The following is a 111,849-nucleotide window of genomic DNA, read 5'->3' as shown; positions in this document are numbered from 1 at the left end:
ACATTATATTCTAAGGTATCAACCTTTGTGGTTAAATTCATGATGTTTGGAACTGGACACACCTGAGTTTGAATCTTGGGCCATCTTTCTAGCTCTATAACCTTAGGTCAGATACCAGCTACTCAACTTCAGTTCCCTCATCTGTACAACAGACATCATTCATGTAATGGCATGTCAATTTTTATAATTGAAATTTTTATTGAGGTGATTATGGATTCACATGCAACTGTAAGAAGTAATACAGAGATTTTTTGTATACCTTGCGCAGTTCCCCCCAAAAATAACAGTTGTAAAACTATAGTATAGTATCACAACCAGGACATTGACTTTATACAAGCCACCAATCTTATTCAGATTTCTCAGTTTTACCTGTATTAATATTTGTGTATTGTATTTTTCTATACAATTGTTCTGTACAGTTTTGGTTTTTTAAGAGACAGGGTCTAGTTCTGCCACTCACTTCAGCCTTTAACTCGTGGGCTCAAGTGATCCTCCTGCGTCAGCCTCCCAGGTAGCTGGGACTACAGGTGTACTTCACCATGCCCAGCTGATTTTTTTAGTTTTTGTAGAGACAGGGTCTCACTATGTTGTCCAAGCTGGTCTTGAACTTTTGGGCTCAAGCGATTCTTCTACTTTGGCCTCCCAAGGCGCTGGATTACAGGCGTCAGCTACCATGCCTGGCCTTGTTCTGTACAGTTCAATCACCTGTGTAAGCTTAGACACAGTTTAGACTAAAATACTGGAACTGAACAGTTTAGACACCAAAGATCCCTCATGTTGCCCTTTGATAACTATACCTACCTCTCTCCTGTCCTTCCCACACCCCTGTCCTTAACCCCTGGCAACCATTAGTCTATCCTCCGTTTCTCTATAATTTTGTCGTTTCAAGAACAAACAGAATCACACACTATGTAACCTTTAGAGATTGCCTTTTTTTTTCACTCAGTGTAATTCCCGGGAGTTCATTCAAGTTTGCTGTCTGTATCAATAATTCATTCTTTTTATTCATTCCTCTGTACTGCTGAGTACTGTCACATGGTATGTGTGTACTATAATTTGTTTTACCTGTTGAAGGACATCAAGGCTTCTCCAGTTTTTGGCTATTACAAGTACAGCTGCTCTGAACATTTATATACATGTTTTTGTGCCAACACAAAAAATTTTCATTTCTTTCAGATAAATCTCTAGCAGTGTAATTGCTGAATCATATGATACATCATGATACATGCATGTGTTTTTTTGTTGTTGTTCTGGGTTTGTTTTTTTATTTTTCAGACAGGGTCTTGCTCTGTTTCCTGGGCTAGAGAGCAGTGCCGTGACCGTAGCTCACTGCAACCTCAAACTCCTGGGTGTAAGCAATGTTCCCGCCTCGGCCTCCCAAAATGCTAGGATTGCAAGTGTGAGCCACCATGCCCGGCCACATGTTTAGATTTATAAGGAGCTACCAAATTGTTTTCCAGAGTGGCTTTACCATTTTACATTCCTGACAGCAATGAGTGGTGTAGTTTCTCCACATCCCTGCTGCATTTGCGTCGTCACTATTACTTTAGTCTTTCTGTTAGATGTGTTATAGCTTATTGTAGTTTTAATTTGCATTTCTCTAATGGCTAATGATGTTAAACATTTTTTATGTGCTTATTTGCCATCTGTATCTTCTCTAGTGAAATGTCTGTTCATGTCTTTGGCCTGTTTTTTAATTGTATTGTTTGATTTTTTTTTTACTGTGAATGAGCCTGTCTGGGCTGCCTTCTGTTGCTAGGTTGGGATGAGAGGTGCCAAGTGTGAGAAGCCTTCTGTCGGGTGACAGGAGGCACGCGCCTTGCTGCTGTGCTGTTCTTCTGGTCCTGGGGTCCCAGACCTGTCTGCCTTATGTTTATCATCTCTCAGACTTCTCCTTTGGTTGTCTCTCTTACCATTTCTAGGGTTTATAGTGTGCTTTGCACAGAGAAGCAGGCAAAAACAGATCTATGCCATCTTGTCACCAACATTTAGGTTTTAATAATATTTCTCTTCTTGGCCGGGCGCGGTGGCTCACGCCTGTAATCCTAGCACTCTGGGAGGCCGAGGCTTGTGGATCGCTCGCGGTCAGGAGTTCGAGACCAGCCTGAGCAAGAGTGAGACCCCGTCTCTACCAAAAATAGAAAGAAATGATTTGGACAGCTAAAAATCTATATAGAAAAAATTAGCCGGGCATGGTGGTGCATGCCTGTAGTCCCAGCTACTCGGGAGGCTGAGGCAGAAGGATGGCTTAAGCCCAGGAGTTTGAGGTTGCTGTGAGCTAGGCTGACGCCACCGCACTCACTCTAGCCCGGGCAACAAAGCGAGACTCTGTCTCAAAAAAAAAAAAAAAAAATTTCTCTTCTTTTTGTAAGTGTTTCCATTTTTAAATGATGCCTTAGTCATTGTAGTATGTGGTTTTTAAAGTGATTTATTTCTGTTAGGGTAAGAAATAAGTTTTCTAGTGAAGATTATACAATGTGGGAGACTTCGCACGTATTGGCCCACTAGGTAGGAATCGCCCACCCATATCTGTGGAAAGGAAAGAGGATGGACTAGTGCAGGAAGAGATATTAGCAACGGTTCTGTGCCATCCTCTGTACAAAGCAAGGAAGTGTATAATGTGTGTGTGTGTTTGCTAGAGTTGCCATAACAAAGTCACAGACTGGATATGTAAAATACAGAAATTTATTGTCTGCTAGTTCTGGAGGCCTAGAAGTCTGAGGTCAAGGTGTTGGCAGGGCCATGTTCCCTCTCAGGTACTATGGAAGGATCTGTTCCAGGCCTCTCGTCTACCTTCTGGTGGTTCCTAGCTTGTGGCAGCATAACTCTAGTCTTCATGTGGCATTTCCCTGTGTGCGTGTCTGTGTCCGAGTTTTCCTTTTGTATGAATATAGGAACACCAGCCATATTGCATTAGGGGCCCATCCTACTCCAGTGTGACCTCATCTTAACAAACTACATCTGCAGTGACCCCATTTCCAAATAAGGCCACATTCTGAGCTACTGGGGGCTAGGACTTCAATGTGAATGTTTGTGGGACACAATTCAACCCATAACAACTCTCAAAGAGAAGCTTTCAGTATTTGGAAAGCTCTCTTTATCACTGATGCTAAATAAAGATTATCTGTGTACTAGAGCCAAAAAGAAAACTCCTAGAACAGCCATTCTGTAAGCATTTCTTGAGATCTGACTTTGCCAAGGCACCGTTTTAGATATTGGGGATACAGTGTTGAGCAAGACCAAAAAGGTCACTCTAATAGTCTGGATAGGTTCAGTTATGCCCAACAATCCCCCAAAATCTCAATGACTTAAGAAAGCAAAAGTTTGTTCCTCACTTGTGTAAAGTCGGCTCTGCCCCTAGGTGGCTGTCCTCCACATGATAGCTCGACATTGTACGTCCGTACTAACACGTGCTTTCTCACACTGTCCATCATCTTGGAGGAAGAAAGTGTTGGAGTCTTGCCCTGGTGTTCAATGCATCTGCCCAGAAGTGACACACGTCACAGATGTTCTCATTTCATTGGCCAGTGCAAGCCTCATAGCCATGCCTGACCTCAAGGGAGTGGGGAAGTGCAGTCTGACCATGGAATAGAGGAAACATCGAGAATGCGAGGTACTTTGGCATGTCATCTCATTAAATATACAGAGAAATAATCTTTTTTTAATGAGAAAAAAGGGATGCAGAGAACCTAAGTGACTTACCCAAAGTCACTCAAATAGTGGCGGAGGCAGAACTTAGGCCCAGGTCATCTGACCGTGAGACCAGGAGTTATTTGCATAGTTTGTTCACCTTCACAGGCGTTATTAATGGGTACTGAACTCTGAGCTCTAGTTATCCCATCTGCGAAGTGGTGATGATGCCATCATCACAGGGTTGGAGGGAATGTGTGTGAAGGACCTTGCTCATTGCCAGTGTCACAGTGGGTGTGCAGTCAAGGCTGTTTGTTTATAGTTGTGATCTCAACAACACTGAGGGTGATCAGTGCATTATTTCCAGATAAGGAACCTGAAGCGTTGACCTGGTTGTGCAGAGGGTCTGAACCAGAACTCCAGTCACTCATCACTGAGCCCAGGCCTGCACGTGCTGCAGCTCTAACAGCAGTTATGTCCAATCTGATGAGCATATTTGCTCTAAAAGGACCTAACTTGTGCTTTTGCACGTAATGTTCTTTACGTTTACAAAAAGCTGCTCCTGCTGCTTTCTGGGAGTCTGTGGCAGAAGGGAATTTGCTTTTACATTGGCAAAAACGCTGTGCAAATGCCTTCATGATGGGAAAGTGAGAGTTATAAATGTGAATCAACTACCACATCGTTTACTGTTGCCTCTGTTTGTCTTTGGAATCTTTCCCTTAATTATTATAAAACCTTTAAATTAACAGGAAACACTCACCAGAAATAAGAGTAAGCAATGAGCATCACGAGGTTATGTAGCAATCTGAATTTGAAAAGAAGCAATCTGGCAATATCTCAAACATTTAAATTCATACTTAGCCTCTGACTCAGCAATTCTGTTCTCAGAGTTCATTCTGCAGAACAGTCAACCAAGCACACAGTATATGGCAGCTTTGTTTATAATGGCAAAATCTGGAAAAGTATTTAAATGCCCCATAGAGGAATGGCTGAATCTACTCTCCATACCATGCAGCAGTTAGAGTGAGGTCACTGCATGGGCCGATATGGAAAAGATGTTCAAAAGTGAAGTGAAAACAGAAAGTTGTAGTACTCTATAGTGACAAACGATGGCTGTGGGCCTAATCCAGCCTGTTGCCTGTTTTGTAAATAAAATTTTATTGGTAGACAGCCATACCCGTTCATCTACGAGTTGTCTGTGGGTGCCTTCCATCTACAATGGAGATTCAGTAGTTGGGACAGAGATCATATGGCCTGAAAAGCTGAAAATATTTACTCCTTGTCACTTTACAGAAGACATTTGCCAATCCCTGCTCTATCCTATGATCCTATTTGTATTTTTTACAAAGAGCATTGGGAGGAAAGAGTATATCAATGGACGTGCTTGTATGAGTGTAGACAATTTCTAGGGGGAGAAACCCAAAACCACAGTTAACAGTGATTACCTCTGGCAAATGGGTATGGAGTAAGCAATGAAGAGGTGGGGTCAGGGAGTTTCCCTCTGTAAGCTTCAAGCAATCCTCCCGCCTTGGCCTCCCAAAGTGCTGGGATTATAGGTACGCTATAAATGACCTAAAATGCCTAAAATGGCAAATTCTTTTGTTGCTTCCTAAAGGCAAATAGTCTCTGTCATTGCTTCCTGGGGGCAAATAGTTACATACCAATATACCTGCATAATTTAGCATTCACACACTAAAACATGCATATTAGTGGATTTGTTGCAATCTCTAACTCATTATTCTACTAAGTCTAGCTAGCTGTAATATGATACTTGGCAATTTTGTAAAACTTCCCCATTTAGGGTTTTTTTTTTTTTCTTTTTTGCATATATAGAGGTAGTTGGAATTTCTGCAGTTTGCAGAAAGATAGTTTTACTATTGTTGCATCCTCAATGTTTCTTGAGTTGGCTGGGGACCTCAACTAATGCTTTTCAATTAGGAATTATTATTACCTTAGTCATATTTTGACCAATGTAGTATGTTGTAGGTATTGGGTTGACCCTGCAATGTGGATACGTGCATCTCTGCATCAGCAATACTTTTGGCTTGTAATGTTTCCAATGACTAGACTTTTGTGTTTTTTTAACCATATTAACCATTTTAAGGGTCCAATGACTAGACTTTTAAGACATGTAGGCATCGTGTTCCAAATACGAATCATCCATAACCCTAGCACCAAAAGATATCATACTCATGTCCCACAACCCTGCTTGTACAGTGGCACTTCATGACTGTCACAGGTTATTGTTCCCTGGACATGGGGCTGAGTAGAGTGGGTCACCCTCTGTGACCTTTGTCTTGCTTTAAGAAGACCAGCTGGAGTCCCCTGGTGTGCTCAGGCAGGAGATTTCTGCAGTCCACTCTACCCAGGAGCAGGGACTGAGGGGTTCCCATGATGTGGCACTTTCAGTTTTCAAACCAGTTGGAACTGGGAAAACCGGGATGAGTTGGTCACCCTACCTGGAACCCCAGAGGCTGAATTGGTCTTAACCAATTACAGAAGAAAATATTCCTGGAAAAATATTTAGTTCCTTCTGTGAACTAAATCCCAATTGCATCTGTGGCCTGTGAGCAAGAGAAGGTGCATGCAATGTATAGAAGGAAGGACCTCTCAACATGAAGGGAGGGAGGCTCGCTGAGTTCCTATGTGTATCAGGCACTATATGAAGCACTTCACAAACATGAGCTCATGTAACACTTGAACTCTGTGAGGTGGTTCTATGATCCTTGCCCAAGGATCATCCAAGGAGAGCCAGCAAAAGAGCTCCTCCTCCTCCCCTGCTTCCTGCTCAGTGGCCAGAGGCAGGGGGGCTTTCGGAGGCGGTGGAAATAGGTCAGATGGAGGTAAAGTTAGAGAACAGGAAAGGGCACCTGGAGCTTGGGCAAAGTGACCTGGATCAGAGTCCTGGCTCTAGAATGTCAGGCTGTGTGGCTTTGGGCAAATCCCAGACAGCTTACTGTCAGTGAGAGCTTTGGCCCAAACAATCTTCAGGTTCCATTTGGATGTCCTGTCATCAGGGGAGGTAGGCAGGGAATTCCAGAAAGTAGTGATGTGTCCGGGGAGTGAGTAAAGAGTCCTTTGCTAGTCTTTGGGTGTGATGTGAGAGCATGTGGAGACAGTCCTGGGACCCAGGGGAGGGGCAAGCATCCTGGCTTTCCCAGGCTGAGACTTTCTGAGGTCAGAAAGGGTTGAGATACTTGCATTTCTTGAGATGCCAAGTACTTGAAGACATGCCAAAACAGGGTCACGAAAGTCATGGGATACTTTAAATATTTAATATTTTAGGTTTCTACATTTAAATATTTTTAAATGTTTACATTTACCATGTCAATGCATTTAACAAACACATTGAAAAGCAGAGCAGTATGAAGAAGAGGCTAGAGCAACCCTGGGACCCACCAGAGCCATGTACAGCTGCATCCATGCACCCAGCATCTACGTCCAGTCTCCCTGGCTACCAAGCCCAAGAGAAAGGCTGAAGGGAATGCTAAGGGTATAAAGTCAAGGTGACAGACAGACAGAGAGGATCTGCAAGGTTGTCTGCTAAAACTGCTCCTCCAAAGCCCAAGCCTAAAAAGGCCCCTGCAAAGAAGGGAGAGAAGTTAGCCAAAGAGCAGAAGGGGAAAGCCGATGCCAGCAAGTATCTCCTGCAGAAAATGGAGATGCCAGAACAGACCCCACACAGGAAGCTGAAGGTGTTGCACATGCCAAATGCAGTGTGTGCATTGTAAACAAAAATTCTCATTCTGGTAAAAATACACATAACATAAAACGTACCATCTTAACCATTTTTAAGTGTACAATTCAGTTGCATGAAGTGTAATACATTCACGTTGTTGGGCAACCAATCTCCAGAGCTCTTTTTTTTTTTTTTTTTTTTTTTTTTTTTGAGACAGTTACACTCTGTTGCCTGGGCTGGAGTGCTGTGACATCAGCATAGCTCACAGTAATCTCAAACTCCCGGGCTCAAGTGATCCTCCTGCCTCAGCCTCCTGAGTAGCTGGGACTACAGGCACACGTGTAGCACCATGCTTGGCTAATTTTTTGTTTCTATTTTTAGTTGCCCAGCTAAGTTTTTCTATTTTTAGTAGAGATGGGGTCTCACTTTTGCTCAGGCTGGTCTTGAACTCCTGACCTCAAACGATCCTCCTGCCTCAGCCTCCCAGAGCGCTAGGATTATAGGCATTAGCCACCATGCCTGGCCTCCAGAACTTTTTTCATCTTTCAAAAGTGAAACTCTATACCCATTAAACAATAACTCTCCATCTTCTCCTCCAGCTCATGGTAACCACCATTCTACTTTATGTCTGTATGAATTTGACTAATCTAGGTACCTCACATAAATAGAATCAAGACAGTATTTGCCTTCTTGCAATTGGCTTATTTCACTTAGCATAATATCCTTAAGGTTCATCCATGTTGTAGCATGTGTCAGAATTTCCTTCCTTTTTAAGGCTGAATACTATTCCATTGTATGTACATACCACATTTCATTAATCCATTCATCTGTCAGTGGACACTTGGGTTGCTTCCACCTGCTGGCTATTGTGAATAATGCTGCTATGAACATGTGTGCACAAGTATCTCTTTGAAACCCTGCTTTCAATTCTGGGTATAAACTAGAAGTGGAATCACTGGATTGTAAGGTAATTCTATTTTTAACTTTTTGAGGAAACTGCATGCCATTTTCCACAGAACTGCATTGTTTTATGTTCCCACCAACAGTGCATTAGGGTTCCAATCCCTCTACATCCTCGCCAGCACACGTGATTTTCTGAGATTTTTTTTTTTTTAATTTCTTCACCCACTTTTCTAGTAATAAAGTTATCTCTCCAGAAATTTTGTGGGTTTTTTTTTCAAGAGACAGGGTTTCATTATATTGCCCAGGCTGGACTCGGACTCCCAGGCTCAAGTGATCCTCCTGCCTCTGCCCCCCTAGTAACCGGGACTACATGCGTGTGCCACCACACCCAGCTCTCTAGGAATTTCTACCAGTCTATTTCCTCTGACCCAAGTGGACCTCTTGGGGGATTATTTTCAGATGGAGGCAATGGCATGGAGATGTCACCAGAAGGAAGAAGAGTTCAAATACTAGTCTGGCCCCCACACATGCAGCAGAGGCAGCTGGAAGCTATGTTCCCGAGGCTGGAACCCCAAAAATGCAGCGAACCACCTTCAGGCACCATCCCCGTCCCCCACCCCCCACCAGTGCTTGCCCAACTCCCAAGCCAGCCAATCAGGAACACTGTCCTAATTCAGGATAGAGACAATTTGCAGGTTTTTTTGGTTTTAAAAAACTATGCCATTTCCCCTCTTCCTAAACCTCATTCCCCAGAGGCCAGACTCAGATAGACCGGGATCCCCTGCTTGGCATTAAGCCTTTTTCCTTTAGCACTCTGTCTGGTCACAGCAGGGTACAAGGATGCACGCTGATCCAGAAAGTTGTTTTGCAAAGTGGGACAGGCAAAGAAATGGAACGATTATCTCCATGAGGTAGGAACCAAGTTTTTCAGCTGGAGTGATAAATTGTCTAGAAGGCTTGAAGAAAGAACTACGGATTGGGGGTCAGCGCTAGGGAAGTGGGAGAAGCTGCTCAAGAAAAGTACACAGAGCCGTGGGAGCTGATATTAGAGGCTGTACCTTGTAATAGGGCCAATCAGCATGTTTCTGGCATTTTCTATAGAAAAGTCCCCAAATGTAGAGAGATAATCTTCAGAAAACAAAATCACCATTTTTTTTTTTGATAGTACCTATCCTAATGGGTGCTAGGTGGTATCCCATTGTGGTTTTGATTTGCATTTCTCTGATGATTAAACATCTGTCCTCTCCTGCCCGTGAGCATCTTTGCGTGTTTTTTGGCCATTTGTATATCTTCTTTAGAGAAATGTCTTTTCAAACCCTTTGTCTATTTTTTAATCAGGTTGTTTTTTGTTGTTGTTGAGTTGTAGGAGTTCTTTATATATTCTGAGGTATTAACTGTTTATCGGATATGTATCAGCAGTCCCCAACATTTTTGGCACCAGGGACCAGTTTCTTGGAAGCCAATTTTTCCACAAACCAGGGAACAAGGGAGATGGTTTCAGGATGATTCAAGCGTGCAACCTAGGTTCTTCACCTATGCAGTTTACAGTAGGGTTCGAGCTCCTATGAGAATCTAATGCCGCTGCTAATCTGACAGGAGGCGGAGCTCAGGTGGTGATGTGAGTACAGATGAAGCTTTGAGCTGGCCTGCAGCTCACCTCCTGCTGTGCTGTGTGGCCTGGCTCCTAACAGGCTGTGGACCAGTATCGGTCTACAGCCTGGGGGTTGGGGACAGCAGAGATACATGATTTACAAATATTTTCTGCCACCCTCTAGGTTGCCTTTTCACTCTATTATGTCCTTTGAAATTCTTATTTTTTATCAAGCTTTATATAAATGCAGAATTTGTTTCACTTTTCTTTTTTTTGAGACAGAGTCTCACTCTGTCACCCAGGCTGGACTGCAGTGGTGTCATCATATCTCACTGAAACCTCAAACCCCTGGGCTCAAGCAATCCTCCTGCCTCAGCCTCCCAAGTAGCTGGGACTGCAGGCATGCACCACCACACACCCAGCTAACTTTTTCTATTTTCGAAGAGATGGGATCTCACTCTTGCTCAGGCTGGTCTCAAACTCCTGAGCTCAAGCTATCCTCCCTCTTCGGCCTCACTGAGTGCGAGGATTACAGGTGTGAGCCACCATGCCCAGCCTGTTTGATTTTTTTTTTTAAGCTATGTTCTTAGCTCACAGAACACATCATTGTTTTTTGAGGAAGGGGCATTTGCCACTAATATAGAATGTCTCTGAAGCTGGATGGATTTGGGAGAAAACATCTTTCTCTTCTAGTTTTGAGAGACTCGATTCCCAGGAGGAGGGGTCCCCTGATATTGATAAACATTAGCCACTTTGACACAAATGTCTTATGGTGTGAAAAAACTAAAATTCATTTCTATGTCCTTTGATGGTAAATTTGATGTGTCAACTCAACTGAGCTGTTCAGATAGCTGGTAAGACATGATTTCTGAGTGTGTCTTTGTCCGTGTTTCCAGAAGATATTAATATTTGAATTAGAAAACTGAATAAAGAAGATTTCCCTCACCAACGTGGGTGGGCGTTATCCATTCCTTCCAGGGCCTGAATAGAACAAAAAGGCAGAGGAAGGGGCAATTCACTCTCTTCTAGAGCTGAAAAATCTATCCTGTCCTGCCCTTGGATGTCAGAGCTCTTGGTTCTCAGGCCTTCAGACTTGGACTGAGTAGCAACACTGGCTTTCCTGGGTCTCCAGCTTGCAGAGTGCAGATTATGGGACTTCCTAGCTTCCAGAATTGCATAAGCCAGTCCCTATAATAAATCTCTCTTATATCTCTATATATCCTACTGGACCTGCTTCTCTGGAGAACCCTGGCTAACCTGTGTCCTTATGTCCTTTTCTCTCTCTCCTTTCACATACACTTGACTCCCTTAAGCCCAGAGACCTGCTGGAACCTGACCCCCAAATTGGTCACCAGTATGTCAGGCAATCCGGAGTTTCCTGTGACACCATTTGAGATGGTGTTCCCCAAAAGAGCAGCACTTCCTTTTTTAGACTGTGGCTCTTCAGAATGGAAATCCTGCCATTTTCATTTCATGTCTTGAAAGTTAGGATCAGCTGGTGAAAAGTTGTTAAATGACGTACTGAATGTGAAATACCAACCCTTACTTTAAACTTTCTCTGTTCAGAGCAACAAATGAAGATGTTGTTGGGTTTTATAGTGGCTCTCTGACTTTGGTAGTCCATTGACGAAGGGAGTTTGAAAGTTGTTAATGACTATCTGCTCTTGTCCTACCTGAAATACCATGATTATTTATGAAAAGTATCCTTAATAAAGCTGGATACAGTTTGGCTTGGGAAAATAAAAAACAATTAGAGCCACGTATTGTGACAATCACCACATAATGTGGTTGGGAGATAGGTTTAAGGTTGAACACTGAACATCTTCCTCTTCCAATCCTGTTAGTTCCTCTAAGACTGACAGGTGTGGTGTACCAATCCTAGTCCATTTCTCCATCCAGCTCATTGCATCCTCCAAAATAGCTCTCTCCACAGACCTTCACATCCCTCCCTTTCTGCGGGGCCCTCACTCACCCACCCTCTCCTCCTTGCCCCCCCTTGGTGATCCGCTCCTCAGCCACGCCCTGCACCTGGGTTTTCTCTGCATCCTCACGTCCTCACGCTATTAATTTTTCCTGCTCTGTGCTACATCTTCAACCTTTCCCTCCTGGCTCTCTCCCAATAGCACTTACCAGTGCTCTCCTCTCTCCATTAGGTTGGGAGGGGTGGTGGGGAAAGCAGAAGGAAAGATGAGGGGCTGGCTGAGGAGGGTGAGGGCCTTTTTGGACCCACACGCTCCTGGGGCTTCCTGGTCTCTCTCCATCCCTCACAGCCACTTTCCTAATATGCACTGTCCAAGGACATTGCCTACCCACCCCCCAACTTCTCTCCTTAGGTCACTCCAGCGTCCCTCCCCATGACTCCCCTGAAGCTGCGTTGCTGATGTCCTCCTATAACCTGCATGTTGACAATTCCCAGGGTTGCCCCTCAGTTTTCATTTTAGCTTCCGAGTGCCCGTCTACCTAATGTTGGGAATGCATAGGAAAGTAAGAATAGAGTGGGGCGAAGAATTGCCTAAAATTCCTCTGCTCAAAGCCTCCATTGGCTCACCAGATCGTCAGAATAAAAGCTGAAGTCCTCCTCACTGGGGCCGGCAAGGCTCTACAGATTTGACTCCTGTTAAGAGAGACATGAAGATCCAGCATTTCTGCACTTCTTTCAAGCAGAGGCACTGGCTGCCTTGGTGTGGACTGTCTTTTCGAGGATGTTTGTATAAAATGGCCTTGGAAGACACAGCCTCTCTCTGGGACGGGCTCAGAGCACAGGTTTGTATGCTGTCCAGTGTAATGACGTGTCCCTCTGGGTCAGTCAAAGTTCAGGCAGGTTTACTCGCAGCCATGAATGAAAGATTTGGGTTCCTTCAGCCCTCAGTTCCTCAGCTGTGATGCAAACCCACTGTTTGGGCAATGTCCATCCTCCGTGTCACTCCATTGTAGTACTTGGAGGGGAGAAGGAAGGGGGCAAGTGGAAATGACACAAGCAGGAAGTTCCTGCTGCTTGCCATGCTTGAGGTAATAAAATCTTTTGTCTTTGACACAGAAATCCCAAAAGACTGTACAGGCTAACCAGTTAACTTGTGAGTTAGGCAAAACCTCAGAATCTCCGCAGTTCCTAATCACACACACCTCTCACCGCATCTCCTACTACTACTTCCCTTGCTCACCTTGCCTGGTCTCGCTGGCCTCCCAGATGTTCCTGGAACCTGCCAGGTACACTCCTGCCTTAGGGCCTCTGCTGTCAGCCTAGAACATTCTACCCCGACAGTCACGTGATTTCGGGTCCCCATCCAAATAGCACCTTGGCGGGCCTTCCTCGACTTCTCTAAAACAGCCTTGCCACCAACACACTGGTGAACTTTTGCCAAACTCATGGGTGAAAATGGTATCTTAGTAAGTTTTAAATTCATCCTTTATTAGTTTTTGTATCTACTTCTGTCAATACAGATCTATCTATATATAGATATCTAGACATAGAAATAAGTATATATATTTTCTGCATCTACATATTCTATATCTATATATTTTCTATACAATTTCTACATCCATATATTCTACAGTATCTATATTTCTATTATTTTATTATACTTAAGAGCCACTTATATTTCCTTTTCTATGAATTATCTGTTCCTATCCTTTGCCTATTTTTCTGTTGTTAGTCTTTTTCATACTTATTTTTCACTTGCCTATGATGTGATTAAATATCATTTCAACTTGTTTTGTCTTTGGAGTTTCCTTATGTTGTCATCATTGTTGTGCTTTTGCCATGTAAGTTTTTTATTTTTATGTAGTTGAATTTGTCAATCTTTTATGGCTTCTAGGTTTTCAGTCATAGCCAGAAAGTCCTTCCCTATTCCAAGATTATAAGGAATCCATGCTTTCTTCTATTTTTCTAGTACCTTTATGGTGTCATTTCGAAATATACAAATCTTTGAATGACTTGGAACTTATTTGGAGTGGTACGTCAGTTATAGGTTCAATTTCTAAGTTTTTTTGACTACCCAATTATTTCAACCCCTTTTATTATTCATTTAAAAACACATTATAGAAACATCTATTAAAAACATACTCTGGAAAAACTACTTTGCATGCACAACAATGCCTGCTTCACCCATTTTACGGGGTATATGCTGGTCTGGGGCATTTGTCAACTTGCTCAAGGCTGCCCAGCTGGTAGGTAGAGTTGCAGCTTTTCTGAGACTCTGCCTGCGTGCCCACTCCTTGTAATTTGGACACTCCAACCTTGTGCAACCAGGTTCCCACCAGAGCCAGTGATCCAATGCTTTAGTTTGCACTGGAGCAGCCCTGTGCCTCCATGATGCACACATTGGGGTTCCGAGCCCCATAAACACAGCCCACGGTTTATCAAAAGCTGGTAAGAAGCCTTAGAACATAGCCTGACCCTATTCTATGTCCGGGCAGGATTCAAATTCAATGCCCAAGATCTCAGCATGAAAGGAGGGGAGAAGGTGGTAAGCTTGCCCACCCAGCCCCCCGAGTATTGCTCGAGTACCAGATGCCACTTTAGTTTTACTTCTGCAAGTACTTGGGTCTATTTCTGTGCTTATTCTGTCTCATTGGTTTCTTTGGTCTTTTGTGCACCACTTTTAATTACTGGGGCTCTAGAATATGTTTTAATATTTGACAGTGCTAGATCCCCTTTCCTTGTTCTTTTTTAGAGCCTGTTTGTTTCCAAACTAGTCTTGTTTATTTTTCCATATGAATTTTAGAAACAAATAGGGTAGTTAAAACACACACACATTGTTTCCTGGTTAACTGCTAAACTTAAGTAAATGTTTCCCTGAGTTCTGTGAGCCGTTCTAGCCAATGATTGAACCTGACGAGGCGGTGGTGCGAACCTGCATTTTATAGCTGGTCAGTCAGGAGCACAGGTGCCAACCTGGGGCTTGTCATTGGCATCTAAAGTGAGAGGAAGTCCTATGGGACTGAGCCCTTACCCTGAAGGACCTGCACTAACTCCAGTTTACGTCAGAATTAAGTTGTAGGACACCTAACTTGTGCTGGAGAATTGATTAATGTAGAACACCCTCTCCTCCCATCCTGGCGACCAGAAATGTTCTGTGTTGAGAGCATAATGGGAGAAAACAGTTAGCTTTCCTTACGTATAGGAGACCTCTTTGGAACTGGAATGAATGATGTGTCACCCAGATCCCTTTTCAGGAATAAAAACCTGATTCTTTACAGATGCCAGGAGTGCTGCCTGACAACCCTCAGCTGTCAGCCCTCTTTGGAACTGCCTTGCCCTTGGTCACACCCCCTTCTTGTAGCACTCTGTATCCAGTGACTGATCAAACATAAAGGTCATCCCCTTCACCCCCACAAGGGCATCTCTGAAGGTCCATCTCTCAGCTTCAGAGTTCACTGTGGAGTCAGCTGAGGTTTTCTTTGTGACTTCATCACAGCCCAACTTCTCCTTCTCCCTACCCTTCCAACCCTTCCCTTCCACAGGCATTTATGCCAAGAGCACTCATTAATACCCTCTGCACAGGAGTAGTAGGGTCCAGGCCCCCCCAGTGGATGCCTGAAACCACGGATAGCACTAAACCCTCTATATACTATGTTTTTTCCTATACACACATACCTATGACAAAGTTTCACTTATAAATCAGACACAATAAGAGAGTAACAATAACTAATAAAAAAGAACAATTGTAACAATATACTGTAATAAGTTATGTGAATGTGGTAAAAGAAATCCACACACAACCTATTAATCCTATTAGTACTTTTATTGGAAATATGTTAAATTTATAATTTTATTTTGTTTATTGTGTTTTTTACAGAGACAGGATCTTGCTCTATAACCCAGGCTGGAGTGCAGTGATGTCATCATAGCTCACTGTAACCTTGAACTTCTGGGCACAACAGATCTTCCCCTCTTGGTCTCCCAAATAGCTGGGATTATAGGTATAGGCCACCCCGCCTGGCCTACATCTATAATTTTAAAGGAAAATCGAGATCTTCACGATATTGAGTCTTCCTATTTAAAAACACCATTTATCTTTCAGTTTGACTCTTTTCTGTAAAACGGGAGTAATAACAATATCAATCTCATAGGGCTGTCCTCAGAATTGAGTGGGAAAATGCATGCGAAGTACAGTGGGGGCCAACATGTTGCCTTGCCACTTAGCTGTATGACTTTCAGCTTGGTTAACAGACTATCCTGAACTTCGGTTCCCTCATTTGTAAAATGGAGATAATAACAGTATCTGCTTCATAGGACTGCAAAGAAGGTTAAATGAGACAAAGCGTGTAAAACACCCAGTGCACCGCCTGGAACTTAAGCGCACAATAAATAATGGCTTCTTCTTTTAAAACACAGGCCACCCCCAGCAGGGAAAATGTGACTTAAAGGGAAAGCTTGGTGGGACACACCTTGGGTGGGCCCCAAGGTCAGCTCTTCTTTCCCAGAACCTACCCAACATTCGGCCGCTACTCCGGACTTTCCCGGTGCGCCAAGCGAACGCAGGAAAGATGACACCAGCAGCCGAAAGCCCGAGGCCACCAGGGCACGCCAGGCCCCCGCCCCGCCCGCTGGGTCCCGGCACTGCCACGTCTCGCGCGGCCTGCTCCCCCTCCGGGAGTGGGCGGGGCCACGTCGGGCCCACCCGCGGGCGCGCTCCGCCGCGCCCTATGCCCGCCTCTCCGCAGCTGGAGTCGCTGGTAGGGCGGCACCAGGCAGAGCGGCGTGACGTTCCGAAGGGGCGGGGGGAGGGCAAGCACGCGCCCGGAAGTCTCGGGGGAGGAGGCGTGACGTACATCCGGCGAGTAGCTGGCGGTCCCGGGTGCTGCTGGTCCGTGTGCCGTGAGAGAGGGTCTTAGCCGCCCGCCGCTGCCGGAGGAGCCCCGCCGGGTTGTGAGTTAGGGGGCGGCGTCAGGGGAGGGGGCCAGAGCCAGAGGGGCTGGGGTGGACGGTGGGGGAGTCGGGGCGGAGGCCGCCCTGGCGGAGTTGGGGAGGGAAGTGACACGCAGGCGGTTCTGTGGGGCCGCCGGGCTGGTTCTGGGCGGGGACGGGCCGACTCGGCCGGGTCTCCTCCATCCCCTGCTGGCCTCTGGGGTATAGGGTCCACCTGCGTTCCGCTTGGGGGTCTTGCTGTTACTGAGCCGGATGGCAGTTTTCTTGTCTGTACTTTGCGCTCAGATTTACAGAACGGCTTCATGTCCTCTGTCTTGGATGAGCCTCTCAGCCTTCGGGTGGAAGCCCTTGATTATCCTTATTTTACAGGCCCAGGCACTGAGGCTCGCCAAGGCCCCGCAGCTGGCAAGTGTGAGCACTGGAACCAGGTGTACGGGCCCCTAGTCCAGGGTTCCCCCCACGTCAGTTCTCGGATATCATCTCCTGTCCTGGATCAAACCCTATATTTTCTCCTTCCACCTGACTTCCCTTGTCTCGTCTGTGCATGGAAAAATTCCGTCACGTGCATTTTAAATAAATTAGTGTTTTCTTCACGTTTCTAGCCGAGGAATGAGGGGCACATTTGTGAGGGTCGGCACTAAATTGTCTCTGTTAGTATTCTTCCTTGCTCTTGTTTTTTCTTTATCCTGAGTCCATCTGCTTTGATTGCGAAAGGGGACTGAGAGATATTTGCTATGTGGTTACCTTTGACATTTACCCTGCAGCTAAGCAGACTTTTTTTTTAGCTAAAAGCCAGCTGCCTGGTACCCGGATCTATGGAATAGTGTCTTAAAGTTGAGTATGCATAAGAAGTAATATGTAAATTTTTAAATTGGCTGATGGCCAGTTTGGTGCTCTTCCTTTCTATTTGTTTGAATCAGTCCTGAAATGTGCAAGTTTTCATTTTGGGTACATTAGTGGTGTTTTTACTGATAGCTTACAACTCTTAAATTTTAGAGTTTTCTAACTTGCCTTAAGGTGGTAGACTGGATCAAGAATAGAAAATAAATATAATGCTAGTTATTAAAACACCATCGAAAAGGTGTGATGAATTACAAGGAAGAAAACTTCGAAATATTATCATCTGTGTAGTCGATGGGTTGAGGAAGTTTTATGTTTTTTAAGCAATTTTGTGATTTGGAGTTGAGTTTTATATACTTTTAACAGAAGAGCTTAGACTTTGGTGTTAAAAGCTGAGGGTTTAAGTCCTGGCACTGTTAGTTTTTCAGCTGAGCAATCTTGGGCAAGTCAGCTAACGTAGGAGTGTCTGCATCTTCCTTCATCTTGTTAAATGAGGCTAAATGATCCCTGCCTGGTAGAGCTGGTGTGAGGATGAAATGAGGTGTGTGTGCAGGTAGTATATAAATTGTAAAACTACTGATTAGTTGGTACTAAGATCTCAAGGAGAGAGGAGCCATCAAGGCCATATCTTTAACTTTGGGTAGCAGTACAACCCAACTCTTTGGATTTAGTAAGGGTTATTATTATTATTATTTTTAACACACCTGAAAAATTTCTGCAGCTGCTCTCCATAGATCATTTTGGAGGGATGAATTGTATGGTTTTTAAAACAGGGATGTCATGGGAAAATAAATTGGAAAATTAAAGTAGTTCTATTGCCATGAAAAATTTGTTAGTGTGGGGTTTTCCCTTTGTCACCTTTGCAGAATTCACCTAATTAGGAATTCTTCCAAAGTGATGTAAAATTTTTAGAGTCTATAAAGTATCTGCAAACCAGTGTAGTAGGAGCGTATATAGATGTGTTGGGTTGTAAAGAGTGATGAGATTGGGAGTGACCCTAATGAGGGGTGCTCTCTAAAGGTGAGCTGCACTTCTCCAAGTGGTAGATTGAGAAAAGGAGGGAAGGATGTCTGGTTTGGGGGAGGTGCAGGGGAAAGGTGCATTGTTCTTTTACTTATCTATAGTAAATGGGAGCTTAAGCATGGAACTTTGTAAGTATGTTTAAGTTATAGGACTACTTAAAGTACAGGTTTAGTTTCCGGACAGAACTGTTATTTAACGTGTTTAATGTGGTCTGTCTTTCTGCCAAAATATATTTGAATGTTACTGAAAAGGGCAAAAAAACCAAAAAACCCCGCAACAACAAAAACCTCATTTAGTATATTTTCATAAAAGCTTAGTCTGTACCTCCATCCAAACTCCCAAGCCTTATTTGGCTCTCTATTGTAAGAGTCATGAAAAGTAAGCACTAATCAGGCCCTAAAATTAATAGGTCAGGCCATAGGCCTGTTAAAAACCCAGTAATTAGATGAAAACCAAAAAACATAGTGTCTCTATTTTTTAGTTTACTCTTCATCCAGCATTCTTTGAATGAAGATAGGTGGATTTTTGTAGGTAACCCTTTTATAGGTTACTGTTCCTGAAAGTCTTGTTTGATTACAGTTGGTCACATCTGGTATAAAGCCTTGTGTTCAGATGTTCCTGCTGATGGAGAGAAGTAAAAGTGGAGATCTTCCTTTTTTCTGCACCAAATCTGAGATGTTGAGGCAAAAATTCAGCATGACCAGGAAATGCTGACTGAGAATCCTTAAGACCTACCAAGGCCTCTAGATCCTCCCCTCTTAACTTCACTCAGTTCCTTTTGCTTATTACCAATGTATGTGGACCTTTTAGTTGCTTTGGATCATGGTTAGTTTTGTCTAGGCCTATGGGAAACAACCAAAGAAGTGGTGTTTAATATCAGTACTAATTAAGATATGTACTTGCTTAGGAACCTGTTGCTATATCCTGAACAGCTATTCTTTTTTAAAGAAAATTCATATTTGTAAAGCAGGTTGGGGCTTGATTATTCACATTATGAAAGGATTCTCTTCTTATCCCTTCATGTTTCTCTAAAATAGTGATATTGTCTCTTTATAAGTAGGGACACGTATCTGCAAGAGAGGTGAAACAAATATTGTTTAAAAGACATAGCATTGGTAAATGGAACAGGGCAAATTGTGCCAGCTAATAGGATTTTGGAGGACTTCGGATTTTAGAGCTGTTTGCAAGGATAGGTAAATATGCTTTTCATTTAGGTCAATATGCTTTTCAATTTTATTTTCTACGTAGTTCATCTATATGGCATTTTGATCCAGACTATTGATGAGATTGATCCACATTATTGATGGGACTGATTTCCTAGAGCTGTTGCTAACTGGTAGACAGCAGTGGTGTATCTCGGGAATGTGAATGAGCAGCTGCCTAGTAGAGGAGTGAGTCCCACAGTGACAGAAGAAAGTACAGGCATACCTCAGAGATATTGCAAGTTTGGTTCCAGACCACCGCAATAAAGCAAGTATCACAATAAAGTGAGTCACACAACTACTTTGGGTTGCCAGTGAATATAGAAGTTATGTTTATACTTTTATGTTTATTAAGTGTGCAGTAGTCTTATGTCTAAAAAACAATGTATATACCTTAATTAAAAAATACTTTTCTTGCTAAAAATTGGTAATAATCATCTGAGCCTTCAGCAAATCATAATCTTTTTGCTGGTGGAGGGTCTTGCCTTCATGTTGATGTCTGCTCACTGAGGGTGTTGATTGCTGAAGGTTGCAGTGATTCTGGCCATTTATGAAAATAAGACGAAGTTTGCCATATCAATTGACTCTTCCTTTCACAAAAGATTTCTCTGTAGCATGTGGTGCTGTTTGATAGCATTTTACCCACGTTAGAATTTCTTTCAAAAATCAAAGTCAGTACTCTCAAAACCTGCCTCTGCTTTGTCAACTAAGTTTATGTAATATTAGAACTCTTTGTTGTCATTTCAACAGTATTCACAACATCTTCATCAGGAGTAGATTTCCATCTCAATAAATCATTTTCTGGGACTTGGATCAGAGTGGGAAAAAAAAAAAGAATCCACTTTCTTTGCTCATTTATTCTTTTTTTTTAAGAGATAGGATCTTGCTCTGTCGTCCAGGTTGGAGTGCAGTGGAGCAATGATCTAGCTCATTGCAGCCTTGAACTCCAGGGCTCAAGCAATCCTGCCACCTCAGCCTCCCAAGTAGATGGGACTAAAGGGGTGCTCCACTGTGTCTGGCTAATTCTTAGAGAATTTTTTATAGAGATGGGATCTTGCTATTTTGCCCAGACTGATCTTGAACTCCTGGCCTCAAACAGTCTTCATGCCTCAGCCTCTTAGAGTGCTGGGATTACAGGCATGAGTTACCGCTCCTGGCCTCTTTGTTCATTCATAAGAAGCAGCTCCTCATCTGTTCAAGTTTTATTGTGAGATTGCAGCAATTCGGTCATGTCTTCAGGTTCCACTCACTTACTTATTTATTTTTCAGGGACAGGATCTCACTCTGTTGCCCAGGCTAGAGTACAGTGGCACCATCATAGCTCACTGTATCCTCGAATTCCTGGGCTTAAGGGATCTTCCTGCCTCAGCTTCCTAAGCAGCTGGGACTACAGGCCCATGCCACCATGCCTGGCTAATTTTTGTGTTTTTTATAGAGATACAGGTCTCCTTATATTGCCCAGGTTGGTCTCAGACTCCTTGCGTGAAGTGATCCTCCCACCTCAGCCTCTCAAAGTGCTGGGATTATAGGTGTGAGCCACCTTGCCTGTTCAGGCTCCACTTCTAATTCTAGTTCTCTTGCTATTTCCACCACATCTGTAGTTACTTCCTCCTCTGGAGTCTTGAAGCCCTCAGAGTCATCCACGAGGGTTGGAATCAGGTTCTTTCAAACTCCTATTAATGTTGATATTTTGACTCCTCACATGAATCACAAATGTTCTTAATGGTGTCTAGAATGGTGAATCCTTTCCAGAAGATTTCCATTTACTTTGTCCAGATCCATCAGAGGAATCACTATCTATGACAGTCATAGCCTTACAAAATGTATTTCTTAAATAATTAGACTTGAAAGTCAAAATGACTCCTTGATCCCTGGGCTGGAGAATAGATATTTGTGTTGGCAGGCATGAAAACGATATTCGTCTCTTTGTACATCACCATCAGTACTCTTGGGTGAGTGAGTACATTGTCAATGAGCAGTAATATTTTGAAAGGAATCTTTTTCTGAGCAGTAGGTCTCAAGAGTGGTCTTGAAATATTTAGTAAACCGTGCTGTAAACAGATAGGCTGTAGGAAGAGTAGATTCAGCATAATTCTTAAAGGCCTTAGGATTTTTGAAATGGTCAGTAAGCATTTGCTTCAACTTAAAGTCACCAGCTGCATGGGCCCCTAACAAGAGAGTCAGCTTATCCTTTGAAGCTTCAAAGCTAGGCATTGACTTCTCTTGCTATGAAAGTTGTAGATGGCATCTTCCAATAGAAGGCTGTTTTGTCTATACTGAAAATCTGTTTAGGCGTAGCCATCTTCATCAATTATCTTAGCTAGATCTTTTGGATAACTTTCTGTAGCTTCTACATCAGCATTTGCTACTTTACCTTGTACTTTTATGTCATGGAGACGGCTTCTTCAGCCTCATGAACCAACATCTGCGTGCTTCCAACTTTCCTTCTGCAGGTTCCTCACCTCTCTCAGTCTCCATACAATTGAATAGTTTGTCCTTTGCATTTACAACTTGGCTAACTGGTGCAAGAGGCCTAGCTTTCAGCTGGTCTAGGCTTTTGACATGCTTTCTTCACTAAGCTTAATCATTCCTAGCTTTGATTTCAAGTGAGAGATGTGAGACTCTTCCTTTCACTTGAACATTTAGAGGCCATTGTAGGGTTATTAATTGGCCTAATTTCAATATTGTTGTGCCTTAGAGAATAAGGAGACCTGAGGAGAGGGAGACAGGGGAACTGCCGGTTGGTGGAGCAGTCAGAATACACACAACATTTATTAAGTTTGCTGTTTTCTATGGGTGTGGTTCATGGTGCACCAAAACAATTATAACAGTAACATCGAAGATCACTGATCACAGACCACCATAACAGATATAATGATAATGAAAAAGTTTGAAACATTGTGAAAATTACCAAAATGTGACATAGAGACACAAAGTGAGCACATGCTATTGGAAAATGGTGCTGACAGACTTACTGATGCGGGGTTACTATGAACCTTCCATTTGTAAAAAGCTCATTATCTGCAAAGTACAATAAAATGAGATATGCATGTAGATATTTAACTCCTTTGAAGCTTCGAAGCCAGGCATTGACTTCCCTTGCTGTGAAAGTTGTAGATGGCATCTTCTTCCAACAGAAGGCTGTGTTGTCTACACTGAAAACATCCTTGTGTTCCATTATCTAAAAGACAGAAAATCTGGGTATCTTTGCTGCCCAAATAAATAGATGACAGTGGAAACATTAATTCACTTTGTCTCCAACTAGCTGGTTTCACTTTTTCTTTTCCTTTTCTTTTATGCTAAAGCTTAAAGGTACAGAAATAAATATTAAGACCAACGTAGCCTTTCTCAGTAAGTTCAAGGCTGATTGGTCTCTGGGTATTATAGATTGAAAACTATTAGGAAACCAGGAGTTTGTACAGATAGGAGGATTCTAGAGGCTTCCCTGCAGGTTGCAAAATCTATAAGTCTCAAGAGGGAGGGAGTTTATCTTCTTCACTTTCTTATGCCTGAAAACATGGGAGTGTGAACATGCCATCAGGGCCAGGGAATGAGAGGTAACTTCTCTAGAACTATACTGGCATTCAGAAAGCTAATATTTGCTACTTTGATATTTTATACAGGTAGTAAGCATTAATAATGTCTTTCATCTTCGAGTGGATCTACAATGGCTTCAGCAGTGTGCTCCAGTTCCTAGGTAAAGCCATTTTCAAGGTTTCAAACTTTGTGCATTTCCTTCAGCAATTTAAATACAAACAGGGTTTGGTATGTAGAGAGCAAATTTATGTTAACAATTTTTTTTCTTTTAGGACTCTACAAGAAATCTGGAAAACTTGTATTCTTGGGTTTGGACAATGCAGGAAAAACCACTCTTCTTCACATGCTCAAAGATGACAGATTGGGCCAACACGTTCCAACACTGCATCCGAGTAGGTTTGAAAATACCAGGTGACCGTTTGATCTTTGAAGATCATTGTCAGGCTTGCAGAATGAATCTGTAGTTGATTTAGTTCTTGTATTAACTGAGGTCCCAAAAGCCAACTCAGTTGAAAATACTCCATATAGGACACACTCAGGTCACATACTTGTGGGTCTAAACCTCTGGAACTTTGTCATCATGTTTTGTCACTGGTCCTGTAATGGGACACATCTCCCATATCTGCACCCAAGAAGGAGAAAAACACCTTGGAGAAAAGCTTTTGGCTTTTAGAATAGTTTAAGGGCATTTTCACCCTTGTATTCTTTTCTTTTTCTATTTTTGTTGAGATGGAGTGTCACTGTTGCCCGAGCTGGTCTCGAACTCCTGGGCTCAAGCGATCCTCCTGCCTCAGCCTTCTTAGTAGCTAGGACTGCAGGCGTGGGCTGCCATGCCTGGCTTTTTGTATCCTTTTCTTTACAAGGTGAAAGTTTTGTTAAGTTTTGTATTGTTATTGGCTTATGGTACTAGTAGTTGGGCCTCGTTGGATTGAGAAATTTCTTTCTTTTTTTAAACAATTTTTCAGCATCAGAAGAGCTGACAATTGCTGGAATGACTTTTACAACTTTTGATCTTGGTGGGCATGAGCAAGGTAAGAGACGACTCAGGGGAAGCTTGGTATTGACTTGTGGTTCATTTTGTGTGCCTCCCCCCCCTTTTTAAAGCAATGTGTTATTTTTACCTTTTATATTATTTGCATTTAGGAATGGGGTCTTATAATACTTAAATGAAGTTGTTTTATTCACTTAATATTTTTAAGTAATTTCAAACTTCTCAAAAATTGCATAAATAATACAGGGAACTCCACTCACATATACATTTTGCCCAGATTTATTAGTCTCCTCTGTCTATAATACATATTAATGTTTACTTTTTCTGAACCATTTGTGATTATATCATGCCACTTTAACCCCTTAACACTGTAGTGCCTATTTCCTAAGAACAAAGAATATTCCCTAATATTCTTAATAATCATAATAGTTATCAAATCCAGGAAGTTTTATTTTTATCTGCTCTGTAGTGTATATTCTCTTTTTGGGGGTTGGTTGTCTCACTAATCTCTTTTATAGCATTTTTTCCTCTTGAACAAGTCCAACACAGTATCACATATTATATTATCAAGTCCCTTTTGTGTTTTTTATTCAGTGGAGTGTAAGTATGTAGGAAATCAACTGATTATTTGTAAGTAATTTCAGACTTGTCAAAGTTACAAAAATAATACAGTGTCTACATGTGGCCACTCTGATCTAAGTTGATATTTTATATACTCTACCCATTTGGGACCGTTGGTAGAATAGTTTCTTCTACCTTTTTGCTTTCCTCATAAGTGCTTTTTGCCTTACTTAGGCTATGTCTGTTTGATTCCCAGATTCCTATCAGGTGTCTTGCATGTGTTTTAAGGACAGACAAAATGGGCATCTTTATCTAGTGGACACTTCATTTACATTTGGCAAGACTCTGGATGCAGAAGTAAAACATTTAAGATGTAGGAATAAATATTCTGGGAAGGTAGGGAAAAGAAACTATAGATACTGTCAGATTTACTAATTTGTTGTCAAATTGAGTTGAGAAGTCTCCTTTTGAAACACTGTATTAGGTTGAATGTAATATAGTTTTAAAAATATATATCGTTAAATAACTCAGCATATATCCATGTTTATAATTAGTAGACAACTAAAAGTAATAGCCAGGCGTGGTGGCTCATGCTGTAATCCCAGCACTTTGGAAGACCAAGGCAGGAGGATTGTTTGATTCCAGGAGTTTGAGACTGTAGTGAGCTATGATTGCACCACTGTAGTCCAGCCTGGGTGACAGAGACCCTGCCTCTTAGGGGAAAAAAAAAAAAAAGGCTAGATGTGGTAGCTCATGCCTAATAATTTGGGAGGCCCTGGTGGGAGGATCACTTGAGGCCAGGAGTTCAAGACTAGCCTGGGCAACATAAGGACACCCTGTCTCTATAAAAAATATAAAAATTAGCCAGGTATAGTAGCCTGGGCCTTTAGTCCCAGCTACTTGGGACTACTTGGGAGGCTGAGGCAGGCAGATCTCCTGAGCCCAAGAGTTTGAGATTGCAGTGAGCTATGCTGATGCCATTGTACTGCAGCCAGGGTGACAAAGCAAGACCCTATTTCAAGAAAAAGAAAGTAAATAGAATATTGGTCATTTCTAATGGTTCAGCCTAATAATTTTATAGTTGATTTCATTAGCATATAATTACATTTATTTTATTCACTTAATATTTATATCCTGAAATGTAGTATGGTCATAATCATTTAAAATACCTGTAAAGAAAAAAGATTGGAAGAAAATATACCGAAACATTAAGAGGGGGTGTATTTTGATGGATTGATTATAAATTATTTGTTTCCTTTTTTCCTATAATGAGCTTACATTATTTTCATTTGGGTGGGAATGAGTATGTGGTGTCTTTTCTGCTTCTTCCACAAAAGGATTTGTAACTACTTAGACATTTAAATTCAGAGTGAGATAAGACTGAACCAAGACCATCTGGAAAATGCGGAAGGAGTAGACACCAGATGGTTTTAAATACCTGAACTGGGAGTTGTAGATTATTTAGTGTGACAAATTTAGCTTTCAGGTTTTTTTAAAGAAAGAAGGGAAATGTCTTCATGTGTATATAGTTTGGCTTTGTTTGGCTGAGGAGAATTTACTTAACAAACATACTAATAACCCAGCCACCATTTTACAGAAGTTACTAAAATACTGTACATCTGGAGGTTTCCTTTTTTTATTTGTGTACCTTTAAAATTTTAACTTATGAAACAGTAAAGTTTCAGTGTATCAAACTCAATCATACAGAAATACGGAAAGTGAAAGTTCCCCCAACTCTCCTTCCCAGTCCCACTCTTCAGAGGTAAGCGTTATTAACTGATGAAGAGTTGCTTCCTTATTTATCACATTGCAAGGACTAGAAATGAACGACTTAGAAATTGTAATACAATTGAGGCACTGCTTCCCAACTTTTCCCACTTTATGTCACAAATAAAAGTAATGTTTATAAGGCATGCTGGGATAAATATGGGAGGCTGATGCAGCTGGCCTGGAGACTTCAACCACTCCTCAGGCCTAGTCCCACCTGAGGGCTGTGCCAATAAGTGTATCAGCACACCCACACACTAGTTAGTTAGAAACTAACTTGGGACTAAAGTAATAGGGATAATTAATTTGTATCCTGATGTTTTAACTCAGAGGTTGCAAACTAAATTTGTTCCACGGGCAAGCCAGTTCATTTAAGTGAGTAAAATTGACTGGGTGTAAGACAGCAAGCAGGGAGTAGTGGAAATTTTGGCAAACTGAAGAGCTCAGACATCATCCAAACGGGCAGCCACCATTCATTTTCAGCTGATTATTGGCATGTGTGTAAGTAGACATAGGATTGCCAAATGTTGCAATTTTTCAAGGAAGGCAGAAACTCTGATTTTCAAATTTACAACAATCACATTCAGCTCATGGACCATCAGTTTGCATCCTCTGTTCTGACTTAATTATTGCTGGCCAGGACTTTGAGAAATCTATGGGGAGTCTAATCTTATTGAAACCTGGCCACCATTCGACCATTAGGGTATTCATTTTTAAAATATATATTTTTTAATTGATACAACTACACATTTGTCTTTTAGCACGACGGGTTTGGAAAAATTATCTCCCAGCAATTAATGGGATTGTCTTTCTGGTGGACTGTGCTGATCATTCTCGCCTCATGGAATCCAAAGTTGAGCTTAATGTATGTTTATATATTTCCCCTTTTGGCCTCTATTTCTTTTAAGGAATATAGCTCAGTAGTGCCAGTACTTAATCGTATTTAACATTTAGTGAAAAATCCTAGTTGTAGGAAGAAAATGTTTTAAAATCTAAGACATTGCTTTTCAGTGTCCTGAGGAAATTAAGCTTGAACTTGAATAACTTTGTTGTTTATATCATAGGGTAACTCTATGGCCCAGTTTGCTTAGGACATTCCTCATTTATGCCTGTTGTCTCAGCATAATAAATGGTGTTCCCTTTCACGTATCATGTGTAATCACTCTATAAGTAGTGTTGGCATATTCTTTATACTCTTTATGAGTAGTAGTGAAACACTAAAAGATATTAGAGTTCTTTACATTTTTTAAATTTGTATAAATTTATGGGGTACAAGTACAATTTTGTCACAAGCATAGATTTTGTAGTGGTCACATCAGGGCTTTAGGGTATCCATCACCTGCATAGTGTACATTGTGCCCATTAAGTAATTTCTCATCAGCCATCCCCTCCCCAGATCGTTCTTTACATTTCTGAATCTGCGTTCTCAGGTTGTTCCTACCCACGCTCCCACTGGATGACTTGCCAGACCTTCACAGTCTGTTCTCAGTCTTCAGTTTTGATCCCATTCATCCTTTGATAACATCACTTCAAGTTTTCTCCTTTGTCAACATTGCATTTTCTTGACTTGATGGTTTCTGCAGTACTGCCTTTGTTATCCCTACTCCTTCATCCTATATGTCTTCTTTCTCTTTGATTTGTCACTGCCTCCCTGTATTCTGGTTCGTGGCAATTTGAACCTATCTCAAAGTTGTTTGTAAGTATGTTTCTGACATCTATAGTTCTAATCTCATGTAGAATTGCCTGCCAGGCAGTCCTTATCTTACTTGATCTCTTGGTACTGGCCATTCTCTCTCTCTTTAAACTCCCTTTTATACTCTTAATTTTGGTGCTGTCTCTATGGCTGATACTTCTCAGTCTCTTTCACAATCAGTTGTTCCTCTGCTTAGTCCTTAAATATTGGTGTTAATCAGGGTCCATATTTTCTCCCAAGCTGGTCTCATTTACTCCCGTTCCTTCATCTGGCACCTACCTATCAATGACTCTGAAATGAAATGGATTTATCTCATCTAGACCCTTCCTGAGCTCCGGTCTCATATGTGATACCGCCTACTAGATAACTCCACGTATTGATTCTGTTTTCATATAATGGAACTATTCACCTTCTCCTACCACCTATCTGGACATATAGTCCAGAAACTAGTGAATTATTGTAGATTCCACCATAACCCTGATATACATTGAATGCTGTAAGGTACTTTCTCAGATTTGTCATCGCCCTGCTTAATATCCTTTGATAGTTCTCTATCATTTTCAGGATAAAATCTATAAATCTTTTGCATATCACATAAGATCTTCCATAATCCTCCCTTTGTTTATTTCTATAGCTTCCTTTCTTTCTACTGTCTAGCTTGACCTATATTCCAAACAAAGAAAACAACTTACACTTCCTTGAAAATGCACAAGTAGCTATTCTTGCCTGGCTTTCTCACCTATACCCACCCCTCAACCCCTTTTTGCTGGTAAATTTTTAAATGTCCTTTAGAGACCTCAGAGTTCAGATATAGCCACTTCTAGGAAGGCTTTCCTGACCTCTCAGACTGCATTAGACTCCCCACCTTGCCAATGTCTGTTGTCTTTAGCGATTTTCTTACAGGTCTCTCCCAGCAGTCTGTGAACTTACATGGTAGGAACCAATATGGTCAAAGCACATTCTCCCTTTATCCCTTCAATTCTGCTTTCCTTCCTAGCCTTTCTGTTGGTGGGAAATAGATGCCCAGGCTTGAGTTCTGTGCCAGCTTTGATTCTTTGTCTTCATTATCATTTAGACATTGATCTCTTTACTTCTTTCTTTAAAAAGCCTCCTGCACTATTCATTGAATGCTCTACCTTAGGATGGATCATCATCTCTTATATGGGCACCACAGATATTCTTTGAATTCATTATACAGCAAGTATAGATTTTATTCACTAACTTGTGGATTTGTGCTCTTTATGATCTGTTGCAGCTAACCCCTCAGACTGGTACTATAATGTGGGTCATCCTTTCCCATCCCATTTACTTTGTCACTGCTTATCAATATAAATGCTTTAGTCCAGCCACACAATACTCTGTGTGGCTTCCTGAATTCTCACCCTACTGCTAAGCTGTTTATTTTTTCCTTTTCCTTTTCTCCTAAATGCTGCCCTTCCTTACTGGGTTCCAGATCTTTGCTAAGACTTTCCTCAAGCCCAAAATTGCCATTTTATTTCCCTGAACTTGTTTTAATATTAATATTCTGTCGCCCTTCATTGTGACACTGAATAATTCACTATGTCGTGTTCTTAACTTAGCTTTGTTAACATAAATATGAACATAGACCAAGGATTTCTTGAGGACAGGGGTGTGTCTTACCTTACCTTTTGTATCCCTCTCAGTGCCTGAGATAGTTCTTTGCATACACTGGGCACCCAGTGAATACTTAGGGACTTCCGGTAGTCATCTTTGAGACTCTCTACCCAGAGCATTCATTATTTAGAACTGTGCTCAATGGATATCCTTAGGGTAGTCTGTGAATGAGTGAATTAGCTCACAAGTTAAGGTTGGGGCAGTTCTGCCTTGTAAATAGCCTTAAGTTTTAGTTATTTTGAGGCACTTAAGGGACTTTTATCTACTGTCAAGAGTGTTGTATAATGTCAAGATGAACCTTTAATCACTCAGATATAAAGATCAGATTTTTACTTTATACTTAATGCCTTATAAGGATAGTAGAAGTCAGAGTTCATTATCTGGTGGGCTTTTATAGATTCCTCACTTGGCTCTTATTTGTTTATCTTGTCTTTAGGCTTTAATGACTGACGAAACAATATCCAATGTGCCAATCCTTATTTTGGGTAACAAAATTGACAGAACAGATGCAATCAGTGAAGAAAAACTCCGTGAGATATTTGGGCTTTATGGACAGACCACAGGAAAGGTAAGAGAAAAATCTTCAGGGGACATTCACAGCTTTTAAAACGTGACGTTTTGCTGTCTAGATTATCCTTTTCTTTCAAAAGTTTAAACAGGCTTAGGATTTGTTTTACTTCTGGGTATTTTGTAAGCTTGCTGAAGGCAGGAGCATGTTCTATCTTTAACCATTTTCTGATTGGATTCATTCCTCAGGTATTTGAGGCAGAAGGAAATGGTAGAAAAGGCAAACTTACTCCTTTAAGAATTTTCTAATTATCTTTCAAATCTGATTCTGAGAAATCTCTTTTGAAAGAGCCCTTAAGCAGAAATGAATTTTTTTTGAACTGGAGATTTCAGGTTATGAAGAAGAGTAATTATTTATTTCACTTTCCAAGCATTGAAATCAAAGCACTTGATTTTCCTCCGTGCTGCTTGCTGAGAGGGGTAGGAGTATTATCTGCATTTTGCAGGTGAGGAAACAGAGTGATTTGTTCAGGTCTAATAGCAAGTTTAGTGATAAAACCAGGAATAAAACTCATCTTCCAGATCAGGTTATGCCATCTTCAGTTGGAAGGAGGACTCTGTTGTAGAAAAGCAGGCTTATGAGAGAGAAAAATCTAGATCAGATTAAATTAAGCAGGAATCATTCTGATCTTTTCAGCTTGAGATTTTGGCATATATAATTTTTAAAAATCTTCCTGTTCTGTGATCTGTGATAACTTTCTGACTTTTTTACAGTTCCTTAGTCTCGCCTCTTCTTAGTTATCTGTTTCTTTTAGTTCTCTTTTAGTTCATTTAGTTTCTCTTCTTTTGCATGAATGTTGTTTACACATGAATTCTTAGTTTTCTGGATGCCACCCGTTATCAGTTCTAAACAGTCTCAGACCTCTTTTGTCCATCAAACGGCATGCTGGTTCCGAGGGACCCAGTAGCTTTTCCTTGGTTTGCTGCCATAACTCTCCAGATGAATGTTGAGTGTTCAAAGAAAGTGCTCTTCAGGGAGAGAGGCTGGGAATAGAACTGTGCTGCTTATTCTATCCCGAACACAAGAAACCCTGGGGAAGTCTTCTGTATGGCCTTGACCACATTTCTATAATTAATACCTACTTAGATTTGCTTTTAAGGAATGATTGTAGTAATCACCCTTTTAAGCTTTTCCACCATGAAGATGCTAACAGGCCTTTCTTGGTTTTGCCTCCATTAGGGGAATGTGACCCTGAAGGAGCTGAATGCCCGCCCTATGGAAGTGTTCATGTGCAGTGTGCTCAAGAGGCAAGGCTACGGCGAGGGTTTCCGCTGGCTCTCCCAGTACATTGACTGATGTTTGGACAGTGAAAATAAAAGAGCTTTACTTCTCTGGACTGATCCTATTCACAGCTTCCTCACGAACTTTTCTAATACAACAAGGAAAGCTCTCCAACCAAGTCTGGCGTTGAGAAGCCAAGAGTCTTTGTCAACTCTCTCATCGCCCAGTGGTGACATGTGCTCTTCTCCACACTGTTGGGAGGTAACGCTGCCCCATGTGCTGGTGCAGGTCAGGATCCCGGGACTTGGCAGCTGGCAGAATTTGCCGGGTAAAACTGTGTGCCATCATGGGGCACCTGAAAAGAAAAACACGTCTCACCACTGTGGTTGATTTCAAAGAAAGTGATTCTATTTTTTAAAGGAAGTGTTGTTAATGTAATTGGTATCCCTCTTAATTTTTGAGTTCACAAGTTACTTGGTCCAGAGTTTTCTATTCTTTTTTTTTTTTTTAACTAATGAGTGGTATTTAGATACTTCATAAATTTATGGACAGATACACATTGGAGGCCATGGCTCAGGTGGGTGAACTTAACTCCTGCTGAGTTAGCAAGTTGGGGAGAGAAGCTCCCCTGAGCTCACCTGTCTCTACGACTGCCTAGTAGGTGGCGTCACCTTGTGCACAGAGAGCTAGAAAAGGGGCAGAACCCTGGCCTTGCAGTTGCAGGTTTCCACTGTGGTAAGCTCCTCACAGAATGTGTAGTAGATTGGTCACTGTGGAGGGGTTAATTACAGAGGGAGTTATTATTATTTTTACCTATAAAGTTATAAATTTCAGCCAGTCTTTGCTTTTATACTGTTGTGAAATTTCATTTCTCTATAGCACCTTCTTTTTTCATTTTGAATTATAAAAAGTGACTTTCACCTCATGAAAGAGTTGAGACCATCTCTTATGTTGTCACATACTGCAGGTGTGTCTCAGTTACTTTTGCACAGATTCTAGGGGGAAATTTTTCTGAATAGGAGGACAAAGGACAAAGTTAACAGCTTAAAGGCTCCTAATTCTGTGAGTTGAGGACTTCAAATGGGTTATTGTAGTAATTGTTTGAATTTAGGAAAGGTTTACTCGATGGGCTTTAAAATTTCCACTTGCAGAATTTAGTCTTGATTTGGCTGTTCATGAACTCTTTCTGAAATCTTTTCTCCTTATCAGTCACCTGTTTCATTCATTGGTGTTTAAAGTAAAAGTTAACATCTGTAGCTTTTCCAGATTTTTTTGCGGGGCGTGGTATAAAATTGCCTTTCTCCATTTTAGAAATAAGTTAGGAAAAACATTAACTCAAAAACTGCCTGTAGAACTGTTCCTTTGGAGGCAGCATCATTTATTGTCAGTGAACACCCAGTGTGAAAGCATCAGCATCCCCACTAGGGTGATGAAGATTATTTTTATAGCGTTCCATTTTCTTAGTGCCATGTGTGAAATTGGATTTTCATGATCTTAATCTATATTCTACCCTTGTAGTAAAAGATGAGAAGATAGGAGATGGTCTTAACATGAGAGGATATCTTCATTCCCTTTTCCTTTAATAAAAGATTAGAGGTAGTTTCCTCAAAATTGAAAATTGTAATGATGCTTATTTGTGGAGGATTGAACTAAATTCAATGGATTCCTTTTTAATGTGAGGTAGGGAAACTGTGGATAACATTACTGGGGTGAGAGTGTCATTCTTTAGTTGGATTTCTCATTCTTAGTCTTCAGTACTGGCCTGTTGGGAAAGCATACTTTTTCACTGCCAGGTCCTGAATGCAGAGGCTCAATGACGTGTATGTCTGGGAAATGCATGCATTTCATTTATTAGCAAGCATGACTGGATTAAGACAAAATTATTGGTTTGGAAAGGTGTTAAAGCCTTAAGTGAACAAATCTAGCTAACCGTGAATGAACTAGGTAGTTAACTTGCATATCTTTTTATTTCCTCTGGTTAAAGGTTACTCATACTTCTCTGTTCAGAGACATGAGAAGTATGATTGCTTCAGTGTTAGTTTTCTTACTTTGTTTTTTCCCCTATTTTTCCCTAATCACTTTGTTGCAAGGTAGAAGACTATGGGTTCTACATAGGGCAGCTCTTGTGAAAGTGGTTTATTCCACTGGAGAAAGAGGGAATTGAAAAGTCAATTAGCATCAGTCTATTTCTTGTCCCACAGAACACCATTCTTATAATAAGATAGCTGAAAGAAGCTGCTGTGAGGAGCTTAGCTCCAAACACAGGATCAGAACCTTGTATGGGAACTCCCATGAGTTGAGACTTTCCATTCTGTTTTATCAGAGTGCATATGTCCTATTTCAGGAAGAGTAAAACAGTCTTTATGAAAGAAAGTCAATCTGTATTCTAAGCATTTTAATAAAAAGTTAAAACAGACGCTGTTTTTTTTCTTTTTTGCATTGGTTTGTTCTGAGTTCCAAGTTTGAACAATGCCATTTGTTTGGAGTTGGGGGCGGGAGGGAGGCAGGGAGACAAAAGTTCTTCCCAACATATATGAAGGAACTTTCAGGGTGGATGTGAGATGCTTGAATTTTGCCACCAGAGGGAAAAAAAGGCTGGGCCATTAGAAGTAATACATTTAGTACTGTTTGAGAGCCTGGGAACATGCTGTGGACCCAGGGTTGTTAATCATCTCTGCAACAGGATAACGTGTTTGCACGGACTGAGGCTAGTTTAGCTGTGTTTCATGCATTATTTAACACAAAAGTAAAATCAATTGAATGCTACATTTGGTAAAATAGGGGAAGGAATCTGTTCTTGTGCATTTACTAGGCTTTTAGGAAGACTTGCTTTTAGAAAACCCCAAATGAGATCCCAAAACTAAAGTACTGGGACAAATAGAATGGGCACCAGGATGCAACAGGTTCTTTTCACCAAGAATTAAATTGTTGGAGGTGTTCTGTCCCTGTTACTGTGTAAGGATGCCATGGATTCTACAGGTAAATAGGTTTGTTTTGTTTGAGGCAAAGTGGAACATGAGGATTAAAGTTTGAGTCAATGAGCCAAGCACTCAAGGGGTCTCACTTTGTTGCTAGCTGTGACTTGGGACTTCTGTACTGTGGTTTGCTGTAAATACAGAAAACCCTGACGCATAACAGTTCATGCTGGAGGCTTGAGCATCATTAAGGGAAAATCACTGGGCTCTAGAGAGGAATGAAAGTTTTAATTGCTAAGAAGTTGGGACAGTTAAGAGATAATTGCTGTGATCAAGCCATCTTCTGTGTCACAGAACCAAAAGAAGATAGTACCTTCTATGGCAAGACTGCTTAATTTCAGTCCTGCCTCATACTATCATGGATAATCATTTCCCTTTCTCAAAACAGGTTTGTGTCACTGGGAGCCCTGGGAACATTGTCCATGTCTTGTGCTGGGGCTACACCAAACAGTATTAATTCAAAGAATTCAGGCAGAAAGATCATGGAATTTAAGTAGCAATTGAATATTTTTTATTAATGCTAACACAGGTGTGTACTATACTAATCTTAATAAAAATTAACATGTATTGTAGTGATACAGTGATAAAGCAGACCTTTGTAAAATGTCTAGCTTGTGGTGACTGCTTTGGGGTATCATGAAAGCCTCCCTACCATACCGTACTTGTTCATTCTCTGTCCTGAAGGATACTTCGGAAAAGTCGAGAAGGTTTTATGTTAGCCTAAATTAATATGGCAAACTATGGCTTAGGGGCCAAATCCAGCCTGCTGCCTGTGTGTTGTATGGCCTGTGAGCTAAAAGGTTTTTACACTTTTAAATGGTTGAAAAAAAATGAAAGAAAAATGCTATTTTTGGCACGCGAAAATTGAATTTCAATTGAATTTCAATGTCAATTTCAATTCAAAATTGAATTTCAGTTTTTTTGGAACACAACCACTGCCATTCCTTTAACTTTTGCATGCAACAACTGCAGACTATTTGAAATAGATTTTGTGGCCTCCAAAACTTGAACTATTTCCATTCTGGCCAGGGCTTCAGCTACTGTTCATCATAGTCAATTTAAAGGACAATTTAGAGCAAATCCAGTTTTCATGAGATTTGTCATGTTGGGGCTTGAGCAGCAAAAAGTCCTGGGAGTAATCCTGAGAGCTCCATGCCCCCTAGTGGATTGCTGTAGGATTTACTTTCAAAATTTAAAAATACTGGATCGGCCTAGGATTTCCTTGGTGCGTATTATCTATCCTAGGGGTCAGAGGCTAAAGGTCGCCTAGACCTGGGCAGATGCTAACCGGTCCGTCCTGTCATGGCCTGGGCAAGTCTAGCCACGTCAGCGCTCATTTCTATTCCCTCTCCAGCAGCCCAACAAACAGGAGAGACTGGACGGGGACGGACCCGCCCTCCTCTCCCGCGATTCCTGGAGCCGCTGCACGCGGGTCGTACCGCCCGGGCTCATCCCGGGGTATGACTGCTCCGTCTGCGTCCCACATGTGCGACAAACCAAAGAGGGCGGGGGAAGGAGTCAGCATCAGCAGCCAATCAGGGTTCGGCACAAGCCCAGCCAATCGGGTCGGGTCAGTTGGGGCTTAGCCAATCAGGCTCGACGAAGAAGGCTGAGTCAGTGCTTGCACCTCCCGCTTCCAGCTGTGGGAGGCGCTGCGCGGGCTCATCTGCGCCCTGCGGGGCGGGTCCGCGCTCCTCGCTCGCTCATTCACTGGTGGGGAAGCCGCAGGTGTCCGGTCCCGGAGGCCATGGGGCGGCAGTGGGGGCCCGCGATGAGGGCGGCCGAGCAGGCGGGCTGCGTGGTGAGCGCCTTCCGAGCCGGCCAGCCTGAGGCGGGTTCGTGGAGCTGCAGCGGGGTGATCCTGAGCCGCAGCCCGGGCCTGGTGCTGTGCCACGGGGGCATCGTCGCCCCTTTCCTGCGGACCGGCAGCGGGGCCCTGACCGCGGCTGGCGCTGCCTACCTGCCCGGCGACAGTTGCAGCGACGACCTGCGCCTGCACGTGCAGTGGGGCCCAACGGCCGCGAGTCCCGCCGGCCGTTCGGAGCGGGGCCTCCCGGGGCTGTGCACGCCCCAGTGCGCCGGCCTCGAGCCGGGCCCGCCTGCCCAGCCCCGCGGGCGGTCCCTGCAGCCCCCGCGCGCCGCCGAGCTGCTGCTGCTGCTGAGCTGCCCGGCCTTCCGGGCCCACTTCGCGCGCCTCTTCGGGGGCGAGGCGGCCGAGCAGTGGCGCTTCTCGAGCTCAGCGCCGGACGACGAGGTGTCGGAGGACGAGGAGGAGGATCAGCTTAGAGCGCTGGGCTGGTTCGCGCTGCTGCGCGTGCGGCCCGGCCAGGAGGAGGCAGCGGAGGAGCGCGGGGCGGCAGTGGCCGTGGCGCCTCTCGGGGCCGTGCCCAAGGGCGCGCCGCTGCTGGCCTGCGGCTCCCCGTTCGGGGCCTTCTGCCCGGACATCTTCCTCAACACGCTCAGCCGCGGCGTGCTCAGCAACGCGGCCGGCCCGCTGCTGCTCACCGACGCGCGCTGCCTGCCTGGCACCGAAGGCGGCGGCGTGTTTACTGCGCGGCCCGCGGGGGCGCTGGTGGCGCTGGTGGCGGCTCCACTCTGCTGGAAGGCCCGCGAGTGGGTGGGCCTCACGTTGCTCTGTGCCGCCGCCCCGCTCCTCCGCGCCGCCCGCGCCGCGCTTGGCCGTCTGCACACAGGTGCCACTGCTCTGGCCACCCTCCTGCCGCCCGAGGTGGGCGCCTCGTGGGGCCTGCCCCTCCGAGATCCTGGGCCCCTGTGGGCAGCCGCAGCCGTGCTGGTGGAGTGCGGCACCGTATGGGGCTCCGGAGTGGCCGTGGCGCCCCGCCTCGTGGTGACCTGCCGGCACGTGACTCCTCGGGAGGCAGCCAGGGTCCTGGTGCGCTCCGCCACCCCCAAGTAAGGCCCGCAGGGCTGCCCCAACTCTACCGTTACTAGGTCTCGGGTCTGGATCTAGGCCTTCCACTCTGAGGATTGTGTAGGCCTTTCTTCTAGCCTCAGGCTGATGCTTTGGGCATGTAGGGTGGGTGGAGACCTGGAACCCTCCCCTCGTCCTTTACACACAGAGCCCCCTGAGGGGGATTAAGGGAGCTGGGGCAAGATGCTAAACTCTGAGCAACTCTGGATTTGGGAACTGGAGGGCTCCCTGCATCCGGGACTGGATGTCTCTGAGCTCCCCTCACAGTCTGAATTCCCTCTAGGCAGCTTCTCTGTCTCATTACCCTGTGGCCCACACCCCACTGTTATCTGGTCCTTTGAACAGAGATTCCCTCACCCTACCTGCTTCTCTAGTGAAAGTGGTGAAGTCCCAGGGCCCTAGGACTGCTCTCCTGGGGTATTGAGATGGGGCCATTCATCTTAATTTATCTTTTAGAGCATAGCCAGAGCGTCCTTTCTGGATGAAAATTACAGGTGTTGGGTGGGTGCCTCCTAATTAGAATTAGAATATAGCGGTGGGGCCCAGGCAGGTATGTTCTGAACAATCTTTGGGTGATCCTGGTGGGCAGCCAGGTTGGGATGTCTGACAGTCATTTGTTCCCTCTACTGGGAAAAGCACCCCTGCCCTCCTATACTTCCACTTGGTCTGATGGTGAGGACAGTGGCCTGGACTTCCTGGCTCAGTTTTCTAGTACCTGTTCTGTTTCCTCTGCAGCCCTAGGTGCTTAACTCAGGCCAGAGCAAAGCAGTGTAGCACCTTGGTGTTAATGCTAACCCGGCCTCGCAGCCCAGGCCTTTCCACCTCTCTTTCCTGAATCCCCGAGGTTAGCCTAGTGTGGGTAAACCAATCCGGCTTTGGCATAGAGGTCCCCACTGGCAGCCTACAAGGCAGCCATGATTTTATAGCGAAGGCTAATGACGAGGATTTCCCTGTGTTTTGTCTCCCAGATTCCTCCCCCTTTCCCCTGACCTGGCTCTTAAGGAAACCACCAGGTCTGCTGGAAGCTACTCCTACAGAGCATGTCGTAGGACACCCCTGTGAGATCTTGGGCAAGTCACTTGATCTGTCTAAGCTACCTCCCCCCGAGTTGACACGTAAAGTCTTGGAACAGAGCCTGGCACGTAGTGTGCTACAGAAGTGCTAACATCTATGTAGGGGTGAAAACACGTCTTGTCTGCCCTACTAACTGACGGGATTGTTGGAGATATCAATGAGGCAGTGAAGAAATGTGCTGGTATGTTTGCCCTGGCTCCTTCCACTTGCTCTGTGACCTTGGGAAAGCAGCTTCACCTCTCTGGGCCTCAGTTGCACCATCTAAAATGGAGGTAATTCCATTGCCTAGTACACAGGGTTGTGAGGATTAAATGAAGCTATGGCCACAAAACATTCACACCTGGCCTGGGCTGCAGTGCTCATTAAGCGTCAGGGGTCTGTTATCATGGTGAGATATAGGAAGCTTTACCTGGAAGTACTCTACAGTTTGTAGACCACGTTTGGAGATGCCACAGAATGGTTAAGTGACTTGCCCAATGTTGCCTGACTGTAGGTTTCAGGGCTGATACCCAGATCTTCTGACTCCAAGTCCAGAATGTTCACTGTCACTCAGCTCCGGATTTCTCCCAAGTGCAAAAAGGTCTAGCCTGTCATTTGTCTCACTTGCTCCCAGGAAAGTGGTGATCTGGGGACATGTGGTGTTTGCCACTCAGGAGACATCTCCCTATGACATAGCGGTGGTGAGCCTGGAGGAGAACCTGGATGATGTCCCCATGCCTGTGTCTGCCAAGCACTTTCATGAAGGTAAAGGACAAAGGGCGCATCCTGAAGGAGGGCCCCTCTGGTCCAGGGTGGTCGTTGGAAGGAGAATCAGTGTTGGGCACTCTAACCATGCCAGGATCCCTGCCCCACCCCTGCTGAATTAAGGAGTCAGGGTGGCATTGGTCAAGGTTCTTTCTGGAGGCTTCTCTGCTTGTGCCAACATAGCCAAGGTGCTGGGGCAGGTGGAGCACCTGTGAAGGGTGAGGCACACCCCTGCCCTCAGTGGCTGCAGCAGTATAGTGTGGGGGTGCTGGGCCTTCGGGGCTCCTTCTAACACTTAAAGCTGGTCAGAGTTAGGTGGCACTTTGGAGGCTCCAGGGGCTTGATTTGAATGACAGGCTTTGTGATGCTGCCACATAAGTACTGGATGTCCCACTTCATGGAGGTAGTGTGACATGGTGATGAAGAAAGAATACAGGTACTCTGGATTGGCATCTTTCTTCTGCCACTTACTAGCCCTGTGTCCTTGGACAGACCTGTTCTCTGCCTCAGTTTCCTCATCTGTAAAATGGGGGTAATGTGCCCTACTCCTGGGCATTTGAGGACTAGATGAGATGTGCCTGTAAAGCACTTAGCCCCGTGCTCTGCCCTGTACACTTAAAGCACTTGGGAAAGCAGAGTGGCGGTTGCTTTGTAGGTGTGATCACCATTTCTTTTCACCAGGAGTCTCCGGGAGGAGATGGATGTTAATTCCACAAACATTCACTGAGCACTTAGCCAGGTGCTAGGGACCCCCCAAAAGTGACTGCCCAGTCTAGCAAGGGAAGGAGGAGTGGAGAACAGCCTGGTGCTCAGAAGTTGCTGAACATGTCCCTGGGCAAGGCTCTGAGGAGGAGGGAGGCTCTGAGCAGAAGCGCCAAGGGCAGAGAGAGTTTGGACCTTCGGAGAGGAAGGGGATAGGGGTTGGGGAGTGTGAGTCCTGCCAGAACAGAGGAGTTCCAGCTTCACCCTCCTCCCTCCCTGGCAGGTGAGGCTGTCAGTGTGGTGGGCTTCGGTGTCTTCGGCCAGGCTTGCGGGCCCTCGGTGACCTCGGGCATCCTGTCGGCTGTGGTGCGGGTGGATGACACACCGGTGATGCTGCAGACCACATGTGCTGTGCACGGCGGCTCCAGCGGGGGCCCCCTCTTCTCCGTTCACTCGGGGGACCTCCTTGGTAACCGGCTCCTTGGCCCTCTCCCACCCTCCCCCTTGCCAGAGCCTCACTCCCACCCAGTGAGTGCCCGTATCCAGCCTGGGAGCACCCTCTGTCTGGGAAGGCGGGGACCTTTGAGTTAGGTAGCCAAGGTCTTCAGGCTGTTCCGCTCCTGGCGGTGGAGAGGGAGGGGTGCTGAGCTGGGAGGGAAGAGTTCTGGGCTCTGGTCCCTTCTCTGCCACTAATCCATTTTGGGACCTTAGGCAAGTCATTTAATCTCATTTGATCTGTGAAGTTCAGGAGGTGGATTAGTCCAAGGGTCAGAAACTCAAAAGCCTACAGAGGCTGAGCAGGTGAAGCAGTGAATGAGTGAGAGAAGACAACAGGGAGTGGGGGGCAGGTCGGGTAGACTGGGCACATGCGACTCAACTGCAGAGGATGGTGGCCTTGTCTTGGCTGATTTTCTAATATTTCACAAGAAGCTGTGAACCTTTTTTGTTTTTTAATATGTGGTGGTTAAATCTTTAAATTTTGGTAATATTCAGGTTTTTAAAAAATAGGGTCTGAGGCCAGGCATGGTAGCTCACACCTGTAATCCTAGCACTCTGGGAGGTCAAGGCAGGAGGATTGCTTGAGGTTAGGAGTTGGAGACCAGCCTGAGCAAAAGAGAGACCCTGTCTCTACTAAAAATAGAAAACTTAGCCAGGCATGGTGTCATGCACCCGTAGTCCCAGCTACTCAGGAAGCTGAGGCAGGAGGATAGCTTGAGCCCAAGGGTTTGAGGCTACAGTGAGCTACGAAGATGCCACTGTACTCTAGCTGGAGCGACAAAGTAAGACTCTCTCAGGAAAAAAAAATATAGGGTCTGTTTAGCTATTTTAAAAAAGCAAACCATGGGTTCATAAAGAAACCTCCAGCTCCAGTCCTGCACCTCAGGGTTTGTGCTTTTGTTATTTCTAACTTTCCTCATTCATTACTTCTTTCTCCTATAGTGAGAAATGTTACTGTTACTATCTACAATGTATTAATATTTGCTTATCTGCTTAACCCTAGTATGCAAATACAGTAGTTTCAGAATTCCTACCCTACACCTCTGCAAGCAACAGATTTACCAACCGGAGTATAGTGTTTGATTATTTGTATCCTTTTTGTCTTTAGCCTTACAGTGTCCAGGCTAAACACTGTTTTCCAAAGTTACTTAGGTCAGCTCCTTTCTTCCCCTTCAGGATGGTTGTATTATTCATTTGTAATAGAGACATTTGTCAGTTTTTTCCCATGTCCGTTTTTCTCTCCATATCTGGGTTGACTTTTCAAACCATATGTACAGATGAATAGATTCAGAAACACAGATGTGTGTGCATAAGTTAGTGTATACACACACACGCACAGTCTGTATCTCCTAGCTCTGTCTGCTGATGGGTTAGAAGCAGTGACACTCCAGTTGCAATAGACCAGACCTTAGTTTCTAAATACCGTTCTCTAATAAAAGTGACCAGGAGCTGGTCGATCCCAGGACTGGGGCAGGGAAAATCCAGGATAAGCCTTGGGTGCCAGAGAGGACACGTTAACAAGGAAAGTGATAGGGCACGTCAGATGTTGACAGGACTGGGAGCCAACCTGGTGTAGCTCCTACTGGAACAACTTGACCAACAAAACAAACAGATAACAATAGTGTTGGATTATAACTCAAAGGAAGTGAATATCCGTGAATCCACACTGATATAAGTAACCAAATAAATCTAAAATAAATACAAGCAACAGCCCTTCTGTTTCTGAGGGAAATAGAAGTTGGCCATTAGGATACCGCAGTAGGAGTTGCTGCAGAAAGGATCCACCAATGGATGCCAAAGTTAGTAGGCAGAAGTTTTAGTATAAACAGGATATTCGCATAACTTCAGAATATCTCCCCTAAAATATTTAGCCCTTATAAAGAGGAAAATAGTAACTCTACAGTGGAGAGGCGTGAAAGATACTACCTCGGCTGAGTGACCAAGGTTAGCAGCACAAGTGCCACATGTAGACATTGGGTACCCAGATATGATGCACTGGGGACATGTGGCTTTCAGGGAAAGCCTGAGGAAGCGACCTAGATTGGAGACTTGGGAGACATGACAACTAAATGCAATGTGGGATCCTAGATTGGATCCTGAAACAGAAAAAGAACATCAGTGGGAAAACTAGCCAAACTGCAGTGAATTCTGCATTTTGGTAAATAGTATGGTGCCAAGGTTAATTTCTTGATTTTGATAAATGTTTTATGGTGACATAAGACGTTAACATAAGGGAAAGCTGCGTGAAGGGTATACAGAATTCTCTGTACTATTCAGGCAAGGCTAAAATTATCTAAAAGAAAAACACATCAATGCACTGAGCAGGCCAGATAAAACGTGTCTGTGGTCTCATTCATTCATTCATTCATTTACTCAGCAAGTCTGTTGCAAGCCTGCTCTGTGCCTGGCGCTATTTTAGGTACTGTGGAGACGGCATGAACAAAACACAAAAGTGGAGCTGACACTAGTTGGAGAGAAAGATAACAAAATCAGTGAACTGTGGTGTGTTCAGTGCTGATAGCATTATGAGAAAGCACAGCCGGCAAGGGGGCAGGGTTTGGGCAGCAGGTGTTGGTGATAGGAAGCTCAGCTCTGTCACTGTGAGGGGACCGTGGGGGCTCCAGGGTGGAGCTGACCCTCCTCCCGTCCCCATTTGGCTGTCTGTCTCTGGCTCATGTCCTCTTTTGCTCTTCTGACTCCCCAACAGGCATTGTTGCCAGCAACACCCGGGACAATAACACAGGGGCCACCTACCCCCACCTGAACTTCAGCATTCCCATCACGGTGCTCCAGCAGGCCCTGCAGCGGTACAGTGAGACCGGCGACCTGGGTGGCCTGCGACAGCTGGACCGTGCCCCTGAGCCGGTCAGGGTGGTCTGGCGGCTGCAGCGCCCTCTGGCAAAGACCCCGAGGAGCAAGCTCTGAGGCTGTGTCACCCTCTGGAAAGAAGAATGACCTTTTGATGCTGTAGGAAGTGTTACCAAGGTGATGGTGACCTTAGGATCCGGGGCACACCCCAGCTGGGCCACCTCCCCGTCTCCACCCACGGACTGCAGTCTGGGCTCTGGGCCCTGGAACAAACTTCTCTTCAGCCCCACGGGTCCTTAACCCGGCAGCCTGTTTTGGGGTGCTTTCTTGAGCCCCCACTTCTCTGTGTCCCTGGCACTGGACTCAGCTGTGTTGTTTTCCCATCTGGGGACCCCAGGCCCACTGCACAAAAGCTCTGGCCTGTCAGGCCGCTGCCGGCCAGAAGGCAGGCCCGGGCCTAGTTTCTCGCCTGTCCCCAAGAAGCCACTGGCCACTGGGAACAGCTGCTGTGCTGGGGCCTCGGCTCGTCTCTGCCTCGCAGTCAGGGCTGACGGAGGACTCGGAATGCCTCAGCAGAGAGGCCCTGCCCTGAAGACCAGATATGAAAGGGCAGAAATGAGTGTCTCTGCTGTGCCAGACCTATGGGCAGGTGGGTCCCAGGTCCGCACTCCTGGGTCGCGGTAACCGGCAGGAGCACTCTGACACTGTGCCTTCATTCCCCGCCCTGGGCCTCAGGGATCCTGGGGGTAGAACACGTCCGGTTGGGGCTTGGGAATAAATGCAATGCACTGGAGAACCTCTATACTTCTGTATATCAAATCCTCCCTGCCCCCCCTCCCCCGCCTTTTTTCAAGAGTTGAATCTGGAACAGGCAAGCACCAGGCAAAGAAACACACCGTTCTGTGCTGCTTTCTTGGCACGGTTTGAGCTCACGGGATACTCTCTGCCCAGACTGGCCCTCATCACTGGTTGTGGTGCCAGTCAGTGCTTCGTGGGGCTTGCGGGTCCCAGAAGGTGGTGGTCTTGGCCTAGCAGCAGGTGTTCACAGAATGCCAGGGGAGGGGGGAGTTGGGGAGTTTAAAGGGGGATGAGGCAAGGGCAACCCTCAGGAACTGAGCCCAACTCTTCGCATCAGGAATGCACAGTGTGCCCAGGGCCCTGCATATGCAGGCCCTCAAGAACTGATTTTCATCGGCAGGCTAAAAGCCATTTGAGGAATAGCTGAGGGTTAATTCTAAGCAGTACTTTGTTTCTAATTTCTATTTGTTGGTTGCCAACTCTGGGCATCCACAGAACACTTCTGTGATGGTGGTTCTTCCCTTTAGAGATTAGGAATGGGTCCAGAAGGCAAGGTTAGCTTGCGAGAAGTCCTACAATAAATTAATGGTAGCAGGGGGCTAGATCTGAGGTCTGACTTTGCTGGGGGCAGGATTTATTCTATCATGTGTGGGTACCAAGGTGCCCACGGGCTCTTCTGGGGAGACTGGTGTGTTAACCCATTAGTGTAATGAACAGGGCAGCTCTGTCCATAGAAAAGTGTACGGGGGCCCAGAGATGGGAGTCAGGTAAGGCTTCATCAAGGTGACTCAGGTGCTGAACCATGAAAGGAGAGTTGAGGGTTTACCAAGTGGACTGGAAATGGGGAGGGTGTTCTAAGCTGAGAGCAGCAGGAGCTAGGACAAGGAAGTGTGGAACCACTTGCTGGTTCTGGGGGTGCTCAATAGAACATTGGAAAGGAGCAAGACTGAGTCCCAGGGACCAGTTATGATGGCCTTGGTGAGAGAAGATGGCTGAGGCAGGACTCGTGGGTGTGGGGAGATCAAGGGACAACACAGGAGGTGGAACTAACTGGATGTAGGGCCAAGGCAGAAACCAGTCCAGTGGTGCCTGGATTTCTGGCTAGGATAACAATGGGGTGACTGACAAGTTTAGGGGTCTAGGACCTCAAGTGCAGAGGTACAGCTGGCCGTCAAATAAGTGGGTGAGTTAGGATAATGCAGAAAATGATACCCTCCCCCCCATCTCAGTGGCTTAAGGCAATAGAAGTTTGTTTATTACTCATGCAAAATCCAGAGTACTATCTGACCGATAGTACAATAGTTATTGAGGGACCCAGGCTCCTTCCCTCTTGTGGCTCTGTCACTGAGACTGGGGCCTCAGAGTCCTCTGTACCTGCCTGGTGGATGCGGGAAGAGAGAGAGAGGAGGAGATGTACCTGCTTTATAATTTTATTTTGAAACAATTTCAAACTCATAGAAAAGTTTCAAGAATTTCCATACACCCTTCACCCAGAGATCCCCATCCAATTCCACCAAGTGTCCCAGTGATGATCTAATTTGGGATCATGAGCTGCATCCACTTGCCATGTTCTGTTCTCCCTTGACTTGGAACAGCTCCCAAGTCTCTCCTTGTGTCCCATGCAATCCCTGGTGGGGCAGATGCTGCTCAGCAACACCCCAATACCACAGAAGGGGAGAATCACCCTTCGTAGATAGCAGGTTGGCTTTGCCAAGCAGGGTGGTGTTTTATCACTGCTTTTTGGCTAGCAGGGAACAAAGACTCACTCCCATTACCTAAGTAAGGTAAAGTTTAGTAAGGTAGACCCTCCTGGGCAGGTGCCAGAAAAGCTTCTTGACCTGGGGAAGCTCTAGGGGCCACAGAGGCTACTAGGTGCTGACTCAGCACCCCTACTGGGTTTGTTTACTCTCTTCTGCCACCTCTGCTCAGCCTCTGCTCACTCGGGGTCCCTCCTTCCTCATAACTACAGTTTGCACATGGCCATCCAGACCTTTTATCTCTAGCTCTCAAGATCACATGCACCATGATCAGATTTCCTATAGACATGCCCAAGGGAGCTAATATCTAATTGGACCTGTGTCTAAGGGACAGGAGCAGAGTGGGTGCCTACAGGGGGGCTGAGAGTGACAAGCAGAGGCACAGGAAGAAAACCAGGGAGGCCTAAGACCTAGATCCCCAAGGCAGACACTAGTTAGCCCCTCACTCGAATCCGCTTTCTTCTCTTCTTGGGCATACACTAGACTGCATTTCGTGGCCACCCCCAGTTAGGTGTGTCCATGAGTTCTAACTCACGGAGTGTGAGCAGAACAGAGGTGAACCCCTGCTAGCCCTGGCCTATAAGAATCTTCCACTTGGCCTCCTCGGAGCAATTGCCCCCAATCCCTGGTAGGAATGGAGGTCACCCTAAAAGAGACCTTGGAAACCCTGTGTTGAAGATGGCAGAGCCTGTTAGCCTGTTCCCTGGATGACCAGGTAGAGGGGGACAGCCTCAGTAACCAGTCCACTGGCCTGGAACTGATATCCTGGCAAGGAATGCACTTCTGTTGTATTTGAGCCATTCCATTTTGGGGTCTGTTGGTCACAGCAGCAGAACTTACCCTCACTAATACAGTCTTTCTGTAGGGTGGCGCACCATACAAAACCACATGTTGGGGGAGAGAAGAAGAAACGGGGATATCTGTTCTTTGCAGCTTACAAATGTAGCTGGACCCCATATGGAAAAGGAGAACACTTACCAGGCTCTTCAGAGACACTGCCTCTGTTTCCCCGGGCTCCTGAGTTGACCTCAGGGCGTTGGAGCTCCTCTAGCTCTGGGAGCCGGCAGTAAAGCCACTTACTTGTTGCCTGTCAGGGAATGTCCTCAACCCTGGCTGAGCTCTTTAAGTCTGAGAGCCAGCAACTCTTCCTCCTGTTAAATTCTGTAATGTGGTACAATCTGCCTGCTGTCCCCACTTACCCAAGTTCCATGGAATGGACTTGCCAATGTTTCAGCATCCCAACCTACTACCTCTGGCACCTGGAAGTTCAAAGACAAAAGCCTTTTGATAGGCAGAAAGCCCTGATTTTCAGTTCCAAAGCTATCGGTGGTACTGCTGGGTGGGAAGAAGGCAGTGATGTGCCTTGAGCTGCCTGGGAAAGGGCACAAGAGGGGTTGCATAAGATCCTGTCCCCTCTCCTGGACTGAGGTGTCTTCTGGTTGCTAAGAACTTGTTGAGTGACAATCAGAAGACTTCCTTGATTTTCGTGGTTTGAGACAGGTCCTTAGAGATGGGCCACACCAGCCCTAATATGCCATGCTGAGCCCAGTGCTGGCCACCCCACACCTCTCTCTCCTCCCTTCCAGCTTTATCTCTGTACTGTGCTTTTTGGAGTCCTTCCCTTGCACCCTGCCAATTGGAATCCTCTTCATCCTTGCAGGCCCAGCTCCTACACAAAGCCTTCCTTTACCTTCCCAAGCCCCAGAGCTGTCTCCCTGCCTTGGGCATGAGGTAGCCTCTCCATTCACCTCTCTATGTCACATGTTACTGGGCACATGCCCAGTAAATGTCCCGTGTTTGCTTGACACCACAGTGGAGACTCTCTGCTTTGCCTGCAGTGACCTCTGGCTCCCTTAGGGATGAGGGCCACTGAGGGATTTCCTGGCCGTAGGGTCATGGTTCAGACCTCCATTCAAGGGCCAGTTGCTCTGCTGAGTCACTAGCTCAGTGACTTTGCCTAAGCTTCTTAGTTTCCTAAGAAGCCTCAATTTTCCTTGTCTGCAAAATGGAGATTAATAAAACTTACCTTGCAGGACCTTTGTGAAAAATAAACTTGAGAAGGCATCCAAAGCACTTATTAATAGTTTATATTCAGTAAATATTAGCTATTATTTTTCTAAGAGTACTGGTAGGATTATTGCATCAAAAATGAATCATTCTTGGCCAGGCGCAGTGGCTCACGCCTGTATTCCTAGCATTGTGGGAGGCCGAGGCGAGAGGATCGCTTGAGGTCAGAAGTTCCAGACCAGCCTGAGCAAGAACAAGACGCCGTCTCTACTAAAAATAGAAAAACTTAGCTAGGCAACTAAAGAAGTTGGAAAAAGTTAGCCAGGCAGGGTGGCACATGTCTGTAGTCCCAGCTATTCGGGAGGCTGAGGCAGGAGGATTGCTTCAGCCCAGGAGTTTGAGGTTGCTGTGAGCTAGGCTACCACCTCGGCACTCTAGCCCAGGCGACAGAGTGAGACTCTGTCTCAAAAAAAAAAAAAAGAAAAGAAAAGAAAAGAAAGAAACGAATCATTCTGGTTGCTTTGGACAAACTAATCTGCAACACAAAGTACTTTATCTTTTACCACACTAACTTGATGTGGGTAGCTTGCAACGCACGGGTTCCAGATCCGTCTTTGTACACCCAGAGCACACTTCCTTCCTGTTCGCCCAGCGCTAACTAATCCTTGGAGCTCTTTTTCGCCCCCAATCTTTCTTACTGCAGTTGGTGACACGGTTTTTAGTTTTTTTTTTCCGGCGGTGGTGTTTAACACCTGTCTTTCCCCAGACTGTCACCTCCACAAAAGCAGAAACCATGTCCGTTTTCGTCTCCATTTCATACCCCCAGCGCCTAGCACACTGCCCGGCATAAAGTAGGTGCTCACCGGGTTTGAGGAATTATTGATATTATGTACGCGGGAGAAAGAAGGATGCTGGTAACGCGCCAGATGGCGCAGCCAGTGTGCGGGGAGCCCCGCGCTTAAATCTCGGCGGCGTTAAAAGTGTCTCCCAAAAAGTCGGGCGGACACTTGGAGCAGAGTGGCTCGGGCAGGGCTGGGTCGTGGCGGCTGGCAGGCGCGGAGGGGGCGACATCCGGCCTCCCGGGGCATTTGGCTTTCAAGGTCCGGGCCGGTTCGCTCGCGGACAAGGTCGGCCCGCGGGCAGCTCGGAACCAGCCCCTGCGCCCCGGGCTGGCGGCTGCAGTTCCCCTGGGGGCGCCGGGGGCGTTGCCGCTGGCCAGGGGCGGGTTCCGGCGCTGAGTCCCGCCCGCCCGGGAGCGCCCGGGGCCGGGCCGCTCCGGAAGACGCCGGCCGAGCCGGAGCTGGAGCGGCCGCGCGCCGAGGGCAGGTGAGGCTGCGCCGCTGCGCGGGCTGCCGAGGCCCCCAGCGCCCCGGGCGGGATAGGGACCCAGAACGGGCGCGCGGATCGGGGCCTGGCGAACGCCGCGGACGGCGTGGGGAGGTCGGTTGCGGAGTTGCGGCTTCGGGAGCAGCGGGCGGTCGCCTGGGATGCGCGGCTCGGGCCTGCACCACCCCTGTTTACTCCCGGCGCCGCGGGCGGAGGAAACTCTCCACGGTCCCCGTTGGCCCCTAAAGCCCTGCTAAGTCTTCCCCGGAAAGACGGGCTCTGGCCGGGCAGGGCAAGCGGGGAGGGAGGGACACGGGTGGGGGCGTGGGTAACCCCGATCTTGGGAGGCTCCGAGCGTCGCCGCTGGGGAGAAGCTGCCGAGCGGTCCCGAGTGAAGCTGGTATCAGAGGGCAGGGGGAAAGCCCCAGTCTCTAAGAGAAAAGTCACTGGGATTACGCGGGGGCCCATAGACTTGGGGGTGCACAAGGAGGTCCGCTTCTCCCCTCCCTGAAGCCCGAGGTCGCAGGGGTGGCTGTACTAGCTGTGAATGGACGCCTGGAATCGACCAGGAGCTGAATTAGTGGGTGACGTTGGGCTTTCCTTCCAGCACCACCCACTCAACAAGTCGCTTTGCTGCTAGGAGCTAAGGTGAGGGTGGGGAGGGTAAGGTCGCTTGGGAGCTGATGGTCCTGTGAGAGGACAGGCGCAGGGCAGAGGGTCAGACGTAGTTTGGGAAGGGACTCGCAGGTTTCCGGGCTCTACACCTGTGTCAAAGGCCGGTGTGAGGTTCTAGTGTGTGTGCATGCACTGGAGAGCCCCAAGCTCTCAGATCCCACCTGCCTTCACCCCAGCGTGAGAGAGGAGTTCTCCAAGGAGCACTGCGTGTAATCACAGATCCAGAGCATCCCTGTTTCACCCAGGCGGGCACTGAGCCCCAGCCAGGGTGGGACCTCGCACAGGACTATCCAGCCCGAAAGCGATGGAGCCCGGCAGATGGGGATGCTCCAGGGCCAGCCTGGCCTTTGTCTGGTGGTGAAATGAAGGCAGGCTCCAGGTGCAGGCGGTGGGTGGACCATGGGAGTGTTAAGGGGACCACAAAGTAACTGGCTCTGATGGACGATGGACAAGTTGCTTGGCCTAGGTTTTCAGTACAGGAGTGTTTATGACACCCAAATGAACCTGTCAGCCCAAAAGTGCCCTCTCCTGGGGTAGCAAAGGAGACTGCTCCCTCTTCAGACTTTGAGTCCCTTTCAAAAATTGGTCTTTTTTTGGGGGGGGGGGTGCTGGGCATGGAGTGTCCAGGGAGGGGGGCCACCTGCCCCTCTCCCTCCCCCTGGTGGAGAGGGGACATCCATAGTGCTTTTTTTTTTTTTTTTATTGAGACAGGGTCTTGCTCTGTCAACCTGGATATAGAGTGCAGTGGCATCATCATAGCTCACTGCAACCTCCAACTCCTGGGGCTCAAGTGATCCTCCTGCCTCAGCCACTCGAGTAGCTGGGAATACAGGCTATCGCCATGAGGTCTGTCTAACTTTTTCTATTTTTTTTTTTTTTTTTTGTAGAGATGGGGTCTTGCTCTTGCTCAGGCTGGTCTTAAACTCCTGACCTCAAGCAATCCTCCTGCCTCAGCCTCCCAGAGTGCTAGGATTACAGGCATTTACAGGCATGAGCCACCATGCCCGGCCTCCGTGGTGCTTTGAGTCAGGATTTAGTGGCCTTCTGATCCAGGACGGCCACTCTGAAAACATGGCTATCCAGAGGGCCGGTGTTGAAATCTGCCCTGTGTGCAAGCCATGGCGACTCAGAAAGCTGCATGCTGTGTTTGTAATCTTTATGAAGCAATACTGGGGCAAAGCTGGCTGTAATCAGAGCCCAAATGGTTTCTGCTGTGTGTCTGTTAAAAAAGAATCCCCTGGGATCAGTGGGATCAGTCTGGTGTCCTTGTCAGAGAAAACAGAGAAAACAGGGTTGACTGAGCAAACTAACGAGTGTAAACCAGATGGTGTGTGTTAGGGGAGGGGACAAAGGTAAAATGACTTAGGAGTTGCTGGACAATCAGAGTTTGTTCTGTTCTCTTGGGCCTTCTTTTATGCTGGCATTCCTGAATGTGGGCAATAGATTCTCTGTACTTCCTCCCTGGGCTCTGATGTTGAGTTCAAAATTAAATGGTAGGCTGGGTGTGGTGGCTCACGCCTGTAATCCTAGCGCTCTGGGAGGCTGAGGTGGGAGGATCCCTCAAGGTCAGGAGTTTGAGACCAGCCTGAGCAAGAGCGAGACCCGGTCTTTACTAAAAAATAGAAAGAAATTATATGGACAGCTAAAAATATATATAGAAAAAATGATCTGGGCATGGTGGTGCATGCCTGTAGTCCCAGCTACTCAGGAGGCTGAGGCAGAAGGATCACTTGAGCCCAGGAGTTTGAGGTTGCTGTGAGCTAGGCTGACGCCACAGCACTCTAGCCCAGGCAACAGAGTGAGACTCTGTCTCAAAAAAAAAAAAAAAAAAAAAAAAAAAATTAAATGGTAGGTTTGGCAGTTCCTCAAAAAGTTAAACATAGAGTTACTATATGACCAGGAAATTCCATACCTAGATATATATTAAAAAGAATTGAAAACATGTGTTCACACAAAAATTTGTGCACAGATGTTCACAGTGGCATTATTCACAATCGCCAAAAAGTGGAATCAACCCAGATGTTCAGCAACTAATGAATGGATAGACCAAATGTGGTATATTCATATGATGGAATTTACTCAGCCATACAAAGGAATGCAATACCCATGCGTGCTATGACAGGGATGAACCTTGTGAACATTGTGTTAAGTGAAAACCAGACACAAAAGGCCACGTGTTGGATAATTCCATTGACATGAACTGGCTAGAATAGGCACGTCTGTAGCGACAGAAAGTAGATTAGTAGTTGCCAAAGGCTGGGGTTGGGTGGGGGTAGGGGAGTAACTGCCAATGGGTACAGGGTTTATTTTGGGGGTGATGAATATGTTCTGGAATTAGATAGTTGTGATGGTCACGCTACTTAGTGAATATACTAAAACCCACTGAACTTATATTTTAAATGGTAGATTTTATATGGGAATTATATTTTTGGTTTAAAAAAAATAACATGGCAAGAGGCCTGTCCTGTTTTTAAAGCTTTATTATTCGTGCAAAAATGACATATTTGTTGGAAAAAGAATTCAAACTACAAAAAAGCTCAAGAAAATAAATACATCATCTATGACTACTATTAGCATTTAGAGAGCAGGTTGGAGCTGTTGAGGATTGAGCTTGGGCAAGTTACTTAACTCTTACCCAAAACAGGGAGAAAAACCCATGAAGATATGAGTGAAAGTGCAACAAGTGCTGCCTGTTGTGCTCATTACGTGGATGTGTGTGTACCCAGGTACATGTGTCTTATTGCCCACTAACGGGACTAGGTCCTACATGCGGATCTATTGCCTGACTTTTTCATGGACGGACTTTTCTTGTAAAAACATAACTCACCCTTTAAAAATGACTGGCTACAGAATATTCCATTGTATGGGTGTATTATAGTGTGTCCTGTGGTCTCCCACGGATGGAGTTTCCATTGACTGATGGGGTCTCACACCGAAGTTATGTTGCCGCCCAACTGGGTTCATTTGCCCGCTGCCCAATACGCTGAGTTGAGTCAGCAGGTTTTATGGCCGAGAAAGAGTTTTATTCTGCATAGAGCTACATGGGGAGATGGGAGAGATTTCTCAAATCCACTTCCCTGAGAATTTGGGAGACAGAGTTTTTAAAGTCAGTTTGGCGTGGGCAATTGAATCTGCTAATTGGCTGGGTTCGGGGCGGAACCATAGGGTTGTAGAAATTATCTTCTTTGCTGACCAGGTTCTAGGGTGGGGGTCACAAGACCAGTTGAGTCAGTTCTCTGTATGGGCCGCTGGTCTGGGTGGGTCAGCCGTTCCCCTGGAATGTGGGACCTGGAGGATATCTCAGAAACTACCCCCAGGTTTTAGAAAGGTGGTATTATCTACGGAGAAAGCTGAGAATCTTTATGACCACCAGCTGTGTGGCTCCAGAGTGGCAATTATAGAGAAGCAAACAGGGGGGACAGTGACTAATTATCATTATTTTTAGCTAGGCCCTGACCACAGTTCGCTTTGTAGCCCTTTTTATTAATTTGCAAGGGCGGTTCCAGTTGTTTGCCCAGCACTGCTGCTCTGTTAGAACCCGTACTGGAACATCCATTAACACCTTCCCTGCAGGTTCAGCACCTCCAGGGTGTGTGGCTGGAAGCGCAGGCCCATGCTTAAGCCCTTGGTTTAGGTGTCTGGCAGAGCGGGTCACGGCCAAGCAAAGGGGAATCTGCTGTCCTTGGGGACCTGGCAAGAATTGACAGTGGCAGCACCAAGGAGAGTCGGCCTGTCCAGGGTGTCTGGCAAGGGGCTGCTGAGGAGGAAGGGACACTGGCCAGAGAGTCGCTGGCCTCCCTGTTCTGTTTGTTTGGTGTCAGAGGTCAGCGGAGGAGAGGCCTCAGGGAGTGCAGTGTGAAAGCGCCTCCTCTCCCTGGCCCTGCCCTGGCGCCCCTCAGGGGCCTGGGTGTGCCCTCTGACCCCAGACCCCCACGGAACTCCGGAGGAGCAGCGTGCCTCCAAGGGGCATGGCCAGTTGGGTGAGGCCAGGGTTTGCCCTCTGGGGAAACAGGTTGATGATCCTGGGGAGTGGGGGGGTGGTCAGGGGTTCAGCTCTTGTGGCCAATTCACTGCCCTTTCGGCCTGCCCTGGGGCAGCTGGGCTTTGAGGCGGCCTTGTGTGTCCACCTGGTTGTTAAAGCTGCCCTGGCGAGACAGGCCGTCTGTGCTAGTCCCTGCCACCCCTGGCCTCCCCATCTTTGTGCCCCAGTGCCCTGAACTCCTCCCACCCTCCCCCCCTTCTTGCCACTGGGCCTCTGGCCCAAGTTGTCCCTCTGCCGGGAACAGGTCTCTGACTTCAGCTCTTTTTCAGAGCTCTAGGATCTCCTCCTTGAGTACCTGGGGGGTGCAGCGTGACCTGATCCACAGTGGACCCCTCTTCCCCCAGCAAGCTGTGTAGCCCCTCTTGGGACCCATGCACAGCCATCCTGAAAGTGGGGCTTTCTGGGTGTTTTCTTGACGTCATCCCTGGCTGCCAGTCCCAAGGGCAGGGCCCAGCACAGAGGCAGCCGTGCTCGAGAGGGCAGGGGATACACAGCCTGCCTCAGTGCCTCCAACCTTCCTGGGCCCTGCAGCCCCTGGTGTCTGCTCCTGCCTCTGGCTGGGCCCCAGGAGATAGTCTTCTGGCCCAGTTGGCAGAGTCAGCCTGACACGCACTCAGGGATCAGCTCTGGGCAGCCCTTTTGCGGGCCTGGAGCAGTGAAGGTGGCCCTGCCTGCCGGGGCACTTGTCCTGGGTCCCAGCCCTGCCATCTGTAAAATGGAACCTCCAAGCCTCAATGCATCAGGGACCATTCGGCCAACGAGAAACAACTTTAAATCCCCTCCAGTTCTTAAGATGTGGCCTGCGTTTGCGCCACAGGTGTGCCCCTCGTTTCTCATAACTGTCCACCTGCCCATCTCCACGAGTGATTTACGTTATGCATCTGGTCCCGTGACTTTGCAAGCGCTGCCTTCAGAAGGGCAGGGACCACATCTGCCTGTCTGAGCACAGGATCCACAGCACAGAGCACGTCAGAGCAGGAGCTCAGCATGTGTTTATTGTTGGGCGAACATTACTCCCCTCTTCAAAAGTCTTTGATGAAATATAGTGGGTAAAAACACAGTACAGAATAGAAGTTTGTTTAAGGTGTGCACAAAGTAATCATGACTGAAGGTGCGTTGACATCTCTGGAAGGACTCCTACAAACTTGGCAACAGCGGATGCCTTTGGAGAGGGGAGCTGGGTGGCTGGGGGATGGGGTGGAAGCAGGATAACTCTTGTTCCTTCTGAATTTAATTCAAATTTTGCAGAATTGGAATTTCATTAATAAAAGATTTACCTCATTTAAAAAGGTAGTTGGTGGCATCTGAGGCCTTTGGCTGTGGGCCTACCCCCGCCCTCCCTGCCCCCTGACTGTGCTGTGCTCTCCTTTCCGTCCTGGCAGCGCCTGGTTCGAGATGGGGTCCCAGGTCTCGGTGGACGCGGGAGCTCTGCACGTGGTGATTGTGGGCGGGGGCTTCGGAGGCATCGCCGCCGCCAGCCAGCTGCAGGCGCTGAACGTCCCCTTCATGCTGGTGGACATGAAGGACTCCTTCCACCACAACGTGGCAGCCCTCCGGGCCTCCGTGGAGAGTGGTAACTCGCTGCTGTCCAGGGCATGATTTCAGGGCTGGGGTGGTTTTCTCCACTTAGGGCAAGGCGCCTGCATTCCACCATTAGACAAGTTCCGGAGAACCTCAAGGTCACTGGTCTTAAGCAGCTACCATAGTGAGACCCAGAAGTGAGAGCTTGAGCTTCTCCGAGGGGTGAGGCCCAGGTGGGCCCTGTGGAGGGTGCTGGGTACCCCAGGTGTACCTGCTGGCCCAACTCTTTAGCCAAGGGCGTCCCTGTTGGGGTGCGGCCCAGGAGAGGTTCTGACTTACTCTGGCTTCCCGTGGGCAGCCTGGTTCCACGCTGTGACCTCTTCTATGTCCATTCTCCAGGATTTGCCAAAAAGACATTCATTTCCTACTCGGTGACCTTCAAGGACAACTTCCGGCAGGGCCTGGTGGTCGGCATAGACATGAAGAATCAGACGGTGCTGCTGCAGGACGGGGAGGTGAGTGCCGGTGCGGGGCTGACCCTCCATGAGCTGGCGCGGGAGGGCCTGGCAGGTCTCCCCAGGGGTCAAGAGAGCCCTCGCTGTGACCCCCAAGCCCCACCTGCTGCTGGGCAGACAGCAGATTCCTCATAAACAGAAGGCTTGACCACAGCAACCACAAGGACATGGTGGCAGGTATTTCTTGTGTTTTTCCTGTATGCTAGGCACTGTCCTCAGCCTTTACGTGAATCTCATTTAATGTTCACCGTGCCTGTAGGAGGTAGGTAGTGTAATCTCCTTTTACGGAAAGGCTAATCAAGAGTTAGGCACAAATGTGATCCCACCCCCGTCCCCGACTTGGGAAGTCATGGGGCAGACCGTGTATTCCCCGCCCTGGTGTGTGTAGCACGGTGCCTGCTACTGCCTGCGATGACTCGAGTGAGCTGCCGCCATCCCAGATGGGTGTCACCTCCAGCCCAGCCCCTGGCTGGTATCTGAAGCTAAGGGGGATTGAAAAAAAAAAACAAAAAACAGAGACACAGTTCTTATCCTCAATGAGTATGTGATTTGGTGTGAATCAGTCCTCTTGAATTAATTTTAGGACTGGAGAATTTCCTTGTTGAAAAATTTCCTGCAGTTTCGGGTCATGCTCTTCAGAGCCCTGGAAGGGTCCATGGGGGCATCCCGGGGCTCCAGGTGGGAAGAGGGGGTGAGTGGAGTCCAGACCCTCCAGCCCCCTGCCCTTGGAGCAGCTTTGTTTTTGTCTACTGTATGTATTTAGGCTCCAAACAAGATTTCCTTTTCTTTCTTTTGTTTTTTTGGTGGGGGTAGGAGAAGGGCTCTTCTAAAATACCCAGGAGGTTCCCAACTAATTCCACATAGGAAGCTGGAATCCTGCTTATGCCCACAAACAGCCCTTTCCTGCTGACCTGCACCTGCTGTGGGGCTTGCTCCTCCCTCTCCCTGCTGGGTGGCTCCGTTGCCCTGGTGTTCTCTAGGCAGGAGGTCACATCTACTTCCTTAGGTATAATATTTCCCTGGGTTCTAGTGCCGTCCCTTGGCCTAACCAGTGTGGCGATCCTGCCTCCCTCAAAGGAGGGCTGCCTCGGTGTGCCCAGAAGGGCTTCTTCACCTGGTGCTCCTTGGTCGGTGAGGCCTGGAGTAGGATGCAGAGGCCCAGGCCTCCCCTGCCATCATCTTTCTTTCTCTTGTCCCTCCCAGGCCCTGCCCTTCTCACATCTCATCCTGGCCACAGGCAGCACCGGGCCCTTCCCGGGCAAGTTCAATGAGGTGTCCAGCCAGCAGGCTGCCATCCAAGCCTACGAGGACATGGTGAAGCAGGTGAGCTGCGTGCCGAGGCATGGGGTAGCATGGGCAGGAGGGAGGACAGCCAGGAGGATGCTGGGGATGCAGCTGAGAGACCACAGAGGGGAGAGGTGGCTTCAGAGCTGCTGGCTGCAGCTGTAGAGTTGGAGAGTCACTAGGAGGAGACTTTTCTGGGAGGAGACCTTGGACCTGCCACTGAAGCCTGAATGTGAGCACCTGCTCATGTTGCGCATGGCATGTCCTTGGCTGGTCTCTCTGGGGGCTTTTGTTGTTCATGTCCCCTCCCATTCATACAGGGCTCTGTTGTGTAGAGCAGGCTTAGATCCATGCTCTCAGTTTTCATAGCAGTCCTGCAGGGTGGGTAGGAGGAAGCCGGTTTGGCCCCCAAAGTTGGAAAGTATTCTCTGCCCATCTTTGGCCAAGAAAGCCACACTGTGGGCTGCACTGCCAGGCAGGGGTGGGTGTGTAGGTGTGTCTCACGTGTCCCTCTTCTCCAGGTCCAGCGCTCACAGTTCATCGTGGTGGTGGGAGGAGGCTCCGCAGGAGTGGAGATGGCAGCAGAGATTAAAACGGAATACCCCGAGAAAGAGGTGGGCAGGCTGCCTTGATTTTGTGCTCTGTGGTTGGCTTCTTTCTACATTAAGGAACATCAGCAATTTGCTCAGGGCCTGGGAGGCTGGGGTTCCATTCTCGTAAACTGGGAGTGTGTGTTTCCCGTCTGGTGCCAAGGTGCAATTCTGCTGCTCTGGGTGTGTCCTCACTCAGTGAGAGGTCGTGCCCTCTGCTCCAGCCAGGAGGATCAAGCCCAGGGGAGACACCTTGCAAAAGCTGAACTTCTTTATCGCCTTCAGAATTCAGGCCTTTGTGACATAAATGTAGCTTTGATTACCTCTTCTTGCCATTGCAGGCTTGGACAAAGGCACCCTCAGCTGGTCTTTTGGTCTCTTTGTCTGATACAGCCACACTGTGGTCCATGCCCAGTGGCGGGGGGCTGGGGGGGGCCTGCAGTGCAGCCCCTTGACTGCCCAGGCTGGGGAATGAGTGGTGTGGGGGTGATGGGAAACTTGCCCTTCCCCAGAAAGTTCGCTGAAAGATCAACTCACAATTAAGGCAGATTAATAAGAGGAAGAGGTTCTCACAGGGAGAATCACAGAGTGATTACCCAATATCCCAGTGGGATCCAGATATTTTTATACCTGTATTTTTAGAGGGGAGGGGCAGATGAGGGGTACAGGGAATTCTGTTTAGGGGCAATAAATGGTTGCTAGGGAGGATGAATAGCTACTTGGAGAATGAGTGGATGGGGAGAAACAGATTGGTTTGTAAATTAACCTGAGAGACTTGTTTGAAATGATTTGGGGCAGGTCTGGTTGTATTCTTGATTTTCTTTCCTGCAGTAGAGTGACATCACAGGGAGGGGAAGTCCATTGTTCTTTTGACAGGTGAGTCAGGTTTACGCAGATAGAGGAACACTCCTTCCAATGCCTTGTGATTTCCAAGAGCCTTTAATTCAAAATATTCTCTATAGCAAGGAGTCGTATTTTGGGGTGAAATTTCCTGAGCTCCTTCAGCAGCCAGCACTACCTTCTGCCGACAGGTGTGTTTGTGATCAGTCTGCCCTGTTCCCTGCTAGTGCTCAAGGCGTTGAGAGCCTGCCTGGCAGCCTGGCGAGGACGAGGAGATCCTGGCATGCCATTCGGGCTTGGCCGTGGCTGCGTAATGATCGTAATTACGGGTCCTCCAGGCAAGGGCTGGCTTGCGGCTCATGCCCGATTAGCTTCTGAGAGCCGCAAGGGCCTGTGGATGGTTCGTTTTTCCCTAGGGCAAGGCAGGTTGGTTTTGAAAAGAAAGATCAATACCGGCTAATTTAATTATAGGGCTATTCTCTGACAGAGTGTTGGAAATTATTATGAGTGACTGATATAGTTAAAGTTTATTCATTTGGTTTATGAGGGCTGTGTAGGGAAAAGCCAAACTGTCTTTCTCTGCTCTCACACTCAACACTTCTGGGCCGAGATGTGCGGGGTTTTTTCCCTCCGCTGACCAATTCTTCGACACCGTCGGGGTGTCCTGTAATTGGGTTCAATTCAGTTCAGTTCGATTCGGTGCTGACACTACCTGGAGTTAGCCCGGACCCCACAAGACTGCCTCACTTCAGACCCGAGCTGCAAATTGTAGGTCCCAGCGTACCCACACCTCTGTCCCACTGGGCTGCAAATTGGATGTCCCCATGACCCTCTCCGCGAGTGTGATGATGTGCTAGAGTGGCTTCACAGAACCCAGGAAAACAGTTTGCTTACTAACGCTGAATTATTACAAAGGATATTTTAAAGGACACAAATAAGCAGGCAGATGAACAGATACACAGGGCAAGGTGTAGAGGGGTCCTGAGCACAGGAGCTACTGTCGCCATGGAGTTGGGGTGCACCACTCTTGGGGCACATGGACATGCTCAGCAACCAGGAAGCTCCCTGGACCCCGTACATTAGGGATTTTTATGGAGGCTTCATCATGTAGGCATGATGGATCATTCGCTCAATCTCCGGCCCCTCTCCCCTCCCTGGAGGATGGGGTTGGGCAGAAATTTCCAGGCTTGCAGTCATGGCTTGGTCTTGCTGGTGACCAGCCCCCATCCAGGAGCCCACCAAGGGTCCCCTCATTAGAACAAAAGATGCTCCTCTTACCTAGGAAATTCCAAGGGTCTTAGGAGCTCTGTGGCAGGAACCAGCATCAAAGACCAAATAGTAGAACAAATGATTTCTCCTGGCACCCCTTTTATGAGAGTTTTCAGAGCTCTGTGTCAGGAACTGGGGGCAGAGACCAATATATACATTTTTTTCTTATTTCACAGGGGTAAGACCAGTTTGAAGTAGTAAATTAGTTCAGGTAACTCAATATAATGTCTGTATGTATATGATTAGTAGACAAATAAGAGTAGTAGCAGCCATCCTTTATTAAGGACTTAATATGTGCTGAGTTATATGCCTTATACATATTCTCCTGTTCATCAATACAAAATTCCTGTGAGTGTGACTATTGTGTCCATTTTAGTGAGCCTCGGGGAGCTGTCCGAGTGAGGAGCAGAGATGAGATTTCAACCCAGGTGGTCGGATTCCAAAGTCCAGGCTTTAAACATGATTGAAGGCTGCCTCCTGCTTCCTTGTCCCAGACAAGCAGACGTGCCTGGGAGCGCTAATTTTAGAACCAGCTTTAATGTTGGCGACAGCCTGGTTTCTAGTTGGAATGTCAGTGGTTTATATGGACTGTATAATTGTCAGTGCCCAAGGATGCTTGAAAATAATTTTCCAGGTGGCCCTAGGGGAGGTATGGCTTGTGGTGCATTGGCACACTGGTGGTCCTCTGGCCTGGGGGCAGCAGGGTGGTACTGCAAGAGTGCTAGACTAGGACACGTGGGCAAAAGCCTGGCTCACAACTGATTGGTTCCAGCATCGGACAAATTACTTCTCTGGGGCCTTAGTTTCCTCATCTGTAACCTGGAGGCAGGAGAGGAGGTGAAGTGGATGTTGAGGTGAGTCGAAGTCTCAGGGGCTCCTTCTCAGGCCCTGTGGTCCTTTCGTCCCCAGGTCACTCTCATCCACTCCCAAGTACCCCTGGCCGACAAGGAGCTCCTGCCCTGCGTCCAGCAGGAAGTGAAGGAGATCCTCCTCCGGAAGGGCGTGCAGCTGCTGCTGAGTACGTGCCACCTCGCCTCCCTCCCTGCCCCGCCTGGCTGGTGAGATGTGGCTCGGGGGGTCGCTCACTGCCTCCAGCTGGAGGGGGCCACAGTTCCCCCAGGCTCTCTCTCTTCCGCCGTATCCTGAGTTGAGCATGCAGCACCCCAAAATGGCCACGAACATCAAAGCCCATGTGTACCTTGTCCCGCTGGAAGTCGTGTCTGTCACCGGGCAGGGCAGCGGCTCTGGTACTTAGAGGATTTCTTTCCATGTCTTGGAGGCAGAAGTATCCTGGCCATTGCTTTGGACACAGTGCATGTTGTGGGATGCCCACTTGCTGAATGATTTTTTTTTAAGTGCATCTAAAGGATTTTCCCTGAATTACGACGTCTCTGTGGTAGAGGGAGTAGGTTTATTGGTTTCTATTTTGAGAGTGATGAGGAGTGTGGTTTTCATCCAGAGTAGGAGGGATGTGAATCACCCGGCACTTAGAGAGTGGGGCTCTAACCCCATACTTTACTGCACTGGGCCTCAACCTCCTGCTTTTTTGCAAGGGGCAGGGGTGAGGCATCTGTTCTATGAAAGTCCCTCATGGTTGTCACAGCCTCCTTTTGGTAACTGGTTGCAGAATACCGTTACCACTTTACTTTCAGACAACGAGTATAGTGAGCTGGCTTCTCTGACGTCCTGGCTTTTCCCTTTGTCCGTGGTGTCTTTGGGTGTCTTGTCCTGCCTGGTTGGGATGGTGTAGCTGACATTCAAAGAGGCATGTCTGAGGTCTTCCGTTAAACAGCTTTTCCCAGAACTGCTTAGGCAACTCAGCCTCACTTCCCTCCAATGGCTTCTTGGAACTTTCCTCCAGTTGGATCCCTCAGGGCCAGAGGTCCGGATTGGCTTCTCGGGGCAGTAGCGTGGACTGAGGGAGGGGCGTGGTGGGGAGACGGGAGTGGCAGAATGGCCTTCCTCGGGGCCAGCCTTGGCTTGGGGCCCCCCTGGGTGGGGTGTCGGGCCCCCCCTGGGTGGGTGTCCCCTCTGCCTGCCTCCCGGTCACGGAAGCCCTTCGACAGGCGAGCGAGTGAGCAACCTGGAAGAGCTGCCCCTCAACGAGTATCGAGAATACATCAAAGTGCAGACGGACAAAGGCACGGAGGTGGCCACCAACCTGGTGATTCTCTGCACCGGCATCAAGATCAACAGCTCCGCCTACCGCAGCGCGTTTGGTAAGGGCGGCCGGCCCGGGGCCTCCTTAGCGCCCTCCGAGAACGCCCCTGGCCCCGGGAGTCAGCGCCTCCCCGCCTGCCCCCTTCTCCCCAGCGCACCAAACTTTACATCCAGGGTAGGGGCCGCCGGCAGAGCTTTCCTCAGCCGTGATGACGACCGCGCTCAGGGTGGCCACCGTCACCCGAATCTTCTGAAACTAGGGCTGCCCCCTGGTGGTAGGAGGTGGGAAAAGGTTTCAGAGAAATGAGAAAGACCCATTTTCTGTTACTTTCCTTTCCTACACGGATGTGGAGGATATTTGGGGTCAGTCCTTTCTTTGTTCACATGTGTGCTGCTCTCCCCAAACTCAGATCCAAACATTTGGCCACTGGGGCTTGGAATGATCCTATGGGGAGTGGAAGCAATGATGTGGCCTCGTTTCCTAAAGCTCAGTGTTTGACCGTGTAGCCAGCTGGACGTGGGGAGGTGAACTGACTGTGTTTTAGCCTCTGTGAGTGAGCAGGAGACTCGGTAGCCAGGCCCTGTGGTTGCTTCGTGTCCTCCGGTCCCCATCGTTTTCTCCCAAGTACCCTTTCCTGATAAGGAGCTCCTGCCTTGAGTCCAGGGGGAAATAATGATCCAATCTCAGAAGAAAGCAGCCTGTCCAGACCGAGCGTAGGGGTGGGACTGAGGGCCTCTAATGGACAGAGATCCCAGAATTTAACGCCCAAGGGTCTTTGTAGCTTATTTTAAAATAAGCTTGCAGTGTATCATTTATTTAAAAAATTATAGGCCAGGCGAGGTGGCTCACGCCTGTAATCCTGGCACTCTGGGAGGCCGAGGTGGGAGGATCTCGCTTAAGGTCAGGAGTTCAAGACCAGCCTGAACAAGAGTGAGACCCCATCTCTACTAAAAACAAAAAAAAATCAGCTGGGTGTGGTGGTGCTCTCCTGTAGTCCCAGCTACTTAGGAGGCAGAGGCAGGAGGGTCTCTTGAGCCCAGGAGTTGGAGGTTGCAGTGACCTATGATGACACCACTTCACTCTACTCAGGGTGACGACAGAGCTGGACTCTGTCCCAAAAAAAAAAAAAAAAAAAAAAAAAAAATCTTGCATTTTCTATTTGCTTAGCCTAAAAAGAAAAACAAAACAACAACAGCAAAAAGAAAACTTACCTATATCCAAAAGTAAATTTAAGACTTGGCTAATTATTGTAACTTGGAAAAAGTTATGTACATTTCTAAAAGGAGGCTTGCTAGTGTTTTGACCCATTGTTACGCTGGAATCGGTAACCTTGCCTTTGCCAGAAGAGTTCCGAGGTGAGGACTTCAGGCAGGAATGAATTAGGTGGGAGGATCGCCTCTTGAGCACACACCTGGGAGGGTGACCTGAGCAGCACCTGTTGGCCACCACCTGGAGCTTGTCCTCACTTCCTTCTGGTGGCCACTTAACACGGCAACTGAGGGTCTTGGTTTTGTGTCATTTTGCCCGGCAGAGAGCAGACTGGCCGGCAACGGTGCTCTGCGAGTGAACGAGCACCTCCAGGTGGAGGGCCACAGCAACATCTATGCCATCGGCGACTGTGCCGACGTGCGGGAGCCCAAGATGGCCTATCACGCTGGCCTCCACGCCAACGTTGCCGTGGCCAACATCATCAACTCCACAAAACAGAGGCCCCTCAAGACCTATAAGCCAGGTAAGGGAAGCCCCAGGTGCTTCGAAATTTTAAGAGTTTGGGGTTAGACATTGGAAGCCTTTTTGGGGCCATAAGGTGCCTGACCACTAGAAGAAACTTTTCACACTGGTGACAGAAACACCCTCCTAGAGCTGTTTAAAACTAAATTGGGGTCTCATGCACCTTCCTGAAAGTCTTACACATTTCCTGGGCCTGAGTCTGAAGGCCCCGGGCAGGGGTTTTGCTCTGGGAATTGCAGAGTGTGTGTGTGTGTCTCTGCTTCGCAGGTGCGCTGACGTTCCTGCTGTCCATGGGGAGGAATGACGGCGTGGGCCAGATCAGTGGCTTCTACGTGGGGCGGCTCATGGTGCGGCTGGCCAAGAGCCGGGACCTGTTCGTGTCCACGAGCTGGAAAACCATGCGGCAGTCTCCACCCTGACGGGGAGGTGACCACGCAGGTGAACAGACCGCTTGACAGCGGTTGCCTGCCTGGTGAGCGCTAATGGGCAAAAGCTGTTTTTCTGGATTGAGATGCCAATGATGTACCGACCGGAAATGCAACTTGTGTAAAACCAAAAATGGTGGGGACAGGGGAAGGGGCAGGGAGGGGAGAGAGAGGCATTAAAAATAAAAGACTCCCCCCTAGAGGATTCTTTCTGGGTTTCGAAGGTCTGCTTGTAGTTGTACGGGCTGAATGGCTCACGTGTGCTGGCTGGGTGGTCTTGGGAGGCCACAGCCAGTCTCTGTGCCCCGGCTCCTCTTGGATGTGTGTGTGTGTGTGTGTGTGTGTGCGCGCGTGCAGGTCTGCGTGGGCATGACGATGGCATTCAGAGCTCTCAGAGAGCCGGGCTCCTGGTGGCTGGCATCTGTCTGTGAGGGCAGGAAGGAGCCTGCACTGTGAGACCAGAGGAAGGGGGCTGGGGTGGGGAGGTGGCCTGCACCCCGAACCCCTGCCATTGTGTGGAGGGGGAGCCCATGCATTTGGCAGCAACCAGGTGGTTAACAGGAGCCTTATTTTAAACTCCCCAACTTGTGGTTAGTCCTCATGCTCCTCATGCTTCGTGAACCTTTCTACATTTCTACTTTTAGATCCTAACTATATACCATAGGTTACATTTAAGAAGAGAGAGTTTGACAAAATTTCCCTCCTGATTTACCCACCCTAGCAAAGAGTGAGTTTTTACAAAGCCAGCCTGGCTGCCGGCCGCTGGAGGTTGTAAGGAAAGGCAGCAGAGAAATGTGATCGTTTGAGGGGGGTACAGAGGCAGTTCAGCAGGTGACCCCCCCTCAGCATATTTCCAGGTTATCATCGTGGGGAAATTTGTAAGGAACAAAACTCCAGCTGGTACGGGGGTGGGGGGGCAGCGAGGGGGCTGTGAGGGACTTTGTGGTTTTGTGCTTCTCCTTGGCCAACCCAAGGGTTACCTGTCTGGAGGTGCTAATTGCCAGCCACGTGGCAATAATCTCTGCAACTGTTAAGGTCCATAAATGACTCTGTTTAGGAGAGATCTTCCAATAGGGAGAGCCTGTTTCGGCCCGCCTAGGTCAAACCAGAGCAGAAGTGGCCGATGAGGTCAGTTGGATAAATTTAGGTCCTGACCTCCTCACCTGCCCCTCCCTGCTCACTTTAGTGATGGCCTCTGGGCACTCAGAGTCCTTGGGACTCCAATCTCACGGGGTTCTCAGCCCATCCCTTATTTGGGCTGTGGCCCAGGGTCTGTTCCATGTTGTTGCCCAGGCCTGAGTGAGACCTGTGCCTCTCTCCCGGAGGATAACTCCTCGCCACTGGCTTCATTCAAGGCTTTGTCCCTGTGGATGGGGCCATAGGCTCACCGTCCCCAGAAGCAGGACCTGCTGCCTGAGAAACACAGCCCTGGTGTCTGACCCGGAGCCTCGTGTGGCGGGATGCTCAGCCTGTTAGTGACAGGCCTTGTTCTGTTTACTGATGACTTTCTAGATGTACCTACCCACAGGGAACACAGTTTTCCAAACTGAGAAGAATGTCGCAATAAAAGCATATGTTGTAAGAAAGATGCTGGATCTTTTATTTTTTCTTTTCATTTTCTTTTTCTTTAAAAAACAAAACAAAATAATGCCTGAAGCAAAAACTTTTTAGGAGTAGTTACAGATATTACAGGGCTTAGGGGTGGGGGCACAAAACAAAAGAGAAAAGCACCAGTGAGATGTCCCCATTTTCTCTCCGTCACGGAATACAGACAACCAGCAAAGCCCGAGTCACTTTCATGCTCTCTTCCCTTGTAAAAAGGAGGAACAGAAGATCTTAAGAATTTCAAAAGGATTTTTTTTTTTGTGACTGTGTGTAAAAGTCAATGCTATAAATCTAAAACGAGGTCTTTTTTTTTTTTTTTCTCCTAAAACAACGGGAAGAAAACACACGGAAAGAAACCGATCCTGGAGACCTGCTTAATTATGGACTGAGGCTCTTGAAGGAGAATATAAAATGCAGAGGGCTCCTCCTGTGGGCAGGACCTGCCCACTGCCCTCTCTGCCACCCTCCACTCCCCTGCCCTGCCGTCACCCTTCTTCTCTCCTTTTAAAAAATAAAACCCCCCTCTGTGACTCCGATCCTCCTCCGATCCCTGTTGGAAAGCACAGCGGCTACTTGGCGTCGAGCTTGGCCATCTCCTGCACGTAGATGCCGATGCTCTCGCTGTCGAAGAGCAGGAAGTACACGTTCTTCAGCGAGGACGCGCTCGAGTCGTCGAAGTGGGCTGAGATCGCCTTGAGGGTCACCTGGGCTGCCGTCTGTTTGGGAAAGCAGTTTCTGTGCCAAAACAAAAGAAGAGCTGGCATCATTTCGGCCCCCGGGAAGGTCACGTGGTGCCCTTGTTTTCACTGCATGGGGCCGGATCCTAGTCAAAGGGGACGGCCTGGGAGGGGCAGGCAGGGGTGTTGTCCCCACTTTATAAGTGCCACACTGACTCAGGTACAGTGATCTTAACCAAGGTCACAGGGCTGGCAGGGGAGGAGTCACTGTATTTGAATCTGTGTCCCCTGACTCAAATTGAACTTGGCTTTAAAAAGGCTAGCAATTCAGCATTGAAAATACCTGGTCTGCATAAAAGAAAATTTGGGTTTTATTAGCTCCCTCAAAACTAGTTTACATGCTAAGCAGATGGTTTAGTAAAGGGTAAAAATGTACACTCAAAAGCCTGTCTTCATAATTCCTTTTTCATGCACTTGATATTTCTCTCCTTGACTCCCACACATGTGCCAATGTACTTTCAGCAGCAGTGACTCCGGGCAGGGCGGGGCTGGTGGAAGTTTGCCACAGTTCCCAAGTGCCAGGGAGCTACCAGACAGTGTGTCCAGCAGGCGGGGCCATGGCACCAGCCTCTAGGACCACAGCCAGCATGGTCATTTGGGGTCAGCCGCCAAGACCCCTGGGGCGAGTCCAGGAGGGGCCTACCTAAGACACATTCTTCCCACCGCCTGCAGCGTTCCAGGCCAGAACAGCTCAGCCCGTGCTCCCACCTATGCCAGGGTTCACCCTGCAGCGCCCTGGGCCTGGGCTGTGGAGACCCAGAGCTGGTTGCTTAAGCTGAGAGATGATGACAGCAGGAACCCAGGCCTCGCTGTTTCCCTCTCAGCCTGCCCCTGACGTGGCCCCAAGTCATAGCTATGTGATGGAGGGGCAGTTCTCCAGATGGGAGGGTGTTCAAAATTAAAGTAATAATTGCTTGGCCAGGAGCATGAAGGGAGAGGATGTGTTGCCTGTGAGAGCAGATATTCTCACTGCGTACCCGAAACAATGCCCCGCTGGGGTCTGTGACAATTAAACCAGGCATTTCCTCAACCCCCTTTTAAGCAAGTCCTCGGTGACAGCCTTTCGCTTCTCTGGGTGTGTTTCTCGAAGCCTCAGCCTCCTGGAGCTGCTGCCCTGAGAGCAGCAAGGGAATCCCCTGGGGATGCTGAAGCAGGAGGGCAGGGCGGGCCTGGGATTCTGCATTCTGACAAGGTCATGTCCCTGCTGCTGGTCCACCGACCACACTTTGAGTAGCAAGGCCTTCGAGCCTGGTGTTTTCTGTCCATGTGTTCTAGACATGGACAGCTGGTGGGAATGTGGACTTTGAACATGGCAGGCTCTCAAAAAAATAACATGCCAGCTTGCCTCTGCCTCCTGCTCCTGCCCTGAGCTGCCTTCCTTCCTCCCTGGGCTTTAACATTGAGGAGGCAGGGAGCCAGCCACCCTACGAGCCTGCGGACTCGCTTCTCCATGGGATTTGAAGGGTGGAAACTGGGTCTCTTGCTCTGTCACCTGGTCAACGTGCTTGGCTGTGCAGCCGCCCCTGGCCGTGTCTTCTGCAATGGCCACGTCGGATGTAAGTACGTGGGGAGCCGCCGGTTCCAGGGAGAGGCTGCAAGATGAGAACCGCATCTTACCTGCCGCTGGGGAAAGGAGGGAACGCGACGGACTTTAGCTTCTTGTCCTCTGCGGCTGACAGGCAGTTTTTGATGGTCTCTTCAAGCTGTTCTTCACATTTGTCAGAGCCCCACTGAGGGATGTGACAGTGGATGACAAATTTGGCTGCAAGTCCACTGGATTGGCTGACGGCGGCTGGGACATGGGAGACAAAAAACCTGCAGGTTATTTCCTAAGTCTTCACTTTATGTTAGGAGGCTGGGCTGAACCTCCTCCGCGGGGGACAAGGAACTGATGGAGAAGTTGGCTGGACAACACCCCATGCTTCTGATGGGGACTGTGTCTGCCAGAGGGCAGGGCTATGTCGAAATGGCTCTAGACAAACTGCATGTGCTTCAGATAAACATGCTGATGTGACAACATGTCACTTTCACATGGTCCGTCCCTGGGTAAGGCTGCCTACTCCCGGTGTTTCCTAGTCACAGCAACACTCAAAATCCCCTCTGGTGGCTGTGGTAGGTTGAGTGTTGACCACCCTAAAACATCCAAGTCCTAATTCCTGGTAGCTGTGGCTGTTAACCATACAAGCCCAAAGGGACCTAATAGATTTGATTAAGTTAAGGCTCTTGACTTGGGGAGGTGATCCTGGGTTAAGAGTGAACCCTAAATGTGATCACCAGGGTCCTTATAAGAGGGAGGCCAGCAGCTCGTAGGTGACATGATGACGGAAGCAGAAATTGGAGTGATGTGGCCAGGAGCCAAGGAATGTTGCAGCCTAGAAGCTGGGAAAGGCAAGAACTGGAAGGAACCAGCCCTGCCAAGACCTTAGTTTTAGCCTTTAAAAACTCACTGTGGACTTCTGACTCCTAGAACTGCAGGATGATACATTTGTGTCGTTGGAAGCCACTCAGTTTGTGGTCATTTGTTACAGCAGCCACAGGAAATGAATACAATGGCTTTTAAAAAGTAGGTGTGTCTGAGCCCCACGCCCAGGTATCCTGACTCAGTTGGTCTGGCTTGGGGCTTATGCTTTTGCGATTCTAGGACCCTGCATGAGTTGAGAACTGCTGAACCTGACTGTATGCTTCCTTGGACAGGGATATATATATACACATATATGTATAAATAATATATATAAATATGATATATATTATATATATATATTTTTGAGACAGGGTCTCACATTGTCACCTGGGCTAGAGTGCAGTGGTGTCATTATAGCTCACTGCAGCCTCAAACTCCTGGGCTCAGGTGATCCTCCTGCCTCAGCCACTGGAGTAGCTGGGGCTACAGGTACGCATCACCACCATAGCCAGCTATTGTGTCTCTTTTTTGTAGAGATGGGGGTCTCGCTATGTTGCCCAGGCTGGTCTCAAACTCCTGGCCTCAAGCGATCCTTCTGCCTCAGCCTCCGAAAGTGCTAGGATTATGGGTGTGGGCCACAGCACCAGGCCAGGGGTTGTGCTTTGATCATCTCTGCATGCCCTGCAGAGGGTGGGGTTTCAGAAACGGGTTGTGAAGTTGAATTATTATGCCAGCTTGCCCCATAGTTCCAGTTGTGCTCCTTTGTTTTGCTTCTTAGTCCCCCTCCACAGTTCCCATCAGCAACAGTTGGTAAGCACTGTGGCTGCTGAGAAGCTCGAGGGACGTTCCTATAGCCGTCGATCCCCAGAGGAGCAGTTTTCTCTGATCCACGTGGGGCAGCTGCAGCTGCGGTCATGTGCCACTTGCCCTAAACCACCCGCCTGGAGGAGCTGGGGCTCTGTGCCACTCCAGGAATCAGGGACCTGTGCAGGAAGGGCACCTGGCCCTCCTGAAGTGTCCAGGCCATGGCCACTAGGGGCAGAATCTATAATACTAATATAATTGTGTGTCTGCCGTCTTCAGGAGCTGTGTGTGGGTGGGTTTGAGAGATTCACCTGAGGTACAGGCTGCTCACCTAGTTTATGAGAAGCATTCCCTAGCGATGTCCACAGTGTTAGAGAAGCTACGACTGCACTTCTTCACCTGGGTGGAGACTAAATTCAAGGGATCCCTTAGTCACTCTGGTACAGCAGTGAGCGCCTGGCCTTCCCAGTGCCTGCTGGGTGCTGAACATCATCAAACATGGACCAGCGAGTGCAGGAATCAGTCAACACAGTGCTCATGAGGCAGTGGGCGCCACACAGCCCTAGGGTTGACTAATTGTGCATATTTGCACAGCAGAAGCAGAATGTCCCTGTTTGGCCTGAACAATGATGCCCCAGAGTCTGGGGGACTGTTCTGCAGAGGACCGAGGACCTGGGCATTGCCCGGCCTGTTTGGGGCAATTTTCCAAAGGCCCCTATTGCTACCGTGTGCTGGAGAAAGTATGGCTCTTCACAGCCATGGCTGATTTATTTTGTACATATTTATACTACAATTGTGTTATTAGCAGAATGGTATTCTTTAACGTTAAGGCATTTTTGAGTAAGAGGAATATGGTCCTTTTGGCAGTGTCAAACATTCAATCAAGAAAAAATGATTTTGATGGTAGCCCATGATGACACTTCAGTCCAAAACAAAGTATTTCCATGGCAACTGGAAATGGAAAACATGGCTCGTGGCTGTAATGATTTATAACGTTCTCTAGAGGTGCCAAGGACAAGGGCAAGTTATGGCAAGGGTTGTGTGACACTGGTATTTGGTATAAGCGAATGACTCGAGGCAGTCACTTATCTGATGTGATGTCACCTGGGCTCTGAGGCTGGCAGCCCTCTCCTTCCTTCCAGTCACTAGTTTCTCAGTGTGGCCTTTTATATTCCTTCCAGCGAGGGTCTGGACTGCTGCCCCTCAACTTCTGCGTGTCTGAAATCGTGCATCTGTCACCCTCATTCTTGAATGATGACGTAGTGATATGTGGAATTCGTGGTTGACGCAGTCCTCCCAGCCCCCCACGCTGAGGTCGTGGCTCCCTCTCTGTGCCCCATTTATGTGCCCGAGGACAGCAGTGGGTGTCATTTTTCTCCAAAGCCCTGGCTTTAGTGCAGCCCTTGGGGCCAACTGGATGTACGAGGAGCGAGCTGATTGCGGACTTTGTGTAGGTGCGAACACGGATCTGAGGTTAGATCCATCTGTCAAAAAGTTGCCCCCGTAGCTTTGATGGCAGGTGCACGAACCTTGTGCACAGATGTCCCCAGCAGCTCTATTCACAATAGCCAAGGGTGGAGACAACTCATTACCCACCAGCAGAGGAGAGGGTAAACAAAATGGAATGTTATCCAGCCATAACAAGGAGTGAAGTGCTGCTACATGCTACAGCATGGACGAACTTTGAAAACACTGTGGTAAGTGAAAGAAGCCAGACACAAAAGCTCGCATAATATATGATTCCATTTATATGAAACGTCCAGAATAGGCAAATCCATAGGGGCAGAAAGGAGATTAGTGGTTGCCAGAGGCTGGGGCGGGGGAGGGGGTTTCTGTATGAGCTTTGGAACTAGATAGTGACGATGGCTGACGACATTGTAGGAATAGGTATTGTCACTGCATTATACGCTTTAAAGTGGTTCCAGCAGTAAATTTCATATTATGTGTATTTTACACTTCTCCCACCGCCTTACACATATGCAATTAACCCAAAGGCTCCAGACCATTTTGGGGGATCTGGTGCAAACTGACTTGAATTATCTGGACACGTTATAGTCCCCAAAGCGCATCTGAAAGGATCCACGGGGCCTGCTCACATTATCTGAGAGATGCTAAAGTAGCTTTCTGATTAGCTACGGCGCACTGTCTCGTAAACTGAACGTGCAGGAGGCGTGTGAGGGCAGCCCCTTCCCACGCTGGCTGTGGGGCCCGGTTCCACACTTACCTTCAGCAACTTCCAAGGGGCCTTGGGATTTGCGAAGCTCCTTTACTGTTTCCAAGAACTCTTTCCCCCCAGCCTTTTCCAAGGCTTTACCTGCAGAGGAAAACAATGAAGCCACTGGTTCTTTCGATGTAATTAGACCGTCTGACAAAATTCTTAGTTGGCCAGGAAAAAAAAAACAAAAAACCACCACTTAGAATCTAGGACTCAAACTTCCCGCTTGTTATGCTGCTTTGCCAGTGGTCACTGGTGGCCGGGTCTCCGGGCCCCTGTCCTGCAGACTTAGATTAGCAAGTGGAGCAAGTTGTTTCTTTACAATTTTTATTCGTTTAGCAAACTTTGTAAAAGGACATTTTTAGGGGTGATTTGACCAGAAAGCAGTCTCATGACATGAGTTCCAAAGATGATTTTTTTTTTTTTTTTTTTTGAGACAGAGTCTCACTTTGTTACCCGGGCTAGAGTGAGTGCCGTGGCATCAGCCTAGCTCACAGCAACCTCAAACTCCTGGGCTTAAGCGATCCTACTGCCTCAGCCTCCCGAGTAGCTGGGACTACAGGCATGAGCCACCATGCCCGGCTAATTTTTTTGTATATATATTTTTAGTTGGCCAGATAATTTCTTTCTATTTTTAGTAGAGACGGGGTCTCACTCTTGCTCAGGCTGGTCTCGAACTCCTGACCTCGAGCGATCCACCCGCCTCGGCCTCCCAGAGCTAGGATTACAGGCGTGAGCCACCGCGCCCGGCCGATTTTTTTTTTTTTAACTGAGATTCCAGCATTGAGTTTTACGGGTTCAGTACCCGTGTTAAGGGCTCTGAAGTCCTGTTCCCATCTCAGGCCACCAACATATTGTAAGTCTTTATGGTCAGGACAGACACAGCCTGGTGTGTTGTTCCCCTAACTTAGGCCTCAATTTTCAATTGAAAAACAAAGAGATTTGAGAGGCTACTCTCTAAGGACTTTCCCGCTGGCAGATCCCTTGAGTCTTTAATGTTAGGGCAATTCCTGACTCAGTATCTCAGGATCTTGCTCCTACAGAGGCCAAGTGGGACCCCCAGGAGGTGGCAGGACTCCACTCTGGCCCAGCAGGAGCCCCACCCCTGGGCACCAGGGGACCCCGCCCCTCTCCCCACACTCAATGCCTCTTAGATGACATGTTCTGTCCAGACCAGCATGGCAGCTGCTCTTGGGCAGGAGACGAGGTATTTCCATCTTCTAAGGAAGTTGCTGATCCGGATGTCTGGGGCAAGTCTCAGCTCTCTCTCTTTATTAATTGTTATTGTTTTAATATTAATATAGTTCAGAGGCTTCCCCACTCCCCACTCAGGCACTCAGATATATTTGGAGAGACACAATGCATCGTGCAGATCGTTTAGGACAAATGTCTATTCTATTAATAGCAGTCACTCTCCAAGGCTGGTGGGCCTGGGGAGGGGGGTTTGTCATTAATGTGCTTGGGTTTCAACAACACAGCTGGGAAATGGGGATCATAGACTGTGCCCAGCACCACCGGGTCTCCTTTCTGGTCCCCAGACTCATGGCCACCGTCCACCTGCTGGGTGCAGAAGCCTGGAGAAGGCCGAGTAACCGAGGCTGGTAGCCGGCTCACGCTGAGAAGCAGGGAAGTAGGTCTACACTGCCACACTCTGCATTCAGGTCAGGGGCCCAGTGGGGTGTGAAGAAGGCAAAGCAAATCCACCTTCCTCGCTGAAGACTATTAAGAAGAAAGCAGCCTGCAGAGGTGATGAGGAAGTTTCTCTCTGTGCAAGCATTCCCATAAACAAAAGAAGGAATGCTAGAATGAGAATATCACTGCTTCGCAACCCCTAACGAATAGAAAAATCTACAGGGTGTCCCAAAAGTCACCATACACAGGGAATTTGTAAAATTTTGTAATGAAATTTTGTAAGGAATATTTTGTAAATAAAGGTACATTTAGCTACAATTTCCCATTTTCCCTATGTATGGCGACTTTTGGGACACCCGTTAGAGAAGGGGCATCCACAGCTAACATCAGAGAGAGAGACACCGGCCATGTGTGCCTGCTGGTGCAAGACGCCACTGCACTGACCCAGGAGTCTTGTCCAAAGGTTTTGAACCTGCACCTCATTAAACCTCTAGATCCAATTACCAATTTATATTAGAAAAAAACAGGAAGAAACGTATTTAATGACACCAGGAGGATGCAATTAACAAAATCCAGACTGTGGGAAACCCTTCGGGACAAATGAGCCAGCTTCCTCAACAAATAAATTGCAAAGAAGCAAGAGAGAGATGAAGGGGGAACCTGTGAGCACTTTTCAACCAATTGCAGTGTGTGGACTCGTTTGGATCCTAAATCAAATAAATTTTTTTAAAAATTGGCATTTATGATATAATTAGAATTGGAATACTGGTTATTTGTTGATATTCTTTTTTTTTAAAGGTATGACAATGGTATTGTGCTTATGTTAAAAATAGCCTGTATCTTTTAGAGATCGTCCTGAACTAGCCACAGAGAAAGTGAAATGATGTCTGGAAATATGTGGAGAAGGGAAGAGCTGAAACAAACTTGGGCATGGGCGGTGATTATTGCATCTAGTTGTGTAGGGTTTCATTATACTCTTTTGCTATTTTTGTGTATGCTTGAACTTTTCTGTAATAACATAATGTTTTAAAAAGCACAAATCCGGGCCTTAGCTGCATGGGATGGTTGGCTTGGGAGATGGTGGTAGAGAATGATCTCATCATGGGGCTCCTAACATCACAGCAGCAGTGAAAAAGACAACTGATAGTTAAGGTTTAGGGGCCCAGCACTGTGCTAGGCCCATGCATGTATCATCAATTTAATCTTCGCAGCACCCCTGTGGGACAGGTACTATTGTCATCCTCACCTAGAAGGAGACAGAGATGGGAGAGGGGCTAAGAAATCTGCCCAACGTCACATAGCTAGGAAGTGATTCAGAAAAGCTGGGACACAGACCAGACAAACCCAGAACCTGCTCTTCTAACCACCTGGCCACCTTTCAGCCCATTTCTCCTCCCAAGACGGTGCTGCCGGGAGCTGAGCTGGAGTTTTCGCTCTAATACCAGTCCTCTTTCTACTCTACCACGCTGCCATTTTTTTTTTTAAAAAAAGAAGTATCTTTGTTGTTTTTCTGATATAAAAGCGTGACCACCATAGAAATGTATGAAATAGGAACACTGCAACTTGTTTTGTGAGAAGTTAGGACACCTATTCAGAGGTTGAGATTGAGGCCACGAGAGGTGTCTTTCCATGGGGGAGGGGGAGGCCTGTTTCTCTGCGATGCTGGTTTTTCCCAGTGCTGTCCTAGCTCCTGTTCAGCACAGGAGGTGGCCTCTGGGCCAGGACGGAACTATGAGTGAGTCCAGCAGCCTGGGCCCCCTGGTGCTACCACCAGGGCTGAACGACTAGCACCTGTCTGCGATCACCTGCCTCAGAGGCAAGCCCTGTATCCCAGGGACAAAGCCCTTTCTTTGCTCACTTTACCCTTTCAGGGAAGAGTTTAAGGCAGTTCTGTCTCGTAAAAGTGGACGAGATAGTGACTATTTTTTTTTTTTTTTGGTAAAGACAAGGTCTGACTATGTTGCCCAGGCTGGTATCGAACTCCTGGGCTCAAGCAATCCTCTGGCCTTGGCCTCCCAAAGTGCTGGGATTACAGCTGTGAGCCACCGCACCTGGCCAGAGGTGGTGACTATTAATCTGCTGTTATTTCCAGTGCCCTTGACAGCTTACCCTGCAAGCTCCTCCACCCTGCCTAGTAACACCTCCCCCCACTCGTGGGACAGGTGGCAAACCATTGGTAAAGTAATGACGCTCACAGCTTTACAGAAACCCTAATTTTTTCTAGATGTCCATTTCCTGTTTTTCCGATAGCATTCTCAATATTTAACCTTAAAATATATGTGAAGTTTTATTCAAAACATGTACAACAATATTTATTGTAGCTCTACTCATTATAGCCCAAACTAGAAACTACCCAGATGCCATCAATGGTAAAATAGATGAATAAATTGTGGCATGTTTGTACAGCGTACTACTACACAGCAAGGAAAATGAATGAACACAACCACATTCAACACTATGGATGGATTTCACAAATGCTAAGTTAAACAAAAGGAGTCAGACACAGAAAAGTACATGATTTCATTTATATAAAATTCAAAACAGATGAAACCCATTTATGCTGCTAGAAGACAGACTGGTGTTTATCCTTGGGAAGGATAATGACCAGAAGGGAGGAGGAGGGGACTTCTGGGGTGCTGGTGGGGGTCTGCTTCTAGACTAGGTGCTGGTTGCATGGTGGTGTTCACTTTGAGACAAATTCATCAAGCTATACACAATGATCTGTTTTTATATAATCAATATAAATTTCAAAAAATATATGCAGGTTTAAGACAAAGTTGGTTACTCTCTAGTGGAGCAATTCAATCACACACAAGGACAGAGTTTGACATGGGACCCCAAGCAGGGAGGTAGCCAGTTGGCAACGAACAGTGGGCTATTCTATGGCATCTCTACCCAAGTCTCAGGACCTTACCTATGTCTTCTTTGAGGTCAATTTCGGCTGTGGTTGGGTGAACAATGCCCTCCACTCTCATGGAGCCAATATGGCTGATGTCACTCTGGGTCAAGGACAGCTGCATTAGCAAGAAAATGTGGAGAATATGAGAAAAGTCAAATCCCATTGAAAATCTCACATTTTACCTGACATCCGTTACTTTTCTTCAGTTATTCACACCAAATATAAACATGAAGGCTGCACATACAGCGACAACGTCAAGTTTCCTGGGTGGTTTGGTTTTCAACAGTCTCCTTGAGCTCAGGGTATTTGATCTTCACTTTGAGGCTAGCAGTATGCAACAATCTGCCTCCTCTTCCCTCTTCCCTGAAATGGGAATAGGACCTCCCTCTTCTTTCTGTCCCTTGCAGCTTATGCCTTGGGTTCCAATCCTGGTGGCCTTGGTTTTACGTGCTCCATCCTCTGTGAAGCTCCCGCCGGGGAAGCTACTCCACAGAGCAGCACAGAACATGTGGGGCAGGGCTCTGAAGCCACAACCTTGCTGGAGAGAAGCAATGGGCTCTGAGATTCCAACCTGCTGATGTCTGGCCACCTTGCCCTTTGGGAATTACATTCTGGGGGCTACCCTTGGGAAATGCCCTATGCGTTCATAGCAGAGTGGAATGGAGGCTTTCTCCATTGTTTGCCCATGGGAGCAGGAACTTTATGGTCCCCTGGCTAAGTGAGAGACAGTTAATTGTCATGTAACCCTGGACAGTCCCAAGAGGGGACATAAATTCCACCTCTTTGCTTCTCTGCTTTCATCAGTGATGAATTAGGAACCTGCTACATTGATGCTCTTCTTAGAATGTGCTCTCCCCGATTGCTTGTGTGGAGGGTCACTCTACTGTTAGGCTGCAAACATTCGGCTACCAGGGATATGATTAACTGACTATTTCCTGGCGTATCTTATTTCAGCCCCAGTTGACTTGGTAGATTAATCGTCTGCCCAGTAAACTTCATACTTGCAGGCATGAATTATTTGCATCTCTGGCGGGGCTGCTGTTGTGTTGCTGAAGACTGTTGAAATGTATATCCCCGTTTGTTTTCTTTCTGCAGCCCAGGAAGGCAAGCCGGCTGAATTATTGGCAAATAATTCATGTCGAACACCAGGGACATTCAAGAAACATATTTCTATTTTCATTCTTTGATAAATTACACCGAACCATGCAAGATATAGGCCTCTCAGAAGCTATTTGAAAGTTAGCTATGGATTTTTGGGGTAGGGACAGAAATAACTGGGTGTAGGGAATTCCCAGCAAAACCAGTAGCTACAGACCAGAAAGATTCTCTATGTTTACCTTTGGCTGACCAATGCCAGCACTGACAATTTTCAGCACCAATGTGCTTGATCACTTTCACAGTGCAGAAATTGCCATAGCTCTTTAGTTTAAAAATGAGTAATTCAAGACTAGAGTGAAAGTCATATCAGGGGGACAAGGGATAATGGAGGCATCATTGCTTGTAAATGGTAGGTTATAAAAATATAATGGTGGTTCACTACAGCACGTTGCAGTTCTCTTTATTACCTTCTGCCCCAGAACGAGGCTCTTAGAAGACAGGATGGTGAATCCATCTCCTGGCCCATCTTCAGAGGTGGAATTTGAAGTTCCTTCTTTATCACTGTCCTTTGGTTTGGACTGTTGGTAGAAATCAGAAGGACAGATGAGAACCAATCCAGAAAAAGCCCAATGTGGCTTTATTAAGCTCTGCCACCCATGTAGATATGAAAGGAAATGGTTAGGCATTATGTTCTACTGTTTCTTTTTTTTTTTTTTTTTGAGACAGAGTCTCACTCTGTCACCCGGGCTAGAGTGCCGTGGTGTCAGCCTCGCTCACAGCAACCTCAAACTCCTGGGCTCAAGTGATCCTCCTGCCTCAGCCTCCCGAATAGCTGGGACTACAGGCATGAGCCACTATGCCCGGCTAATTTTTTTCTATATATATTTTTAGTTGTCCAGATAATTTCTTTCTATTTTTAGTAGAGACAGGGTCTCGCTCTCTTGCTCAGGCTGGTCTCGAACTCCTGAACTCAAACAATCCACCCGCCTCGGCCTCCCAGAGTGCTAGGATTACAGGCGTGAGCCACCGCACCTGGCCCTCTACTGTTTCTTGATGGAGGGAAGCAAGGGAGAGCAATATAAGGAAAAGAAAAGGGTACTGCAAAATATAAAATTGGTAGTCCACCCAAACCTGGACACGGGTACTTAGTCTCGCTCTTTTCAATGCCTGCAGCTTATGCTGACAAGCATCAGAGCCCAGTGGGGCTGTGCAGGGCCCATTGTCCTACCTCCCTCCTCCCCAGGATTTCCCTGGGGCACCATGGCAGTGGAGTGAGCTCTTACGTGATCCCCCCACCTTTTTAAAATAGGGTCTCTCTCACCCAGGCTGGAGTGCTGTGGCCTGATTATAGCTCACAGTAGTCTCAAACTCCTGGGCTCAAGCCATCCTCCTGCCTCAGCCTCCCAAGTAGCTGGGACTACAGGTGTGCACCACCACATCTGGCTAATTTTTTAAAAAATTTAGAGATGGCATCTTGCTATGTTGCCCAGGCTGGTTTCAAACTCCTGGGCTCAAGCAATCCTCTCCCCTAGGCCTCCCAAAGTGCTGAGATTACAGGCATGAGCCAGCACACCCAGCCTCTTACATGATCTTTTGTGTTATCATGGAGGTCTGTGGAATGAAAATGTCACAACCTCAAAAGCAGCGCTGTCAATAGAACTTTCTGCGATCATGGAAATGTTCTGTCTGTGATCTTTAGTGCGACTGAGTACTTGAAATGCGGCTAGTGCAACTGATGAGCTGAATTTTTAATTTGATTTAATTTTAATTCAAGTTTAAATAGCTACACGTGACTAGTGGTTACTGTACTGGGCAGCATAGGAAGATATCACTCCACAAGTGGCATCTCTGAGCTAAGCTACATAGCACATCAAGCTATGCAGAACACCTGAAATTCCACGGGCTGAACTCGGAGGACTCCCTGGGAGCTTGCTTAGTATGGAACACGCAGCTCTGTAGAGCAAGAAAAACCAGGCTCCAGGCTACCATCTCTCACTTAAGATTTTGGAGGGGCAGTAAAAGGAATCTGAAGAACCCATGCTTTGAGTTTGGAAATCTCTAGAAGATCCTGTTTGATGATTTGAGCTCGAATCTCAAAGGCCCTTTATTCCACATACACATGCTTGTCATTTTCTCCAAAATCTAAGCTGCAGAGAGTCCCAGTCCTTCAGAGGTGCCATCGTTTCATCTTTAAACCTGCCTCTTGTTCCGTGGGTGTCTTAGTCCATTTGGGCTGCCATAACAGCACACCGCAGGCTGGGTGGCTCATAAACAACAGAAACTTACTTCTCACGGGTCTGGAGGCAGGAAGGCCGAGGTCAAGGTGCTGGCAGATCACTTGTCTGGCGAGGGCCTGCTTCCTTGCGGAGGATGCCTCCTAGCTGTGTCCTCACATGGCAAAGAGGCAAAGAAGCTTACTCTGGCCTCTTTTAGAAGGGCCCTAATCCCATTCACGGGGGCTCTGTCCTCATGACCTGTCAGCTTCCAAAGGCTCCACCTCTTACTACCATCACCTCTGGCTTAGGTTTCAACTTAGGAATTTCGGGGGGACACCAACATACAGACAGACCATAGCAGCGGGAGGGCCTGGCCCATGAAACAGCCTTGACTCACCTTTTTGGACGTCCGTGGCTTGGCGGCCTTGGATTTCTTGCCTCCCTTCTTGCCCGACGCGGCCTTCCTTCCTCTTTTCTCTGGGGGTGGGGAGAGGATAGTTTCCGACTTGCCTTTGGTCCCTCGCTTTTTGGCCAGCAGTTCGGGGTGAATTCTGGGCAGGACGCCTCCACTGGCAATGGTCACTCCTTTTAGTAGCTGAAGAGAGAGAGGCCTGAGCTCGTGCAGCAAAGCCCGCTGGTTCTGGATTTCAAACAGTTCTAACTGTTGGCAAAACAAGGCTTAAATCTGCTCTTTGCTTTCCTAAAGAAATTGCATAATACACAGCTTAATTGGCTCTCCCCTCTTTCAGTTGTAGAGCATTTCTCTGTAGGTATCAAGGCATCCCATGATGTTGTACAGAAAGCAAAACAAAGCAAAGCAAAATAAAAGGGTTATAGAAGCTGAAACCAGGGATGTTGCCCAGGGCTGTGGAATTCCAGACACAACAGAGGATAAAGAGCTTCCCATGTGGGGAGTGCAACTTGGCAAAATTAGGTTTAAAGGTTAATGCAAAGACTAGACCCACTTAATGACAGACCAGTGGTCTCCACACTCTTGGCTGTGCATTCTATCAGTGAAATATGTTTGACCATGCACTTCCCAATTGATACACGTTTATTTATTTGTAAATAATTGACAGGTACGGTTACACTAATATATTCTGCATATTCTAAAGCAGTACTACCCTACCCAAGTGTGGTCTGTGACCATGAGTCTCTGTGAATGTTACCCATCTGTGACAAGATAAGTACGGCTAGCACGAGTAAGAGGCTAGAATCTTTTACAGCAAGTTGACAGAGTTGCTGTACATCTATTGATCTTACAAAAAATTGTGGCTTATAGTTTGTCCTTGGTTTTTTATTTTTCTAGTAATTAATTTTTATTACATTTTTTTAAATTACCAGTCTACAATAAGAACTGATTCTTCACTACAGTTTGAGAAGAATGAGAATAGAAAATTACTATAAATGAAGATAAATAGAAATAAAAATTCTTATACTATTCGCCCACTGCCTTGCCTATCTTAGGGTAGAGAGGGAGCATTCACTTGACTTTGGAGTCAGTTTCAAAATATAAAGGGTCGGTTCTAATATACAAAGAAGGATTCTCCTGCTATCATTAGAAAAAATTGTCAACAAAGTTTGGGCAAAGAAGCTGTGAAGAGACCGTGGGCTGCACCTTCCTCAGCAACACACAGAACTTGTCTTTAAAGAGGAAAGGAAGGTCTGGCAAGACCTAGAGTATATAATGGGATCTATTCCAGAGGAAATTTTATTTTGAATTTGAATTATATAGCTAGCAGGATTTGTTCTTCTTTTATGTGGTCCAAATGTTTTTGCACAAATGTGGGAACAGTAATAGGAATGACTCGTGGCCAGCTGGGTCCACATGCAGGAGCGTGTTTGGCAAAGGTATTCTGCGGCATGTCCCAGGGCTTCACACGTACCTGGTTGAGCTCCTCGTCATTGGCAACTGCCAGCAGGATGTGTCTTGGGGCTATCCGGGCCTTCTTGTTGTCCCTCGCGGCATTTCCGGCCAATTCTAGGATTTCCGCTGAAAACACAAGGGGGTATTAACAGGCCATCACGTAATGGGATATGAGCTTTCTAAAGCCTTCAACTTTGATCACATTTATTCATTTATGATTCTTATGCCTGGGCCTAGGATAAAATCCAGAAAGCTGGCAAGATCTAGGGTCACAGACAAGTAAGATATTTTAGCAAGATGACACATGACCCTTTGGCAAACTCTTCCAGTTGTCCCTCACCATGAACTCTCCTTCCTTAGCACATGGGCCTCTGCATTTTTGCTGAGCCCATCACCGCAGGAAGGAAGACTGTATTTCCCACCCTCCCTTATTGGTAAGTGTGGTCATGTGGCCAAATTCTGGCCAACGGAAGGCAAGCAGCTGTGCCGTATGCATGGGCAGGGTGCCAATGACACAGCTGTGTCCTTCCGTGGCTACTGGCAGACTGAGGACATGATGGCAGGAGTTTAAGCAGCATCTTTGACCAACAAGAAGTTGTAGACAACAGAGTGACAAGATAGAAGGAGGCTTGAGTCTCTTCACCAATCTAGACTGTCTTTTCTAGACTTCTTTGGTATGTGAGTGAAATAAACACTAATGTTCAAGCCATTGTCAGCAGAAGTCAATCCTGATCAGTACAGAAAACTAACATAGAATCTGAATTTTTTTCAGTCTACAGACAGCATGGCCGTCTCTGAAGAGAAGAGTGGTGTAGGTAAGGTCTGTCTTTGGTACCCATCGGTATTCCTTCTAGACTTCCCTTTCCCATTGCTTCATGCCTCAGGTCTCTCCTGTCCTAGAGGAAAGGGGACGGGAAGAGCTGATACACACTGCGAGGAGGAAATGCTCTGCCTGGAAAGGGAATTCCTAAGGCGGATGCCCGAGACACCTGGTGGGAAGGCATGTTCTATATCCTTCAGGACTTAAGAATGGCTGTGACTTTAACAAAGATATTATTTGGTAAATGTGAAAAAGTTCATAAAAAGGAATTTTCCTAAAGCTATTTCACATGCTATCAAAATAATATTTGGGGTCAAAATTTAAAAAAATCTGTAGAATTGATTTCTACCATCTGTATGCTTTCCCCTTCCTCCTCTGTCTTATTGTGTTATTTTTCTTTCTTCCTTAATTTTAGAAGGATGTTCTGCTACATCAAATCTGCCTGCCTTCAAAAGTATGAATGAACCTTTAAAGAAAATTCTTTCCCTTAGAAAGCTGGCGGCAATGTGCCAATGTGTTGACTCACTGAGAATGAAGGGAAAAAAGTGTGTGTACGTGCATGAGCGTGGATGTATTGTGTGTGTGCGTGTGCAGGCACATGTGTATGCATGTGCGGGGGGATGCGCTATAGTACAATGGCATAAATACTAACCCCTAAAATTAATAGGCGATTCTGTCTGAGTCTTTACAATCAACCTAATTTCCAATAAAATCACACAAAATTGCCATAATTCATAAAAATCTACAGCAAGAATAAAAACCTGGCATAAGTATGCCGTATTAACTATGCAAATGTGATTAACAAAAAATAGAATAAAATAAACATTGGAGTTAAATATTTATATGGCATTTTCATAATGAAAAAATGCCAAATCACTGAAAATACATTCTCACATCTTTTCCAGATGATTAAGCAATGCATGCTGTGTTTACCAACAATTCATTTATACAGTGAACATGTTTTCTGAACCAAAGATTGGAGCACTGTGGTTTGAGGAGCGTGAGCATTCTTGTTGGGACAGTGGGATATTTGAAATTAAGGCCGTGTTAGATAATGCCAAGTTTGCTGCATTCAGGTTGTTGCCCAACCAGTGTCAGTTTAAACCGTGTACAAAATGAAGGACAAAGACTCTCCCAAAGTAATATGCATGAGCATCCCTTTTGGCTGAAGAAATCATTCTTTTTACTGCCCATATTCAGCTGTATTCCAGATGGTTACTGCTGCTGGAAGTGTGACTTTTGAGAAGTGAGGGGTTTGCCATAGAAGTCTCTACTGCTTAAGGAATAATAATCTTCCTACAAAATCTGCAGTGAAACAAATTTGTGCTGTGTAAATCCAGTTTTCCTATTGATTGCCAATATAAGGATCTGGCAGGATTAATAAAATCCCCGAGATCAATAAAAACACTCAAGAAGGTAGCAAACTTTTGTAGCTCATGTGGCTATATTTGCCATAATAACATCTGAAACCATTAATGATGATTAATGTTATTTCAAACAGTCAGACTAAATATCCAAAAGAGATAAGAACGACTTGATCTAGATTTTCTGCTGTGCTATTATTAAGTTTTTCTCTTTGAAAAAAAAAGTTCTACCTCTGCTTTTGCACTAGAACACAGAATCAAGGTTTGTTTTCTTATAAATTACACCAGAAGGGTAGTTCAAGAGCCCAGTGGCATGTCCACCGAGCGTCACCTGCATGCCCTCAACTATGCTGTGCTGACTCTCAGCCTTCAGTCTTGTCCATGCTGCATTTGATTCCGGCAGATTTTTCGTCTTTGCATCTCTCAAGCTACAAATAACCTGACCTTCTTCCGGGGCTTCCTGAAGGCTCCAATTAGCCTTGCCTCTCATGCTGACAGTTAATTTGATGAACTTGGGGAGGGCGCTTAACTTCTTCCTCTAAGTGCTGGTAACAGAGGCAGGAAAGTGATGGTTCCAGATGCAAAATTCAATTCAGTTGCTCAGAAGCTTAAAACTGGAGGGCTCCTTGATCCCCACATCCATCTAGAAAAAGGGAGGAGTGGAGGGCTCCTTACCCCAAGATGTGGGCCCCAGAAACGACAGTCCCCTGAAATGAGCAGGTGCCACAAACTCCCCTTAATTATTCGCAACGGGGAACTATACACGTTAACTTAGAGTCATGAAACAAGCTTGGATGTAAAAGCTTTAAAACTCCATTTCTTTTTGTTGAAGAAAAAGAATCTTTTTGATTCCAGCCCCCAGGAAACAGGACAAAGCACATTAAACGTAGGGTTGGGGCAGGGGACATGGAGTGACCACTCCTTGAAGCCTGTCTCCTTCCCCGCCCCATCTTCCTCGCCCACTTGCCCCCAGGGCTCTGTCTGTGCCCTCCCTCTGCTTCGGCCACAAAGTCTCCAGGGAAGTCTCATCCAACATTTCCAAAATACAAACGTAATAATGCAAATCGTTAGATAAGAGAATGCTTGGTGTTAAGTGGAGAGACCCAATTATGTGGAAATGGTGTATAAACAATGGGTTTCTACGTTACACCGTGATTTCGTGAGATGTCCTGAAATTCAACCCCATTTTAAGACCTACTTCTTCTGTCAGTTAGAAATATATTACAGAACACTTTCTCACTGTAAAAATGATTGCAACCAATTCATTCTCAATATCTTACATTTACACTATATCCATTGTTGATAAATATTAACACAAAATACTTTTCCAGAATTCAAGGCTGTTTTTTTGGTCCATTTTTCCTTGCTTACATTGGGGAAGCGAACTGGTCAACACTATCACAGTTCTACAGGTCAGGAAAGTGATGTGTGAACACGAGGGCCATTCTGGGAGGCTGGAGCGTGTTCGAGTCAACGGGATGTTGTTCTAGACGAGCAGTTGGGCACGCATTCCCCGCACTGGGGCTGGAAACACCACGTGGCTCTCACGTTATGATGACGGGCGGACCTGGGGCTGGCTGGGCAGCCGGTCCTGAGGGTCAGGCCAGGCAGATGCTATCTGGCCTGGTGTCGCTGAGAATTTGTTCATCCTCTTTTCTGACCGTTCCCAGCCTTTTCTTCCTGGCCATTCCTGGGCCCCAGGTTCCCTTCCAGAGGCAGTGAGTGGTAGAGAGGGCCTTCGGAAACCACAGACAGGAATCCGAGGGGAGGGGTAAACTGGCCAGAGGAAGCCCACTGATGGTGGCCCTGCTGGCTCCCAGGACATCAGCGGGAAAGTCCCAATTCACTCCGGGGTGAACAACACCGTCTGTCACAGAGATTTGGGCAGGAGAGGAGAGCTGAACACTGCCACTTAAACGTGGTGTTACACAGGTGACTTAGGAGAGGCTGTGCCTGCATGTAAGAGGGGTGTCCACAAGACTCTGATGTCCCCATGGGGGATACTGCCATGTATGCATCTGTTCCCAGTAACCCTTCCCCTTCTGGGAGCTGCTCTGGGGTCCCCAGAGGCCCAGCTTTCCTGCCAGGCTCCTTGTCACCAGTATCTCCGGCCTCGCTCCCTCCAGCAGGGGCTATGCCTTGCTGGTGCCAGGAATCCCTTTGGCAGTCTGGTGAGGCCCAACGACCTCTTTTCAGAATAAAGTGCTTTTTTAATTTTAATTTTAATTTTTTTTTTGAGACAGGGCCTTGCTCTGTTGCCCTAGCTAGAGTGCAGTGGCGTCATCCTAGGTCACAGCAACCTGAAACTCCTGGGCTCAAGCAATCCTCCTGCCTCAGCCTCCTGAGTAGCGGGGACTACAGGCTCGTACCATGATGCCTGGCTAATTTTTCTATTTTTAGTACAGATGGGGTCTCTTGCTCAGGCTGATCTTGAACCCCTGACCTCAAGCGATCCTCCCCCCTCAGCCTCCCAAAGTGCTAGGATAACAGGCCGAGGTACCAAGCCCAGCTGTTTTTTTTTTTTTAAATTGGGGTAAAACATACATAATATCAACTTTACCATTTTAACCACCTTTAAGTATACAATTCGGTGGCATTAAGTATATTTGCAATGGTGTGCAGTCATCACCACTATCCATTCCCAGAACTTTCCATCATCCCAAATGGAAACTCTGCACCCATTAAACAGTAACTCCCCGCTCCCCTCTTCCAGCCCCTGGTAACCCCCATTCTACTTTCTGTCTCTATGAATCCACCTATTCTAGGTACCTCATATAAGTGGCACCATACACTATTGTCCCGTTGTGTCTGCCACCTTTCATCAGCATAATATTTTCAAGGTTCACCATGTTATAGTCTGTATCAGAATTTCATGCCTTTTTGAAATATTATGGCTGAATAATAGTCCATTTTATATATATACACACATATATATACCTAGCACATTTTGTGTATCCATTCGTCTGTTGATGGACACTTGGCTTGTTTCTACTTTTGGCTATTGTAAATATGCTGCTATGAACATGGGTATACAAATACCTGTTTGAGTTCCTGCTTTCAATTGTTTTGGGTATATATCTAGGAGTGGAATTGCTGGGTCACATGGTAACTCTACATTTAACTTTTTGAGGAATTGCCAAACTGTTATATACAGCGCTGCACCATTTCACATTTCCAACAGCAGTGCACAAGGGTTCCGGTTTCTCCACATCCTGGCCAACACTTGTTATTATTTTTATTGTTTTTTTAATAATAAAAATAGCCATCCTAATGGGTGTCAAGGGTAAGATTATAGGTACGTAAAATAAAATACATAGGATGACAAAATAAATTACACCGAAATATAGTTTTCAAAGTATTAACAATATCTGGGATATACTAGCCTATGTACTTCTTTATTAACACATTAAATAACAGGACCCGGTGGCAGCTGCGTGTGAAGAGCTCCCCACCCCCTTCATCTCCCAGTCCACACCTCCCACTCCTCAGCCCACTGCAGTTTGGCTTTGACCACCCACACCTTCCTTGCCAAGGTCACTGTGACCTTGAGATGGGTAGATCTGTTGCCCTTGCCTGGTTTTAATCAGCATGACCCCTTAGGGGTTACTGCCTCCCACTCCCTTCCCTTGGTTTCTGGGCATCGCAAGCTCACATTCTCCTTCCTTAACCTCTGGCTTCCCTCCTCAGCTGTCCTTTCCTCCTACCTGGTCCATAAACCTGGGCACACTGCTGTCACTCAGGCTGGGTCCTGGGCCCTCCGGTCTCGTTGCTGTGCTCTCTGGGTGACCTCCCTCCCATGGCCTTAACACCATGTGAACCTCCAGCCCACATCTCGCTCCTGGGCTCCAGACAGGCCTAGGAGGTCTTCAATAATAGCAATAATAGCAAGAGCTGCATGTATGGAGATGCTATCTTGTGCCGAGCAGTGTTAAGCACTTCTCATACATTATTTTATGTGATCCTCACAGTAACGTTATGAGCAGTAAAGGCACGAGCCCACGGGTTCATAGCAGGTAAGCGGCAGAGCCAGAATACAGGCTCGGGCCAGGCTGAGTCCAGCGCTCCTGCTCTCCCGCACATCTTGTCAGCACGAAGCTCAGCAGATCCACGCAGAGCCCCTCCTCCTGCAACCCATGTCCTGCCACTTCAGCTGTGGGCACCATTGTCCACCCACCAGCTGCTTTCCTCTCTCTCCTTCCTCTTGGCCAAACTCCTTATGCCCATCCCCACCCCTCGTGTCCGAGTCCACATCTCCACTCCTCAAGCCACGGAGGTGGGGCCTGAAAGCTAGTCCAACCCCACAGGCTCTGGGTCCTCCTTGACACCCCTCCCCACCGATCCAATTCATCACGGACCAGAGCTGCCCCGCCCTCCAGAACACTCCGAGAATGTCCACCTCTCCCCATCCCACTGCGCGCCTCTGGTTTCCTGGCCACTGTCAGCTCTCAAGTGACACTAAAACAGCCCCCACTGGTCTCCTGGACTCTGATCTTGCTCCCTGACAGTTGTTCTCCACCTAAAGCCACAGCGATGCCCCAAATGCCTCCTCGTCCCTTCGAGGGCTCCCCTGCCTCTGTGTGTGTGTGTGTGTGTGTGTGTGTGTGTGTGTGTGTGAGAGAGAGAGAGAGAGAGAGAGAGAGAGATGTGCACATCCTCAACCTTCAAGAGCCATCACAGTCTGGCCCCTGCCTCCTGGCTCCCATCTCACCTCTCACCCCTCCCAGGCACACGGAACTTCCTCCAGTTCCGGGAAAGGGCCGTGCACTTCCTCCAAAGTTAGGGTCTTCCCCGTCATCCTTACCTCCTTGACCATCTTCCCCCAGCCCAACTCCTTCCCCTATCCCACTCGAGCTGACTCCCACCAATTCCCCACCGGCTGCCCATCAGATTCATATGGGGGAGTTTTTAGAATCTCAATGCCCAGAAAATACCCCAGAATCTCTGGGGGGCGGGACCCAGGCATCAGGATCTGAAATCAGTCGACTTGAGAAAAAGCAGGGTGGAGAACCTGGCTTAGGTCCAACAACTGTTGCTTTATATAGGCAGGCCCCTCTCCCCACCTGCTCTTCCCAAACTTCCTCCGGCTTCCCTGCCCGTCTTACTGGGATGGGTAGAATGCAAGTCCTCTCAGCTAGGCTGTAAGCTCAGAAAGACAGAACCTTCAAGTCCTGCCCCAAAGGAGGCACTCAGTCAAGATCCGTCAAAGTTGGCCGGGCGCGGTGGCTCACGCCTGTAATCCTGGCACTCTGGGAGGCCAAGGCGGGTGGATCGCTCGAGGTCAGGAGTTCGAGACCAGCCTGAGCAAGAGTGAGACCCCATCTCTACTAAAAATAGAGAAGAAATTATCTGGCCAACTAAAAAATATATATATAGAAAAAATTAGCCAGGCATGGTGGCGCATGCCTGTAGTCCCAGCTACTCGGGAGGCTGAGGCAGTAGGATCGCTTAAGTCCAGGAGTTTGAGGTTGCTGTGAGCTAGGCTGACGCCACGACGGCACTCACTCTAGCCCAGGCAACAGAGTGAGACTCTTGTCTCAAAAAAAAAAAAAAAAAAAAAAAATCTGTCAACGTGAAAGCCATTTCAAGGGTGACAGGAGGCTTCCACACTGTGAACCCACTTCCCCAAACAAAATCAATTGATGCCCCTTCAAAAAACAAACAAAAATAGATTAACCACCCCCCCATTTCATTTACTCAAGAGTGGCCTGTAATTCCATTAATAAGATTCATTCCTTTGAATTAAAACTCCTTGTCTCATTAAAATGCAAATTCAGCCTGAAAACACACCACCTTAACAGAGTTAGTCATTTATACTTTCCCTTGAATGATTTTATCAGCTCTTAACAGAGAGGAGAGGAGAAGAATGATCGTTTATTGAGTGCATCCTATGCGCCAGGCTTTTGAAACACACTGGCTCACTGAATCAGGTTAAAGGCGCTAGCTCTGGAGATAGCTCAAGCTCAGAGAGGTTAAGGCAACAGATGTGGTAAACTGGTAAGTCTGGATTTTAACTGACATCTAAGCCTTTGCTCTCTCAACTCCAGCCTGCGTTTGGAGGGGAGAAAAGACACAAGAAGGAAAGGACAGGCCTGGGCTTCAGAAGACCGACTCCACCTCCTCCTCCATGTGGCTGGGATGATGCTGGACAGGGAGACCTGCTCTGGGGCAGGTGCGTGCTTGGCAATGGCGTCCTCTGACATGGACCTAACAGGTTGTTTTAAAGCTTCATTCACTTTTCTCAAAGTCCCTCTCCTCCCTCCCTGGGAGATTTTCCCATCAGATTGGTGGGTTCTACCCCAGACCCAGTGAATCAGACCCCCTGGGGGTACGGCTGGAAACCCGCATTCTAAACAAGCGTTCCCCAGGTCTTTAGGCTGGTGGCTGAAGACTGGCTACCATCTTGCTACTCACAAGCATGGTCCTGGGACCAGCAGCAGCAGCATCACCTGGGAGCTCGTGAGAAAGGGAGAGTCTCAGGTCCCACCCCAGCCCTTGTCAACAAGATGCCCCAGTGACCCCACTTTGGACTACAGCACTTGAGAGGATTGAGTTTCAGACCCCTCTAGCCCTCTCTCCAGCCCCTGAAAGCACCTGAAAGCCTTTTAGTCCAGGAACAAGACTTGCAGTTCACAACAAGAGACAGGCTCAAGATGCCAAAGTCTGCCTGACTGAAATGCCAGGGAGGAGAACGTTTCCGTGTGTGGATCAAAGCAAACCTCTCCTCAGTAAGTGCTGAGTGGTGAGCAGCGGGGACTAAGGGCAGAGCAGGACTGGGCAGCGAATGAGGGGGACGAGATTGCTCTTGAGGGAGAGCCAGGAGGGAAGAGGAGCCTGGGGACAGAAGCAGGGACAGCCCTGCCACATCCCTGGGGATTCCATGCTGAGGGGCTTAGCTTCCTGGAGATAGACAGTTTGGGGAGGTTGTGCTTTTTAATCTGACGGACTTATCAAAGGACTTAACATCGGTGTCGGGGGGATCTGGAACTTGTTAACCTTGGGCGAAGTTACAGACATTGTTGCTCATGGCTAAAAGGACCCTACAAGGAACTAAATCACACTTATTTACATATATTTTTATATATTTTATTTATACATATATTTCTAAAACAGCATCCCTGATAGTGTAAAAGAACAACACCAAAAAAGCAAAATAGAAAGTTACTCAAATAGATAAAGAACACACAGCAAAAATCTCATCTTTTAGTAAAAAAAAAAATTTAACGACAAATACGGGAAACTATCTCCTGTATACCCTTAGTAGACAGAGAACCACTCAGTAAAGGAGAGCAAGATCAGAGCACGACATTGGCTTCGGGGAAGCACACGGAGATGCTTTGGATGTTCACACGAATGTTATTTGTGGACACTGAGTCCTAGCTTACACATACCAGGAAAAAGGATGCTTAATGAGGAATTTGATGTAAAGTGAACATCACTTTTACCAAATGAAAGTCAACTCCCCCATTCTTCCTGCAGTTTCTCTTCTTCAGCAGCCTACATATTTACATACTGCATTTGCACATTGCTTTTTCGGGGCTGGTCTAGAAGAGTCACTTGATTGTGGGTTCTCTGCCTCCCATGCCGATCGCCTGTCCTTCCCACGCCCTCCTCCCTCCCCTAAAGCCTGCAGAAGTTGGTCTTAGTCAAGCAGGCCGGTGGCAACCCTGTCACCACCCGCAGTAGCCTTGACCCAGCCACAGGGGGAGTCAGAGCATCCCTCCCCAGCCTGTGCGAGTGACCCAGGGGAGGGTGGGCGTTGGGGGCGGGTGATCTCTGAGGGTTCCAGTTACCTGCCAGATACTCGATGACTGCCGCCATGTAGACGGGGGCGCCCACGCTGATCCGGTACTTGAACGTCCCTTTCTTCAGGTAGCGCATCAGTCTCCCCACCGGGAAGATGACCCCGGCCCTGGCTGAACGAGACAGCTTGGACATTTTCTTCTTCCCGCTCCGGCCCGACATCTTGCCTCAGTTTCCCTTTCAGCTTGCTGACACAGTGGCCTCCCGGCACTAACACAATACTGGAAAGGAAGGAAGGCAGAGTTATGGAAGGGCGGGTGACAAACATCTTAGACACGGTGGCGTGGCCCTTGGGCACCACTGTGATACGCCTGACTACGCCGTGGAGCCAGCTGAGACCAGGCTGCTGTCCCAGGTGCAGCAGGCAGGGAGTCAGGTGTGGGGTCTTTGAAGGGCATCGGCAAGCCCACCACACACACCTCTCCCCCACCAAGCCAGCACAACAGGAAAGGCCATAGAAAACTGTCACTGGAATGTCACCTTGAATGACAGGACTTTGCAGATGTGATTATATTAAGGATCCTGAAACGGGGAGATTATCCTGGATTATCCAGGTGGGCCCAATGTAATTGCCAGGGTCCTTAAAAGAGGGAGGCAGGAGATCAGAGTAAGAAACGCAAGGACAGAAGGAAACAGGTTCTTCCTGCAGAAGAGGGACAAACCAGCCACAAGGGACCAGCCTCACTTTGGCCCAGTGAGATGGATTTCAGATTTCTAACCCCAGAACTGTGAAAGAATACATCTGATTGTGTTTAAGCCACTAACTTTGGGGTAGTTTGTTACAGCAACGACTAGAAAACTAGCACAGGTTCTCTTTGCCCATATGACTACATCCATTATAATGGTCAGATTTGACCGATGTAATTCAGAGCCAAGGTGTATTTCTCAGATGGAAACACTTTTCTAAATTCTCCAGTAATGTAGCATCCTTTACGGAAACAGGCCAGAAAGGGCAGTTTTATTGAATATGCTAATGCAGTCATCATACATAGCAAATGAAAAGCCAGGATGCAGCTCGATCTCTGCTCCTCGGAATGGGGAATCCAGGTTGATTTTGGGGAGAAACTTCAGAGTCACCACAAAGAGGGGACTTCAGAACAATGCTCCGAGAGACACGTGTATAATTCACTGTTCCTTGAGGAGGCTATCTTCTGTGTGAAGATAAAATAATTGCATATGCCTGGACAAAACCTTTGCAAGCCTAACCGTAACGCAGAGAGCTGTCGTAGAGCTCGGGCGGGCTGGATCTGTTGGTGGAGGGAGGGCTGTGACCAACGAATGGAATATAATCTGGAATAAATAAAAGCAAATCACAAAGGACAAACAAGTAGGACCAAAGAAGAGGAAACAGACATTTTCTAGGAAATGTGTTAATAAATCAAAGCTCTCTTCCCCAAGGGCAACGGCCTTCCCAGGGGCTATTTCCTCTGGATATGGAAAATGAGATAGTCGGAAATAAATTGAGATTGTTCTATCCATTTAGGCAGCCATCTCAAATTTTGTTTAGGTCTCCTTACTAACAGCCACCACGATGGCAGAGAAAAGGCTCAAGAAAGCGGCTTGAAATACAATGTAAGAAAGTGCTCCATGAATGTATGGCTAATATGAAATAGACACAAAACTGGGATTTATTTAATCTGGATGAAAGAAGGAACATAGAGTTCAATTTTCTGAAGTGTCTGATAATTCCATTATTACCAGGGAGCTTTATATAAAAACTCTGGAGTTAGCAACAGAGTCCATTCTCAACACACACCTATCCCCAAGGTAAGCGATTCATGAATGAGTTTGGGACGTTTTGGTATATACTTCACATTCATTATTTTAAAATGCTCATATATACTTTCTACTCTCCTATTTTATATGTCGTTTTGCTACCAAAGGATGTGGGTATTTATCAGTTAAGTACAAGCAAAGATGAGAAAATAGCCTCTTAGAATATTATCCCTGTAAGGGCAAGGCACAGGGCTAAACAGTGTCGCTGTGTTGTTTTATTACATTGTTTCTTCATGTGGAAGAAACAAGATTCTCTACATTTTTTTTTTTGAGACAGAGTCTCACTCTGTTGTCCAGGCTAGAGTGGCTGGCGTCAGCCTAGCTCACAGCAACCTCAAACTCTTGGGCTTAAGAGATCCTCCTGCCTCCGCCTCCCAAGTAGCTGGGACTACAGGTGCGTTCCACCAGGCCTGGCTAATTTTTTTTCTATTTTTAGTTGTCTGGCTAATTTCTTTCTATTTTTTTTTAGTAGAGACGGGGTCTCGCTCTTGCTCAGGCCGGTCTCGAACTCCTGAGCTCAAGCAATCCTCCTGCCTTGGCCTCCCAGAGTGCTAGGATTACAGGTGTGAGCCACCTCACCCAGCCAGATTCTCCACATTTTCTGAGCCTCCACTGTCTGAGGCTGCTCACGCTCCTAAATTCACTTATAGATGTCCTCTTGTTGAGGAAGCAAGTACATATTGGAGGCATAACCATCAATATATGTCGAGGGAACTTACGTCAGGCTTTGGTACCTGCTGTTAGTCGGCACCATTTCCGGGCACAGGGGACACAGTGATGTGATGTGGTCCCTGTCCTCAGGCAGTATGTGTTTGCTAGCCAGGTGGTGGTGCTCAAAATGGAGGTAGCTCTGGTATAGAGGAAAGAACTGGGCGGGAAGCCCTGGGCATGCTCCACTTTACATAACTACCATCACGTGCCCCATAACGACTGCATATACAACGGTGGTCCCATAAGATTATAACAGAGCTGAAAAATTCCTGTCACCTAGCGATGTCTTAATGGTGTAGCGCAATGCATCTAAAAATTCACGTTTGTGGTGATGCTGGTGCAAACGAACCTACTGCACCTCCAGTCGCATAAACGCCCAGCACACACAGTTATCTACAGTATGTAACACTTGATAATAAATGACTATGCTACTGGTTTATGTATTTACTGTACTTTTTATCTTTATTTTAGCATGTACTTCTACTTATTTAAAAAAAGCTAACTGTAAAGCAGCCTCAGGCAGGTGTTTCAGGAGGTATCCAGAAGAAGGCACTGTTCTCACGGGGGATGACAGCTCCAGGCGTGTCACTGCCCTGAAGACCTTCCAGTGGGACAAGGTGCGGGGGTGGAAGACAGCAATATTGATGATCCTGACTCTGTGGGCCTAGGCTAAGGTGTGTGCGTGTGTCTTAGCTTTTAATAAAAAAGTTTAAAAAGTGGGCCGGGCGCGGTGGCTCACGCCTGTAATCCTAGCACTCTGGGAGGCCGAGGCGGGTGGATTGTTTGAGCTCAGGAGTTCGAGACCAGCCTGAGCAAGAGCGAGACCCCGTCTCTACTAAAAATAGAGAAGAAATTATCTGGCCAACTAAAATATATAGAGAGAAAAAATTAGCCGGGCATGGTGGCGCATGCCTGTAGTCCCAGCTACTGGGGAGGCTGAGGCAGTAGGATCGCTTAAGCCCAGGAGTTTGAGGTTGCTGTGAGCTAGGCTGACGCCACGGCACTCACTCCAGCCGGGGCAACACAGTGAGACTCTGTCTCAAAAAAAAAAAAAAAAAAGTTTATAAAGTAAAAAATTTACAGTAAGCTAAGGTTAATTTATTAATAAAGAAAGAAAAATTGTTTTAAGTAAATTTAGTGTAGCCTAAGTGTACAGTGTTTGTAAAGTCTACAGTAGGGTACAAGAACGTCCTAGGCCTTCACCTTCACTCACTGACTCCCCCAGGGCAACTCCCAGTCCTGTAAGCTCCATTCATGGTTTAAGTACCCTACGCAGGGGGACCAGTTTTATCTTTTATTCCGTATTTTTACTGTACCTTTTCTATGTTTACGTATGTTTAGATACACAAATACTTACCATTGTGTTACAGTCGCCTACAGCTGCGGTCCCCAACCCTGGGGCCATGAACAGGTACGAGTCTGTTAGGGACTGGCCGCAGAGCTCCCATCCCCCTGCCCATGGAAAAACTGTCTTCCACAAAACTTAGGAATGGGGGTGCACAAAGCAGAAGGTGAGCCACAGGCACACGAAGCTTAATTTGTATTTATAGCCACTCCCCATCGCTCGAATCACCAAATAAATTCTGCCTCCTGTCAGTTCAGCAGTGGCATTAGGGCATTCGGGCATGCTCATAGGAGCATGAACCCTACTGTAAACTGCGCATTCTGGGGACCTAGATTTCATGCTCCTTATGAGAATCTAATGCCTGACGATCTGAGGTGGAGCTGAGGTGGTGACGCTAGTGCTGGGGAGTGGCTGCAAAATCATCCCAAAACCATCTCCACCCCCCGTCCATGGAAAAATTGTCTCCCATGAAACCAGTCCCTGGTGCCAAAAAGGTTGGGGACCTCTGGAGGAATAGGCTATAGGCTGTACTGTCTAGGTTTGTGTAAGTACAGTCTATGATGTTCACAGGACAATGAAATTGCCTAACGATGCATTGCTCAAAATGTGTCCCCACGGTTAAGCAATGCATGACTATAGTTATGTGAGCTTCATATGCCATTCCTTTGGGCCTCAGTGACCTCATCTGTATAGCAGGGGAGGTGGCTAATTAATCCTCAAAGTTGTTGCGGTCTTAAACATTCCGATTTTTCTGAAATGCACTTTAAAATTATTTAGGAAAAGAAGCTTAGTCTCTTTTAAGAAGTTGATTCTAAAGAGTTAAGAGCCTATGCAAGCTCATAAAGATGTATTAGTGACTCCACTAAGCCAATTATATGCTTTTTTTCAGTTACTGGTAAGTGGGGTTGGGGGAAAATTACTAAGTCTGGTTGCCATGAAAACCCCTAAAAAGCCCATCACAGGGTGGACATGCCCTGTGGATACGGTGTGTGCTGGCTGGTCATCATCTCTCCCTACCATTCTCCCACCAGAGGATGATGCACAAAGTACAAATGCCACAAGGGCAGGAACACCCCTGCACACACACACACAAACACACACACAAATACATACACACAAATACACATTTTTTCCAAACAAAACAGCTACAGAATGACTAGATATGAAGGATAAAGTCACCTACAGCCTTTCCTGGTGTTGTGTGTGCTGGGAAGTGGGCTATTCACACTCTGTTGTTTTAGGATTGATTTCTAGGATCAGGTTTTAAGCCTGTAAATGACACCGACAAGTTAGATTTTATAGATAACACTGGGTAAATATTAAATTGTAGCATTGACTCAGACATGGGCAATAAACTCACACCAGACTATTCAAACAACTACAGTATTTCACTGATTTTATGATGCACTTTTAAAAAAACATTTTACTATGTCTAGAAATCGGTATGCATCTTGGCAATCGATGTTGTCATAGATTCAATGAAAGAGAGTATTTATGGAGCATTTATTATTGAACAAGAAACTACATTAAATGTTGTGGAATGTATGTGACCCATGTCTTGAAATATTTTCCAATGAAGTTGCATGACAGACCATAACAAACTTTCAAGTAGATGCTAGAGCCATGGTTCCCAAACTGTGCATCAAGGTACCCTGGAGCAATCAGCAAACTCATAGGAACACTGTAGGAAGGCTTAAATTTTCACAGTAAATTTAGTGATATTTGACCTCTGTTGGACCCCACTACTACCAGCTCACAATGGTTCACAGTTTCAGCAGTACATTGCACTGTTCCTTTTGATGCTGCCATTTTTTTTTAAAGCTGAGTTTTTGGCTGGTGCTGTGATTAAAAGCAAGTACTGGGTGAAAATCAATATGGAACAGAGAATGAGGGTGGCAGTGTTCAATCTGATTCCAAAGTTTGAGAACCAATAGGTGCACACATCCTATTTGTTTTTTTTTTTTTTTTTTTGAGATGGGGTCTCGCTCTGTTGCCCAGGCTGGAATGCAGTGGTGAGATCATAGCTCACTACAACCTCCAACTCCCAGGTTCAAGTGATTTTCCTGGCTCAGACTCCCTCCCAAGTAGCTAGGACTACAGGTGCATGCTATCATGCTTGGCTAATTTTTTGTAGAGATGGGATCCTGCTATGTTGCCCAGGCTGGTCTCAAACTCCTGGCCTCAAGTGATCCTCCCAACGCCTGGGATTACAGGCATGAGCCACTGTTCCTGGCCCGCACACCCTATATGTACTATACTGCAGTTATTTAAGAATAGAATAAAAGTATTTTTTTCCTTTTAAATTCATGTGTATTATATTTTCAGACACCTAGTACCATGTTAGGATGTAAACACTTATTAAGTTATTTGGACTTAACCACTTCATATACGGAACTGACAGGCATTTCTTCTGGCCTAATGGTTTTGAGAACACATGATTCAGACCCTAAGGACTCAGTGAATTGAGAAAATTTGGAAATTTTTGTGTTAGGGCCCACCTTCAACAAGCTTAAATCTATACTTATATCTTGCTCAAGGTCACCATAAAGCAAGGAAAATATGAAAGTTAAAGAAGTTATTTAAAAATTTTGAGTTGATCTTTAAACATAAGCAATACTTGCATATAGTAAAAGAAAGCAACAAGTACAGAAATGCATAAAATGAAAAGTAACAGTCCATCAGTCTGTCACTCCACCCTTACTACTCCCAACCTGACTTCCAGAGACAACTACATGCAACAAGTTTTAAAAATATTTTCTGGTGGCTACGTCCAAAACTCGAGTGTTTATGCCTCTACTTCTCAATCTGTTTTCACTGTTAGACAGTCTCTATTTATGATTAAGAAGAATGAGACCTTAGGACACTTTTCTCCTCCCTTTTTCAATTGTTGACAGTTATATTTTCATTTCCTCCACTGATTGCCTTGGAAACTTTCAATAATACTGTACACTTTGGTCTCCATTCCCGACTCTGTTCAACTCTGGGCATTGTTGCTCATGTAATTGTCACATGAGATGAAAATGTAAGCGCCCTAATCTTCCCTGCATCCTCTCCTCTGTACCCACCTCCCTAGTTCTGCCTCCGTCTTCTACACTTGCCATTGTCCTGGTTCATAACAGATATATTTTGTTTTATAATTACAACAAAATTGTCCACATTTTGTCTCTAGATTTATTTTGAAAGTTACATGCAACAGGCAGTGTTTAAGTGATGAAGACTTTGTAAACACTGCTCCCTGAAGAATCGAGTGTGGTGCCAGCATCACTTTTCCTTCTCTGTGGCCCAGCGTTAGAGCCTTGTGTCCTCGTATCCAGAATGAATTTTCTTTGTTCTGAAAACCCATTGTTCAAAACCATTCCACATTTTACTTGGCTTCACATTTGGACCATGTCTTTGTTGTATAGCTTCCCCTCCAACCCCTGAAATTACTAACTACAGTTGATTCTTATGATGTGGGTAGTTATGTTCTACAAAGTAGCTGGAAACGCAGAATTAGCAAATACTGAGCCATTGCTCCTAAGGGAAATGCAGGGTTAGGTTCCTGCAAGTCTCTGGTCACAACATTTCATCAACTGAATAATACTTAACCTTGTTTATGTGTTTCCATGTAAAGACACCTTATAGATATTGCTGTTTCGTTAACATTGAACTCATGGCCAACAGCACTATAATTTGTGTTTGAACAAAGCTCATCTAATACATGTATTTTCTCCATAAGGCACAACACAGCCTTCTTGTACTTAGGAACACTAGACAGCACTTTAGCAGCATAGCTGGGGGCCTTTTTAAAGAGCAAAATCACCAATCAAACAAACAAACAAACAGCACAAAAATGTGAAAAATATGACACTAAACAGAGCATGGAGAGGGCACTGGGGGACGCGTGAGAGCTGAAACAAGAAGCCAGTGTTACCCAGTCCCTCAGCTGGGAATGTGTACTGTGGTGCCTAAGACTTTTTGCTGCTACGTGCGTGCCTATGTCCTTGAATGACCACAAAAGTGCCTCAAGTATTGATTTTGGGGTTACAAATAAAGTTTAGCAAGTAGGCAAATTCCTAAATACAAGATCCAGGAATGGAAAGATGGACTGTATTTTTCTTTGTTCTTGTTGATAAAAGAAAAATGTGCCTTCACCATGTCCTCAAAAATCACCCAGCTTCCCAATCATATTGTTCTTTGTGGAGACCACTTTCTTTCCAGAGCACCCTTTGTGGGGGGGCTTATTTCTGAGGCCCTCTGACTTCCAGCTCCGGGTTGCAATGGAAGCTGTTTTAGCCGGCGATCAACAACTATGGGTCCTACGACTTCCTTTCTTGGTTTTCTCCTTTGTTTTGCTGGTATCCACTTCGTGTAACTCTTCAGAAACGTACACTTTATTTTCTTGCACAAACAGAACTGTCTTAATTGAATGATTTTTGAATCATCATTTAGTGGGGTATATCATTTTTAGTGTCAAAATCGATTTCCTTCAACATTTTGAAGTCATTGATGTTCCACCCGCCATCCTGGTCAGCACTTGGCAATAAGACGGCTCAATCTGAAAACTCATGCATTTGTTTATCCTCCATTCCTTTATTTCTCCCACTTCTCTCTTTATTTGTCTCTTACTGAGATGCCTGTAAACCAGCTACTGAATCTCCTGGATTGCTCCTTAAAGTCTCTTAACTTTTTTCTTTAGCCTTTTTAATATTTAATTTTGGTAATCATATTTTTAATTTCCAAGGACTTTTTCTTGTTCTCAGATTATTTCTTTTTCATAGCATCTTGTTCTTTTATGAATGCTCAATGTCTTCAAATCTGTCCGAAACTAATTAGAATGTGTTACAGTTATCTCCTCCTGTTCTCTAAATTGCTTCATCAGGCAGCTGTTGTATTTATTTATTTATTTATATTTTTTTGAAGCAGAGTCTTTCTCTGTTGCCCGGGCTAGAGTGCTGTGGCATCAGCCTAGCTCACAGCAACTTCAAACTCTTGGGCTCAAATGATCCTCCTGCCTCAGCCTCTGGAGTAGCTGGGACTACAGGCAAGCACCACATCACCATGCTAATTTTTTTCTATTTTTAGTTGCCCAGCTAAGTTTTTCTATTTTTAGTAGAGACGGGATCTCGCTCTTGCTCAGGCTGGTTTCGAACTCCTGAGCTCAAGCGATCCTCTTACCTCGGCCTCCCAGAGTGCTAGGATTATAGGCATGAGCCACTGCTCCCGGTCTGTTGTATTTCTTTATTTATGTTCATCTTTGCCTTTCATGTTGGCTTTTTTTTTTCCAAAGAAATCTTTGGCAAAACATGTTGGCTTTTTTTAAATGTCTGGTGATCTTTGGTTATGCGTTTGTATTTAAAAATGAAGGACAAGGCTGATTATTGTAGGTAGATAGAAGAGCTTTCCTTAACCTCTTTGGGGCCTCTGGGTGTGTGCACAGGGCATGCCAAGCAGCAGGCATCTCCTTAGGGTGCCCAGTTAGGAATTGAGAACTCCCAAATGCCAGAATGAGGAAGCTTTATTTTGTGGAGTCATATCTACCCTAGAAATTCTACATATGCCCTGTAGTTGTTTGATTTCTTTAGAGAGGAGCCCTCAGACTGTTAGCTTGAGGGGTAAACACCAGACTGCCAGAAACTCCTCCAGTTCTCACAGCTGTCCTGGAGACAGACCCCCAGCGAGTCCCCACTTCTCCCTCTGCCTACCTTCCCTGGATCTCCCTCTTGCTTTTATTCTTAGTTTGTGTTTTCCCCTGTGATGCTGCTCACATGTTCCCATGCACTTTCAGTCTTCTGGAAGTTTCACAAAAACTCCTGTCTGCTCATGACCAACACCAGCCCCTGCCCCTCTGTTATTCAGTGTTTATTTTCTTTGTCTTTTTTTACTGTTATTTCTGTGCGCTCTAGAGAAGGAGGGGGTGGAAGGAAAGCCTATATACTCAGTCCACCGCTTTGAACTGGAAATTGAAATTGCCATTTTAATTTAACATCTTAACAAACATTTGTGGATTCACCTAGAAATGAGTATGCTAGTAAGAAGGAATAGCTCAGCTGTTTTATAATTGAGTAGTAATGTCATATATAAAAAAATAAGATCACTTTCATCACCAAGTGAGTAACTGAAAACTAACTGGTCTTAAGACAGTTAAGAATATAAAACTTTGTATCAAGAAACTAAGACTCATTGATATAATAGAATCCAACTCAGTGTCTCTGTATTTGCACAAGCGTAGCATATGGGATTCCCATAAACAATATTCAAAATTATGCTGTAATCCCAGAAGGAAGGAGAAGAAAGAAATGAAAAACTCCAAACATTTGCCCTTATTGACTGAATTGCTTTTGACGAGAAACAGCAAACTTTAACACACTGCCTGCCTTCACAAGAGACAAAATAGTCTGGTTTCTTTAGACCAATATTTTCTTTTAATTCAAACAAGTCTGTTTGCGAGTATAAAGAGCTGATGGAAAGGGAACCATTTTTTATGCCTCAAACAACTTGTTGACATTTTTATTTTTTGTATACCGATGAGGACCATGACAAACTCTCGTCCAATCAGCAAGATGGTCCATTAGAAGCCTCCGGCATCTTGACTTCAATGACCATTTTTTTTCTACAGTCAAGCTTCTGAAAAGAGGCTTTTAGAAAGAGACAGCAGCCAGTAATTTGAGGATAGGGAGCAATAATTATAGGCCAGTGTGTCACAGGTGAGGTTTGGTTGCACTGATGAACCACTTTGATCTAGAATTACAAGACAGTTTATTTTAAAGTACTCCTTTGAGATCATTCTCTTCGGAAGTATACAAATCAAAATGCTTTCATATATACATTATCTTAAATCCAGAAATAAGGTCTTATAGGTTTTTAATGATGGAACTGAATTTAAAAAAAAACTTTAAATACTGTTTGGGAAATGTTCACAAACATGAACATCCCCTAATGGACTCGTGTAATGTTTTAAAATTGCTGACATTTATCCAATTTACTCATTTTTAGTCCCTAGGATACCACTAATCTGTAGTATTTTTAGTCCCTATGTGCTTAGAAATATTTTACATTATAAATATTTATGAAAAATGATGGAGACACTGCAGTGAGGCATCTTTACTCTGTCAGTTCAAAACTATCCTTTGGGAGAATAAAATGAGATGAAATAAAACAAAACTAGGTAGGAAACAAGGGAATTCAATATAAATATAGTAACTATATATAGAAATATATTTTAAAGGGTACAAAAAAATCTCTTAGCCTCACACCTAATAGAATTATAATATATTTTGGTGTGTTACCCCTAAGTACTGTATTAAAATAATAATAGTTTGTTAGCATTATTTTGTAGCTGTAAAAACCATTTTCAGTAATACTAGCTAAATCACTTGCTCTATTACACTTCCATTTATGAACTCCAAGGGCAAGTCATTATTGCACAAGTAATACTTTCCAAACCATTTTCTTCCAAGGCCACCTTTCAGTGAATGAGAACAGTCAATAATTTTATCATCCTATATGTTAAAGCACATTAACAATTTATAATGTAAAGAGCTATATCAAATGCAATTTCATCAAAACGACACGTGGATCAAATTAACCAAATTAACCAACCGTGAACGTTAGAACCAAGCATTAATTCAATTTATTTAAATTATACTATTGGATAACAAATCATTCCCTTTTAAAAAGTATTTCAAGTCATGTTGTGGAGTGGGAAGCTCAACTGCCAGCGCATTCTTTGTAATTCAGAGGCAGAGAATGTGTGGTCATTCATTCGCGCTATCGGAGCTGGGGAGAAGAGATGGAGGCGTACGTGGCATGGATTTAGGATATCTGCTGCGACTGCAGTAAGCTGAGACTTTTTAACATGCTTTGTTGTCTTTCTGGAACCTTAGCTATTTTTTTTTTTTTAAGAGAAAAGCAGAAGTTGTTGATATATTAGCCTTACGCTATTTTCTAATATAAGTATGTTTGGCCACCTACGATACTAGTTGGATAAGAAATGAATAAAAGTAATTTTAGTTTTCGTTGAATCTGAGTTAGTGATGCACCCCAGCCAGATGTAGTGGCTCACATCTGTAATGCAAGCTACTCGGGAGGCGGGGGTGGCAGCATCACTTGAGCCCAGGATTTGGAGGCCATGATTGCACCACTGCATTCCAGCCTGGGAAACAGAGCAAGACCCCATCTCTTAAAAAAAAAAAGCAGCAATGCACCCCAGAAGAAAATGAATTGGTTTTCTTTCCCAAATCTATTTATTCCTGGAGAACAAAATTAAAATAATACCCTCACTAGGTCCAACCTGGTCTCTTTTTGTCTTTTTGTTATTTGAGAATTGACAAATAGGAACAGTGGGCAAACTATCTGGTTTCCTCAAAATCTAATAGTTTCAGGCCGGGCGCGGTGGCTCACGCCTGTAACCCTAGCACTCTGGGAGCCTGAGGTGGGAGGATTGCTTGAGCTCAGGAGTTCGAGGCCAGCCTGAGCAAGAGTGAGAACCTGTCTCTACTGAAAATAGAAAAATTAGCCAGGTGTGGTGGCGCTTGCCTGTAGTCCCAGCTACTGGGAGGCTGAGGCAGGAAGATCGCTTGAGCCCAGGAGCTGGAGGTTGCCGTGAGCTATGATGACGCTTGTGCACTCTACCTGGGGCCACAGAGAAATACTCTGTCTCAAAACAAACAAACCCAAAAGCTTGTAGTTTCAAATTAGTAGTGCACTGTATTGTTATTAGTAGTGGCCTGTTTACCTCTCCAAGCAGGGCACTGGTTTTGTCTGAGCCAAGATGAGCTTTTCAGGTGGGGATGAAGGGACGCGGGAGCTCCCTCTGGGAGTTGGGTGTCCCAGTGCACCAGTACCAGACAGCAGGCGGGTTGTAGCCCCTGGTGTGCCTGATCCGCCACGGGCTTCTGGAGACATCCATGTCTGTTGGGTAGCTGAGTACACCAGTGGGGCTAGTTGTCTGCTCTCAAAGCAGAGGCAGCTGCTCTGGAACCCCTCTTCCTCTCTCTCTCTCCCCTGCCTGTGCCTCCCTACCCTGTTTTCCTGTCAGTCCTCAGGCAGTGGCTGCACTATGGGCACAAGTGGCTGTCATTCCCTGGTTATGTGTGTATGGGTCCCCCCTGGCCCCTGGGCGCTGGCACATTGCATCAGCTGCACCAGCTAAGGGCTGTCACTGGCCGCCCACACTATTCCCTCTGTAGGTGAAACCTGCTAAACCCCAAGGAGGCGTGGCGGTGATAGAACAGAAGGTGCATGGACTGAGGCGAGGGGGACTCCAGTTCTGCACTGATCAGCTGTGGCCTTGGACAAATCAATAGATTTTCCAGAACTCCCCTTTTGCTTAAACAGAAATTTACAGGAGCTCTAATATATAAAGCAGATGGAAGGGGAGCTGTGCTGGTTGGAGTGAGGAGTTGCTGGGAATATCGATGGCTTGGTTCTCACCTTTCCTGCCTTGGATCCCCAATGAGCCCTGGGCACTATGGAGCTCCACCTGAGAACCACTGCACCAGGTGGCCTCTGACATCCTTTCCAACCTGCAAGATGCTGCTGTCCACAAAGATGCTCAAAATCTGGCTCCTCCTGAGCCCAGGGATTTCTCCTTTGAAGTCACTATTTCATCACCCACGATAAATCTGGACCTGAAAGATCTGCTTTATTTTGTTTCTAGGACCACCTTTTCTCCACCCCAAGACAACGATCTACATTGCTCACTACAGAATAACTGAGGTGAAAATTCAGTTTAGTGGTGGTGATTGGGGGGTGGTGACACTTGAGTCAACTACTACTTCATTGAAATTCTGCAAGACTGCTCACTTTGGAAGTTTACCACTCTGATGGGGAACCTAGTGAATTATCATGACCTAAATGCTTATGTTGCATATTGCATAAGCTATTGGAATTTACCTCTTTGTGGTCCACCACCACTATTTAATTTTAATGGTATGATTGAGCAGTGAAGGCAGCTCAAAATACGTTACAAAATTCTGCAGATACGCCATTAGCAGTGCTACCCAGTAAACTCAGGGCCTAGGTTCCAGGGGGAGTTTAATTTTATCTTATTCTACTTTTGTCCTGTTGTCATGGAAATACCCCCAATTTAGGCATCTAAACCCTGTCATCAGGACTGCTTCTCATACTGAGAAACAACACCCAAGTCTTTGGTTAGGACATGTGTTGTAATTTTGGGTTAAAAAATACGGTCACTGGAGCTAACTCTTCTGACATCGTAGAATTAGCTGGAGGAAACGTCCCTAAGCCGGTGGTCCATGCCTATTTCCACACACATTTCTGTCAAAGCATGAAGTTTGACTTGAATTACTTACTCCATTCCAAGTCCAAATTGGCAATGCCAGTCAAATAAATTGGGCAAAGCATGATGGATGGTGAGATGGATAAATGAACAGTATGGGCTTCCGAGCAACCACCAAATTCATCTTATTTAATACTTTGTGACAAGACGGTTTCAAGTACAGTGTTATGTGGCTCAATCTGATATTCTTTATCTTTTGTTTGTCATACACAGATAAAATAGTGATGCAAATAAGGAGTTTTAAAATAAAAATTCATATACACTAATATTAAAATGAACACAATCTGAGAATCATTGAAATGCTGGTAGCTCCTTGTTCTCATCACGTGGACATAAGGGTGTACGGAGTCAGGCTGCTGGTGCTGCAGTCCCTCCTGTGGTGACTTTGAGCACGTTCTTAACCTCTCTTTTCCTTTCTGTGACATGGGTATGGTAATACCTACCTATAGGGCTGGTGTCTGAATTAAATGAGTTAATATATATAAAGTGCTTGGAACAGTACCTGGCAGGTAATAGACACTTAATAAACATTAACTATTGTGATTTATTTCCATAAGAAGAACCATTCTAGAGAACTATTTTTGCAGAATGCAGTCTAACATTTCCTTGGACATATTTCTATTTGTCCCTCTGCTGCTAAATCAACTAGTATAATATTATAGTGCTTGAAGTTGTGTGTATGATAATGTAGGCTTAAAACTCAGCAACATCTTTCCATTTTCCTGGTTGATCGAGGAGCTAGGGTAAAGGGGCGGTAATGAAATTTGAACTCTAGGAAAACCTTGAGAGCCACATGATCTACTGAGAATCCTCATGACAGCGAATGCTTTTGGTTTTCCCAAGGCTGGGCACTTTTGTACCCCCCTCCCCGCCCAACAGTCTTATCTTGTTCTCTCCAAATTCCATCATTCTGCAAATTCACTACAATCCCTGCAATGTTGGAATCATAGGATTTCACAAAATCATAATCTTAAGACTGAAAGGGACTTCAGTGATCAATCATTTTGTACCCCATCTCTTAATTTTTGCCACAATGAAAGGTGTGACTTGGAAGGGACAGTGGTCACTGAATGACTTGTCTATGGCCACACAGTCTGTGTGAGACCAGCCCTAGAACCAGCCCCCTTATCTCAATATCTGGAATCCTGGTCTGGGCTGTTTTTCCTATTCTTTGTTGTGAGTTTCAGCCCTGAAGGCACCTAGCATAGTGTTAGGTACACAGCTAACATTCAATAAATATTCCTTAAATGAGTGGATGAGTAAATGAAACCATTCTTAAATATTTTGTTTCAAAAGCATTTTTAGGTTCCCTTTGTGGGTTTTTTAGGAAATGAAGTATCTTCTCAAACATTTATCTTTCCCTCCAACCTAATTCCCAATATACATCCCAGTGCATATCCAGGAGAAAAAAAAATCCCCACCTTCAAGGTTTCACTATACTCCTTTTTTAAAATACCACCTTTCAATACCATATCAGAACTCGTATACTTTATTGGCTAATTTTTTTCTTTCTTCTAAATATCTGCAATACTTTAAGATAGTCACAGAATCATAGCAATGAAAGAAATGGTGAGCATTGTTTTAGTTTACCCTTCAACCTGAACCTTAGCAGGGCAGGCCAGGACCCTCAGCCTTGCAAGGCACTTTACACAGTCATGCAATGTCTGCATCAAGCTTCCTCTCCCCTGCCTTGTTCCTTTGTCCCTTCCTCATCCAAATCTTGTCTAGGAAGCCTAGCCCAACTCCCTCTCTCCCAGTCTAAAATTCTCTTCTCCCTTTAAAAATTGTTGAAGCATTTTATTTGTGACTTTCATTATACATTATCAATCACCTTTAAATTACATATATAATTAATTCAAATTGTAAAATTCCAAATATTATACCAATGGTTACAGATGGGTACGAATAATGATATGACTCAAGCCCTTCTTGACAATTCCTCCAATTCTTGTCTCTTTTAGTGGGTATCTTCTTCTATACCTTTTCTATCCATTTATGTATGCGTTTTCTTATAGAAATTTATAGTTTTATTTTGTTTTTACATCAATGGTACCGTATAGTATGTACTGTTCTGCAATTTGCCTTTTTCATTAATGGTATATTTCGGTGATCTTGTTCTGTCTCAGTATATATAAATTTGCTTCATTCTTTGTAACTGCTGCCTAGTATTCCAGGGGATACATGTACCAGAGTTTGTTTAGCAACTTGCTATTGACAGTTGTTAGGTTGTTTTCAATTTCAGAACTACTAAAACTCTGTAATGAACATCCTTATATATGCTGAGTTCGTGTATGCCTACTTTTTTAGGTCACATGCCAAGAAATGGAATGCTTGGTCATAGAATGTGCACATTATTAATTTAATAGTGCCAAACTGCCTTCCAAATTGCTTGTATCAATGTACACACCTGTCAGCAGTATATTAAAGTACCTGTTTTCCCACTAGCCTGCCAAAATAACTTTTTACTTTGTTTTACCTGCATTTATATTTTATCTCCTAGGCTTAGGGGCTGTAAGCTCTATGAGAGCAGGGCCCATGACCTCTTCACATTTTCTTTCATTTCTTTCCCCATCCAGAGGTGTTTAAGAATTGGTGCTCAGTACTTGTTCGTTGAATGATCTCTAACCACAAGTTCTGTGCTCATCTCTGTGCAATACACACTTCTCAAAAGCATCTACCAAGACTGTATCTAACTTTGAGGTTATTTCTTAAGAATAAAACACATTCTTAAGGAAAGTTGGTTGAATTTCTGCAGATCCCTCCCCCTAAACAAGTTATAAAGATATCTTTCATTTAAAGTTGCCTAAGACAGGATTCACCTCCTGCTTTGCTGGCAGGAGGCAATGAAAACAGATGAGGTTGTCTCAAACAATAGCTAGCAGGGTGTCCCACCCACTGGGAAACAGCAGACCACAGGCGCCTCAGAAACCCTGGGAACAAGGCAGAGGATGGAATGGCGAGGCAATAGGGTCAGAATCTTTGGGACATTCTGGATCCAAGGAGGTAAATTCTTTCATAGAGTTTTGAAATAGCGGAAACCATTATTAATGTATGAAGTCTGGCTATGAATGGATCCAGGTAAGGTGGAACTGTGACATGGTAGGAAAAACCGGAGGAGAGGAAAATTCGACATATTTTAAAAGGAACTCTCGGTACACGAAAGGGGGGGTTTAAAGATGTGAATTATGCTATTCAAGATAAACGGTTCCACCGGGCAGTGCCTATGTTTATTTATATGGTAATCTTGGACTAAAGCAATTCTAAAAATCACCAGCATGGTTCCAAATCTTGGAGCTCTGAACTTTTAGTTTGAAAATAAGAAGAGTTTTAAAACGAACTGAGAATTATGTGTAGCTTAGTTTGTATTTCAAAACAAACAGATGAAGACACATTCTCGCTCTTAATAATGTTTTCTTGTTCTCTCACCTATTGAACCGTTTCAGTAGCAACTGTGCAGCCCAGTGAGGGTACAATTGTATTTCAAAACAAACACAAATGAGAAAACCATTCGCCATGGTGTATTGATCGCCCTTTGGGGGTCCTAGGGTCTGTGGGACTTAGAACTGGGTCCTTGTTTCGAATTCCCCTGAGCAGGACAGAGGCTGGACTGACACCTCAGTTCCCCAGCGCTGTTGTGACACGGGAACTGCCCTGACAAACACGGCTGCGGAGCCGGGGTTCCCGTTGCACCCCCTCAAACACTCAGGGATCCGCCTTTGGTTTCTCAGTCCATTTCTTCAGCCCTTTACCCATCCTGGGGCTGTTGTAAAAAAACACTCTGGCAATAACCAGGCTTAAATCAGGCCCATGTGGCCCATTTCACTCGATGGGAAACTCCTGCAGAAGAAGGCTCCTTTGGCCCTCGGGGGACCAATGACCCTTTGGCCATTGTTGTGAGGAACAAAGAGGGCAGGAGCTAAGGGCGCCCCCAGGAGGAAAGGCGGGGGAAGACACCCACGGGGGCGATTTGGGAGGCTGGCGAGGCCGGGGCTAGGGTGCGCGGATTGCGGGCTAGGAGCCGGGGGAGGCAGGGCTGGTCCCCACCCGCCGCGCCCCGCGCGCGACACGCACCGCGCCCGGCGCCCGGCACTGCCCTTTCCTGCGCCGCAGCCACTTTACTTTTATTCTCTTTTTCATTATTATTATTATTTTCCCGCGCAAAGTGGGAAGCCGGACTGCTCCGGCGAGCCGCGGAGGGTCCGCCATTTGCCAGCGAAAGCGCAGCGCGCGTCGGCACCGGGCGCCCCGGAAAGGGAACCGGAGGGGAGTGCCCGGCCCCGCGCCCTCCTCCGCGCCGGCCCGGGGCGCACGCCCGCCGGCGACGCTCAGGTGGCCGTGCGGCAGCCCGGGCCCTCCCTCCGCCGCCCGGCGTCCCCGGCCTGACCTTCCCCGGCGCGGCCCGCCTCCGGACCCGGGTCTCTTCCCTCCGCGCCCCTCCATTGTCAGCCCGGAGCAGCCGGCGCCCACCCGGGCACCCTTGCAGGCCCCCGAGCGGCCCTGCCCCGGCTCCCTCGGCCCCCGCCCCCGCCCAGTCCCCCTTGGTGACCGGGCGCCTCCCCCTCCCTCTTCTGCGCCCCAAACTCCGCATCCCCAGGAGCTCTCCGCTTCCTCCGGGTGCAGCCTCGCCCGGGGCCCGCTGCTGGACCCCGCATCCCTCCTTCCTCCCTCCCTCATTGCCCTAGACGCCCCCGGCCCCTCGCCGGCCGCAGGAATTTTGCCGCTCTTTTACCAAGCCCCCCCTTTATTTCTGGAGGAAGCAAGTTGGGCGGCTTGATTTATTAATTTCTTTTTCTTGCAGGGGGTGGGTCGGCTCTCGGGGGTGCGCCCGCAGGGGCTCCGGGAAGAGGCAGGGGAGGTTCTCTCCGGCCCCTGCACTGCCCCGGCGGCGCGTTTTGTTTCCAGAGCCCGGAGCCCCCTAAACAATAATGCCATCGCCATGGCGGGCTCACCTGGTGCTGCGCCGCCTGCTCCGGGCGCCCGGTGCCCTCCGCGCGCCCCTCCTCGGCGCAGGTTCGGCCCGCGCGGCGCCGGTGCCGGGCAGGACTCTTTGCCTTTCTTTGGGTTCTATCTGTGCGTGTCAATGGCGGCAAGCGGCAGTTCCCTGGGCCGCGGATAGTAGCGGGGGGAGGAGGAGGAGGGAGAAGGGATTGCTCCTTCTCCACATAACCACCTCTAGGAGGAGTCGCTCAGCCTCATCCCCCGCCAGCCCAGGCTCCGCGACGGGTCCGGGGCTTTCGGTGGGGCTTGATGAGCTATTGTCCTTCAGGAGCATTAATGATGAAACCGCGCGGCCTCCGCGTAGTTGGCGGGTCTGTTGGATGCGCCGAGGGCCACTCGCTAAGATGAGGCTTTCCCCAGATCTGGGCACAGAGGCGCTATGGTCACGATCCAGTCTCCTGTTAGCCGGATCCACCTTTGGTGGGAGAAGGTGGCGTGGGCGTTCATCTGCCAGTTCTGGGCAGAACCTTAGATGGTGAAAGCGAAAAAGGCCACTTTCAATGTTCTTGTGTCCTTAAATAATAACAACTACATTAACGTTTGTGTCCACCACTGGGAAGATAGCATAGGGCGGTCACGGACACAGGAACTGAGAATTTATATCCATGCCTGTCGGCTTTTTATAAATTAAGACCAATTTAGAATCCAGTGTTGCATGATATTTGGAGTAGCAGATGTATCTTTTGGTGGGTGAGACTGTGTGCATGGGCATTATTTTTAATTGGGTTGCTTTGGAGTGTGTTAATTTGTAGTATCCCAGTGGGTATTTACATTAGCATGAGGCTATTGTCTTAAGGACCAATTTTTATTAGTTTCTAGAAAATAAATTTTTGGGGGGCGTGTCGGACAATATCAGGTCTCATAATGGGGATTAGCAATTGCTCCGTTCCTGC

The 111,849-nt window shown here is 46.5% G+C and overlaps 4 protein-coding genes and 1 pseudogene across 7 annotated transcripts; 4 read left to right on the top strand and 1 right to left on the bottom strand.

Annotated features, from left to right (window-relative positions):
• Positions 1-6,467: 6,467 nt before the first annotated feature.
• On the top strand, positions 6,468-7,477 carry LOC123649740 (annotated as a pseudogene).
• A 9,086-nt stretch (positions 7,478-16,563) lies between these two features.
• Positions 16,564-34,128, top strand: SAR1A (secretion associated Ras related GTPase 1A). The gene is made up of 7 exons (XM_045569338.1): positions 16,564-16,674; positions 23,363-23,436; positions 23,549-23,668; positions 24,242-24,307; positions 27,357-27,460; positions 30,360-30,491; positions 31,671-34,128. Exons 2-7 carry the CDS (start codon positions 23,379-23,381, stop codon positions 31,785-31,787), a joined length of 597 nt encoding a protein of 198 aa, XP_045425294.1. The 5' UTR covers positions 16,564-16,674; positions 23,363-23,378; the 3' UTR covers positions 31,788-34,128.
• Positions 34,129-36,357: 2,229 nt separating this feature from the next.
• Positions 36,358-44,236, top strand: TYSND1 (trypsin like peroxisomal matrix peptidase 1). 2 transcript variants are annotated; one of them, XM_045569336.1, is made up of 4 exons: positions 36,358-37,600; positions 39,307-39,437; positions 40,423-40,608; positions 43,345-44,236. In XM_045569336.1, the coding sequence occupies exons 1-4, from the start codon at positions 36,435-36,437 to the stop codon at positions 43,560-43,562; spliced, it is 1,701 nt and encodes a 566-aa protein (XP_045425292.1). In that variant the 5' UTR covers positions 36,358-36,434; the 3' UTR covers positions 43,563-44,236. The 2 variants fall into 2 exon arrangements, with proteins under 2 accessions (XP_045425292.1, XP_045425293.1); XM_045569337.1 differs by lacking the exon at positions 40,423-40,608.
• A 5,017-nt stretch (positions 44,237-49,253) lies between these two features.
• Positions 49,254-66,527, top strand: AIFM2 (apoptosis inducing factor mitochondria associated 2). Of its 3 annotated transcripts, XR_006739342.1 has the most exons (10): positions 49,254-49,333; positions 55,433-55,623; positions 55,971-56,086; positions 57,290-57,409; positions 57,892-57,984; positions 60,979-61,087; positions 62,136-62,288; positions 63,762-63,962; positions 64,229-64,433; positions 66,330-66,527. XR_006739342.1 is itself a non-coding variant. In XM_045569333.1 (9 exons), exons 2-9 carry the CDS (start codon positions 55,446-55,448, stop codon positions 64,378-64,380), a joined length of 1,122 nt encoding a protein of 373 aa, XP_045425289.1. In that variant the 5' UTR covers positions 49,254-49,333; positions 55,433-55,445; the 3' UTR covers positions 64,381-64,586. The 3 variants fall into 3 exon arrangements, 2 of the variants coding, with proteins under 2 accessions (XP_045425289.1, XP_045425290.1); XM_045569333.1 differs by lacking the exon at positions 66,330-66,527 and having other exon boundaries at positions 64,229-64,586; XM_045569334.1 differs by lacking the exons at positions 49,254-49,333; positions 66,330-66,527 and adding an exon at positions 49,370-49,447 and having other exon boundaries at positions 64,229-64,586.
• Positions 65,966-111,320, bottom strand: LOC123650440 (core histone macro-H2A.2). The gene is made up of 9 exons (XM_045569335.1): positions 110,908-111,320; positions 91,835-92,065; positions 81,880-81,986; positions 80,391-80,588; positions 78,245-78,355; positions 76,695-76,794; positions 72,158-72,247; positions 68,346-68,520; positions 65,966-66,726 (listed from the first exon to the last, which is right to left on the bottom strand). Exons 2-9 carry the CDS (start codon positions 92,004-92,006, stop codon positions 66,561-66,563), a joined length of 1,119 nt encoding a protein of 372 aa, XP_045425291.1. The 5' UTR covers positions 92,007-92,065; positions 110,908-111,320; the 3' UTR covers positions 65,966-66,560.
• Positions 111,321-111,849: the final 529 nt, after the last annotated feature.

The sequence above is a fragment of the Lemur catta genome, chromosome 14 (genome assembly GCF_020740605.2).
Source record: "Lemur catta isolate mLemCat1 chromosome 14, mLemCat1.pri, whole genome shotgun sequence".
Lineage (NCBI taxonomy): Eukaryota > Metazoa > Chordata > Mammalia > Primates > Lemuridae > Lemur > Lemur catta.
Note: the sequence above shows the minus strand (reverse complement) of the source record. Positions and strands in the feature narration are given on the sequence as shown.

Coding starts and splice junctions, on each gene's coding strand:
- TYSND1 (XM_045569336.1), top strand. CDS start 36,435: ATGGGGCGGCAGTGGGGGCCCGCGATGAGGGCGGCCGAGCAGGCGGGC. Junction 37,601..39,306: donor GTGCGCTCCGCCACCCCCAA/GTAAGGCCCGCA, acceptor ACTTGCTCCCAG/GAAAGTGGTGATCTGGGGAC. Junction 39,438..40,422: donor TGCCAAGCACTTTCATGAAG/GTAAAGGACAAA, acceptor CCTCCCTGGCAG/GTGAGGCTGTCAGTGTGGTG.
- LOC123650440 (XM_045569335.1), bottom strand. CDS start 92,006: ATGTCGGGCCGGAGCGGGAAGAAGAAAATGTCCAAGCTGTCTCGTTCA. Junction 78,356..80,390: donor AGCCACGGACGTCCAAAAAG/GTGAGTCAAGGC, acceptor TTCTACCAACAG/TCCAAACCAAAGGACAGTGA. Junction 66,727..68,345: donor CCTCCTTTCCCCAGCGGCAG/GTAAGATGCGGT, acceptor GTTTTGGCACAG/AAACTGCTTTCCCAAACAGA.
- AIFM2 (XM_045569333.1), top strand. CDS start 55,446: ATGGGGTCCCAGGTCTCGGTGGACGCGGGAGCTCTGCACGTGGTGATT. Junction 57,985..60,978: donor CGGAATACCCCGAGAAAGAG/GTGGGCAGGCTG, acceptor TTTCGTCCCCAG/GTCACTCTCATCCACTCCCA. Junction 62,289..63,761: donor CGCCTACCGCAGCGCGTTTG/GTAAGGGCGGCC, acceptor TTTGCCCGGCAG/AGAGCAGACTGGCCGGCAAC.
- SAR1A (XM_045569338.1), top strand. CDS start 23,379: ATGTCTTTCATCTTCGAGTGGATCTACAATGGCTTCAGCAGTGTGCTC. Junction 23,437..23,548: donor CAGTGTGCTCCAGTTCCTAG/GTAAAGCCATTT, acceptor TTTTTCTTTTAG/GACTCTACAAGAAATCTGGA. Junction 30,492..31,670: donor ATGGACAGACCACAGGAAAG/GTAAGAGAAAAA, acceptor TGCCTCCATTAG/GGGAATGTGACCCTGAAGGA.